Source organism: Diadema antillarum, unplaced genomic scaffold (genome assembly GCF_040938485.1).
Source record: "Diadema antillarum isolate AM-2024a unplaced genomic scaffold, OU_Dant_1.0 scf00000141, whole genome shotgun sequence".
NCBI classification, from domain to species: Eukaryota; Metazoa; Echinodermata; class Echinoidea; order Diadematoida; family Diadematidae; genus Diadema; species Diadema antillarum.
In genome coordinates, this window is record NW_027271030.1 from 1,290,470 (window position 1) to 1,434,648 (window position 144,179).

Here is a 144,179-nt window from a genome sequence, read left to right on the forward strand (position 1 = left end):
ATTGTTGTGTGAAAATCATTTGCTTCAGAACAGTCTCATATTCAAGTAATGTGCAGTTTAATGCCCCGTCACTGTACAGGCATGCTAACCTGGAAACATTAAACTGCACATTACTTGAATATGAGACCATTATGAAGTAAAAAGATTTCACCCAACAATAGATATATAATGTACTTTTAGATGAATCCCACAAGGATTGGAACAATCATCCCACTGCCTGGAAACATCGTTCGATCGGCGATCGTTAACGGGCCGTTAACGATCGCCCCGTCACTGTACAGGTATGCTAACCTGGAAACATTGAACTGCACATTACTTGAATATGAGACCATTCTGAAGCAAATAATTTTCACACAACATAGCTACATATATAATGTACTCTTAAATGAATCCCACAAGGATTTGAACAATCATCCCCCAGCATTCCCACTGATTCCCACTGATCAGCTACTAAGGAGCCAATATTACTGAACCAGTTTCTACATATTAGTATGTTCCTCATATTACACGTTGTTTATACTTGCTTACCGGTATGTATTTGTTTCATTCCATCTCAGATTGATTATTTTGTGTTGTTATTTCTGTCTTGAAATCAAAAGAAATGTAAAATTGTACAAATTGTGGAATATGAAACAATAAAAATAAGTATGTGTATACCTGCACTTAAGTTTCTTGTTAATTTTCTGGCAATGAATGAGTATGGTCAATATGGTCTTCGGTAGTGTGTGTGTGTGTTAGAATAAGTAGTATGTGTGTATGCTTGCTTTTGTGCGTACTCGTACAAATACATCTGGGAAACATTCGATATTAAAGGTGTCTGTAAGAGTACATACATCTGCAACGAAAACGTTTTCCCCTGGGAATTTCGAACCATTTTACAGGAAACTGAAAAAAGTAATAACCTACTTGATAAATATGTTCATCAAAAAAAAATATGTATGTATGCATACGTAGTATTTACATTTCACAACCCCAGCAGGGACGGGATAGATCGCTTCACTTTCACTGTCTCAGGCTGCTACAAAACCGAAAGGGGCAAAGCGATTCATATAACGATTCAATCAGCTTTCCTCGTTAATTTGAATGTAATGAAAACAGAACATCCACTCCCATCAAAGTGAAACTAATTGTAGCTTCCAAAACATGAAGCTCATAAAAAACGGTACATTGTGCATTCCACTCTGAAGCCGATTCAATGTGAGGATACTAAACATCACTTCGTTGCTTGGATAAACGAGTCAAGACTCCTAAACCCTCTTCGTTTCAATGTGAGACTTCACTTCGTGAAGGGTTTCCCACATGGTAAAGCAGGGGCAAGCACGTGACCTCGGCTTATGACGTGTCAAATTTAAGTTCACATCACCTACTAATTAAGGAGGGTAATTTTGAGGGGAAAATTTATTTCAGATAAGTGCGATTAATTAGGTACAAAAGCTGTTTGGAAGTCAAAATGAAAGTCGGTAAAAAACAATGATGGGCTCAAGTTCAGCAGACAGGATAAAGGCATACTTTGAACCTGAGATGATCAGACTATTATTCTCCAACATTAGATATAGCTTTTTATTTGAGTCTTGCTTTCTTTAACAATGGCCAACATCCCCCGGTCCGAGACCGCAGTAAAAAGAAAAATGTGAAAGCTACCCGCAGTGAAACCGCGAGACTTGAACAAAAAATCCCGAAGACGCCCACGCAAGCAAAGAATCTAGAAACCATATTCACTTTCTCAAATAAGGCAACACCAGATGACAGCAAAGTCAGAACAGCGCATGCGCAGGGTCTGTAAGTTGTTCGATATAAGAACCAACTTTCGCCAAACACATAGCAATCAAACAGTGACCGTGGTGGTGAGCTCTCAAATAAGGCAACGCCAGATGACAGCAAAGTCAGAACAGCGCATGCGCAGGGTCTGTAAGTTGTTCGATATAAGGACCAACTTTCGCCAAACACGTAGCAATCAAACAGTGACCGTGGTGGTGAGCTGACCAATGAAATATCTTTCGCGCCTGACGGAATTATGTGAGATGCATGGAACATAACTCACTCATCCCAACATGACATAACATGGCTTGGAGTGTTATCAATCCACTGGTGTTTATCTTCTTCTGCTTTCTCCCGTTCTTCTCCCGTGCCATCATATTCAGTGAGTATTTATGGAAAGGCGAAAGCCGGAAGTTTCAGTCTGTTTAGAGTTTTGAGAGAGAAAAAACAATACGCGCGTGGCAAACTGTTAAGTAAGTTGTCATTGAGAGACAGGTAGTGGCTGGCGCAAAGTCTAGATTGGGACACAGAGGTTACATAGTTTGGCCAATTTGTGCTTCGGCACCAGCCACAACTGAACTGAGCTGAACTGAACGTCATGTTCAACTTGATTTTGAGTTAACTAAAGTATAACTAAAGTTTCATTAAAATGAAAAGAATAGATAGTTGAAATCAAAGTATGGAGAATTATAGTTTAACAGGATTTCATTCGTGCCTAATCTTATATGATATAATAACAGATTGCTAATAGAGTTTTCAATCTATTCTTAGCTATAGGCGAAAACTTGTCTCGACAAACAGAGAGCATGAGCAGAAAAGTGTTGCCTGACAGAACAACAACAAAAACAAATTGTAAACCATCGTAAACGAGATTTAGCGTTCTGAAAGGTGGCAGGATCAGTGTAACTTAACGGATTCATGATGAATGTCTTCAAAGGAAAGGATATATCAAATTACCATTCATCATTAAACCGGTGCTCCGGTGCACCGCGGTGGGGTGGTGATATGGCTCTGTTGGTAGCGAGTCTGTCCCCAGATCCAAGGGTGCCAGGTCGCCCCCTCGTGGTTCGCCCCACAGGTGACTAGCAGTAGTCAGCAAACGGCATCCTCCAGGAATGTAGTACATTATGCTTGAATGAATGAATCAATAGATGATTGCTCTGTCGTGAAGGGAAAAATCCATGAATTTTACATTGATGAATAATTAAGCAATTACCGCAAGCCCATCGTGATCGTAAAACTTAAAGTCAACAGGACTGGTGCACTAGGCTCCAATCATTAATCACGAAGCGAAAACCCGGTTAACTCAATTTGTCTGCGAGCACGATACCAATCTGTTCTTTATTTTGTGTGTGTGAGTGTGTGTGCGTGTTGTGTCTGTGTCTGTGTCTGTGATTATCTTTATAGGATTGCAGTCCACAGGGGCCACGGAATGTTAGAGCTACAGACCACATGAGGTCGCCGGAGCCTACACCAGGTCGAGCTTGAACGGTTTAGACACAAGTGATAATGATCAGAAAGTTCCTAATGACCGGATATGAATTTGACTCATATTTCATGCAAATAATGTCTGTTGACTGTAGGAATGTCGAGCATTGTATTTTCCCCTTCCTTGCTTTCGATGTTTGTGTCTATGAAGGGTTATGGAAACTGTCCAGCTAGAACATGCGAGAGATACCCAAGTGAAATTTTATACCATGTCCAGCGCAACCAACGACTATCGTAAAGACCGCTATCGATGTTACCTTCCCTTTGTAATAATGGGAAGACGATATATTGGCCATCCCTGCCGCTGTCAAAGGCCACTCTGAAACCGAAAGACGCGTCGCACTTATATCAAAAGAGTGACAGCTTGAGAACATTGTCATGTGTCGATCTCGAGTGTTGGACTTAATGATCCCTTGTAAGCTTTCGAAGCCATCACCCGTCATTATACCGAAGATTAATGTTTACAAAGATGTGACAGTTAATGAGGCAGGAGCCGCATAACAGTTGTTATTGGTTTTCTTCTTGATGATGGTGGTGGTGGTGGTGGTGGTGTACGTGTGTGTGTGTGGGGGGGGGGGGGATTACGCTTAGTGTAAAGTTATGCAGTATTTAAAGTCCTGGGGTGGTATTCTGAGGTCGTAATTAAGTCTGTAATTAACTTCGTGATTAAGTCGTGAAGTTAATAGGCCCTTAATCATGGGCAAAATCGGTATTCTGAGGACGTAATTAAGGTATGATTAAAGTGAAAACTAAGTTTCGGTAAGTGCTGGAGAACCCGTCTAGCACCATTTCATTTTTGCTTGCAATATATCGAAAGAGTCCACTAAGAAACTTACCTGGCTGATGCGGTTTGCCGGAATGATGAGTCGATTTGGAGTATTTTGAGAAAAATAATAATAGTAGGAAAACCGACTTTTATTCCAGAAGGCTCCAGACTAACTCGGTCTCGGGAAAAATTCGACCCTTCTTCAGACAATTCACACGCAGTAAGTAATCGCCACATTCTAATGGCCACTGCAAAGTACCAAATGAGGCCTAACTGAATGGACAGGAAAGTGCGTGCTAACGTAATCCTGTACAAAACACTTGAAACAAAAATGACAGCGCGCGGTCCTCAGTTGCTGAGACGCGCGGTCTTTGGAGGTTTTGTTGTTGTTTATCAAGGGCCTTTGATTGTTTTAGAGGTGCTTGATAGGCGCACACTAATTTTGCTTGCGCGCAAAAGAGGTTTTTGATGCGCGCGTTGTAGCAACTCGGACCATTACTGCGAGTAGCCAGAACACGAAGCGCTAGTTTATACAGGCGGCTCCCATAGGAACACTGTACAATCAGAGGGACAACCATTACAACTCATCCCGCCGTCAAAGCGAAGCTGAGTTATCCCCGAGTCCGAGTTTAGCCTGACCACGTTCGGGTAAGTTCTGAGACTGAACCTTTTTGGTTAATATTTCGCATTTTCGTCGTTACCCATCGAATATCTTGTAATAACATCGTTATCCTGCACATTTCCTAAGCATACGTTCACATTTGGGAGCGAAATTTGACAACTTTTGCAGGCCTACCAGAACTTTGTTTGGGATTTAAGTCCCCTGTAATTATCTTAGGTCCCTCCCATCTAATTGTTATTCCATCCAATCAGACGCGTTGTTAGAAGCCAAAACGATGATTACACACGCAAATATGCCCTCAATGCGCGCTCCTGCACGCCCCCTGTAATTACAACCCAAGAGATCCGTGCGCACACTCCGGTATTTGATTACAACCCCTCACCTACGCACACGAAGACCTCAACCTCTTTGCTTACATAAAATGACAAAATTCCTCGAAGATCGACTATATTTCTTTTTTTCTCTGAATTCTACGGATACCATGATAACAAGATTCAACCGCTCCTCGGTTACCGAAGACGGTAAGCATCGTTGTGGCCGAGAAAACACGATGTAATGCGTGATATCGGAGTAGTTAATGACACTCTTTGGTATCATTAAGTTTTCCATTAACTTTCATACTTAAATACACCCTCAGAATACCGATTCGTAATTAACTCTGTGATTAAGTCCTCTCAGAGGTGCACGCGCATTGATACGCGCAAACGCGTAGGTCCTTCCCGCCAAAACGCTTGTTGCTATGGTAGTTAATATACCCCGTACTTAATCATGCTCTCAGAATACCAATTCGGTAATTAAGTGCTAATCAGACACTTAATTAGCTCTCAGAATACGGCCTGGGCAATGTCGTTCATATGTTCGCTTGTTTGTTAGTTGTTTTTGTTTTTGTGTTTTTGTATATGTATATATAAATCATAAATATACAGTATATATATGTATTTTTTTGGAGGGGGGGGGGAGGGGGTGCGGAGGACTGGGTTGTCAGCAATACTGCCAAATTCCAGATCATCTTCAAATCTATCTTCAATCCTGTGGTATAGTGGATAAGACTCTCGACTTCCAATCGGAGGACCCGAGTTCGATTCCGGCCCAGTACGTACTTCCGTAGCTTCTACCCACAATGTCCCTCTCAACCCAGGTGTATAAATGTGCATCTTGCAACGGTTATGTAATAGTAATGGCAGGGCCCTCTTGTAGAGCAGAGGCAACGTTGAAGAGGTTACACTGGGTAAAGAGGACCTTATCATTATCCTACTTAGTCATGTCAGTAGTTTTATTATCAGTCTGGAAGTTCAAAGGCCTTCGTCAAAATAATGAATAGGTTGTAAATATAGTGTCATGGTCATATATTTTGTTCTTCTATCGTTTATTTACGTATAATACACAAAACTCTTCGAACAATTGTAATTATGGAGAAATAGAAAGCGAAACACATTCTGATATCCTGAGAAACTCAAATTTTCTTTTATTTATCTGTCATATGTCTAACGAAGTTTCTGATGTTGTAGCTCGTTAAGGTTTAAACAAATTTTCAGTTTTCGTTTTATGACATATTCGAGAAATTATCATCTTCGCGTTCGTCTCCTTAAAATAAGCTGCTTGGTTGTGGATAAAATGATTGCCATAATCAATTTGTGTGTAAAATATGTTACAATGCTGTTCGTAGTAAACATTAAAACCTTGTCACACATTATGTCGCCATCATGTTTTGACACTTATGGTTAATAGCCTAAGTTTATGTATTTTCACATTAGAGTTCGCCATGAATTTACATTAGTGATTGTTTCTAACATGGTCCCTCCTCTCGCTTTCAGTCACATGGTGCTGTGTGAGGCTAAGCTCTTTCTGTCCTTTACCAGGTTGTTTACAATGTCTTTTACAATCTTTTCTAACCCAAAGAATGATCAAATGAGGAAACAACTGGATTATTGTAGCCAAATCTTTTGCTGTCTTTATGGGAATACTTTTCAAAGGTTGTTACTTAAAACATGATGTGTTTTCAGTTGTTAGAGTGCCAATTTCCCACGAGTATGCCTGGTTTGTTTGAATACGTTAGGATAGATAAAACGGGCTCCAACAATATGTTTATGAACAGGCAAGCTAGTAATATTCGATCTTGAGGGACTGCTACTTACAAATAAGGCCATAAGCAGATGGGGGAGGGGGCATAAGGAGAAATCAACTCCGAAAGTTTTAGAGTGCGACTCTGTGTTATAGGAAAATACTGCACATGCACTTCTAGAAATACATACATATTTTATCTTTAAACGAGTAAAAAAAAACACGTCCTAAAGAAAGAAGTTGGGGTAGGTGGGGGGATTTTTAGGTTAGGGGCAGGGAAATCACTTTCACAACCTAAAAGAAGAAGAATAAAAAAAAAATCCTGCGCGGCCTTGCAACCACAGTGGTATCAGTAAGGTGTACAGTATTATTCGCCATGTCCACCAACATTATATACAGCAATTGCATGCCGATTGCATAAAAAAGTGAACATGAACATACCAATTTTTGACATCAGGTCCCTTTTATATCATTCATATGATCATTGGTTGTGTGCCACCCGATTAACTCACAAGATATGACTAAGACTGACCCAATGAGTTCTACTGTACTCACTGGAACCTTTGAAGTAATCTCATGTGCAATCTTTATTGCTCTTATTTCTTTTTATTGCTCCGACTTTCTTTCCCTCCTCTCCCTTTATGTATCTCTTTTTTCCTCTCTCTTTACACCTTCTTTTCCAAGTGTTTTTTTATTTCATTTCCCCTGTCTTCTCTCTAGATATCTTCTTCTATCAAAGTATATCTCTTTCTTTCTTCTTTTTTCCCTCTGTTTCATTCTCTCTCCTCTTTACATCCCTATGGGGTTTTTTTCTCCTTAAATCTCTTAGGTGCTATTTTGAATGTATTTTTGGTGTGAGTTTTAACTGTATGTATATTTTTTTTACATGATTTTCAACTTTGCATGGCTGTTATGGATACACTCTTTGAATATATATATCTATATATACTCTATATATAACGTCACATGCAAACTCCCATTGTAAATCTTCGGAATGTGTAATGAGTAAGACTTAATAAACCGAGTTGAGTTCGAATTTGAATTATTAACATGTAATATTTTGTGATCTCTACGGTGATATGTTCTTACTCATCCTTCTTGCTTATTGTTGTAGAAAAGTTGAACAAAGTCTAGGTCTAAAGTCCGAACACAATGAGGAGCCATAAAATATAACCATTATGGATGGTCGTTTGTCTATCTCAGCTAGACTAACTCAATTAGGTGTCGATTTCTGTTTTGTCTTCATAAAAACAAGCTGTCACCTATAATCCTCCATTGTTTTTACACGCAGATCATGAGTTCCTTCCGGAATATAACAGAACGACGGTTTTTTATGACGACAGCTCGGAGACCTCCCGGCCCCATATCGTCTGCTGGACCTTCAATACATCTTGCGACACGAGAGTACGCATTTCCCTCTCAGCTCGGCCGAGTGTTCCCCCGACGGTTCGGGTGTACATCGGCGACGGCATACCTCCAGTTCCCGGCAAGGACCCGAGGGATTATTTCAAACCTTTGGTGAAGCTCCGAGCCTTTGGATCTACCGCCGCAGCAACCTCAGTCAGCAATGCTGCTTGGGTAGTCAGTATGAACGAGTTGCCCGATCAATATCCAGCAGCTTTCACCATGCTCGTTGCCTCTGTCTCTCCGCCAGGTAGACGTCAAGATAAATCATGACCCCAGTCCCATGACCAAAATTCCATCACAAAATGATAAAGATGATGATAATTCTGATAACAATGATGATGTGATGGTAATAGTCCTTACGAAAAAAAACAACAAACATACTGACAGCTCAAATGATATAGGAAAAGTATTATTATAACAACAACTAAAACCACGATGATAATGATAATGACTATTATAGCAATAACAGTGGCGATACTGCTAACATTAATGATAACTCACCATGCAATAATTTATGCTCTATTCTTCTGACAGCACAACTTTGATAAGTCTCAGTGATTTCATGACACTTACTGCCTCATTATTCGATGTATAATGAATAGCTGTGAAACAGTTCTACAAACTATTTGGCGTCTGTATACCCCATAATATTCATAATCCTCCTCGTTACCGATAAGAATGATGATGATAACGGCCGAACGCTCTCACGCGATGAGCACAGCTCTGATTAGCCCACTCACAGAAGGTCTCTTCTCGCTCGAGCTTAATATCGCAGTTACCACGTGATGGCACCATAATTCATAGTAAGAGAACATCTTAAATGAAAGCATGGGATTATTAAGCAGAGGAGTAAAGATATCAGGTATGAGATTTCTTCAATTTGTGTGCCCTCTGAACAACTTAAATTTGTAAGATCCCAACTGCTGTTCTACATTTCAATAAACATGTCAGAAGAGGGGAACCAGCGGGGATCGAACCTGTCATCTACTGCTTTCCGAGCAGCGACACTACCACCAGGATACCCTTTGTTACTGGCAGTTACACAATGAACTTGGAACAATTATACCCAAGCTCCGAAATTCCGACATCGATATGTCAAATAGTCCAAGGCCAAGGCGGACAAGGCCCCAAAGAAAACAAGAGATCATTCCTGGGGCCCGTTGCATAAAACTCCAACCGTACTTTTTTCCGGTTGAAATCACAAAATTCCGGTTGGAAGCTCCCAACCAGAGTTTTTATGCAACAGATTTTACATTCTTAGGTTAGCAACCTTAAAAAATTCAGGTTGGGCAAATCCCAACCTGAATTTTTTAAAGGGATGGTACAGTTTTGGTGGAGATGACAATTGGGCTTTTAACTTTTTGCGAGATACCAAGAAAACACTTATGAAATAGTACAGAGCATACAATTTAAAGAGGAATTCAAAGTTTATATGATGAAAATCGGGTTTGGAAATTATTGAAACATCCAAAAACAAAGTAAAACAAAGCGATCGTAATAAAGTGTGGGTCCCACACTTATTAGAATTGCTCTGTTTTGGATATGTCAGCCATTTCAAAACCAATTTTCATCAAATAAACGTTGAATTCCTCGTGGAATTACATGCTCTTTCATATTTTTCATAAGAGGTTTCTCATTATCTCACCAAAAAATGTTAGAAACCTGAAATTAGGTCTCAACCAAAACTATACGATCCCTTTAAGGTTGCTAAAAACGTTTTATGCAACGGGATCCTGGTTCCTTTTCGATATTTTTGTTGGAAAAATGAAGATCAGCAGTTGTGACCTTTTTCAATTGTACGCAGGGAGACAAACTGAAGAAAACTCATATCTCAAAAGATCATCTTGATGGAAAATTAATCGCGATAATATATATCTAATACAGTGAGATTGTTGCTCACTTACAAAGATCACGGACACAGAATCCTGAGGTCACGGGTTCGAGTCCACTGGTGGCAGCGGCGGTACCTGCGGGCAAGGCGCTTCTACACTCAGTGTTCATTTTGTTTGAGGTGACTTTTACCCGTTGGGCCACATAGTTGTGGGTTCGTTCATGTCAAATAAATCTCACCAAATACTCAAATGTCAAATCACGATTCTGACACTGCATTGCTGCGTTGTATCTTTCAGAGCCTATATTGTTACTCCCCGGTATGTCGCACAACATCAGTTCCCCGAATTACGGGGAGACGTACCCCGATAACTTCTACGGTCTGTGGACGCTCCAAGCCCCGCCAAACTCTGCCATCGCGATGAACGTCCTGGCGTTTCAGACGGAAAAGTGCTGCGATGACGTATTTATCTTGTTTAGTTCTGATTCCACCAGTAGCCACGAGAATATCCATTTGTCCGGTTCTGTGGTCACTCCTGATACCATATTCCCCAGCGTGGCGTTCAACACTTCCTTTCTCTCGGTCGTGTTCACCAGTAACAACAAGATTGCGATGGGTGGATTCTTGCTTGCATTTAAGGCTGTAATCATTCACGGTGAGTGGAAAAAATGTCATTCTCTACTTCTTGTTCTGTAGTACATGATGCAATACAACGGGGTGGATGAAGGCTTATAGTCTTATACCATTTTTCTAGGATGAAATTATATACATTGAAGACGCCAATCTCTTTTCTTGACTGCTATGGCTCATACAAATCACTTGATCCAGGTATTACTATTGCATTAAAAGTTAATTCGATTACTTTATTCCCATAAAATAGAAAGAAATACATACAAAGTGTGCAAATAAAGAAGTTGAGAAGTACTAGTTATAAAGTATAATACAAAATACATCATGCAAATGAATGTATAGTATACACCTGAAATGATACATACTTTGGAAGCATGACATTAAGAAGTAATTAAAGCGATTTGAGTTGGATCTTGTTGAAACAAATTAATAACAACACACTACTGCAAAATCCATCCCAACTTCAAAGTGGCATTGCTGCAAACATGGCAAAAGCAAACATTAAAAAGCCGAATTCATCTTCATATCACCGATATTTCTACTTCATGATAACGTATGAAACGTGCAATTTCATTCCTTTCAAGAACTTTTCCTGACATTTATCCGAGACAGCATTAGAGCAAACTTATGCCAAGCTTGCACCCCCACGAAATTTAACAAGGTTCACGTACGCTCATACGCTAAAGAGTTTGTCTGATGATGTACCGATTACTTCGTTGTCACATGCTTAAAATTTGGAACTTGTTTCAAATTGTTTGGAGCCCACCTTGCCATGGTCTGCGAAACTAAACTAACCATTATGGAATAGAACACAATATCGAACGAGTCACACACGTCAACGTACACCTTAAAATGCCAAAAACGTCACGCACAGGGCTCTAAGTAAAGTGTGATAGTGCCTTTGAGCTTGCAGAATGGGTATAGTAACTTATTTCATTTTGATATTCTACAAGAACGTGAATGTCATATCTGTTGCAGAACTCAATGCAAACAAAGATGTAATCACCACTGAATCCCCCTGGCTTTACACCAATGTGTCCTCCACAACAGTTACCTCGAGGGCGCCATCTACGTCAGGTATTCATCTCTTGCCGATACTTTTATGTTCTTCGGTTAAAGATGAACTAGAACCTTTTGGTTCTCCAGTTTGTCATTAAAAATATATATATATATATGAAGAAAATTTTTAAACAATAAGACGTGGTCACTCTTAGCATCGTTCCATTATGTCTACAATACCCAATAATAAATAATTTGCAATAATGTTTCCGAGCCACGACATCAAACTGATTTGTGCAAACAATATTGCTTATAACGTTGAGTGAGGTCAGGTTTGCGTGATTCGCATGTGTAATTATGTATGTATTATGATAATGATTCCATATTTCTTTTTAACTGTTCAAATTAGTTTTTATCAAAAAATCATTCATCAAAAGACTGAATATCATATAAAAGAAAAAAAAACACAGAAAAATATAAGTTTGTGCAAGATAACTCCCGTGCCCCTTCATTCAAAAATAATCGTCGACATGAAAACAAGTACAAGTGTACTAGATGCATGCATGACGGGAATTCTATTCTACACTCTTCTTTGACCTCGTGTATGCAACATTTTTTCTCTGATGTCACCCTTTCTTGTACGAATCTTGTAGGTGAAACGTTTGCAACAACTGTTACGCCTAGTTTGCCTGAAAACATGGCTATGGTGACGATCCTAACGGCTATTCTGTCTGTGACATACTTTACCATATTGATAATCTTGGTGTGTTTGCTGTTGCGGACTTGTCGGAGGAAAAGAGCACGACTTAAGTCAAACCCACCCCAGGTACGTTGGATTTTTTTTTGTACAAAATTATTTCTTATGAACTACGTCATATTCATGTCGGTTTATTTTCTGCAGAATGTCTATATTTTTATGTTGGAAATGAAAAAAAAAAATAAATGAATGACCGAATGAATTTTGAATACTATATATCATCAATCAAGTAACACATCAGTATTTTCATTGAAGTTTCTGATTTTAAACAACTTGCCTATTACTCATAGTTCACATTTTGAGTAAATGTTTTGCATTAATGCATTGTCTATTAAAAATTTGTTTTGAATCTTTTTCAATCTAAATTTATAATGAAGGTTAATTCGACTTAATAAATCCTCCTACATTTTCTTTACAACAATCTTTACGATATTGCAAAGATAATGTGCATTTAATAGTAATCAGCCTGTGCTTTCCGTTGTAATGCAATGTAATGCCTGAGTGACATCTTCACGGGAAGCAAACATTGTATGCTGCGATTCAATAACCATCTTTTGGTTTATACACTTCACCACTATTCTGAGACGTTTGAAATTGACGTTCTACATTCAAATTGAAAATAAAAACATTTTGTCTCATTTCCTGATATTTTGGAGCAAAATAGATTATGGGCACCTGAGGTAAGAAGAAATGTTTATAAAGAGCAACAATATTGCTGATCACCTGATAGAGTGAACGCAGTGTCTGCATGACGTGACTAAAAACCTTTTCTTCATTTGATTTGGTCCCTGGTCAAATCAGTTGATGACTTCCCGGTTCATGGACGATCCCCAAGTGTACTGCGAGTTCTCTCCTAAGACGACGTCGGACCCCGATCTGCGGTTGTTGGGTGCGTCCGGTTACGTGAATAGTTGCTCTGCGATGATGCCAGGGTGTAAAGCGGAAAAGGAAAAGACGAAGAATGACGAGGAGGCATACGCTGCGATACCGGGTGCGGAAACAGCCCTGTATCAGGAGCCCATGACTGCCGGGGGCGACACAAAAGGTGAGCCCTGGGCTGGTAGCCCGGGGCGCGACCCGTTGGTTTCTCCCACCTCGATCATTGATGCAATGACAGGTATCCCACCATCATCCCCTCCTCCATTGCCAGATTACGACTTTTCTCTGTTTGGCACCGACCTTAACGACCCGGAAGCGAATAAACCTGTTCCGGGTCCCAACACAGGCTCGCCCATCTATGCTAATGAGCAGGCCTGCGCGAGACCAAAAGTCCTGAGTATGTACGCCAAGAAGAGCCGGGAGCGACATCGGTTACCTGGGGGTTCCATTTCAGAAGAGGGGGAGGGGGAAGGTACCTTAAAGAGTGACTCTAAACCATGTCCATGATCATTTTACGAAAGGAAATACAATGAGACGCGCAGACCAAGAAATATAAAACGTTCATCAAACTCCAAGATAGAACATGGAATGTTCAAGTTTACCATAACCCCACATCACATTGAGAAAAACGATGACGTCAAAAGTTTTGATCCATTAAAGTGATATGTATACAATGGTGTTAATACGATCATTATGGAAGTCTAAGGTTTAGCAACTGTAACCGTGACAACGCACTCCAACACAGAAATATTATCGTTTACATGGTTGATAGGTTATTTCCCGGTTACAATAATTTCAATCAATTTGCGTTTGAATTCAATTTACATTTATTTCAACTTTTCACGTATAATATTGACGCGAACATCTTATTGAAGTTCAGTAACTGGCAATGGATAGCATACAGTAATGCCGTTGTAAACAAGTAGAACAAGTAAGGTACAGGTATACAAACTACAAGTTACACGACGTTTAGTATGACAATAACAATGAACGTGGAACAAAATCATAAGGGATTGGGTATTTGTATAGTATATAAAATTTGACAGAACTTACATTTTATCTTTGAGGAAGGAATCAACTGAAAAGCTCGTAAGATTGTCTAGGATAGGCTAAATCGGGAGAAAGGGAAATAAAAGACGGACCTAAAGAAACATGGAAAAGTGAAGCATTGAAACGTAATAAGCTCACGTACATACGTGTACATGCACGAACATCACGCACATGAGTCATTGACAATACGGTACATAACATTATTCAACTGAACTCTGATTCACGCAAAGGGACAACTACAACAACATCGACAAGAAACACAAATCTATGTTTTATAATATCCAGCCTTTTCTTGTTTAATGTCTCATGAGATACATAATATTCATGCTTTGCTCATATTATACTATCGGGATGCGAAGAATGACAAAGAAAAGGAATCCTAAGTAAACCAACTAATAGAGCGCGGTCAGAATGGCAAAAGATCGAGACGTTTGGAGAGGCGGTAGAGAGGGAAATTCCCCTAAATGGAGTGGAAAGTTTCGCGAGAAGTTTCATGGAAAGTTTTGCAGGAAGTTTGCTGTCACACTGGCAAAACTTCGAGATCTTAAAAATCGTGATCTCAAACTTCTCGATCTTTTGTCAGTATGACCGCGCCTAGTAAGGTGTGTCAAACGAAATACCTGGAGGTAACTGTGATGTGATCGAAATTTGCATGACTTTCGTATTTGGAAAAAAAAAAATCAGAATAGACTCGTATCCAGTCCAAAGGAATACTCGTTTCGTGTTGACGTCTATTTGAGTAATGATTGTGATTGAACAACACTGGTTGGAGAAAACACTGGGCAATATCAAATTCACTTAACTCACTTGTTTTAATCTCGTTTTTTTTAAAATAAAAAATTCAATTGTTCTGTGTCTAATTATAGGTCTAGTGATTGGAGCCAATTTGAATATAGAACGGAAACGTACTTTAATCTGTTCATGTATTGAATGTAACCTCTTACTGTCTCCTTCAAATTCACGTGACAAAACTAATTGCTTGCTTCACGGTAAACCGATACCACAATGTATACTTGAGATGCACAGTATAATCTATTTGATCGTGACAGGTTTGTCAGCGTGGGTCTTCATTGTGGAATAGTAAGTGATAGCATTGGCTGACTAGAGCTAGTCAGTTAGTGGTATGCAAAGAGTTAAACATTCCCCACTCGGTTCTTCAATGATGTGTAAAACAGACCACTGCACTGGGAACATATAAAATCTCATTACTTATATCCGTTGGACAGTGCATGCATGTGTTTTTCTTCTGTGCGTATCAAGGATACATACTCATTCACATCGTAATATTTCAGCTTATCTCACTGGGGCTCGAACCCTTGATCTATTGATGTTCTGTGTATATTTCCATAAACTCACTCCATACCACACTCATTGAAAACTTCGCACAAAAAGCAGAAACAGTAGTTGTTGTTGGACTCCAGTATATTCGAAAAGAAATAATGTATTTGATAAATGCACTAAAAGGCACACCAAAGAATGTGCTATAATTATATTGAGGGAGAGAGAAAGAGAGAAAGAGAGAGAGAGAGAGAGAGAGAGAGAGAGAAGGGAGAGAGAGACAGGGAGAGACAGAAGGGGAGGGCACCCACGAGTCATACAACCTACGAGTTTTTTTTTTTGTCTGGTGTCGTACTCATGGGCTGACTTGCATGACTTGTGGGTCGTATAACTCGTGGGCTGTATGACTCATGGACTTATTTTCAATGTTGGGCTCCTGGGCCGTATGACTCGTGGGTGTCGGTCTCGTGGGATGACCCCTATTTATCTTGAATATGCATTTCTGAGATTAAAACAAATCCCTCCATTCGTGCATTGTTGTATTCATTTACATTATTTGCGTAGACGAGTGATATGTCCTGTAACTTTTCTTATCAAAGGTCTACAATTTTGCTGTTTTATGCTGTATAAATCCCACCCTATTTTGATATATTTGTATCGTCACCTTTATAATAATATGTCACTACAACTATGAAGTTTTCATCTTCACACACACACAAATACCAATTATCCGTTTTGATGTCTATCATATGTGTACAAACAAGGTAAACCACAATTGCGTATTGATTTTACCATCAAAGAAACGCGAGTGGCCGAGAGCACACGCCTTATACAATATTCATCCTATGATTCTAGCACCAACATTTTTTTCATTTGTTTCCTAGGCAACTGATTTTTATCTTTGACTGTCAAACAGCTTCGACATTGTGATGAGATAAAATTCAATTTTTGTCACATAGCGGTAGAAGGAAACATTTATCTGCTGGTCTTCGTTTATGTATACGAGAATATTCCGTTACTGCTTTCACGTCTCGCACTTGAAAGACAGCAAACAGTTTAAAATTATATTGGTAATCTCGAGCTTTGATACGACATAATAATATAATATCAGTGTATATAAAGATATACAGTTACACGTATACCGATAAATGAAAATCATTGGGCACTTTTTACGATGCTATGCAAATAACCAACAGCATTAGATGATTTACCATTTTTCTTCCTGTCTCTATTGGAACAATGTATATCTTGTTTTATCATGTTTGATGTTATAATCAAGTATTTCCGATAGCAATTCGTTGTAAACTCAAGACACATCAAAAGGAAATTCGAACAAGATTAATCTGACAAACGAATCTGAGTGGAGTAACTCTTATAATTGTTATATCATGATGTCGTTGTAAAAATATTAGGTGATAATAGAAATTAACATGTGATGGGAAAGATAAATGCATTCAATATTCTGTTCCAAATCTGTTGCTTTAAAAGGTTATGGTGCTCTTGATGTAGTGCTTGTCGTTTAAATTAGGATCCGTGTCATTTTTCACATTCTCGAACTTGCCCTTAAATGTTAAGAAGTAATATTTATGCAAGAATTCTCGGATAAGCAAAAACTTCTGATTATTTTCGCCTCTCGTATCATGATTTAGATATTAAAATACGAAATGTAACTTAAACTTGCTTGATGTGAACAAATTCCTGCTGACAGCATAAGTGAAGTATGCAAATCAGTTCCAAGTATCTGAGTTTCTGTTTCGTCCTGGGAAGAAACATCATAAATCCATAATTGCTTCTACACATGATTCAAGATAATTATATTGATCTGCGAGTTATGTGCATCTTGGTACAAGTAAGTTTGCATGCATGTATTTTGAAATATTCCTACGATATCTTTATGATATCTTTGATTCTATTTCTCTGTATATTTGTATATTTCTAATTATAAACAATTAGATAAAAATATAAAAGTCAAATTATTTTGGGTTGTTTTTATTTGTGAATGGCAGTCACGACAGCAATATTTGCAATGTAAATATGCAACCACAAGTCGTAGTTGTCTTGAGAATGCAGAATGTTATGTGGATATCAATGGTAGTTATAACCACGTGGATAAGCCTACGACATTGCCTTTAAACACGTGACTCATGGGCGCATCGAATTTTGAAATGATGGACTTTGGAACAGATTAAGAGTGAGGATGAAGAAAGTAGGAAGGAAGACATAAATCAGAGCGAGAAATGATCGTCAGCTGAGATAACTTGTGCTGTTTTTGTTTGTTTGTTTTAGAGCGTATGTTTGGACTGAGCTGGCGTGTCTCATAATTCGTTACTTTCCTAATTAATGAAGTTGCTCTCAGTCAATATACGTTTCTGATCTAATAAAAGATACACAAACAACGGAAACTTTGTTTTTCTCCTTCATTTCTTTCTTGAAGTAGGAAAACCACATCAAAAGACCAGAAATATAAATGTCACTGTTTTTATATATATATATATATATATATATATATATATATATATATATATATATAAAATGTATATACATAGTATATATGATATAGTATACAGCACCACGTATAGGGTAAGGAATAAGTGGTACATATAGGTACCCACAAAGGGACAACCCTCTCCGATTATCATCTTTAATTTGAGTATTTGTCAATAGATGGTTTGTTTCCCCTGTTTGACTGTCATGTTGCGGTGGATGCACCTACATACCTCTCTCTCTCTCTCTTCCCCTTTCTCTCTGTGTATACACAAAATCTTTTATCGCAAACTAATAACGCCACCAATGTTGACGTCGCGTCCATGACAACCGCCTCGAGTCCAAGTCAAACTCACAATATTTTCTTATTTCCAACGTTGATTGGACACAAATCCAATCAATATTATTAATGTTGACATTACATTACATGCATATTTATCTCAGACAGAAGTATACTTCCGAGACAGTACAAAACATCTAAACTTTAAAAAGGCAAATGCATGTACACAAATTAATCTAAGGAAAAAAAAACCCAACACATTACATATCATTCACTTGTGCTTAACAGAAACCCTACTCACTGAAGAGCTTGTGTGTTTCAAGCCCCGCTGTCTGCAAGGAGAATTTTGTAACTTGTTGTCATCCAAATTGTAATAAAAACAAAAACACGCTAAGTCTAAGAATAAAATATACATATGCATGAAACAAACTAAAAGGTTTGAGTTTTCCAGAACGCATTTCTGCAGCGCTACAAGAAGAAACAGTAGCTATGGAAAAGAAAAGATCCCTTGAAGTAAATGACAAAGAAGAAGAAGACGAAGAAGACAACGACGAAGACGACGACGGCAAAGATGATGATAATGAATACGAAGAAGAAAAAGAAGAAGATGATGATGATGATGAAAACGAAGAAGAAGAATAATGTAAGAGTGCTACATGTTGTACTGCCTGGACGTTTTCTGTGCCAGCCAAAGGAAACAGTCTTGGGGTAGTTGTTACACATTGCAAAGCGAAGACAGAAGCTCGTCCTTCGAAATGTTGCTATAATTCTCTCAGGTGAGCAATTTTATGGCCCAATCAATAATCCCCATCGAGAGGTACCAAACCGCCCTTTTTCCGAATTATGAGATTTCCATTATTCTTTTTGCTTTAACAAATGAATTGTCTGAATATATACTCTCACTCAGTGCAGTTTACTTTCTTTGGCTCACAACAGCAATACCTCATGTCCTTCAACGTAGACAAAAAAAAAAGGGGGTCAGAAATTGACAATGATTTTTTTTTTTCCGGATAACGCAAGGGGAAAAAATGATCCTGAGCTCTATGAAACAATTAAATACAATATATTTTCCATTGTCTACTAACACTCATAGTAGGAATTCAATCTTCCTCAGAATTAGGAAAGTACTCTCATTACCTCAACATGATAGGAATAAGAAACGTGCATAGATTATGACGATTTTATCATCTGCAAACGAAAGTGGGATTAATTAAGTAGGGGTAATTTACCTTGATTATCTATTGACCATCAATCATCACAAAGCCTAAAAAAAGTGCTGTTTGGGTGCATTTTTTTCACATTTGCACAATGGCAACCGAATTGAAAAAAGAACAAACAAAAACAATGCAATCGCCAGTTCCAATGCTGTTCAATTGATTCTGATTACTATAACCATGAAGGTTGCCTTCTTGGAATGGGACATTTTTTTTTTTTTTTAATCACGACGTCATTCATTATTGCAGTCATTGAAATCCATATTGTTCCTCCAAAAAGAAGAACTGTCCACAACTGACATTGACGTGATGTTGATAGGGTAATTTGTTTGACTTTGCTATGGTTACAAATGAGTCCGGCGCGTACGTAGGCGTTCGGGTCTGTCCGACCGAACGAGCGGCAGCGTTTAGCGCGGCTGTCGATACTGGTAGATGCATTCACGCCTTGCCTTGTCGAATTAGTTGTGTGTGCTTCAAAGGAGTTAATCATAATCGTTTTGTGTTATTTCTTATGCCGTAAAGAAAAGCACAATGCGCCACTCCATTTCATAATAATTATACAAATGCGATTTTATGAGATTGTAAAGTTAGCTTATAGTAGCACAACGACTCCTCACTGAAAATGATTGATATAAAGATAAAAACAAATTATATACGTGCAATTATCATTAGTTTACTGACCATTCATATCAAACAATAAAAAGCTAATTACAAGAAACATAGAGGACATAACTGACAGACTGAAGAAACAGTAAACGCTTGAAATTGATATGATTATGAAAATGATTACATAATATACATAAAAACAATAGAGGGACACTGCATATACAAATGAATATGATTAGAGGGCAAAATTGTCTCCATTCAAAACTTGGCAAAAATATGAAATATGGTTGTGATAGCCAACGGCCAAACATATTGTGTAAATGATTATTAAAAAAAGAAAGAAAATCAGTAAAATAATGTAACACCACCTACATGCGTAATCAGTGATCATGTTCGAGGCCCCACTGGCGAAGCTACAATATAATCATGATAATGATTCATGAAAAAAACAAGAAGCACAGCATGAGACTAACTGCGTGGCAGTGTAACGAAGTATATGGACAGAGTGAAATGTAATAATCCCCGCCAAAGCCTCAATTAGTTCCTCCTACAGTAAAGCAAATTCTGTGGGTAATTGGCGATCGCGGACGAAAATTAAAAGCCCCCTTTAATGCGAGTGTATTAGCCAGGTATCATGCAGGGTTCAGCAATCAAAAATGCATCGTGGTGTGTGGAATTCGTGCGTCTCTTTAATCTTTGCTCGTGTTAGCACAACTAATGGATCACCAATCGGAAACCTTAGTTAACACACCCATGAATAAAAACTGAAGGGGATCAATAAAAAAAAAGCAAAGCTCCGAAAGAGACTGTGTCACCAAGAGTGACTTCCTAATATGGACGAAATACCCTTTTCTACGCAATCGTGTATTACACAGGATAAGCTTGTGATGTAGTAATGTTATGACACAAGGTACCAGGGACATCTCTGATGCATGCATAATGACTGATGTAGGGACTGATTAATTTCTCAATAATCATTATTTCTGTGTGTCGCTTGTTTCCGATTGAACGCCATGGCATGCAATGTATCACTAAAAACTAATATATAGCTTTCCTCAAAACGCCATCTGCATAAAGCAAAAAACAAAACAAAACAGACAAACATCGGAATGTATTCCAAGATTTTCTCTCTTCCTTGACACATCGTTCTTCTTTATTTGTTTCCAACTATTAAAATCAAGGACAAGAGCAGGGCCCCACGATTGGTAAAGGTGATACAAATGATGCTACATATCTCATTGCCGAACTTTGGGATACTTCGGGATACTTCGGGATCATAGTCTCCGTTCAGGACTGATGCCATTTAATTTCAATTTTCACCTTTTAATGCTGATGAGTTTGTAGAACTAATTCTTGCTATTCGTTTACACATTGATGTATTTTGTTGATAACATGATATATATAATCTGTCCTGTGCACTTAAATGGATGGTTCGATATTCTTTCAGAGTTGGATTTCTCTTAATTGACTTGTTGCTTGAAATATGATTAATAGGGCCTGTTTCACAAAGATTGAGCGTTAGTTTTATCATCGCAAATTGGGTTGCACAAACAACTTTGCGATTGATTGCAAGTGTTGCTCAATCTACTGAAAGTTACGCTTGATTATCATTTCTTAATCAAGCATAAGTGTCTTCATGAAACAGGACTTACGTTCAATATCAAACTTGCGCTCGAGTAACCGAGTTACGCTCAATAAATCGAGAGCAAGATCAATCGCAACTCTTTTTGAAACAGGCCCCTAGTCTAATATCTATCATTTCTAACGTGTCTAAAAAAAGCCGTTAGAGGGTTATAGAATGTCCTTAGTAATTGTAAATGATTAGACAATGGGAAAGAGTATCATATTTTGTTTTCCATTTCGCTTTCTTTGCCGTGATCAGATAAAGAAACTCTTCAAAGCTGTTTCTGTCTTCGCAAGATGATGATAAGCATTTCAGGTACTGAATGCTGCTGGATGATTGTGGCATATAATTGAGCCTTTTATACATTGTTTTTCTTCGTATCGTCGAGTTTCCCCCATCACATGAAACATACCTGTGTGTCGAGATGGCTATCATGCATAGAAGCAGAGTGCTCCTCATGCGTGTCATGTGAAATGAATTAGAATCGAGGTTTCGCGCTTTTACAGCAGTGTAGTTTTAGGAGCACTCTTTAAAATAATCGACGTACTTTCTAAATAATTGAGTTTCCATATGAGCTACAACATTGTTCCACTGATGGTTGTTTTCGCCGTCAAACCCCAATAAAGCAAGCTTGCTGGCGATGAAAGGATTCGTGGATTATTTCATTCAAGCTGCTTTAGAAAAGTCCATCTTATTAGGGCCTATAACATGCTTCAAAATATCATTATATCATATCATGACATCAAATAGACATCAGTGTTCAAACTCTCATTCAATATAAAAGAAAGAAAAAAATGTTTGTTGTTTTTGTTGTTTTTGTATTTGAGGCGCGTCATTCAGATATGAATATTTGCGCGATCCCGTCGTAGTCTCATATTCAGACGTTATGAACGAGAGTGTTTGTCGTTGCTTTCTTTAAGTGAAACAGTCGTTTCGTATATTAAGGTATTTGATTATAGGAAACCAACAACCAAAAATCAGTAGGGAGACCATTTGGGAACGAAATTAATTTCCGAATGAATTTGACCATCTCATTATGAGAGATTTTCAAGACCGATAGAACTCGGTGCTTGATTGGTTAGAATGTAAATAGTACTTTGGATAACGGGATTGATCGCATCGAGATCAGTGGAGATATAGGTCGTATCAGGCTTGGTGGTACACGAGGTGAAATCTGATGGCGCTTTCGCGCACGTAAAGCACGGAGAGGGTCAAATCAAATCGTCCGATGCCAGACCTGACAAGTAAATTATTAGAGGTGTGTGGAGGATGCGTCGCTTTCGGGTCTTAAGTGATGTGAAACCGCTCTTTGATTCTGTAAAGCGACTTCATTAACCTCTGAAGTGCTCGTGTCAGTATACTTTTCAACCGTCTTCAGTGAAGTAGACAATGGAGAAGTAAGTACCCACTTATCTTTCAGAACATTTTCTCACTCACATTGTGTCTCATCTTTGTCTAAGAGTGTTTTTTTTAACCCTAATCAAGTACTGTATTCATCGGTTTACTGTCTATATCATCTATCATCATGGTATTAGGTTTTGACAGTGTATTGACACAAACCTCTCAAATGTTAGTTGTCATTTGCTATAGACAAGGGAATATACTGCGCTAGGTAGTTCCTTGTTTCGAAAGTCATTTTGTCATCTAAAAAAGTCATGTTCATCGCTACAGTCTTTATCAGTACTAATCAAGAATATCATTATGATTGCATAAATCTGATTATTGATGTCATCCTAATATTACTGGCATAGATTAGCTGTTACTGTTGTCAAAGTACATTGTGCTTAGAAATTATCATTATCTAATTAATTTCTGATACTGTCATCCTGACATAGTTATTATCAATGATCTGCATAGTAAGGCCGCCATTTTTCTCGTTGCTTCACGATCTTTTTTTCGACTTCAGTTACAACCGCACCACGATTGTGCTGCCTACCGTAAAAAACCACAGTCACTACTACCAACGACTAAAGACTATTATCACTTAAATGACTACATAATGGCATAATCATGATAATGTAATGATAATGATAATGATAATATAAGAATTCTTGAAGCAACATGATGTCTTCGTAAATAATGTTGATATGATGAAATGAAATTGTGCATTAGCAATTCTTGATCAAACAACAAACTTTACCCGGAACGGTAGGAAAATATTCATAGCATCTATTCAGTGAGCAAAAACTAATAACAATTCAGCAAAACATTTGCATGGATCTCGCCAGAGGCAGGTATTCCGATTTGTGGACGTTATGATACGGATGTCACTACTGAGAGTCATGGACACATGTTGAACGTCATATCATTAAAAAAAAGAGAAAATACATCATGTGACATGATATTCAAATAATACTTAAATTACGACATGGTTAAAGCAATCAAGATTTGCAAAATATATGAAAGACCACTCAGGAAATACGACACTTTAAGGAGCTAAGGAACAGACTTCCTATACCAAGTACAAACCGAAAACAATCAGCCATTCTATTGGGTCAACTTTAGCAGGGAAACTTCAATCGTCCGTCATGATGATACGTCAGAAATGCTGCGTGTTAGAGTAATTTCCCCTTCGTGAAAAATAAATTGATATCTGCAAGCTAGATGTTGATTGTTTACCGTTCGTTTTACACGTCCAGCCGTCTCTCCAAAAACACGTTGAGAGCACTTCTATTTTTCTTCCATTTTAAGATTGATTCAATCTGATCTAGACATGTGATCAGACATTTGTCAGATTAGACAAGGATCTGTCGTATACCACCATTGTGTTCCTAATCAGTTTTTACTCTTTGTTATCTACATATACAATCTAGGCAGAAAGCACAGGAATTGTGGGCCCAGTCTTACCGGGACTCGCTGTCTCATCCAGGAAATCCCTCAATGCCCTCCTGCTGGAATTCAGTAACGTGACCACCGCCCACGGTGTTCCTCGAATCATCACGGGGAAGTCGACCCTGTCCAAACTATTGTGGAGTACGCTGACCCTTGCTGCCCTGGGGGCATTCCTTTGGCAAGGTAGCCTTCTGTTCATTGACTTTTCCCATCATCCTTACACCACCCAGATCGATCTCATCACCAAGACGGAACTCGATTTTCCCGCCGTCACCGTCTGCAACATGAATCGCATGCGGAGATCTGCTTTGGTCGGCACCCGGTTTGAAAGCCTCATCGAAGTCGATGGCGGAGTGACGGGAGGTGATGATGATTACTCGTGGTGGTTTGAATGGGAGTCGGAATGGTGGAGGAAGTACGACTCCTCCTCGGAAGCTCTAGGACGGCAGCAGGCAGGGTCTGGTGTCACCGAATCTTCTCAGACAGCTTCGGGGGAGGGTGAGGATAACGTCAACTCACATCCTACAAGTGATTACGAAGGCCCATCCCCAGCAAGCCTGCAGGAGTCACAAGACGGTGATCCATCCCTTCCTCCCGATATGGAAGTCGCCGAGGCGACAACCGACTCCGCCTCGGATGCTACCAGCCAAGACATTCCACCAGAGACTGGGACTGATTTGTACGTAACCAGCATATCTGAGATCGTAGAGTCGGATGAACCAAGTGACGCCGGTGCAGCCAGGTCAGAAGTCCCCGGTTCCTCGGAAGCCTCTGAGAGCCCACCTTCATCCCCCGAAACTGCCAAACGCAGAAGGCGTCGATCTGACCACCATGTCATTCCAGACCCTGTAACTGGACATCTCAATATGAAAGGCGGTACTCGCAAGAAGAGGCAAGTCAGTTCCAACTTCCGAGAGGAGTTCGAGTGGTGGGAATCAGACTGGGAAGACGATGAATTCGAGTACGAGTCCAACGACTGGGACGTCGATAGCGAGAATGACTGGGAAGGTTTCTACGAAAGGTCCAGAGCAGACGACTTCAGTGACCTCCTGGACGTCGTCAATCCTACAAGACAGGAGCTGGAGGACTATGGTCACCAGGCGAAGGATTTCATCCTTCAATGTACCTTCGATAGGCGGGATTGCAACTACACGTAAGTTTCTTTTATTAAAGCTACATACATGCATTTCGGTCAATAGAGTTAAACGAAAACCAGAAATCTCGCTTCTAGCAGGTTTGGGAGAGAAGAATTCGAACAATAGAAGGAATAAAATCTGTTTTCCCCAGTACCTAGTTAGGGTTAGGGTTAGAGTTAGAGTTAGCTGTGTTGTCTGGTGCATAACGGATAGCAACAACATTAACAAAATTAGTGTTGCCATAGGCAATTCTTAACTTGCTTTGAATAGTGTAAAATAATATCCAGTAAATACAAAGCAGGAAAATCATGAGTAATGACATCAACAATTTTGTAATCATTATCATCATCTTTCAAATACACCACAATTACTGAACATCAACTGAAGTCATCGATTTTACCTATAATGAACAAAATTTAACATCTTGCCTACAACTGACAAGTGCGCAACGTACCAAAATATGATGATTATGACATTCATATTCTATCTTTCTAACATTAGTATGTTGTATGGGTAATTGGCTAATCAGACAAATTTACATGACATGTAAGTACAATTGTCAGAAAATGATTATGTTGGCGTGAGAAATCCAGTAGAAGAACTGCATTTGTATTTACGTGGATTACTCAGAAATAAAATAAATGTATATTGTAAAACAATTGAAAAACCCCAATCATTTAGCTGCGTAAAATCACACAGACACAGACATAGACACACAAACAGACACACACTTACACACACACACACACACACACAAACACACGCATGCGCACACCAAGGGGAATTGATCAAAAATGTAAATGTAAAACAAAAGAGCGAAAGGAGGGGAGGTAAAGTTCATGTAAGTTCGACAGTCAGTGCGTTAAGTAAGAAATTATTGTTCAAAACTAGATAAACAAAACATGACTGAGTTGTTTTCATCTCTTTTCAGGGACTTCACTCAGTTTCAGAACCGTTACTATGGTAACTGCTTCACCTTCAACCAAGTACGTGGTAACTCCATTAGTGTGAAAACAGGGAAGACTGGTGCACAGTATGGTAAGAAAATCTCCTCAAGAAGATTCCTGTGACAATAAGTATTCATTCATGAATAGGACAAGACCAAAACTGAATGATAAGATTGGTGCAATGGTTTCGCTGGGTGCAGAGAGAATATTATTCAATGTACTTTTTCAATTATTGGGATTGTAAAGATATTCAGTAATATCCATTGCGACCGTCGTATGAATTAATTAACTACTGCCCAATTAATCGAGCTGTTATTGTTACTGTTGGTTGTGATGTCATCTGTATTGTTACTTTTGTAGCTGCTTTTGGTGTTCATTATTATCCGCAATAGGATTACAGAAGTAGTTCGCGCACAGCATGCCAACTGCAAATTTTCTCTTTACATCCCTATTGCAAACCATGAAAGTGTTTTCATATATTTTCCTATCATATCTATTGGACCTCTTTGTATGTTTCTTTTCCTCTGTTTGCTGGCCAAATTTGTTTTTAACCCGAGCATTTTTGCTTATTTGTGTTAATCCCCCTGCATTGAATGCTGCCCTAGTGGAACTAAGATCTGATGTATAAAATCTCTGCAAAATTGAACCCTTCACCAATTAAACTTTCATTAAATCAAATGTCCTCTGCCCGTGCAAGTTGATAGTGCATTGAGTTGGTTCATCTGAGATAAGCGAATGAATTAATGAGTGGATCATAAAAGAATAACTCATCAGAAAGACAAAATGGATTACGTCTCTGCAGTATGAGCTTCATTCGGCCGGCTTAGGGTGGGATTTCACGGGGCACGCGAACGATTTGCGAAGGACGCGAATGGCAAAATCCAGCATTCGTATTTTAGTCTGCAAAAGTTCGCCAAACGAACGTGAGGGTTCGGAAGCGTCGTCAATTGTTCGCGAATGTCGTTTTTACTTCGGCGAGAATTTCAAAAAAGTTTGAAATTTTTGGCGAACCTTTTCCGCACTCTTGGTCGTGATTTGCTCGTGAATTGTTCTCGAAAGTGTCTTTAAAGCCTCGTCATATGCGCAAGACCTTCGCAAGACACGCGCGATGTTCGCAAAATGTTTGTGAAACCCCAAACAGACTCCGAAACTTTGGAGAATGTCTCGCGTATGTTACGCGAAATCTGCGAAGTTTTTCCGATCATTTTACGACGTAATCGCAAACTGTTCGCGTACCTTTTGAGACATTCTCGCGAACGTTTAGCGCACGTTTGGGGGATGTATGACCTGTACGTTTTCTACAAATAAAAATCGTAGCATACATCTAAACATCAAACAATTATTAACAACTATACTAACAAAAGAAATTAAAGACTAGCAAAGAAAAAGAAATGTTTGATATACAAAAAAAAAATCGCAGAAAATACTTAAAATTAATCTAAAGTATGTAAAATTTCATTTGAACTATAGAGATTATGTGTTGGAGGAACTGCAAAAAAAAAATCAAATGCTCTACTAGTGGAGATACGTCCTAGGAAAAAAAAATGTAGGCAAGCACACGATAGAGAAATGAGAGAAAAAGAAAGGAGAAATAGAGGAAAGAAAAAAAAAAATCAACTCAAGACAGCTTCCACCTCTCCTTGGGTACATTTTCTCCTATGATTATTGAACATTTTTCGTTGTTCGCATTTCCGTCGCGTGTTCTTCGTGTACGTAACATGCTGTACTTTAGCAATGATACACACGACATTCGCACATACGTCGTGGAAACTTCGCACAAATTGCGCAAGAATAGTTTTCGGCTTCATTGTCGGAACACATTCGGAGAAAAACTTTTCCGAATGTTGGATTTTGTCATTCGCGTCCTTCGCAAATCGTTCGCGTGCTCCGTGAAATCCCACCCTAATGGTCTGCTATTCAATCCTTTCATAATCATGATCACAGAGATTCTATACTGCTACCTGCTAATTAAGGTGAAATTATGATTGCTAAAACTTCAGCCGGAAAGACGTCGATACAACCTAATGACATTCGTGATTTAATTGAATATAATTTCTTTCTCTATCGCGCTTCATAGCTAGTGAATCTTCTTTGTTAGATTTGGAATGAAATATTTCACATTAAATTTGAAATGCATTCCTTTTTTGTAGCCTCTACTGTTCCATTATGCTGTGTAATAGTAGTGACATTCAACACATTCAAAGCTAGATGTTTGACTGTCATTTCAAATCAATGACAACATTTTTACCTATTCAAATTGATGAAGCTCTTGCGTAGAGTTTTTTTTTATTACAGCCGAGTGAAAATTGCCTCACATCGACATTAATAAGCACTGACGTGATCAGTGTGTGTTCTTTTCTTTCTCTTTTTTGAATCGATGTAAGGCAATTCGTCAATCAGTTGCGATTTATTACCTTGATAGGTGTCTGTTACAATGACTGTGTGTCCAAGGTCAGGAAAGTTTCATGTTTTGGATGAGATGTGAAAACTGTAAATACAATGTGCAACCATCTTGAAGGAACCCACCCATAGACATTTCTGGAATAGTGACTTGAAATTTCTCGATTTCATAGTTTGAACAGCCCGTGCCATATAGACAGTCGTTTCCTTCACACCTGATTAAAAGATCCGTGTGGACAGAAGGCATTTACCTACAACATTTATGGTAACATTGCGTACCTGCAAATAAGCGAAACTTGGTTTACACTACGTAAAATGACAAAGGTGTCGGCATAATCCTTATGAAAGCTTCACAAAATTCTGTAGACAGCGGTTCATATAGGGCCTGCCAATGCCGGTAAAAGAGTGTCGCCACGTTATTTCGAAATTGTGTAATACACTGTCATACTAGATGACACGAAAATGTCACATGTATTGAAGAATTGAAAAGACACAATGACTTTCATTACTGAAGTTCAAATTCAAGCCAACATAGCTTTCTTGTTCAGTTGGTACGGCCAGTTTGAGTATGCTCGTCAACGCGGTGCCCAGACTTGTAATGTATATCCGTTCGCTATTAACACTAATCGGCATGGGCGGTCGTACAAACGCAAATAGACGCTCCTTATAACGTATGCATTTTATTCCTCCGAATTAAACCATGTAGAAGAAGGGCTTCAACAATAGACTGTCTCTTTTTTTTCTCTATCTCCCTTTCTCTCTCTATCCATTTATCTGTCTCTCCTCATGACACTATAGTATGCAGTCGTATTCAAATTATAAAGCAAGACTTTTACCCCTGTTAGCCCCTCTTCTGTACATTACCGCCACAACTTTTTTTTTGTATGTGCGTATGTATGTATGTGTGTGTGTGTGTGTGTGTGTGTGTGTGTGTGTGTGTGTGTGTGTGTGTGTTTATTGACCTTGCGTGCTGGCTTGAAATTAACAAAATAACTCGTGCGGCATGTACACTTTGATTTGGGCTCTATTACTTGGTGGAATGATCCTCTGCATATTTCTGACTGCGTGCATGCTCCCTTTTCCGAAGCATCATAATCATTATGTGCTATTGTGAATTTGGAAAAGAAAAAAAAAGCAACAACGACAAACACCCACTCACAAAATAAAGAGTCCCCACCCCCCCCCCCCCCCAAGAAAAAAGAAAAAAAGGGCACACATTGAAATTTAATGACAGAAAGTCTGAATCTATTTTAATAGGCTTCACACAAATGCTGTCCAAAGTTAAATCTGATACATGTCATGTTAGAAGTGGTAGCAGTAGCATTATATGCTTTGGAACAAAGTACGAGATCTTGGTGGTGTCTTTGATGCAAATCTATCATTTAAAGACCATAATATTTCATATGCTTATGGCAAGAACATGAGCAAAGGCCGAATGTTGCAGTAGAGACACGACCCATACCTCAGCCTGCAGTGAAAGAAACTAAAGAGAGCCCTGAAGAAATGAAGCATGGTACCCCTCGGGCAAGCCAACCCGTGAGTCATACCCCACATTCAGCTGAAGTGAACAACCCCCCATCAAAAGCTACACGGTCCTTTTCGTTGATTCCCAACCAAGGCAAAAACCAAGCTCAGCCCCAGCAAAACATGCAAAAGCTACCCCAAGAAAGAGAGGGACCTGCCAAAAACAGGTTAGGTGTAAACTTTGTAGCTCAGGCTACAGACAATGAGCTCATCAACTTCATTGTTATTTTGATCATGAATCTCATGAAAGACAAATCAGAGGATGAAATTCGCCTCCTGATAAATGCAGCAGCCGGTAAACTTCTTGGACAAGACAGCTGATGTTGGGGAAACTTGTTAATTTTATGTCGGTCTTCCTCGTTCTCCAATGGAATGCTCAGGGAATGAGTGGACACGGACAAGAATTGATACAATTTTTAAGTACAAATAAATCTGATATTGTACATTTGATATGTGTACAGGAGACTTGGTTTGACAGTGATAATGTTTTGCAGATTCCAAATTATACTTGTTTGTTTAAAAATAGAACAACACAAAGTAGAGGAGGGTGTTGTTTCTATGTACATGACTCTGTATATTACGATTATAAAGGCGGCGAGTCTGAAGTTGAATTGCAAGTGATTGATATTTTTTGGGGTAAGTTTTTCCTCACAGTAGTTAATTATTATAACCCTTGCAGAGAGATACGCTGTGAGGCTGTAGATTTATTTATAAGTAAAGCTAAAGATCCTGCAAAATTATTGATTGTAGGTGATTTTAATTCTCATAACCCCCTTTGGGGTAGTGATAAACTGGATAGAAATGGTAAATTGATTGAGGAATTTGTTTTACAAAATGATCTAGTCATATTAAATGACGGATCTGGCACGAGACTTGACCCCCATTCAGGAAAAATATCTTGTTTGGATCTGTCTCTGATTTCATCTCAGTTAGCAAGTAAGTGCACTTGGAATGTTAAGCCAGACAAACTAGGCAGCGATCATTTTCCTGTTTGTATTGAGTTGTGTGTGGGAGGAAAGTCTCTCCTCCGAGAAATGAGTAATGAAAGCAATGGTTGGAATCTAAAAAATATGGATTGGCAAAAATTTGCTCAATTGTGTGAGAATGTTATGAATATAGATAATATTAACGTGGATACTAAAATGTTTTATGAGATGTTTATGTCACACATTACAGAGGTACCTGAAGATACAGTTGGAGTTAAAAGAAGAAAAAATAGATACCAAAAGTCACAGCCTTGGTGGACAAAAGAATGTTCTTTGAAAATTAAAGAAAGGAATAGATTGAAAAATAGACTCTCTAGGTGTTGGTCTGAGGAAAATTTGTACAGGTACAAAAAGAAGAAAGCAGAAACGCAGCGAACGATACGGCAGGCAAGAACCAGATTTTGGCAAGCATTTTGTGCAAGTCTGAATCGATCCACGTCTGTTTCGGCGTTGTGGAAATTCATTAAGAGTATGAACGGTATTCCTCGGAATAAAACCCATAGCATGTCTGTGTTATATGTAGGTGAACGTATTATTGTTGATGATAAAGACAAAGCAAATGAATTTGTAAGATATTTGAAGCATACAGGGAAAGGGAATACAGAAAGTAAAATTTATAAAGAGATAGAGGAAGAATTTGATGTGATCCAGGTTCAGGAGAAGGAAGGCTTGCAACTGGCCTTAAACGAGCCTTTTGTGATGAGTGAATTGGAAAGAGTTCTGCAAGATAAAAAGGCTTCAGCACCGGGAGAAGATAAGATAGGATATGAAGTGTATAAACATTTACCAGAGTCAAAAAAGGAGATATTACTGAAATTGTACAACCAAATATGGGATACTGGAGATATTCCAGAAGCATGCAAACACTCGATTTTGATTCCTCTCCTCAAGCAGGGTAAGGACCCACACCATTTGTGCTCTTACCGCCCAATAGCGTTGACGTCATGTTTCATGAAAATAATGGAAACGCTGGTGAAAAACAGATTGCAATATTTTATAGAAAAACACGATCTGCTCGCAAATTTTCAACATGGCTTTAGAAAAGGCCGTTGCACTCTTGATAATATCGTACATTTGGAAAATGAAATAATGAAGAATTTAGAAACTGGTGTGAAGTCTCTAGCAGTGTTCATTGACCTGGAGAAGGCGTATGATACGCTCTGGACAAAAGGACTCATAGTAAAACTCAGTCATTTGGGTTTAGGAGGAAATATTTTACAGTTTATAAAGAACTTTCTATTATATCGCACTTGCCAGGTCAAAATAGGAAACGAGAAATCTGTTATTTTTCATATGGAAAACGGTCTCCCGCAGGGCAGTATTTTGAGCCCTATATTGTTTAATCTAATGATTTCTGATGTACCTGTAAGCAGAACGAATAATGTTTATAATTTGTTATATGCAGATGATTGCGTTATCTGGACATCAGGAAATGATATTAGAGAAATGACTGTTCAAATTCAAACATACTTAGACGTTTTGAATGAATGGTTCACTTCACGGGGACTGAAATTATCACCGTTGAAGACCACTTCTGTTCTTTTCTCTCGTGGAAACAAAGATGAGCGCGTTCATCTATTGTTGGAGAAAAATGAGCTGAAATTTGCTCCTCAGTATAGATATTTAGGAGTGATATTTGATAGGAGGATGACTTGGAGACCACACTTGCAAGACGTAGTTCTGCGATGTAAGAAAAGGTTGAATATACTGAAAGTTTTAGCTCATACAAATTTTTGTCAAAGCATACAAGAATTGTTAGGCGTATACAGATCTTTAATACGCTCCATAATAGATTATGCTTGTGAGGCTTATGATTCTGCTACTATGAGTGTCAAGAATGTTTTAAACTCCATACAATATCAGGCTTTAACTATTTGTGCAAACGCAAAAAAAGGGACAGCCCTAAGAACCCTCCAAGTGGAATTCGGAGAAATGCCCCTAGAGTTACGTCGAGAGATGCTCTCGGCTAGACTGAAAGCACGTATTGAGAGTACTCCCAATCATCCTATGAAAGAAGGGCTTAAGAATTGTTGGCAATTTGAATTTTGTAAAAACACTGCTTCAAAAGAACCTTTCGGACAAAGGACTCTAAACTCATTTGAATTTTTAGATCCATTTCATGTTGAATTGTGTGTAAAACCTCCCAACGTGCCTTTCTGGATGTGGAAGCCTCCGTGTGTATCGACACAATTAAAAGAGTGTGTGTCAAAGACTGACAACACAGCCTTCCAAAAACAGGCCTCCTTAGAAGTGATGTATAACAAATGGCAAAACTATTTACATGTATATACAGATGGCTCCAAATCACTTGAAGGCAAGGTAGCCTCTTCATTTTATGTGCCAGTGTATAAATGTGTTCAGAGTAAAAGAATGCAGAACCAAACATCTGTTTATAGAGCCGAATTGGCGGCTATCACGTTAGCTTTGTATTGGATTGATCAACTACCACCACTTCAAACAGGAGTAGTTATTTTTAGTGACTCACTCAGTGCCCTTGAAGCCATTCGATCTCAAAGAGAAGAAACTTTTGTTACAGAAATTCTAAGTTTCTGTACAAATCTATACTTTAAGGGAATATTAGTGAGTTTGGAATGGATTCCTGGACACTGTGGATTAACAGGAAATGAAGTGGCAGATAAAGCAGCAAAAAAGGCTTTACAAAATGTTTCCATACAAGTGAATAACAAGTTGAATAAATATGAATTTAATAAAAAACTGAAAAGGTGTTATATGACAAAATGGCAAATTAAATGGGAGGAGACAAACTCCCCCCTGAAATATGTTCAACGAAATGTTTCTCAGACCTATTTATGCACCTTGAATGACAGAAGAGCTGAGACAATCCTACATCGCCTTAGGATGGGGAACTTAGGTTTAAATGACAATTCGTTTCATATAAACCAACATGTGTCGGGTATGTGTGAATATTGTAACGTCCCAGAAACAGTTGATCATTTTCTTATGTTCTGCCCCAGATATATTATACCCAGAGCTATGATGTTAGTTGAAACAAAAATTCATGAGAACAGCATTCAAAGCTTACTAATTTCAACTAACCCAGTATACCAAAAAGCTCTCGTGTTATATGTTAAAAGATCACAACGATTTTTCTGATAGATAAACTTTCATACATGTTATGAATGTACATAGTTTGCACTAACTCTGCCTCGAGGTACCCTGAAGAGGCTTTTCATGCGCACCACAGCCCAGAGATTGCTTACTTTATTAAAGAATGTATATGTGATTATTATATATATTTGTAATTTATTAATATTGCTTGTTTGTTTTGTTTGGCTCTGTATCGGACCAATTGAGGTTCCTGTGCTGGTAAGCATCGGACTCTACTGCCTGCATATCGGAGGGGCCTAGGCCGTTTTAACGGCTGAGAAGTCTGCTCGAGACAATGAGCCGGATTGGCCAGAAGATATGATATTTTAAGCAGGCAAATAGACGTACCGACAGCTGACCAAGGATACTCATTACAATATTCTTTTTGGAAAAAAAAATGATAAAAGGAAAAGAAATTTATAGATAAGTGTTTGGCGTAAATATTCTAAAGAGAATGGAAAACGCCACTAAACACAAAACAACAACAACAACAACAACAACTTATCCCAATCTTTAAGATTTCTTTTGCGTAACCTGGGCTCACTTCGAAAATAGCTAAGAAGATCAGCTGCAGAAAATTGGTACACGCTTTCATTTCGTCTCGTCTGGATTTCAGCCATTTTTTTTTGTTTTGTTTTATAACTTTTTACAAAAAGAAATATGCAAATAACAAGGTTTCTAGAATTGCACTGGTAGATTACCTGTATACGTAGGGAAAGCCTGCCACTACAAAAACCAACAAGCTTATTACCTTTAGTATTCTTCTCTTTGTCTACCGTACGTTACACGGACTTGCCCTGCTTGTATCTTGAAATACCTTTCATTTTTACCAACCATCACAAACTTAACGCATATCTAGGATCTCATATATGGGAGATCGTGTTTTCGCATACATTGGCCCAAAGCTATGGAATAATCTTCCCATCATAACTCTACGACAAACACATTCTATCGCGATGTTCTCAAACTGAACCTTAAAACATACCTCATTAATCTACATTGAGAGTTATTCATACATGTGTTTTGTTTGTTTGTCTATTGTTTGTTTATTCTTATGTTCTATTTTCTTTGCTCCTCTCTCTCCTGAACTCTCCTTTGTTTTCGTCTCTTTCGTTCCAAACTACGGCGCTGCACTTGTGTAGTAATTATATGGATATCCTTGATTTATCATGTCTGTTTTTGTCTAGATGTGTACAGAAGTTTCATCACCATGTTTGTCTGTTTTCTTTGTTTTGTTTTGTTTTTATGTATGGGTTTTGTTTTCATTTTGATACATTAATGTTGTATTTTATCCGCACGGAAGAACAGTCTCCAGACGTATGCGCCGTGCTTAAAAAAGGAATGAAATGAAATGAATTTTCCTATTGTCACCCATTTTCGTTGAGATATTTGATGTAACATTATGTATATAGCATTACATGTTTTTCATTGCTTTCATGATTATTGTACAAATCTATGTAAAGGATGTCTCGCTAACACTATTGCAAATTACTAGTTTAGCTAGTCCAATCCCAATTGCTTTACATACAGCGGAGTTCTCTCTTTGTTCATCTTGCTTTGTTCTTCTGACCTTCACAAGTCTATTCTATGCTCTCACCACTTTAACCTTGCTCTTACTTCAGTACTTTCACTTTGTCCCCTCTCACTTTGACTTTGCTTTTTTTCAGAATTCTTGCCTTGCTCTCCTAAGTTCAACTTTGTCTTGACTTTCAGAGTCCTTGCCCTTACCCTTCGCCCTTGCCTCTCACTGCCCTTCAGCCTTTCAGCTTGCTCCCTACGTCCTTGACTCTCACTGTCCTTCAGCCCTCTGTGCTTGCTCCCTTTGCCCTTGACTCTCACTGTCCTTCAGCCCTTTCTGCTTGCTTCTTATCTTGACTTTCTCCTGTCCTTGTATCCTCACCTTGCCTATGACTTTGAGCTCCTCATCTATGTGCTCAAAGACGTCCTTCTCCTTAATACTCCGCAGCGCGGTTAACGTCATTCTCGTGACCTTCATGACTGGTCCTCTCTATCTCTCGAGGAGCTTGTTTGAAAGGGGTATATAAGCCAGACTTTGTGCTTATCTTAAAAAGAATTGACCTAGCGGAGATGGAGTGAAGAGTTTGTCATCTAAGAGTAAAACCCGTGTTTGAACAGCGAGAGAGTAACCAACGAAAGAGACAAAGAGTCAGCCAGTCCAGAAGCTGTCTCCAGTCACGTTAGCTTATTGCATTGGTTAGTTACAAATCCTTCACCGCATCGCACCTCTCATGCCGGGCGAGACATTCTCAAAATCCATCCCTGTATAAATGTGTTCGAGTGATTCTCCATAATAAACTTCATTAACCATGATTTCTGCTTGATTACTGTAATTTCTCTCTGACCCTCGGCATCCTTCGGCAATGAACTTTAACATAATTATAGCGGGACTTTATTTTGGGACTTACACAGTATAGGAATTATATTCTGCCCGTCTTCGACAAATACACGTATAAGTCGCCGTTGCACTATTCATTTTCTATTTCCATCTGTTTCTGCGCCATGATTATCTTTCTAGGCAGAATGAGAACTTTATAAACCTCCACTGTTATTATTATCGATATTATTATCAACTGGTTCAACAAAGGAGACACGGTGTACGCCTACATGTAGAGCGTTCATATTCTGGAAGCGCTGTTTGTTTTTCTCGGAGGGAGTACCATAAATATAGTCCATGTGATTGGAATGTATTACCTTGTATATCTATATATATGAGTTCATTAACTGTGCATGTTTAGTGTAATGCCAACGCTCTTGATTTCAAGTGGGTGATTGGCACCGGAAAATTCCTACCAGCGAGAGCCCAGTCCCATTCCGACACATCTTGATTAAGCGGCGGCGGGGGCACCGTATTCAGACATTAATACATTAATTGCATATTCATCTCGATGGCAGTTTGCGCCACCAATCAATTCTTTGGCTAGCTTATTTAAAGCATTCAGCTCACTGTGCCATTAGCTGATTAGGGTTAAGTCGTCAGCATGCTTCCTCGTGTCATACTACCTATGATGGATCACTAAATCATTAATCCACGTGGCTTTTACTTGAGGAACGTGTAAATCCGATGGCTTGGCATTCCATCAGTTCAGATCGAGATGGTGACATAACATTTGCTCCAGCAACAATGGCCCCAGTCTTATTTTCTCCAAGGACTTAGGCTTAGGGGAAGGGTTGCGATAGGATTTGAGGTTTAGTTTGATGTGAGGGTAAGGATTAGGGTTAGGGTTATAATTGTGAGTAGGTTTTATGTCTGGCTTAGCGTGCAGATATTTCATGGGAGCAATTGTCGCAGGAGCATATGTCATGGAACCGATCGAGATGCGCCCCATGAACATGATACAGGCAATCAATGGTTTTTTAATTTAACAGAGTTCAGCTTGAGAATGATTTAGTAATTGTGACCATGCACGTTGATTATCATTAGTATTTTTTTAAACAATAAATTGGGCTTTACAATGTTTGCGATCTGATTGGTCAGTTATCATGCATTGATATTTCTGATCCACACTGAGCCATGCGTCCGTTAACATCCGCATGCATGGCTCAGGCCTTGTTGTAGGTGTACCGGACACATGATGGGGAAAAAAGGTTGAATTTCATGAATTGACAGGCCCCTTTTTGATAACACAAATGATGCTCAGGCCTGTTTCGTGGATCAATGAGAATAGGATGCTCTCGTTTACCTCGCGCTCACTTCCCACCGATCCACTATGTCCTGTGCATCATTTTGTATACTAATTCATGGTTATCACCATTAATTTGATCAGAATATCAGAACTATGTAACGTAGTGGTATGTCGTATGCAGCATTATCAGTTTTGTTTCAATTACATGTACATTGTATCACCATTATTGTCACGCAACATTCCAATCATTGCTATCATTAGGCCTACTTTTGTATGATTGTTATTACTACATATTCTTCTCCTACCACCGCCACCACCACCACAACAACAACAATTACTACTACTACTACTACTACTACTACTACTACTACTACTACTACTACTATTACTACTACTACTACTACTACTACTATACAACTACTTCTATTTCTACTTTATCTTCTACTTTGGACTAGGTTTGCACCTAACGTTGTTTACCGAGCAGCCGGAGTACGTGGGACTCTTCGCCCAAGAATCTGGAGTAAGGGTGTCGATACATCCTCCGACAGTTTTCCCTTTTCCCGAGGACGACGGGGTAGTGGCCTCCACGGGACAGGCCACCAACGTCGGCTTGCATCAGGTTACGTTTTTGTTTTTAATTTATTACATTTACGGTTCGAAAGTCTCCCCTACATTCGCGCTAAACTATTCTCACATCCATGACTGACCGGAATGAATTTAAAAAGGGAAACCAGTGGATCACACCAACAAATTAAACGATGAAAATTTGAAATCGGGCATGAAGAACGAATTATAAGACTTTTCAAGGTTTCACCATGGCAACAGTAATATCCGTTCAGATTACGCGGTTTTAGAGGAAAAACACACAGAAAGTGAAGACGCATATGATTACTTTTTGAAGATAGAATGACGATCTCGGAAATACAGACATTCAAAGATTGTAAGACACATGAGATAAACACACAAACAAGCAAACTCACTTTTACTACGTTTGATAATTGATGGTATATAGGAAGGTATGTTTGCATTCACACAGCAGAAGCATATGTTATGTGCATGTATAATAGCAATCCCCATTGGGATTTTACCATTCAAAAACAGTTCATATTTTCAATTCAATTAAATTAAAGTAGTTTTTTAGTATTAAGCAACGCAATTATTAAAATAGGACAGAAATTCTAATAATCTGCAAAAAGCAAAATAACAGTACGTTCATGTCTGTAATCGACTAAAAAGCATTAAAAACATATTTGTAATTTTCATCCCCAAAAAAATAATCATCAAAGTTTAATATCCTTCTTACGAGCTTTCATCTCCTCCAATTGTCATGGAAGTAGCACATCTATTATTGAAGCTCCGCCATTTGCAATCGTGGAAATGGTATAATCTGATAATGTAACTCCGTTCAAGCAATTCTGACGCCTTCAATGGAGATGACGCTTGCGTTGACCTGGTAAACCATTATACCAGCCAAAGATCATGATGATTGCTTATTGTCATCGCAAATTAAACTAATTTCAGCAATTTTCATCCTGTTTACAAAGAATGTGAAATTGAATGAGACATTTTGCAAAGGATGAATATCGTTGACTCCAATCTCTATTATCTGTACGTTGACAGAAGGCTTCATAATACAGGTCATAGCACTAAACATTGCTTCCATGAAGTGGGAGGCACGCCACGCTATGATCTCTCGGTAATCTTTTGCAACTGAAAAGGTGACATCAGAATTATTACGGTTTCAAGTTTCTTTATTTCACCAAAGCAAGGAACATATTAAAAACAAATACATACATCAATATTCAGATATGATTACAAACATATCAGTAAGACAGTGAAAAGGGGAAAAATACAACAATAGATTGACAATTACACGTACATAGGTTAACAGTTATGCTATGGTAGGTAGCAGGCAGAAAGGAGATGTCCCATTTTTTTAGCTGACCTAAAATCATTAATTTAATTTCAATTATTTATGATGTGTTCAAATGAAAGTAAAACGTAAGAACACGACCAGACAAGACAAAACAAAACACACAATGACAACAACAAAATACAGGATGTCTCGAAACATAAGAAATAAAAGATTATATTCTTGACCTCAATGAATTCGTATGATCGTATGAATTTCGTTTCAATCATTTGTTCCTTATATTTTTGGAAGGCATCGGCAGTCTCACAGCCAATGAAATGTACACTGCCCCTATCTTCTTAATGCAACGATGCTATGCGGATGGAATGAGCTATAATACTTATCGTGTCTTAATGTCACCTAAATAAGTCATAAAATAATCATACCACCATCACCACATACTATATACATACTCCCAAAACAACTGCTATCATCGTAACTGTCGTTTTTTCAAACATCATTACTGTGTTACTTTTTTTTTTCTAACAGTCGTACATACAGAGGCTGGGTAAACCTCATGGAAACTGCACGGACGGTAGCAAAACAAACTTCACGTCAACAGAATACAGCTACTCCTCTCGCGCATGCGTGAAGTCATGTATCCAACAGCACCTCTTCCAGAGGTGTGGCTGTGTGACTGATATTATGATGAACGACACCATCTGTAGTCCGCTCAACAGAACGCAGCGTAAGAGAAATCACTTTAATAACATTAGCTACTCCAGATTCTAGACAGAATATATTGACTATAAACATACATGCACCTATGCTGTCTGTGAGAGAATGTGCGTTTGCTTGTTGTTGTTGTTGTTGTTGTTGTTTTGTCCTATTTTTGTTTTTTATTTTATTTTTTTTTAAGTGGAGGTTACGCGACAAACAAACAGCAAGAGATATGATGGCGCTATGGACGGATTAAGAGGCAGTGGACAGATTCACGGAATCGGGTTATCTCACCGCTCGATCCATGTAGTTCATGTCGCGTTATTGACACAGACAATATTTAGGGATCCTATAATTTTGGTTGAGACCTAACGGCAGGTTGCTATCATTTTAGATGAGATAATGACAAACCTCTTGGGAAATAATATGAAAGAGCATGTAATTCCAAAAGTGATTTTACGTTTATTTGATGAAAATTGTTGTTTGAAATGGCCGAGATATCCAACACAAAGCAATCTTGATAAAGGTGGGACCCACCTTTTTGCAAGGATCGCTTTGTTTTACTTTGTTTATAGATGTTTAAACCATTCCCAAACCAATTTTCATCATATAAACTTTGAATTCCGCTTAGAATGATATGCTCTGTATTATTTCGTAAGTGGCTTCTTGCCGGTATCTCGCAGAAAGTTAAAAGCCCCATCCTCATCTCCATCAATAGGATAGGGCCTTCTATCTATTACCAGCGTATAGCAAATCACAGGGAGGCAACCCATTATGGATGGGGTAAAAGAACTTTTTTATGTTTGCAATAGACTGATTTGCTTTAAAAAAAAGGCTTGCCCGACGTACAATTACTAATGAATGCAAACGGGATCTCAACTGTCACGAGGAAATACTTATATCATGTAATACACGGTCATTTGAAGACATATTAAATGGAATAAAAATGAATTTAGGTAGTACATGTACCAAATGTAAACTGTTCCTTTCTTAAAAACAGAATATAAGACGACTGAGTACTTCACATTTTGATTCAGAATTCTGCTTTCCTGTTCATTTTGTGTGAAATTCTAATAAACTTTTCTTTACTTTTGGATTCCCATGACACCCTAGATTCAATGGGGGAATGGACGTGTTTCGCTTTATCATTTCCTATTTCAAGAAAGGAAAACTATTCATTGAAGTATGTAGACTTATGAATTGGTGACGTCATCACATGAGGAAAATTGCATATGAGCATTATAAGTGGTTGCTGTTTATATCACGGGTTCGTGACTGTATATGCTCAATTTGAAAGTGTTTTATCTCAGGACCAATTTCTGTATATATGAAACTTCTACCAATTTTGTTTGTCTGAATTTTGTTAAAATCTATTAATTTACACTCACTTGGTGTGGATTTGTTCTTTCGTATCCTTGTTTGTTACTGGGAGTATAGTCTTTGATCCATGCGTTATTATCGTGTTTCTTTGATGCAGAGATTTGCCGACAGGCCATCGAAGCGTTCTTCCTCGACGGCAAACTGGAATGTATCTGTCCCATTGCCTGCGAGTAAGAAAAATCTCTCTCTTTCTCATTTCCCTCAGAATCTCGCCCTCAACTCTTTCGCCGTCTATATTCATGAGACATCCGTACATAAACGTACTGTGTAGGTCTATACTCATTAAGCGAATACTAAGTATAGATAGTATAGAACTACCTATTCAAAATCATGTGGCTTATGATCATGTATGGAAAAGTATTTTTTATCTTCAGTTAGAAATCAAACCTCATTTTGATCATGTGGGACTGACTGAGATATAAGTATTTGATTTGAAGACAGTATTGCTAAAACATCTCCTCGAGTCCTTTATCTATACTAAATTAATTTGCGTCTTTTACAATTAATACCTGAAGTTTCAAGCAGCCACTAAAACCCTACTGATATCGACATTTTGTAAACTAGTATCAACCTTAATTCCAAGTCCTCAGTGATTATTTCGATGCGTAAGAGTGTAATCGTGTTTTCTAAATTCCTATTGTTTCAACATAATGCTTTTCAATCTCTTATCTTGACATCAATAGAGAGACGAACTACATCACTGCCGTGTCGTCTTCATTATGGCCGTCAGAGAGATACGATGTAAGTGAGCTAATCATGGCGCCAAAACAACAACAGCAACAAACAAACCAAATAAAGCACGTACAACACGTATAACACTGCCCTACTTCGTAATCCCTAAAGAGATTGCCTTGATCAGTAGAGGACATTCTGATAGGACATTCATAGGGGTCATCCCACAAGACCGATACCCACGAGTCATACAGCCCACGAGTTCGACATTGAAAACATTGCAGGGCCATGTGTCATACAGCTCACAAGTCATACAACCCATGAGGTCGACACTAGGCAAACTAGAGAGGGGCCGTCAAAGGCGCCAGACCCACGCCTTGTACAAAGTCGGGGTAAACATAATGTGCATTCGGTCATCTACCAGAATTCGGTCACTTAATTGCCAGTGTGCTTTATCACCAGCCAGTGAGTTCTACCAAAGATCGTACACTGAAGTGTACGATCTTTGGGTCTACAGTCACATCACACGCAAATCACATCATTTCACATACGGTAACACTCATTCACAGCAGGAAAGTCCTTTAATCTCCTCCAAAAATCCATCGCAAATCCCAAATACCACCGTCAAACGTGCAGAATCAGAACTTTTCCAAGCGCGCGCGAATTAAGTCCAGTTTTAAGAGTATATTGTTTACGCGACGGGTCGCCGAAAAAGCGCTAAAAATCGAGAAATACGCCGTTTTCTTGCGGGATATTTTGCTCATAGCAAGCCGAGAGTGTGATGATATCAAAGGTCGTATGAGTGTACGATCTTTGATGGTATCCACAAAAGCGCAAAAGAAAAACAAAATTTACGTACTCCCTAGGCAATTACCCCTAGGGCTTTTATGATTAGTGTCTACGGAAATTATTCAATGCAAGGGTTGAATGCAAATGTCTACTGCACCAGTATTCGGTCACCAGCGAGCGCCGCAACGTCCCCGATGCAATTTTGCACCAACAGTGTACAGCGCGATGCATTTTCAGCGGCCTTGCACACGCATTGACATTGAGCGCGCATATCGTGCAGTGTAACTGCGACCGAGCAAATGCTCCTCCAACGAAAAAAACAATCAATGTTAATTTGAAAAATCATCAAAATACGGGCCAGTTTGTGACGACGGAGAACGAACTTTCATAAATCTAGAAGGACATAGTCCCTCAAATAGGCCTAAACGTAGATTTCGGAATTCTTACGAACATTTGAGCAGCGAAGTCGGATCGTTTGGGAGTTTATGTGTTCGTATCGTAGCGGAAAATCGCAAAGTGAGAAACGGGAAATTTTCGGAGTGGTCACTATATCATGGGGTCAAAACTTCAAGGTCACACAGAATTTGCAAGGGTCAACCGATTATCACCAAAATCTAACCGATTCTTTCCTGCCATTATCCAAACATCCCCTGAACATTTCGTGCAAATCCGTTTACCCGTCCTCTTGTTATCTTGTACACAAACAAACAAACAAACAAACAAACAAACAAACATACGGAACCCTTTACATAACCCCCTGCCGATTTTCATCGGCGTGGGTAATAAAGCCCATGAGTTCGACACAATAGGTAAAAACAGATTCGACAGATACAACACGGGGCTTAATGCGTCGGTCTCGTGGACCTTGTTAGCTCAGTGTCGAACTATTGGGCTGTATGACTCATGAGCTTTATAACTCATGGGCTGTATGACTTGTGAGCTGTATGACTCGTGGGCTGTATGACTCGTCAGGGGCGTCACCAGCTTTTTTTCAAGGGGGGTGCGTTTTGACACTAAATGTTTACGAGATTTTTTGGACAGACATTTGGAATATAGGAAGCTCTCAATCCCTAGACTTTTACTGTTTTTTTGAGGGAAACCAAGCGGGGAAAGGGCACCGGCGCGCCGGTAGCTATTAGGATTTCATCTTTGGGGGGGGGGGGGGGGGGTAGTATGCGAGGGAGCGAGCAAGCTAGGGTGGGGGGACGGTGTGGAAGTGCCGGAGAGGGTTGTACCCCTTATGAATGGATTATTGAATGACGGTGTGAAACGACAATTACTCGCAGCGATATCAGGGGAATGGCATCACGACTACATGCGAGCGAGCGGAGCGAGCGAGCTTGAAAATTTTGACATTTGACAGTCCAAAAACTGCCGTTTGTAGCCATATTTTTTTGCTTTGTAAATTAAGGGGGGCGCACCGGGTGCAACTGCTGGCAATTACTGGCAGCATCATCAGGTGAATGGCATAATAATCAAATGCGAGCTAGCAAAGAGAGCGAGCTTGGAAATTTTGACATTTTACAGTCCAAAAACTGCCGTTTGTAGCCATATTTTTTCGCTTTGGAAATAAAGGAGGGGTGGGGCGCAACGGGCGCAACTGCCGGTAATTACTGGCAGCAACATCAGGAGAATAAATTGCATAACAATTAAATGCGAGCGAGCGAGCAAGCGAGCGAGCGAACGAGCTTGAAAATTTTGACATTTTACAGTCCCAAAACTGCCTTTTTTAGCCGTAATTTTTTTTTTTTTTTTTTTTTTGCTTTGGAAATTAAGGGGGGGGGGGCGCACCGGGCGCATCTTACTGCTGGCAATTACTGGCAGCAACATCAGGTGAATGGCATAACAATTAAATGCGAGCGAGCGAAGAGAGCGAGCTTGAAATTTTTGACATTTTACAGTCCCAAAACTGCAATTTGGAGCCATATTTTTTCGCTTTGGAAATAAAGGAGGTGGGCGGGGGGGGGGGGGGGGGCGCACCGGGTGCAACTGCCGGCAATTACTGGCAGCAACATCAGGAGAATTGCGTATAACAATTAAATGCGAGCGAGCGAGCGAGCGAGCTTGAAAATTTTGACATTTTACAGTAAAAAACAAACAAACTGCCGTTTGTAGCTATATTTCTTCGCTTTAGAATTTAAGGGGGCGCATCGGGCACAACTGCTGGCAAATACTGGCAGCAATATCAGGAGAGCATAATGATTACATTCGAGCGAGCGGAACGAGCGAACTTGAAAATATCACATTTTACAGTCCAAAAACTGCCGTTCTTTTCTTAGCCATATGTTTTTTGCTTTGGAAATTAAGGGGGGAGGGGCACCGGGCGGAACTGCTGGCAATTACTGGCAGCAACATCAGGTGAATTGCATAACGATTAAATGCGAGCGAGCGAAGAGAGCGAGCTTGAAAATTTTTGCATTTTACAGTCCAAAAACTGCCGTTCTTAGCCATATTTTTTCGCTTTGGAAATTAAGGGGCACGCACCGGGCGCAACTGCAGGCAATTACTGGCAGCAACATCAGAAGAATGGCATAAAGATTAAATGCGAGCGAACTGAGCGAGCGAGCTTGAAAATTTTGACATTTTACAGTCCTCAAATTGCCGTTTGTAGCTTTTTTTTTTGCTTTGGAAATTAAGGGGGGGGGGACGCATCAGGCGCAACTACCGGCAATTACTGCCAGCAACTTCAGGAGAATGGCATTACGACTAAATGCGAGCGAGAGGAGCGAGCGAGCTTGAAAATTTTGACATTTTACTGTCCAAAAACTGCCGTTTGAAGCTATATTATTTTTTTTCGCTTTGGAATTTAAAGGGGGAGGGGGGGGGGACGCCCGGTGCGCCCGGTGCGCCCATCTCCCTGGATCCGCCACTGGTAGTCAAGGGTGTGGGTTTATGTTCATGACTGGGGAGGTATGACCAGCGAGGTGGCGTCGAAGTGACCAAGCGGGGAAAGGATGTCCAAAATCTGCACTTTAGAGCATCCCCTAAACTAATTGTGCGTGTTTGTTTGCGTGTGTGTCTTATATGTACATGGAAAAGTTAGGAATTAGCCCAGGTCAAGTCTTTTTATTGGCAATGCAAGACATTTTTACATAGACTAGTATGTAAAGCAACACTGCAAAATCAATGATCTAGCTTTGATATAACGAAGCGTAAGGTACAAAGGTGTTCTACATCACATTGCGCAACATTGTAGCGACTCTTCGTTCGGATGTGCTGAGTACACTGCGCAAATCCTGCTTATATGCAGAATGCCAACCAGGAATCACGCTGAATCACAATATTTTGTCGGGTCCGGGCTTTTTGAACAATGTTTCACACTATATATACCTATCTAATTATGGTTAAAAGAAATCATAGAAAAATGTCTTATTTCTTGATCACCCTTTCATTCGAAAGCAGTTTACTAACACTTGAGGAATACTATTTCGGTAAGTCTTTTTTTTTTTTTTTACCAGCGGATTGGGAGGGGGGCGCACCCCCTCCCCCCCCCCCCCGCTCCGTAGTTACGCCACTGCTTTTGGGTGAAATAATTGGACAGATTTCTTGAATTCTAAAAAAAGCAAGAAGATCTTTTCATCGCGGATATTATGATTATGTGGGATGGGGCAAACGTGTATATATACAATGGTCATGCTCCGTATCGTACGGATTTACAGTACGGTCGATAAATAGTAAACACTATACTAATAGATATGTACAAAATCAGTGCTGCCAGAAACAGGGGTGCGAATTGATTTGTGTGTGTGTGTGTGTGTGTGTGTGTGTGTGTGTGTCCCTGGTGCAAAATATAAACAAAATTAGAAAAGAGTAATTATTTAGCGTCCGCCGTTGAGGTCGCTCGCAGACTGATTTTTTTTTTTTTTTTTTTTTTTTTTTTAAGGATCTGAAGGGGGTGCGTTCGCACCCAACGCACCCCCCCTGGTGACGCCCATGCTCGTGGGTGTCGGTCTCGTGGCGTGCACCCCCTTCATCAGTGTCATTGAGTCTTATAGAATAACTACAACCCTGACATCATTTTCATCCCAATGAAATCTCTTCTTCAGGTTCGTATGGTTGGTCATAGTGTGTGCATTATTTTCGACCCCCCTCATAATTTGATCAACTTTTTACAAACACGTCCCCCATTCACCCTCTTCTCAAATCAGAGAACTCTATTGCACACAGAAACAACAGCAGAGATGTGATGTATTTATCGCTCACTTACTTCAGTTTCTGCATATTCAGCATAATAGAAATAACAAAAAAAAAGAACATGTGCAGATATTAAAGTTTCATGTCATCCACATTTGTGAAATACAAAGCGAAGATGGACAAGTGGGAAGATTTTGACAAGGCGTATTCTGATCCAGACGCCATTTTGTTTTGTCGCCTTCACCGATGGCTAATAATTTATGTTACTGAGGGAGTACCACGGTAATACAAACATACGGGCTGGAGCGTGTGAAACCAATTAGTCGTAAAATATCATTTGACAAGTGAGAGCACTCTCTCGAAAGTATTTAACAACATTAATTTTAGTCAACAAGTTTGTTTGTAAGATGTCAAACTGGTCTGAAGCTGAAAATAAATGTCCTAATTAAAACATTGTAATGACACTTGAGAACTAAGAGGAACACTGCTTGCAGTTGATACTACTTGATGTTGATATGAAATTTGTCTTCTTCTTCATCCAGCGTCGGCATCAATTTAACTCTAGCAAAACGATTCTGCTGGCAAACAACATCTTACTCTGAGGAAATTTATTTGTAACATACGCTTAACTGATATAAATATAGTTAAAGGAGAAGTCCGGACGATTTTGAAAAAAATTAACCAAAATCTACATAAATAAAGGACCATAATGACTAAGTTTCATTGAAAAAGACCCTCCCAACTCGCCACAATCGATTTTTTAGCATCACTAACTTTGAATCGTAACCGTTCGATTTCTGTACGCCGGCGAGAAAGATCACGTGACAGCGTGACGTTTCATCCTCACATTGCTTTTTGCTTGGAGCGTCAGCTGGCTCGGGGGAACCCTGCTTGAGCAACGGTGATACGGGCCAAGCAAGCGGTAGTAGCGTACCGCTCAACAGTCTCTGACCACACAGCGGATGCACGCGGCATGATCTATTGCTTCATTAAAAAAATGCCGATGTGTCAAGTGTTAGGGTGTTGTCAATACTTCAACTTTACTAGTAAGTCTTCAAATTGAAGAAATATTTCGATTTTAAATTGATATCTATCCACGATACTACCTTTACATGATCCTGAATGCTACAACACGCAGCCCGATTACGCTGTGTGTATTGGGCTGCTGGTCGTAGTTACCGGCGCGGCGCGGCGGCGGTACCAAGCTGGCGCTGGCGTTTCTTCCTCGGTTCAAGTTACATGTATACTGTCGTATTTTATCACCGTCAGACACACTTTTCAACAGTCTCGGACAACAAAAGAGGCAATAATTCTTACATTGACAGACTGATTTCAGATTGTTCACACTCAGAAGTCGAAAAAACGATCGCGGATTGTGATAGCACTTGGCAGCAGCAGACGTAAATGTATGCCTGCACAGCCCGACAACAGCTAATGCATTGTAAGTGATGGGGTGGACACTAATAAGTACGGCAGTATTATAATACATACATATTTCAATTTAAACGAAAATGTTATAGCATTGCAACTATTTTACATTAATCTTTGAAGATTTTATATAGATATATAACGAAAATTATTTGAATAAAGGAATACAGCGTTTGGCAACAGCACTCCTAAATCGGTGTACGGTCTCCTGCAGTAGCGCCGACAAGGCACACCTATGCAGGCATGCAGATACCGCCCGCAGTCAGCAGTGCAATGGGAGATCGATGCGTAGCTGGGCTTCGCTCGCGGTGCTCTCAGCTGAGGAAACTGCGCCCGATACGTCACGCGCAATGCATCCTGGGACAGATAGTACGAAGGGCAGCTCGCGACGGATTCGAACATGAAGAATTACCTTATTTAAAAAAAAAAAATCATAGTAAATGTATCTGATGGTCTTTTCTCGTCGGGAAAAGGGTAATAGGTTCATGAAATATTGTTCTTTACACACGAAACGGCTGATAATCGTCCGGACTTCCCCTTTAAGGGTTTGGGCTTGGGAGCATACTATGAAGGAGACAGAACAAGTGTGTGATTATACTTAGATTTACTTTATACCTTACACTCATGTTTATACTCATCATGTTCAATGCTTTTTTGTGATCTCGTTTGGTGGTAGTTTACCTCTGTTTGTCTTTTTTCGTCGAATATTCTTGCTTATCAGGGTATAGATAAGCACCCATTCAAAGCAAATTTGGGTATATATATGAATGTAAACTAAGCGAGAGAAATGTACAATCCAAGTTATGTTTGAAAGTCTCCCTCGTAGTCCTGTAAGTGAATGGAGGTATTATAGTGGTTGCTGTGTTTGCAAGAATGTGGCCTTTCACGCGCTGTTAATTTTTTTTTTTTTTTTGGGGGGGGGGGGGGGGGGGGCTCGTGCTCCATAGCAACTACTGAAACTCCCAGGGGTGTGAGTATTGTTGTCAGAGCAGTTTTAACTATCAAGGGTAAACATTATCGTATAGGCTCTATTCCAGTGAAAACACTCAACATGAGTGGCGTATCATAAAACTTAGAACATCGGATGCATAATGCAGGTAGGGCAGGGATGTTCGTTGAATGAGAAGAAAACGCAACACACAGCCTGTCAATGAGGCTTGCATAGAATGCCACACAAAATAATGCAGCATGCTCGTGGTCACGGTCAAGGGGGGCGGGGAGGGAAGACTTGAGTGGTGGTGACGGTGAGGGCGTTATCAGAAAGTGAAAATCGTCCATGCCCCTCCAGGTCTCACCCCACTCAATAAATTCCATGAGAAGCATAAACTTCAAAAAGATAGACAGACAGAGGGAAAGATAGATAGATAGATAGATAGATATATACATACATACATACATAGATGGATAGATATAGATAGATAGATAAATAGATAGATAGATAGATAGATAGATAGATAGAGAGAGAGATAGAGAGATAGATAGATAGATAGATAGATAGATTGATAGATAGATAGATAGATGGATAGATAGATAGATAGATAGATGGATAGATAGATTGATAGAGAGTGACAGACGTAATTGGGCGAACAGAGACAGAAAGCGAGAATGAACAAAAAAAAATCAATCACTCTGAAGTCAATGCGTTTCATAGATTCGAAAGCCTGTACTGTTAAATTTTCATACGAGCCATATCGCTTCAACAACATCACTATCGTGATATCTAATGGGTTCGTATTAATCAAGAACACATTCTGCCATCAGCAGAACATTCTGTAATCTTCTAGCATTGAAAGCTAGCACGTGTACGGTGTAAATACAACCGAAACCAAAAAGTGCAAGGATTTTATTTATTTATGTGCTTATTTATGTATTTATGTAATTATGTAATTATGTATTTATTCATTATCATTATTATTTTCTTTCTTTTTTTATCGAAGGCAATGGAATACATTTATCTATTTTATACAACCCTAAAATCTGAACGTCCGATGATTTGCAACTAGTAAGGATATTCAAAGTTTAATGTAGGGAAAAATTAATTGTGTACTCTTTAAAGCTAACTTAGTCAAGAAAAATTGAAGATGATTACTTTTGTTAACCCGATGAAATATGCCGCCTCACATCCAACTGGACCCCAAGGAAGACCAGCTGGTGCGGCTGAATATGGGTCATCTAGAAATCTTCCCAGAAAATGAAACAAGCAAACTAGCAAACAAAATAATTACTATACAGAATATTCTTGTCGCAGGATTTAAAACGCCTTTGTCAATCTTTTGGATTAAACACTCTGTATTTTCTCTCCCACAGCAGTCGACGTCTGTATCACTTGTGTTGACACCAGGTCAATAGTTTATGGTATGAGTGTAGACAGGAATGTGTGCATTTTTTTTTTTTGCATTTTATGGCATTTAAACATGCTATAGGAGTGATTTGTATACATTATGTAACGATGACAACGTCGTTGTGTTGATTTGTCATAATGATTTAGCATGTATATGTTGAGATGCAAAGCAAATTAAAACTGAAACTGAAAGTAATCTTTATCATTTTAATCGACAGCCCCACAATTATGTTTTCTTTTCCATCACTATCAGTGTTTATAGTGTGTTAGTACTAAAACGTACTGAACTTGTTTATTGTCAGACATTTTTCCTCTTTCTTTTTTTTCTTTTTTTTAAGGAGCACCTTACTGAACGTTTGAAGTCGTACAACGAAAAGGCAGACCGCATTCTGCAAAGTGTGGAACTTACGAGGTAAAGTCAAGTGCAAAGCTGTAGCAAAAAGAAATAATTTCTTATAATTCAGAGCGGCATCATTTTACGGCAGTATATATAAACTATCTCTGACTAGTTTCTATACAAGCTTATTTGTGTCTGTTTCTTCCTTAAGAGGGTCAATGGTGTGCTTTGTGTGCTCCATTCCTCACCTCATTTTTAGTTTTTCTTGTTTTTCGTTCTTTTTCTCTCCTTGTTTCATGTGCTTCATTACTTCTTTAATTTACGTAACGTACATTGTAAATTTACTAAATGCGTATCGCAAAATATTTTGTATATTGTTTGTGTTCATAGATGCTTAAGTTATATATACTGGACGTCCCATTCGAGCATTGAATAGTTTATGACGATCCACTTTAATGTATTATGACATATGTACGTATGTAATATTTCATGGCAGGATGAATAAATCATCCGGCCGAGACCTTTAGCTTTGTTCCACGGACGCCCTTGTCACGCAATAATGTCACTGCTCACAGTGACCGCTGCAGACTTTCCAAATCATACTTCACCAGCCGCTTCATCTTTCTCTTTTATGAATGGAAGCTAATTACTGGTGGATAGGAAATCAGGGCAAGAATCTTGGATCCCACTTCAAAGTCTTGTTCTTTCTCTAGATATCACCACACTACATTCCGTCGTCTGACTCGAATGCCCTTCATTCCCAATTTAAGCGGCAGATGACATTTTCCCCATTTTAACTTATCAGTGGCTGAAGCAATTAGGATGTACAGCTCTTCATGATAATGCCTTGTTCTCTGCAATTGACTCATATATGAAAATACCCCAAAAAGCATTATTTTTTTAAACATTATTGTTTTTTTAAACATGAAGCAGTCCTATTAACGTTTGTCTAGGAGGATAGGGAACGATTAAACAATGTAGTCTATGGTTTGTGTGTCGCACATTATCACCAGGCCACTCAAGTTGTTTAGTTGTCGCCATTTCGTGTGGCATGTGGTATTTTATTTATTTACTTATTTAGAGTATTACTAGTAGTACATGGATTTCCGAGTGCTCGGAGACTGACAATTAATCTATGGTATTAGAAAATTAATCTTCCGACAGAAGCAATTTCAAATACCGTTTCTCCAGCTGCACAAGTAATCGGTGTAGAAAAGACTTTCGCCCGATTTCAATATAATTCCACAATCAACAATCTATACCCCTTTCACAGGAAGAATCTGGCCCGAGTACGAGTTTACTTCGAGGAGCTGAATTATGAGCAGATGATTCAGAATCCGAAGTACACGGTAAGTTTTTGTTCATATTAGTGCCATCCAGTCAATTATCTCGAACCTTTATCTTGAAGCCTTGTAATACAAACGCGCGAACGTTAATATTGTTAGATGATGTAAATCGTTCAGATCATACACCTACATGTTCGTCAGATGAACCATTATAGTACGTGTTGTGATTACTAAGACATACACTGATCGTAAATTTCAATAAGAAATCACTGAGCGTAATGTGGATGCGCCTTTGAGAAATGAGCAATAAAAAAGATTAAAAACGATTAAGATGTAGTGCAAAAGAAATTGTGATATCTTTCTGCTTCTTTACCCTTTTTAGTTGATAGAAAGAGCCCTTTAAAATCATCGAAAAACACTTTGCTCGATCTGGAGTTTGCAAGGTAAAGATTTAGTGTTAAACAGCTGCCCAGTTTGTCTACAATACACTCCTGAAACGTAATGAAAGCGGGTGCACGTCACGTGTTCGACACCCACGAGTCACGTAGCCCCTGAGCTCGACACTAGGCAAATAAGGCCCACGAGTCCGACACTAGGAAAAAAAAAAGCCCATGAGTCCGACATTAGACAAGCAAGGCCCACGGGTTCGACACTCATTACGTCACGAGGCTTAATGTACGCCGTGTAAACATTTACTGCCTGGTGTCGAACTCTGGGGCCTTGTTTGCCTAGTGTCGTACTCATTGGCCTTTTTCCCCTATAGTGTTGGACTCATGGGCCTTATTTGCCTACTGTCAGACTCATGGGTCTTATGTGCCTGGTGTCGAGTTCACTGGCTGTATGACTCGAGGGCTGTACGACTCATAGACCTTTTTCCAATGTCGAACTCATGGGCAGTATGACTCAAGATTGTCGGTCTCATGGAATGACCGCAATGAAAGTTACTATTTGGTTCCGACCATTTGATTCCACAGGTGGAGAGCTTGTTAGGAGGTATCGGGGGTCTTCTTGGTCTCTACATCGGGCTGTCGATGTTATCCGTGTGCGAAGTCGGCATCCTCATCATCGACATCGTACGGTTCCTGGCTCGGAAGGCATACTACCGCAATAAAGTAGTCAGCCTGAAATCAGGGTTTTAGAGAGGGGGAATACTGCACAGATATCTAATGTGCGGATTGAGTGAGTGCAGCAATAGTAGAACACATCAGTGAAAGTTTTGGGGAAAATCGGCAATCCGTTCAAAAGTTCTTAAAGTTTCTGTCGGCCATCGTTTGATGAGGAGACTACCGTTCGTGACGTCACATGATTATGGAAAACGATGCAAAAAGAAATTTGCAAAATTCAATTTCTTTCTGAAGATTGCACATTCCCTCAACTTGTCACTGAACCAATTATGTTAAGGGTATTATCATTCCGCTGTGCTTTCTGCAAGAGAACGCTTTCATAATTCTAATAATGAAATATTCAACTGAATTCTCTTTATATTCGTTTTATACTGTTGTCCTGTACGACGTCAGAAATTGTTGACATTATTTCATTGTCATTGACATTGCATACACTGGACTATGCTGTTCAATGGACGTCAATTCTGTAGAACGCACAAACTTGCACATGTTGGGTGGGCAAGAAGATTTATAATATGCAAACGACAAAGCGGAACCACTATTAAAGGTCAGGCTTTGCAGAAAGTTACGGGTAGCACATGTCATATGACGTAACAATTTCCAGTTTCCTAGGACTACCGATGATCTTTCGATACCGTTGTGTAAAAATCATCACATACATTTTGGTCTGTAACTGTATTTTCATTGTGTGTAACGTCTCATATGTCAGACGATGGTGTTTTTGTCTCCTGTAAAATGATGGTAAAATGAAACCTTTTTCGATGTGTTTGGGAATATTTTTGAATAATAATAATATGAACACTTGTAATGCGCCGGTATCCATCATGAATAGATGCTCATGGCGCAAGAAAGAGAGGCAGAAAGAAAATACCAGTGAAAAAGAGGTATGAGAAAAGGAATAAAGGAAATGTTTACAAAAAAAAGTTTGTTTGAATAACCAGGTTTTAAGAGAGCTCTTAAACTCACTTAGAGAGGACAGATTACGACTGTTTTGTGGGAGTCAGCATAAAGAAATGATCGATCACCCCAAGAATTATGAGTTTGTGGTACAGCAAGTAGAGATGAGTTTGAAGACCTAAGGCACCTAGAAGGATTGTAAGGGGTAATCAAGCTACAGTTGTAGTTCGGAGCAGTTCCATGCAGTGAATGAAAAACAAATAGCCGTAACTTGAACATGATTCGATAATGAATGGGTAGCCAGTGTAGAGAGATAAGTAAGGGTGTTCCATGTTCTCTCGTAGGTGACAATAAAACTAAACGGGCAGCATTATTTTGAAGCTTTTGAAGACGGTCTGGTTGTGATTTTGATGTGTTATACAGTAGAGCATTAGAGAAATCCAAACAAGAAGTAATAAGTGCATGCACTATCTTTTCTGTACTAGACTGAGTGAGGTACTTTCTGATAAAGCCCAAGTTACGCAATTGGTATCGTACAGACTGACAGATACTAGTAACTAGAGACTTGATATGACATAGACATAGTAAATTCAAAAGTAACACCAAGATTTCTGCATTCAAGACAATTGAATTAATGAATCCCCTACTTTGATAATACGTGCTCCAGACTTTGACAGATGGGCCTTAGAACCAAACAACACAAATTCAGACTTCGCATTGTTGACTTTGAGTGAAGTGTGAGTGCATCCATGCTATAACATCCTCAATACATACTTCAAGCTTCTTTACAGCAGATGTAGTGTTTTCTTGACCAGGTGCGAAAGATCTATACAACTGCATATCATCAGCATAACAGTGGTACTTAACAGAGTTAAGTTAGTATAGTTAGAGAAGCTTAAAGGAATCGTATCGTTTTTGGTTGCGATGAGTCTTGAGGTTTCCATTTTTTTTTGTCAGCCAATGAGAAATCTCCTTTTAACTAAGAAAGAGCACACAATTCTCAAAAGAATTCAAAGTTTATTTGATGAAAATTGGTTCTGAAATGACTGAGACATCCAAAAACGAAGAGGAAGTAACGATGGGACCCACCTTTTGCTAGAACACTTTGTTACTTTGTTTTACTTTGTTGTTCTTTGATGCCTCAGAAATTTCAAAACCGATTTTTCATCAAATAAACTGTCAATTCTCTATACGCTCATACATACCTCAAATGTGATATCTTACTATCTCGCAAAACGTTAAAATCTGAATTCCTCATCTCGACCAAAAACTATACAATCCCTTGAAGTTTTATACTAGCACTATTATCAAAGTATTGTTTGCTATTGTGTTCAGAACAGCAATACCAATCTTGCGCCGTATTTGTGTTCTTGTAGACCTCCAACCTGATATTATGTGCCCAATTGTTTTTGATAATATTGAGCCGCTGTCTTTCACCTATCTTTTCGTATTTATGGTTGACGTTATTAAGAGTGTAATAAAGAATCACGCCTATCTACAGCAAATCTCTTGTCACTCGATATGTTTCCGAACCCCCCTTTTGCATATTGGTTGATTGATTACTTGTAAATAAGAGAGAGAGAGAGAGAGAGAGAGAGAGAGAGAGAGAGAGAGAGAGATGTATTGTAACAGGACCATGTGTTGGCTATATATATATATATATATTTTTTTTTTTTTGCACAAAAGCACGCACATACACAGACAAACTTTTTGTGTGTGTGTATGTTTGACAATTAGGCGAGAAGGTATAGTATTTTCAATCCGTTTTACTGTCACAAGAATGTCGCTGCAAAAATTGAGCAGGATGTTAAAAGAGACAAAAGAAGAGATTCCAAACTAGGTATTAAATACATTAATTCTTCTTTTTCTTACACTGCTTACTGGAACCGTACCGGTTTTACACTCAATACTCGATACGACATTTATTCGCGAACATCACGCTTCATTGAAGTTATACATTTTAAAAAAGAACAATAGAAAGCAAAATACAAAACACATAGATTATAACCTGAAATGTGTCTACATCCAAGGAGGCCTACATTAAGGCTAATCTGAAGAAGATGTGAAATAAGAAAGGGACTGAAAAAGCAGAGCTTCTCTCTGTTCCAGGGAAGAAATGTGAAATGTGAAATGTGAATGCATCTTTGCAATTATCGATGGGACACAAAGTAACGACTAGGCACATATCTTGGTGATAGCTAGATTAAAATGGTGTATAACACACGCATATCTATCTATGTATCTATCTATCTATTATACTCGCTCTCTCTCCCTCTCTCTCCCTCTCTCTCTCTCTATATATATATACATATACATATATATACATATACATATATTATATACATATATATATGTATAATATGTATATATATATAATATATATATACGTATGTGTGTGTTTGTGTGTGTGTGTGTGTGTGTGTGTGTGTGTGTGTGTGTGTGTGTGTGTGTGTGTATCCGCGTGTAGGGAGAGGGAGAGAGAGAGAGAGAGGGAGAGGGAGAAAGAAAATCGACATTAATTGGTGCTCGTTTGATGACGCGAGCTAGTAGGGGCCAACAGTTTTGAGGGTAAAATAAAAACCAAACAAATACACAACAACAAGATGATGGTTACGTATCCATCCGATGAGCGGATGATGATGCTATAGAGATGACGGGTACCTAGCATGCCTTGTCTATTATAGACCAATTATGGCCAACCGTGTTTGTATTAGCGTTGATTGTGACTTTTGCTCCATCAATTGTGATTTAATTTGGATTTGTCGCGTTGGAGTAATTTGCCTTGGACTGCTGCGTTAGAGGCTTCAGCACAATACTGAGGGGTATTTTTTTTCCTATCATGCAGAGGTTGGTAGTGCCAGGCAAAACGCAGTGTGTAATGGCAAGATGATCTATAATCAAGGACGACTAAAACATTCTCACTTATCATCGATAGAAACAGAAATTATGTGACTCATCGATTAAAAAAACGCACAGAACAAAAGATTTGCATGTTAACTATATCAAGCCATGCAGATCATCATTTTCGGAAGCAACATAAACACAAGTAAATAGAGTTATCTCCATCATTACTTTCATATTAGAAGATAAGCTATTATTATACGTATACGCATACTGTACAAGATACACTGCAAAAAGTCCGGTGTTGAATAGTGAACACCGAGCTGGTGTTAAATTTTCGGTGCTCATTTATGGTGTTAAATTAACACCTCCGGGTGTCATTTCCAAATTTTAAACTGTTTTTTGAAGAGTTTCTTAGTAACTGCACTTCTTGTTGATTTTTGATTTAAACAAGACGATCAAGAATTTTACATTAAAGTACTAGATTTTTGAAAAAATGTGAAAATAAATTTACACCACAGTAACACCAGCTGGTGTGGTCTCTTGTTGAAGCTGGACGGGTGTTAAACCATTGATATTAACACCAACAAATATCAAATCAACACCATGTGGTGTCATTTCTGAATTAACACCAGTACAGTGTCAAAATAACACCAGGTACAGTGTCAAATTAACACCACAAAGTGTCAGGTGAACACTTTTCAACACCATCACAGTGCATTTTTAACACCTGTGGGTGTGGTCCTTTATTGAAGTTTGATCGGTGTTAGATTTAACACCCGTGGTTTCAAATCTAACATCGATGTTTTTACAGTGTACGCTTACAAATGACAGAATTAATGGTATGATTCATGACAGAATGAATGGTATGATTGAGCTGATACTAGGTCCTTTTTTATGGGTATTCTTCGTTCTGCTCTTGCTTATTTAGTTGAATATTTAGACTCGTGTCTAATGATATGGAGAATTCATTATTACAGGTGTATTAAACAATTTGTGCCCAAGAATTCAAACTTGGAGGAGTTAGAAACAAAAGCACTGTAAAAAAGCAATTTCTCCGCGATAAAAATGTCATATGCATAATTACACAAACACAAACACAAATCTATAAATCAAGTCAAACACCATCTGGAACAGATATCTTTTTTTCCTATTTTGTCTCCTGCAACTGCGTACAAAACCTTCATGTAAAGTCATTTCTTTTGGATGCTTGAAATATTGTTAGCGTCAACAGCTCTCTTTACTGATTTTTTTTTTTTGTCTTGACAACAAGAACATCAGCGTCTCTTTGATTAATGTCCATTATGGTAATTTTATAGTATAATGATTATTTTGTATAGAAGAGATGATTTTCATTTGGCAAAAAGTATGGTACTGCCACTTACGGGAAAGAAGAGGCATGTTTCCGATGTAAGTATGAATTTTGTTCTATCGAGTTTTAAAGAGTAAATGGTGTGAAGGTGAAACAAAATCAATCTAAATCCATTCACATACCCAAAAAAAAGTCAACTCCGTGATAATGGTCAATGTGTTGTGAGGCGTAGTCATGGAAACGGCTATAAACATAGTAACAAACTGATTTAGCCCGCTAATCAAGTGGTAGTGGGTCTGACCCAGCGATGACTTCCTTTAAAACGAGAGCAAATAAATTGATTCGACAGGGATATTTACCTTGTTCGCTCAGCTGTACATAGATGATGAGTGTCAGATTAATGGACATGTCGGAGAAAAGAAGATACTATCACTGGATGGGGGTAGTGGAAGAAAAAAAGAAAATCGATTTCACTGACAACATTTTTACGTGTTTCTTTGTGGGAAACTTTATTCCTGCCTTTTCTCACAATTTACTGCTTCCCGTCTATCTCAGTTTGTCACAATGTGATATGAACATGTATTCACTGTAATGTATGACAATGTACGAGGATTACACATTTCAAAGGTATATTTTCAGGTCTAGTTTAAATCTGGTTCCCTCCAAGTTAATTGCATTTTCCGAAAATTTGGCCGTAAAGAAAAAAATGGGTTGTTTGTTTCCGTAAAAAGATCTTTAATAGGCCTAAACAATGCTGCGTTCTTCAAACAATGTTAGAAACAAACATACTCATTTTGAAAAAGACTTACATTGAATTTTTCGCTTGTATTTTTGTGGAACTGTATAATAATTATTACATTAATTATTGGTCTCACTCTAGTGAGTCATACCCCCCCCCCCCCTTTCATAAGCGGAATTCTGTACGTGTACTCCTAAAGCCTGAAAGTAAATAGAACTGGAATAACACCGAACCAAAGAAATAACTTTGTATCTCACGTCAATCACAACTCAGGAGGCTGAGAATTTTGCTGATTTGCTCTTTATCATCTGCAGTTGATTCTCTATATTTCTAACTAAAAAAAGAATATGTCAATCACTATTCAGTGAAACTAAAACAAAACAATGATATATATATATATATATATATATATATATATATATAGAGAGAGAGAGAGAGAGAGAGAGAGAGAGAGAGAGACAGACAGACAGACAGACAGACAGACGACAGACAGACAGACAGACAGGGACACAGAGAGGGAAGAAAGTGGAGTGAGAAAAAGATGAGAGGGGGTCGAAGATCGTTACTCAGTTGCTATGGAAAAGGGAAACAGATTTCGTGTGTCCGTGCGTGTGTGTGTGTGTGTGTGTGTGTGTCACGTGGTCTCTAAATGGGCTTTTTGTAAGCCATGTCACTCAGGTACCATCAAGAGAGACACGCTTGAAACTATTCTGTAATATTAACAAGCTGCTGTACCTAAATAAGAAACGAATCTATTCATTTGAAACGCGTCCATGAAATCATCTGAAACACAAGGAGAAACTGTCACTTAAACTCATGGAGTGTTCGCTGGAATCAATATTGACTGTCACTTCCAGCCAGACAGTGACAATAGCAGTGGGAATCGGGCAACGGAACCTGTTCTTCACTCTGACGGCGCCCTTGCATTTCCAAACGACCTTGCCATTAATCACTTACACGTTCACGTTGCAACGAATGCTGCCCAGCTCGATATGATGTCATAAACGTGAGCGATTGGACGTTTGATACCCGTACCATTGGAATATACGACTGGAGCTCAACAAAAAGTATACAGGAAGGAACACACCTCTAACTATTAAGGCCCAGATGTCCGATTCATGGCACCTTGCTTCTTTGAACCTGTTGCTCGAAGGACAATCACAATCCAAGAAGTTGGTCTGATATTCGAAGACTGATGTCTCAGGCCTCATATATCGTTTATTTACAGAAAACATTTAAAATGTCCTTGATATTACAAGAGGATTAATTGATTGTGCCTTGAAGTGAGAATCGGGACTAAGGGCTGACGTCTCGCGTTCTCTCTGACACGTGTAACTTTTGTTGGTATCTGGGACAGACGACATTTTGAATGGAGGGAACGGAAAGAGATTGAAGTGTCTCCGTCAGGCAAATTGCTACCTCGAAGTCGCCTCCCTAAAAGTGAAAATCGTGTTTGATGATGCGATCAGATTTGTGGTGTGGATCATAAATTCATCTTTAACTCGGTAGTCTGAAGTGCCTCTCTTTTCATCATGGAGGCTTGGGAGAAAAAGGCTGCAGAGGAGGAGGAGAGTTTCTTCAAGATCCTCCACTCTCGCTTGCAGAACTCGTCCGCTCACGGTCTCCCCAACATCCAACGCGCCTCCAGACCAGCGGTCAAGCTGGCTTGGCTTGCCCTCTTCCTCACCGGCATCGGAGTGATTATGTGGCAGGTGATAGCCCTCTTTCAGGAGTACTTCGAGTACAACTACGTGGTCAGCCTGGAGGTCAAGTTCAACCGCTCCCAGGAGTTTCCCGCCATCACCATCTGCAATATGAATCCTGTGATGAAGAAGAAACTTGAGGAGATGGACGATTCGTTTCGAGAGCTCTTTGACGTCAACTTTGAACCGCCCCGAGCCAACTCTGCCATGAACATGGGAAGCTCTGCGGCAGGTGGTATGTCCAACCAAAACCAAGGGGAGGGTGGAATGGCAGGTGGACAAGAACCACCATCAGGTAGCCAAATCACTTTCTAACATTCTCATCATCCTGTGTTAAGTCGAAACCTGATATAGATTCAGAATTGTCATTCACGCACTCTCTGTTTGCTGCTTCTATGATTGTAATAGTTCAGCGCCATGGCCCAATATATCAGACCAATTGTTAAAATTTGTCTATAAAAGCACCAAAGTCGCCACACATGAAGACTGATGTACTGTATTCTAAGTAGATTTGGATATTGAACCCTTCGAAATTCTGATTTCTTCTCCCGTTGCTATGGCAACGATTAAAAAAAAGGAAAACATATTTCTAATTATGTCATACTACAATTTTAGAAAGTGCTGTGTATAATGAGAAATATACATGTATATTTTCTTTAAGTAAATCGTTACCATGACAACGAGAGAAGTCGTCAGAGAATGACTAGACTTTGATTTGCACTTGAATAGGTAATTCTAAATCTCTCAATTTTATTACATTTTGGTGTTATTTAATTGGAAATATACGTATTCCAAAAAAATTGTTACCATGGCAACGCGAGAAGAAATCAAAGAGTAGCCAGGATTTCAATTGCAATTTGAAAAGTAACGAAAAGTGCGTTTGCAAATAATTTAACAAGTGTTTCTCTGTGCCAGTGGACAATAACTCAATTCTTCGGAAAACCATGCAGTAGCGGTTTTCCGTTAAATTTTGACAGTGTAATAACTGTTTAGGGCTGATGTACTAAAGTATTTTTTTATCTGCCAAATTTCTGTCGTCATTCAGTGAAGTTTTGAGTCAATTCGCTGACCTTGCAAATATGATGCCAGTTAGTGTAAAACTTACTCCAGTCGTATAATGGCGCAAGAAGTACCCCAGCTACCACGTGGATGTTTTCTGAACGTTCTTAAAACGTTCCAAATTCATTATTTGGACGTTTTGTCAAAACGTTTTCAGAACGTCTTTTTGTGGAAGGTTTTCAACGTATTCAAAATGGTCTAAATGGACGTTATAAAAACGTTTTTTTTTAACGTTTAAAAACCAATAATAAACCTTTCGGAATTTTTAAGGACCAGCAGAAAACCTTTTGGACGTTAGAGACGCCAGTAAAACCTTTTAAGAATATTCAAAACGTTCTTTGGACGTTCTGCGGACGTCCAGAAAACCTTTGAAAACCGTCTAGAACGTTCAAAAAACGTTTTAAGAACGTCTAAAAAGTCTTATAATCCGTTCCAGAACGCTTAGAGAACCTTTCATATCCGACTAGAACGTCCAGAAAACCTTTAAAGAACGTCTAATATTTATTTGTTAATGGGTATCTAAAAATATATATATATATATATATACACAGTCTGGGACTAATGTACCCTAATCCTAATTCTATATAATCCTATCCTAATCTGTTCCCAATGTCCTACCACCTATACCTGTACTACATCCTATTCCCTATTGATGAATCTGTATCACGTTCTTTTATACACCAGCAAAATGTTGTAATGCATGAAGACATGGTTACTAAAATTAGATCACACACGAATCTTTTATTTTCTTCTTTGAATATTCATAAGTAGGCATGAATATTCATGATAAAGAAACCAATGACGAACACGTAGCGGACCAAGTGAAAACGTTTTTTAAACGTTCATTCAAGACGAAGTCGACGTAGCAGACCTAACACAAACGTTTTGTGGACGTTTATAAAGACGAAGACGTAGCAGACATAATAACAACGTTTTGTAACGTCCGTTGACGTTTTTGAAACGTTTCCAAAAACCTGTGCTTTGCGGTAAATGCTAAGTCTCAACTTTGACGTTGTATGTACGTTTTAAAAAAAAACGTCTATTTTATACGAAGACGTACGGAACCTCAAAAAAAAAAGAAGAAGAAGAAGAAGAAGAAACGTTCAGGAAACGTTTTGAAGTGTTATGTGTTTGCTGGGTAAGTACAGTAGGTGAGGACTTTATAACTACAAACAAGAGAAAACAATCAGCCTCAACGAGCAATGTCTTTCTTTGCTAGGAGGTTTTTTTTTTCGTTTATATACGAAATGGTTTCCTTACACTTCGTGGTTATTATCCGTTGGGAGACGTACCTTTATTTGCGTCTGATATTTAATGTTGTCAATTCAACAAATTCCAGTCAGCTCTGAATGAAGCAAAACCTGAAACACAGGGAGTTTTGCGTTTAGGTGGGAATTTTTGCATATCAGTTCATGGGAAACGAGTTCTAAAGGAAGGTTTCAGATTTTCGTTCGTTATATTGCACCTTTGATGTATCATTCTTAGACTGTATGGTACATAATGCACTAAAATCAGACAGAAAATGTTGGCAGTACATTGTTATTTCCGTTGTATGCAAATCACTTACTACGTTGATATGCGTTATATAATTAGGGACATTCATAATAAGGACTGATAATTTCTGTATTGATTCATATATTCCGTATTCCTTGTAGACATTGTATCCATTGCCAACTGTACTTCGAGAAAAAGACCTAACATTACATTAGATAGTAAACCACCAAAACTTCACCACAGAAACAGTCTGTGAAGTTCCTTTCGACTATCTCTGTAGGCAAGGCTCGACATTTGCTGTGGCCCGGTAGCTCGGGGCCTCGAAAACTTTTTTGTCTAGACACCAAATTTTCAAAAAGGCTATCTTTGGGGGCCCAACTGATCACTTTAGAACAAAAATTATTCACCAGAGAAAAAAAGAGAAGTTGTTGTTGAGCCCTGCCATAGGTTACTTTGATAAAAATGTTCCGTGGGAAACAAAAAACTGAACAGCAATTCCACCCTAACTTGTGCCAGGAGGAATGCCTTCTTCACAATCTACCACACGACCACCAATGGAAGGGAAGAACGACCCGAGAGCCACTACTACCGGTCCTCCGGCTGGTCCCCAGCCACGCAGGACTCCGGGGTTCTCTGATCGTACGACTGACGCAGCTGGGATAGCACCCACCACGGCTTCATCAAAACTATCGAGAACTTCGTCGGGGGACACTGAGAGGACCACTGACCCCCTTGAGACGGGAAATATGAGCACTACCAGTGTACGTACACTTCATCAAAGCCCACCTATAGAGGTGGACTGAACAGGATGCAATCTTACTCCTTTGTAGGACTACCTAGTCCAACAAATTAGGCCAACTACTTCTTTCCCAATTGAAAAAAAAAATACAAAAATACAAACTCATTTCAGTATGACTATTAACTAAGATGGAACATGTCATGAGCAATGAATGTTACTCTTCTGTAATTATTGTTTTTGAGTTTGCAATTATTGTTCTTGTTTCTTCTTCTTGTGCTTGTTCTTGACACAAACTTAATGTACCACACTTTACTTTATGATAAACGATATTATGCAAGGACCTACATAGACCAGTTGTTTGGACGAGGTTTCCGTCCCAATCTGGTACTAAAAATGTAAATGAAGTGAATATACAAAAAATAAAGCTGAATAAAGAAGGAGACAGGTACACAATAATATTATGTAATCATAAAAAGGTAGAAAGTTGATGATAAAGAGCATGCTTGTACTAGTAATAGTGGTAGCAGTGGTGATGGAGTACAATAATTAGTAGGAAAAGTGATAGTAGTCGTAGTACTAGTAGTATAGTAATAGTGGATGTAGTAGTAGTAATAGTAGTATAGTAGTAGTAGTAGTAGTAGTAGTAGTAGTAGTTGTTGTTGTTGTTGTAGCCGTATAGTAGTAATATCGTAGCAGTTGTAGTAGTAGTAGTGGTAGTATAAAACCTAGTAGTGGTAGTAGTAGGATTAGTAAGAGTAGAAGTAGTAGTAGTAGTAAAGTAGTAGTAGTAGTAAGCCTAGTACACTGTAAAAACATCGGTGTTAGATTTAACACCACGGGTTTTAAATCTAACACCGATCAAACTTCAATAAAGGACCACACCCACAGGTGTTGAAAATGCACTGTGATGGTGTTGAAAAGTGTTCACCTGACACTTCGTGGTGTTAATTTGACACTGTACCTGGTGTTATTTTGACACTGTACTGGTGTTAATTAAAAAATGACACCACATGGTGTTGATTTGATATTTGTTGGTGTTAATATCAATGGTTTAACACCCGTCCAGCTTCAATAAGAGACCACACCAGCTGGTGTAACACCAGCTGGTGTTACTGTGGTGTAAATTTATTTTCACATTTTTTTCAAAAATCTAGTATTTTAATGTAAAATTCTTGATCGTCTTGTTTAGATTAAAAATCAACAAGAAGTGCAGTTACTAAGAAACTCTTCCAAAACAGTTTAAAATTTGAAAATGACACCCGGAGGTGTTAATTTAACACCATAAATGAGCACCGAAAATTTAACACCAGCTCGGTGTTCACTATTTAACACCGGGCTTTTTGCAGTGTAGTAGTGGTAGTAGTAGGAGTAGTAAGAGTAGTAGTGGTTATAGTAGTAGTAGTAGTAGTAGTAGTAGTAGTAGTAGTAGGAGTAGTAGTAGTAAAGTAGTAGTAGTAGCAGTAGTAGTAGTAAGCCTAGTAGTAGTGGTAGCAGTAGTAGTAAGAGTAGTAGGCCTAGTAGCAGTGGTAGTAGTAGTGGTAGAAGTAGTAGTAGTTGTAATGTCCATCGTTGATTTTGTCATTGCATGATAGGTTTTGGTAGTGTCTCAAAATTATTCCAATTTTGGTTGTAAAATTTGCAAACCTGTTCTGTAGCTGCTTGTACTTCGATGTATTGATATCATTCATTTCAGAGCGTGGAGTCCTGGAAGGATCGGGAAAAGGGTGACTTCTACCGTAAGCGGGGCTCCGAATATTTGCAGAGGCGCCGCCTGATGGTGAAACTGGCCAACCGAACCATGGAGGATCGCATCCAGCTCGGCCACACCCTGGAGGACATGCTCCTCTCCTGCTCCTGGAGGGGTTTCCAGTGCTCCCCAGAGTGAGTTGTTACGTAACCCCCTCCCCCCGGTCGTCTTTAGCATTCCCATCGTCAACATGCTCATATTAAGAAGATGAGCCTCTTGCATAATGTTCTAATCACTTGACATTAGCGTTATTCTCATTTGTTGCACCTAGAGAAATAACCGACCCATTACCCTCTGTGTAGTTTTTAATGCTGTTGTACATGTACGTGGTAATTGACATAGAGGAACAAACTCTTGGTTGAGGTTCAAAGAATAAAAGTCATAATTTTACCTTTTTTCATCTAAGGTTGTATGATTTCTTCATCAACACATCTAATTCTATTTCTTTATTTAATTGATTTCCTAAATATTCTAGATGTTTATACCATTTGGGAAAATTCCAACCTCACAGCAATTACAACTTGCTGTCTTGTGATGTTTGCCTAATAGACGTTACCTAAGATAAGTGATAGATAGCAATCCATTTGTTCTAAAGTGTTATAAAAACTGTTATAAGATATCTTGATGTTATTTTACCCGTTATTTGAACTATGAAGGAACTTTACGCACATCTTCGATCCTCAATTTGGCAACTGCTACACCTTTAACTCGGGCAATAACAGTGCAGTGCTAACCACCAACCGCCCTGGACCAAACTATGGTAAGAACAACATTCCGAAGTCCTTTACGCCGGAGCTGATTGAACGAATGTAAACAATGGATTATTATGAGACTAATATACCAAACATGAGTAACTGCCATCTTCATAACACAATAGGATAATAGGAATACACAGTACAGTAAAAAAAAATCACAACATACATCGACATTGCAACTCTTACCAATGCTCATGATCTGATGCACTTACGTGATATCATCGATCATGAAAGAAAAACGCATCTGCAAACATTTTAGCGTACCATCGCTCATCATTTATACAGTAGAACAGAGAATCGATGTTTTGTTGTTGAAAGGACGAAAGCTGAAAAGAAAAAGCTGTCAGGGTAATCAAAGTGATGAATTTGTAAAGATGTCCATTATCGCCAGGAAGTATGAAAGAAGACCATCTATATAGTCATGATAGTTGAGGATGGTATACAAAGCCTGACGTGTAAGAGCAATTGAATTGAAAGGCAAATGAAATCATACACAAATTCTCTCAAAACTCACGAAAGAGACAAGACCATTTCCTAACCTTTTGAATCCCCCTGAGTATACTTCACTCATTTGTCTTGAACGTGCTAACGTGATTTGATTTGATAGAACCTCTAAGGTTCTTGCTCCCCCTCCTCTTTTAAGCTAGCTCACTTTTCAATGTGTTTATCCATATTTCGTCAAAACGCATTACTTAAATTGAAAATATTCGTAAAATCAATTCAAAAAAAAAAAACAGGAATTGTTCGTACTCACTCCCCAAATTACCTATCAGCTGTTTTTGTGTATACTTCTACTGCCATCAAAACGGAAACGTGAAACAATAAAGTGTGTAAACAGTTTGCTGCCTGAACGATCAAAGATAGTTCTGGGTGATACTGATGGATGTTGATAATTGCTAATGGCTCTTCAACGACCTTTAGAGGTTCCTACCTACCATCGCTTCTCCCCTGATGCGACCAGTCTCCATCAACTTTGCTTTTATTTTATGAATTATTGCCTACCGTGTTCGTATTGTGGGCTATCTATTTAAACTCAAATTGGGCAGTGCTATCAACCGACTACACTCTACATTGATGTTTTGTGACTTTACTAGCTTGTATATTTTTGTTTTACTATTTAAGATCACAGAGCTTTAGCAACACCACTATTTACACACACACAAACACACACACACACGCACACACACACACCCACACACACGCAGGCACGCACGCACACACACACTATATATTACAGTAATTATTTCAAACATTCTGCTGACGTGAACTCAAATTGAGTTCTCACGTTTTTGGCTTTGATGACTTACAGCAGCACACGACTTTAAAGATCAATACAATTGCCTTAATGTGAAAACATGGTATTTCCTGTTGCCGATGCAGGCCTTTCCCTAGAGCTGTATACCCAGCAGATGGAGTATATGGACGAACTGACAGAGGTCGCAGGATTCCGCCTGGTCATCCACCATCCCGTCACCATGCCATTTCCAAGCGATGACGGCGTCTTTGTGTCTCCCGGCCTAGCTACCGCCATCGGTGTGCGAGTGGTGAGATTGCGCCATCTACGTTCACTCCTTGTTGCACGTTCTTTCTGTGCCAATTTTTTGTTCAACCGATTTGACGCAGAGTAAAAGTCGATCAGATTTGGAATCTTATCTGATTATGCATCATCTAATTGATCATTTTTGCTCGATGGAAAATACAAGATTGACTATGTGACTTACCCTGATAAAGAATAGAGAAATTAAAGGAAACAAAACAAATCGAAACAACTTAATAGCAACAATGGTAAATATTGTTTCCGTGACCCTATAAGAACTAGGACGCTCAGCTTTCTCGCACGCTATCTTGAATGCGTAATTTTTTTTCCATCATGCTGAAATATACACTTTGCTTCTGTTTATCTTTGTTTAGCTATTCTACTGGTTACTTTATGTGTGTGTGTGTGTGTGTGTGTCTATGTGTGCCAATAGCTGGAGCTGGACCGCCTACCACACCCGTACGGCGAATGCAAAGAGGACGTTCTGACCGGTATCGAACAGAACATCTACCACCAGCACTACGGTGTAAAATACAGCATGCAGGTGAGCGAAAATGGCGTTATAGATGGTCTCCAAACAATGGTATACAAATAGTGAATGGTCACGAGTGCAATCATATCCACTGCCCGAGTAAAAACCATACACTATTTGTTTTATACAACGGCCAAGTAGATCTTTGTTATTTGGTTGGAGGATTGTTGGGTATGTCTAAGTAGGCCTAGAAGTCTATATATGTATGAAAAATATAGCCATACTTACATGTGGATATCCTCGATATGCAAAGCAACACACAGTACACGCAGTACCGTACAATTTCTCGAACCGTGGAGTAGAACGAAAAAATCGAACCAAGTTGCACGCAAAAATAGAACCAAAATTGCACGGCGCGTTGAATGGAGTACTTATTTAATATCACGTCACCAACAATCCTCCAATCAAATTACAAGGATCTACTTGGACGTTGTGTAATACTCCCTAAATGATTAAGATGGGGTACAGCACTTGCCTTCTTTCTTACTTCTACTTCTACTTCTATGGTGTTTCTCATCAAAGCCTGTTCAGCAACTGGATGAGGGTTTGTGGTGTGGTGCTTCAGACAGTGGATGCCATTTGTGCTTTGTGCTCTTTGAAATGTATATACAGGTGCTCACTGTGCAAGTAAAAAATCTCTGCCATGCTTAATTGGCTTCTATGGCTCTCTTGAACTGCTCAACAGAGGGCAGTTCAATGATGTGTTGAGGAAACCTATCCCAGTCTCTGATTGTCCTTGGGAAAAAACTGTATTTATAGGCATCCAAGGTAGAGTAGGTTCTCATAAAACGTTGATGTTGGCTGCTTCGTGTTGTTCTTTGTCTCTGTTTGAGGTAATGTGGTATAGGTACTGCAATTTGGTTGTTTATTGCTTTGTAGAAGGTGGTGAGTCGAGCTTGTTTTCTTCTGTCTTCTTAGTTTGGCTTTAACTGCTTTCATGAAATACAGAAGTGTAGGGCCTACTATGCAGTCCAAACTCAGTTTTGTTGTTGTTGTTGTGTTTTTTTGTTTTTTTTTGTTTTTTTTTTTTTGGGGGGGGAGGGTGTCTTAATCTATCTTCTACGTCTATCTTCTACATTATGAGGTTGTTACGAGTGAAAGAAAATGACATCCTTGTTTGTGAGGTTTAAGCGTTCACTCTTCCACGGATAATCGGCATTACAAGATATCAGTATTTCGCCACAAATCGTGCTCTTGTAAACGGTAACACAATTTATCGGGACTGCCTCACGACAACATTTCGAAGCACAATATTTTGACTGGGAGAGACATATCGTTATCAAAAATTCCTTGAAAAAAAATTATATGAAATCTGGCTATAGAATTTGGTATGATAGATGAGGTTGATGGAAATACGCTTTCAGTTTCCCCTGTGAATATCCAAAATTCCCGCTTATCAAAACTGCTCTTTATAGGAGATGATTTCTTTGATCTATTCATACCAGTAATTAGTGAAGTTATATCCATGATGTGATGTGCAGGCGCATGTTAATGATTCAATTCAAGATGCCCTTCAGTCGGGATAGTTACTTGATCGGGGCAATAGTCCCACTATTGCCGGGCCGCCCAGGTATGAAGCTACACAGATGAGTTAGTAGCCACTATTGTTGTCATAATTCGTACGAGATGCCTTTAACATGTTCAAAATTCAAGTTAGGTCACCTGTAAGTGAAGCCTGTTCTATACCTTGTGGTTGCATCCTCCTGTGTAGACATGTGAACAGAGCTGCTACCAGCGCCGAGTCATGGCGAACTGTGGCTGTGCGGACCCGACGTTCCCTCTCCCACTCGATGGCAATACCACGTACTACCCCTGCGACATCGACAATGATGAAGGTTGAATAGTTTCTTTTTAGTCAGTTGAGAGGTTGAATGTTGAATATTGCCCGTTTTCAAATTGGTCATACAGATCCATAATGATAAAAAAAAAATCAGCTACTGCTTTTGCATAGATTCTAAATAATAAATGTATTGTTAAATAAAGCGCCGGATGAATTTGGGGCAAGCTATAGGTGAAGAAATCCAAGATCTTTTAGCTAGACATGTAATCGTCGAGAATCGTTTCATTTCAGTGCTACACCACATACACGGACCATGGTATACAAATAATGAATGTTTATGAGTGCAATGGACAGAATATTTCTTCTTCTTCTTCTTCTGATTAAGTCTGCCTCCTTCAATAGACTGAAGATTCTTGCAGACTGGTGCTATTTACATTATAGTACAATTTATTTACAGATATTTACAAGCACATAGAAAATTTGACGAAAATACTAGCCACTGTGATCAACCGTTAGACGGTTTCGAAATGATCCCACAGATGGCGCTGAAACAATTTCTGACGACAGGGAATTCCAGTTCCTTACAGTTCTTGGGAAGAACGAATGGCGATGCGATTCAGTTCTCGAATATGGTACCTGATAGGAGTGTGGTTGCGAGGCTCTCTTTCACCTCATATTTCATGAGGTGAAAGATGAAATGATCCATTCAACGAGGCGCAGCCGAGTTGAATGGATCAAAAATTTCATCTTTCACCGAATGAAATATTCTGTCCATTGCACGAATGAAAAACATTTATTATTTGTTTTATATAACGCCTGGAAGAGATCCTTGTCCTTTCAGGTTTTATTGATTTAAAAACAAGAGAGAATCTGAGATTGCGAGAGTGCTCACTGGGCGCATTACGCTATGTATGTAGCGCGCTGTCGCATACATACCCTGCAAAACGCAAGCGTATATGCGTAGTATGCCGGGCTCTCAGTGAGCGTGCAATGGAGCAAATCGTATGGATCCAAAATTGCACGGTAAATGGAACCATAATTGCACGGATGATGACGTCATAGTGAAATGGGCCGAATAATCAATGTCAAACAACCAATCAAATGACAAGGATCTCTTCAGGCGTTATATTCAATTCAATTCAATTCGTTTATTTCCATTTCGATCACAATAAAAACAACATGAAGCATTCACTGTTACAGATGAACATAAAAAACCCATGACATATAAAAGAAACCACAACGACATCAGAATTACAGTCATAAATTGTTACAGATTACAGCAGGCAACAAGTAAAATGGAAAATGGTGTACACATAAAAAGCCAATGAGGCCTGTAGGCGCGCATACACCGTTGTTACAAATCATGTAGAATTGGAATCTAAGTTATTTTCAGAAATCATAAATCAGTTTTATACAGAGGATACACAAAAGAACATCAAACAAAACAAAAACAAGAACAAGAGATAAACATAAGACGGATTGCTAGATACGTCAATGTAATTTTAATAAAAAGACAAAAGATGTCTTTTATACTGCTTCTTAAATGAATTATTATGTTGCTTATTATAACTATCTGGGTTTATTGCATTCCAAAAAACTGGTCCTGTATGACGAAGAGTTTGTTTTAATTTCGTACTAGAACATTTCCATTGATGAATTTTATTGCAGCTCCGTGTGTTATGAGTGTGTATATTTGAATTTAATATGAACATGTTCATGATGTAAGGAGAGAGTGTATCTGTGTGAAAACGTTGCATCGAAGAAGTTATTTGAAGTTTATTTATATCATGCAGCTTAAGTGTATTCAATCGTTTAAATAACTGAGAGATGTGAGCTAAATATGGAGATTTTGTAACATTACGAATTGCTTTCTTTTGTAATTTAAATAACTTATCAAGTCTGGAATTAAAAGTGTTTCCCCATACAACATTACAATATAACAAATGAGGTAATACAAAAGAATAGTAAAGAGAAAATAAAACAAAAGATGGTAATTCAAACTTCAAACGATATAAAACACCTACAAACTGCGCAACTTTTCTGCATACATTTTCTATGTGTTCACGCCAGTCAATATTTTCATCCAGAATAATACCTAAAAACTGAACTGATTTACATTGAGTTATTGACTTTCCATATATTTTTATGTCATTTATGAATTGCACATTTCTCTTCTTCTTTTGAAATAACATATAATTAGTTTTATCTACATTTAATGACAGTTTATTGCACTGAAACCTAGTCACAATCTTAAAAACATTTTTATTTACAATATCATATAAAGTATCTATATTACTATGTGAAGCATATATAAAATGGAATATGACAAATAGGAATTTTGCTAACAAAACCAGTGAGAACGCATAGGCTCGGGGAAATTTTATGGCGTTTTCAGTTGTATCAATTTCGTTTCTGCCGAGCGACATTATGATACGATAATAAACCCGACACCCTTCAACTGATTGCTGATAAGTTTGTGTCCTATAGAAGCTCCGATATGATCTTTTGAAAGAAGTATGTTCTTATTCATGTAATAGGGCCTATGTTTTTTTTATATAAAGCTTTCGTATAAATCAACACATTTTCTTTCTACAGAGACTAAGTGTCTTCAACATATGGAAAGGAAGTATGAAGAAGACGAACTGGATTGTGAATGTCAAAATGCCTGCAAGTAAGATATTCGATTGGTTTCCCTTATCCTTGCTGTCAACGCTGATAGCGAGATTTAGATCTGCGAGGCGAACGTAAGACGACGGCTGCGTTGACCGTTCTCCTCTCTCTCCCTGTGTCGTGTTGCAAAGTGCAGCCTATAGAAAGTAAAATAACGCCCCTTTTTGTCGTTCGTGACGTGTGAAATTTGTCCTGATCGAAACAGCTAGCTGACGTAATAATGACATCAAGTAGCTCTCTGCGTCTTGAATTTGAGCGGACGCTAAAATGACCCAGAACCGTCGTGAAAACTCAGACAACGAGAGATCGATTTTGATAAGCGGTCTTGCGCATGCGCAGAACAAATTTTTCCCCTCTACGTCGCCCATCTTAAACTCTCATCTGTTTGTGTGCGGCGAATTTTTGTTGTTATGAGAAACAAGCAGATCATAATAATATAGCTTTTGAGTAGATGATAGTGTGAAAAAGTTATGATTCTTTGCTCCATTTGGTGACGAAGTGTTCCTAATCTATACACAATGTAGGCCTACTTCGAGGATATTTATCAGTGTGTAATATTGCGTAATATTGTGTAATATTGTTCTAGATCACCTGAATGTCACAAAAACCTTGATGAAGGACATTAAATCAAGAAAACTCAAATATTTTGGCCATATTAAAAGACATCAGAACATCCAAAAAAGCGTACTGGAAGGGATTATAGAAGGCAGGAGAGGCAGAGGACGCCAGCGCAGTGTGTGGTGTAACAACATAAAAGAGTGGACAGGAAAGAGTGTGGCCGCATGTAGTAAGGCGGCCATGAACAGAACAGAGTGGAGGTCCATATAGGCCTAGTCGCCTACCTTCGGACTGAAGACGGCACTTAAGAAGAATATTGCCTAACCTTTGTTATGCAATTTATTATTTTCTTTTAAAAAAACACCTCACTTTTGTCGGTTCTGCCTCGATGCTTAAATTACTTTATCAATACTGTATTGGTCTAGATGAAGTGGTTACGTCATTCCAACATAGATATTAACTGAAGATTCGTCCATTCATGTTTACATTTTTTTCTCTTTTTCATGTGTCCATATTTCCCATTCAGTGAGATCTCATACCTACCGACAATCAGTTCATCCATCTGGCCTTCTGATGGTTATGAGGTAACAGTCAAACGTATCTTTCTGCTTTAAATCTTCAGTTTAAATTGTTGGGGCGTACTTAGCCTTGCTTTTTGTGGATTACAAAATATTTTTAATGCATTTTTTGTTGTTGTTGTGGGTGTTTGTGTCTGGGTTGTGTTGTCTTTTCGTCATCAGATGACGTTCCTTGGTACTCAGCCTTGCTTTTTGTGGATTACAAGACATCCACGTTTCTTTTTTTTTTTTTTTTTTTTTTTTGATGAACGTGGTTGTAGGTGTTTGTGTCTGGGTTGTCATGTCTTTGTGTTAGGTTGGCTTTTCGTTGATGGTGGCGTGCATTAGTGACTATTTGTTTGGATGTTGTTCGTGGTTGTGTATGTTGTTTGTTTTTTGTGTGACAATTGTGTTTTTGCGTTTTTTGTGTGTATTTGTGACTTTGTTTGGATGTTGTTCGTGTTTGTGTATGTAGTTTGTTGTGTTTTGCGGGGATTGCAAAGCATGGATTTTTGTTGGTTTTTTGTGTTTGTGTGGGTGCTTGTGTATGTATTCAATGTGATTATGGGTGTGGGTGTGTCTGGGTTGTGTAAAGCCCGCCGCACACTACACGATCAGACTGGTCTTAAAGTCTTAAGCCAAGCTGGGTCTTAAGACCAGTCGTACGACCGGACACCGCACACTATACGACCCGACTGTAAAAGCGCGCGCAGTGCGCACTGTGTGCGCTTGCATTTTACTGCATTGTGAATGGCTGAAAGCCTACGACCAGTCGTAGAAATTCAACATGTCAAATCTCTACGACTGGCGCTAAGACCCAGTCGTACGACCAGAAACTGGCAAGACTGTGACGTCACACTTCTAGTCTTAAGGTCTTAAGACCGGTGAATCGGGGCAAAATCGTGTAGTGTGCGGCGGGCTTTAGGTTGACGTGTCGTATACAGTGGCATGGTGTTGTGTACATATAATTCTGTTGTGTGTGTGTCCTCGTTGACGCGTATAAGTCATCGTCTTGAGTGGGCAAAGCAAGGCCTTTTGTGTTCGTGTTGATGTTTGTGTATGTATATGAATGTGTAGGGGTTGTTGGGTATTGGTGTAGTGTGTTGGTGTTTGTGTAATACTATCAACGTTTGCGGGGTGTTTGGGGTTGTTGAGTAAAGGTGTAGTGTGCGGGTGTTCGTGTAAAGCGATGAGTGTGGTGTGGGTGTTGTTGTTTGGGGTTGTTGTGTATAGGTGTGGGTGTTGTGGTGTGGTTGCTTGTGTATCTGTCGTGTTTGTTTGTTCGTTGAGGGGCCTCGCCAGCGCGTCCGCTCATTGCGACTGCCAGGAAATTTCCGCCCAACCATCCGTTGGGTGCGTTTCTTTTATAGACTCCCAGATGTTCCGCATGAATGATTGTGGTGTATCTAGTCTTTTTCGTCCAGTCACTTTTGTAATATCTAAATGAGAAACCCCACAGAGACAATCCACTACTTTGAAATCTTTGAAACGCTGTCAGCGAGAGACTAGCTCCTATACGCACAAAAATGTCAACCGGCTATACGACAAAATATCAAATCTAACGTGTCTCAAGTGTCATTTACAAATAAGAATAAAAGGGGCTGAGATGGTGAGATAAGGAAAGATGTTTAATACTAGCTCAGGACCACCAACAAAGACCACTATGTATGTAATTTGGTAAACAAAAACATGTCTACAAAATAACATTTTGTGTCGCAACAACAAATTCAGTGCATGGGACTACTGTGACATAGCAAAGCTTACTACCAGCTGAAAGTGAAACTTTCCTTGATCTAGGCCCTTACAGGCTTGTCTTGAGGGCATTGTGTGCACTAAGTTAACAAATTGTAGATTTCCTTCAAAGGTACCTGCATGAAATGACAACTTTTGGTACAGGGCCTCTTTATGAGTGAAAAGAACATAACGCAGCATAAGGACTCACCTTAGGCCTTCAGGCCTTCGTCCTTCATGTTTGGACGTGATGTTGATGACAGCGATGTCCCGTCAACATTCTGAAGAATCTGAAGATTCAGTCAGAAAAGGGTCTATCAGCGTCAATCTGGCACTTCGTGAAGCACTTGAGATGATGGAGCCAAAAGGCTCAGCCGACCGTTCGTGAAATGTTTTGTTCATATTTTGGAATATTTACCCACGACGACATGACTGGAGCGAGCCGTTAGTTCGTGATGAAAACAAATCACTATTAAAACGAGGGTGTTTAGTGGAACCATGTTGCAATCTATTACGTAATCATGTACAATCAAGCCCGGGAAATTTGTCAGGTTAAAGAGCCGAATGAATAACATGTCAGATGATAGTAAGTTGGACGTATTATAGTAGAATGAGGCATCGTATAGGCCTTGATCGACGGGATCTTGCACTATCTTGTGTCGCCTTTCATTTACTGCAAACATTGACGTATCCACTACATGTATGTAAAGAATTACACGCGTGACTTGACAACGCTGAAAGCATTCTCTTCCTCAACCGGGCAAAAGCATTATACTGATGAGACATTCTATGGGGCTTCAGTAAGCATTTTGTTTTTGACTGTCAGTGCTGGGTGCATGGGCTTTTAATATCCACGTTCGACCTTTAAATGTACTAGTTCTAGGCTAAAGTAAGGAAGGCCAAGCTGGTCGTGGATCGTCAGAATAGCTTATCGTCTGAAACACTGGCATTGGTCTTGGCATTGATTAGTGCATGGGGCTACATCACACATATCTCCATGATCAGTGCATGTATAGTGCATGAAAGAAAAGCAAGTTAACCGATCACGTGCAAATCAACCTAACTCTTCGAAAGAATATGTGACATTAGTAAACGCGATGAACTGTAGAACCCTCATTGTAATCAACTTTATGCCGTACCAAGGATATGGAAATTAATCAGAAAACAATTTCATAAAAGATAGGCACCATCTTGCTGATATTTCATTTTCGTAAATGAGGAGATTTCTTTGATATTTCATACTTTTTATGACGTTAATTCAGCTATTAACGCGATTTGCATACTGTATAGTAAATTTTGGAAGTCTAACGTGGTTCTTGGTTCTGTTCGTCTTGCAGAAAAAGCTGACCAAAAGGATGATGGACTCACACGAGGAGATGAATCAACAGATGAAAGGTCCAACTCCATCGGAATGGACCAGGTATGTGACGGAATATCCGTTAAAGGAGACCTCCGGATGATATTCAGATTTTTACATTTGAACAACTATAAATTAGTTATACTGAGGACAGAGTTTCAGAATTTGTGATAGTTGGGATAAAGAATAAGAATATTTTCAAAACTTAGAACAAATTGCAATGTACAAGGATGATGACATGGCAGAGTCACCATAAGAATGCATGAGTTGGGGTTCAAGGAAGCAGAACAAAAGAAGAAGGCATGCATAGATTATACACAGGTAAACTCGCAAGCAAGCGGTATTGTAATGGAATTACACTGCTACATTTCTGAAATATGTGAACCTCCTTTGTCATCATCCTTGTTCAGTGTAATTTGTTTAAGGTTTTTCAAAGTAGACCTACATGTATTGTCTCTCTGCTCAAGAACAACAACAACAAAAATCCACAAATCTATACATGGAGTTGTCGATTTATGTACTATATGATGCGAAATTATGAAAATCGTCTGGAATGTCCCTTTAACTTCTGCCAACGTCTGTGGGTTTTTTTTCTGCGTATCGTTGATGCTGAGTATATATGGGAACCCTTCCAAGCCCACTTAGATACAAGGAAATTATGACTTCTAATAACTACAATTGTGTGAATCTCTAAAGATGTTTAACAGGGAATCTCAGCATCATCTGGCAACCAAACTCAAATATCAAATATCAAATATCAAATATAACCCATACCGATCCTCTATTCAAACGGACTGAAAATATCAAATGTAAATGATTTTCATATTTATCAATCCGCTATTTTATGTTAAAACACATTAACAATTTACTACCGTCCTTCCATGACACTTGTTCTCAAATAGCAAAGTACACTCCTATCCCACTTGTCATTGCAATGACATTCATCTAAATAATCCGAAGCCACTTGTCGCTCATAGATCTATTCGACACCACGGACCGGATATATGGAATTGGAACATAGTGGAACATTTTAAAGCATACACATCATTCTTTTTTTAAAGTAAACATGTAAAAGCACATTATATCAAATTGTGGGAATTTTTATGGGTTGACCATTGTAACCCCCCAAAAAGATTAATTCTTAATGCTTTGATACCTCCCCCACGCCCCAGTCTCCTTACATCAAACTATTCAATAAACATCCCAATGGTAGGTAGGTACATTGTAGGTAGGTATTCATTTCCGTTAAAAACATGTACAAAATATATATAAAATTTTAGTTTAAAACATGAATTAAATGAATTCATTTGAATTGAAAAATACTAAAGGTAAGTGTATATCTGGCCAGGCGGGTCATCCAGCTGTCTGGGAAAGTGGAGTAAAACTAATATCGTCGACTAGGGACATTTTCTATGACGTCAGGAACATGCCCTTCCCACTCTCTAATTTGAGATTTCACTCATCATAGCAGAAATGTATCAAAAAATAAGCAAAATGGACCAGAATTGAAAACTTCGTTTATTCTATGAATCATCGCATAACTTGATTCGAATTGAATGTCTCATTGGTTTGAACTTAATAACCATGTGATTTTTTAAACAAAAAATAATTTTATACTTATGAAATATCAAATCAACACTCATTGTGAATTGATGTCCCATTGTTTTGCAGAGGTAATATGGCGAAGGTTGAGGTTTACTTCGAAGAATTCAACTACGAGTACATCAAACAAGATCCAGCGTACACGGTGAGTCTCCGATTTGTGTTATTTCCCTTTCTTTTAAAGGAGAATGAAATTATAGTAACGTATCGATAAGGTATTTTGGCGCTATTTCGAGAACATTGGAACTATTGCGTGCTTGCCACTGGTTTTGTCGCATTTTAAGCCAAGACCTTGCGGTATAACAAGTAAAAAGAAATCACTATAGTGTAAACTTACCTTGCTGTATGACATTAAGACGACACAAAGTGTAAAGGAAACAAGACTTAGGTTGTATTGTTACCTCAAGAAGCGAGAATAATGAGAAAAAAACAACATAAAAAATAAGGTAGAGAGGACAAAAGCGGAAAGGGAATTTCGAAGACATGCAGAGAATACTTATGAAATGCGGTCTCTTGTTTTAATGCAAACTGCCTACTTTTGTCTTGGTGTCTGTCGTTATGTGTGTCTGTTTGTCTGTTTGTCTCGTTGGTTATAACTTGGTTGTTTCGTCTGTCTGTATGTGTGTGTATTTCTCTCTTCTATGATATGATTGAGCGTCCCATGCAATAGCCCGTGCGCATTTTAATGTTAACATGTTAACTTGCTCTTTAGTCTAGAGACAAGAAACATATAAAACGACACATTCCAACCATTTCCTTTTTATCACTCGATTGATTATTCCAATCGCATTGCAGTCTAATGCGGTTTGGAAAACATGCTGTACCGCCGAGTATTATTGTCTCCTTCCCTTTATTTTGGCCGCAAGTTTTATCCGTGCTTCGCATCTTTGTCTCCACACTCGATTTCTAATGGGATCTACGTTTGGCAGTTATAGGTCTCGTCGTATTTCTCTAGCATCACTTAGATTCAGATTTCGATGAATTGATCGCCATATTCTATGTTAGTGATATCATATTGTACAGCCAACCCTGTATTCATATACCATCTTAGTCTGTCACATTTGATGCCATTATTTTTATTGAAAAATACGGAAGTAAATCGAATTGAATATCGACACCTAAAATGCTCACATGAGCATTATTATTTGTATTTAGTCTTGGGATAATTTTGTTTGAAACCTAGATTCCAGATTTGCTAAGTGCCATGGGTGGTCAGCTCGGCTTGTGGCTGGGTCTCTCGGTCGTCACCATGTTCGAGATCTTCGAGGGTCTGTGGTCAATGATGGCATTTCTTCTCCGAGGACGGAACCGAACCTCGCCAGTCACGACTCTACCCGCCGGTAAAAAGCCGGCCCCAAACGATTCGACCACTATTCACTCGACGTGCACTCCGCCTCCGCCATACGTATCGAGCCTCCCCTCGACAGTGTCAACGTAAATGGATTGCATGGCGGATGTAAATAAAACTTTGGAATTATTACAATCAAAGTTATGCAATTGTTTTGCAGTAACCATCTAGTGTGAACAAGTTCTGAGAAATTCGAATGGTTTGAAATATTGCAGATAGTCCTATTCGTAAAGATAGATTTTGTTTACACACACGCGTTTGTGTTTATGTGTGTTTTTGTATATAATACAATGTACATAACAATACTAATACGAACTCGGTTAAGTGTTGCTTGAATGTTTGCATAATGAAGTAAATGAGGGATAAAGATTTGCGGTGCCCAAATCTTTCTCTCTCATCGTTACGAACATAGTATATTCATCATATATATACCTCTAAATCATGTGATAATTTCTACACAAGCATGTTGTTAGGATGCGGACATAGAAGAGAAGTGAAGAAGAGAAATCGTTCTTCAGGATGAAAAGTGCAGCAACACAAGATATATCAAAATCTTAGAGATTATGTACATGAAAAACATTGTTTATTGCACACATTATACAAGGATCAGAGTAGACATTACACAGCAAGAAATGTTAAACACATTTTTCAATATGTTTCTGTGATTGAAAATTTTTGTCACAGCTTCAATTCAACACCAAGGATGACTATCTAAAAAACAGAGAGATTGAAAATACGCAATTTGCTACCAAAACGAGTTTCAACATAAAGCTACAGCTTTATACAATAATTCTATATCTAGTAATCAAATCGACGAACATAAGGTGAGTTAAAAATCGTAATGTGATAAAGTAAATTTGACTTGAAGAACAAAACATATCAACTTCTCATTAGATTAGAAGAATTTTCTACGTCATTATTCCGCAAAAACAAACGGATGGCAACGTGTCAAAAAGACATTTTTTTTTCCAAGAAATGTTGCAATAGACGGAAAATATGTTTTTCATCGTGTAATCTTCAGAGGTTTCAACTTATACGTGTTAATCTTCTTTTCTTTTAAGGTACAGGGTCCACTATCTTCTTTTCTTTTTAGGTATACAGGGTCCAAGCTTGTTTGATATGCCGAGTTTGCATTATGATAAATATATTTTTTTTCCAGTGAAAGTTGATCGCCAGTTTGAGTACGCGCAATCAAGAATTTCGTGTGTGTTCGCCTGCTTTCAGTGTAGCCGCGAGGAAACCTAAAGTTAGCCTAACCTAAATCTAAAGCATTTAGGCCAGTAGCAATGACCACTGCGACAGTTCATTGGATGCAAGAATTCTGTCATGCAATGCTTCCAAATTTCTTGCTTATTTCTCACATGATAACATGTTTAAAAAGCAAGTTAAAGAGGTGGCTTGTGCGATCTTGTTTAGAAAACATCTATCATACATGTTTCATGTCTTAAATTCAGAAAGAAATCGATGAATATTATTGCATTTTGTACTGCTCGTACATGTATTATCTGATTATTATTAGATGTGTGAAAAGAGAAAACGGTGCATTGCTTTGAAATTATCATTCCTCTTTATAAGAGAGAGGATGAATGCCATTTGAGCACTCAGACTGAGTGGTAAATAGCATTACAAATCTCTTATGATGATGATGATGATGATGATAATAATAATAATGATGATAATGATAATAGCAATAATAATAATAATAATAATAATAATAATTGTGATAATGATAATTGTAATATAATACTAATGACAATTAAAGTAATAATTACAATAACAATGACTATTATTATCATTATCATCATTATCATTGTTATTATTATTATTATTATTTTTAACATTATTATTATTATTATTATTATTATTATTATTATTATTATTATTATTATTATTATCATAACTTCATTATCATCATGTGCGGATAAATGAGAGTCAATATGACATAATGCGTCTTGTTCACATAATGAAATGGCAAGGTAACAGTTCAAAAGGTGGTTCCTTTCTATTTTGGCGAAAGTCTACTAATCGTGTCTCCTGTAGTGCCATCGTTCTTCATAATAATGCAACTAATTGTATTAACGGAGACCTTCGGAATATTTTTAGACTTTTACATTTGAACACCTACATGTATATATAGTCATACTGAGTACAGAATTTCAGAGTTTATAGTAACTGTTATGAAGAATACTAGTAATAATGCTTTCAAAATTTGTAACAAATTGGAATGAACACGGATGATGACGTGGCAGTCTCGCCATAAGAATGCTCGAATTTGGGCTCAAGGACGCAGAACAGAAGAAGAAGGCATGCACAGATTCTACACAGGTGAACTTGTTAAGCAAGCGGCATTGTAGTGGAATTGCACTGCTACATTTCCGACATATGTAATGCTCCTATGTCATGGACAGTGTTCAATGTAATTTGTTTAAGATTTTCAGATTATTGGCTTCTCTGCTCAAGGGCCATAATAAATTCCACAAGTCTATACATGGAGCTGTCGATTAATGTAAGTACTACATGATGTGATATAAAAATCGTCTGGAATGCCCTTTTAACTCATTTGTTTAAAGGACAAGTCCACTTTCGGAGACATTTGGATTGAGCGAATGCACATCAGTGAGACTTTGAGGAACAGCGGACAATCCAATCAAAAGTTATGATTTTTTTTATAGTTTTTTGCTCAGCCACGACTGGATGAGAAGACTACCACAGCTTGTGATGTCGCATGTGTACAACGATATAAAGAAAATGCAAAGAAAATTCAACATATTATTTCCACTTTTCTGTCATAATACAAGAACACTTGACTTGTCTCTTTCAGAAGACAGGAGGAAATGATATTACCCTTAACATAGTTATGTCAGTGACAAGTCGAGAAAATGTGCATTTTTATTTTAAAACAATACATTTTGTGAAATACTCTTCACATTTCCTTATATTGTTCTACGCATATGATATCATACACTGTATAGTCTTCTCATCCAGCAGTGGCTGAGCAAAAACTTAAAACAATCATAACTTTTGAATGGATTGTCCGATTTCCTCAAAGTCTCAGCGTGTGTTCTACTTATATTGCTGCATCTACTCAATCGATTATGAAGGCGGACTTGTCCTTTAAGGGAATTGAATCTACCATGTGCAAGACATAAGTGTGCAGAGAATCACAGACTCGGAAGCAACTGTCTCACTAAAGCAGATATTACCCAGAAGCACATCACATCGTTGTAATAAATTAGTTTATTTTGTGACCTTTTACATTTTGATTAATTGACTTCTCCCAGTTTTGTGCCCGTAATTGGATGCGTCTGTGTGTGTGTGTGTGTGTGTACGTGCGTGCTTGATAGGTTGCATGTATATCGGTCTTTAATGTAATGTTATGCGTGTGGGCGAGAATGAATATTAGTGTGTGTGTGTGTGTGTGTGTGTGTCTACCTTTTTTGTTTGTCATTGTTTCTTTTTGATAAGTCTTTATCTTTCATTCAATTTCATATCATAGAAACAGAAACGTTCACAGAAACAAAACAACACATCATACATAGACAAACTGCATTAAACACAAACATTTTACACAATAACGTCAATCTTACACTATATAAGAACAAAATGCAGTAACACTAACATTGTGCAAATTAATGTCAAACTTACATTGTAACTCTTTTAACTAAGGAAACGAAATCCGTTTTTTTTAACACATGTATTCTCGCAAAAAGCCCTCAAAACGGGAACTTCATAGATAATTTGCTTAAAACACAAAACGGGGCATATTTCACTGCTTCTCTAAAGAGAAAAAAAAAACCAAAACAAAACAAACGAGGCCTTGCGAGAAAACATACACACATGCACACACACATCCCCACACAACGCCAACATGCATCGCCCCTCCCCCGTGTCTTCAGCCCTCAGGTTTCGGGTTTTATTCACACTTGAATAACTCTGACATATCAGTGACAGGAAGAGGAAACGAGTTCGGTGAAAGTGGAATCATTATAGTGGTATTGATAGGGATGTTCCTTACTGATTTATGTATGGCCATATTATGACTGGTCACGAGCGCTAGATTTTGCACTCATCAGCTTAGTGATATCTCCATGACATAAATTACATGACCATGGCAACGCTTGGTCGCCAAAGCACCATTACAAACTTAGGGGAAAACTGTTAACGGAATGAACGCGGGATTATTTCTAACATATTCCATATTGCATATGTTTAGTTTAATCACGATTAAATTATGCACAATCATTTGCTATTATAAAACGACGATACACGTGTTTCAGTAAAGTGTTTTATAAAGATACAAACACGACAAACATCCTTTGGGAAAAAAACTGTTCATTCATTTCCAGTGCATATTCATTTAACGGTGACTGATTGCAAAAATGATATAATGGAAACAAGAACTTTTTGAGATTAATATTTTCTTTATTACGATGTTGGTAAAGTAAAGGAAAGTGTGAAAAAGTGACTACCGTACATCTTCATCAAGGACCCCTTTGAAAATCAGCCCTAACTTTGGCTGAAAGGGCAATCCGTCCCATGAGTGCAGAATGAATGAAAAAAAAAACCCAAATATATATATATATATATATATATATATATATATATATATATATATAATACAGAGAGAGAGAGAGAGAGAGAGAGAGAGAGAGAGAGAGAGAGAGAGAGAACAATAGCTAGTTAAGATTCATAGATCTCATCCCCAAAACATCGCCGTACGTAGGCCTGCATGTTTTCCCATTATACTTTCCGCGAAGACAGACATTCACGTTGCACATAATGTATATTTCTATGAAACCTTATCTGACAAAAAAGAAAAATACCATATTTCGGTCGAGATACTCTTTATTTTTCTCACATGCTTTTGTTCTTACAGCTTCACCCGCAGCTGATTTCAGGCCAATGTAATAGAACTCGATGATGAGGGCTTGCGATAAAACAATCAACAAGCAAACAAACAAACAAACAAAAACCTGCAAGCAGAAATTCACAGTGTACTCCAATTGCTGGTGCAATTGTGATTTGGAGATTCAGGATACTGGGGCTCAATGCAGCGTATTAAACTGTGGCTAGACGAGTATGAAATTGATTTCAGTCTCATTTCATTAACTGCGTTCGACATTTCGAGCCGTCATTAACGCCTCATTCTTCCACATGATTATTGCGTCTGTCCTTCTAAAGTTTCGGTCGCGTTCATTTAATTGGACATGGCTTGCCAACGTCTTTTTCGTGCATTTACTTCACTTTCTGCCAGTCACTATTTTGTCATAAACCTCGGGTTTTTTTTTCATTTCTACCCCTGTATTCAACCTAACCTTGATATGGCTTGTACCCATGAAATTAAATGCATAGGTTTTTTAGCATTTCATATTCACATCAGTGCCCCTTATCTAGTCTTACTTCATTCGCAATAACCTTGCTATTTGTTAAACTCATCATATCCTCTAACTTGTTGGAAACAAAACTTTTAAACTCTCATCTCTCAATTTTCTCCATGTACCATGTGTATAATGGCATGCATTCCTATTTTATTTTTTTTTCAATTAATTTTACAATTGTCTGCAGAAAGGATCTAGTTATCTATATATAACAAGGTGAACAGCTGGAAGTTCACATTATACGAAACTCTTCATATACAAAATGGACATACAGCAGGTAATGTCAATCACAGAGGAAGATGAACATTCGGAAACGTGCAACACATGCACGTGTTTCGTGTTATATTTAGGAATAAAAATTAACCACGAAAAGAAATTAGGCCTTTATATAGCACAACCATATTCACCATTAGAGGTATTCGACTTTACAGAGATACGGAAACAAAACTAAAATCACTCTTGAAACCCTCATCCCAAAGAAGTAAAAGCAACACCACCACCACCACCACCATCACTACCACAACCAACAACAACAACAGCAACACACACACAACACACACACACACACACAAATACACACACACACACACACACAAAATACACTGCATTTAAATCAATGTCATATTTGCAATTGATAGTTATATAGATATTGATATAAAGGAAATTAAGCAAATGGGAAAAGGATAGAGACAATAAGGGTGTTCATAGTTTGTTTTACCTTTGGATTTTATATATATTATATGGTTCCTAAACAGGAAAGAGCCGTAAGGTTCATCGATGGTTGTCGCACCAGTTTCACAAGGTTCTTTCGTCCTATCAGTGCCGGCAGCTTAAAGGAGCGATGCAGGCATCAGCCATGACATTGTCACATGCACCTTTTATTGAGTTTATGCAGGAATATTGTAATCTAGCTGGATCTATTCGAGATTCACTGATTTTCCGTTGTTATGCTGAAATTAATCGTTATTTATACGTGATTTAGTCTGGATTGTTTGATTATGTCAGTCATGTGGACATTGAATAATGTCATAATGTTTATGTTTGAGTTATGAATAAAAAGAAAGAACTGTATAACGAAAAAAAAATAAAGGAGCGTAAACCAGGTCAAGGAACTCCAGGGAAGCGACATGAGATAATGGTGATGATAATGATGATATCGAAAATTTTTATGAACAAAATGTTTCTATCCGCTTTACAATATACAAAAGACAAAATAATTAATAAATCAACTTCGAGTACGATCTACAATCACATAATCATTGGCTCTGTTTAGTGAGAATTAATATCCCGTCCAGTCGATTTAAATCCCTGTAGATAATAGAAGTATAGCTGTAAGTAACAGTTTTATGCGGTAAGATTTTGAAATTCATGCTGAATACAGGCTTATTCTCGCTATGTTTGTCAACAACAACAACAACAACAAAAACAACAACAACAGGCGAGATGTTCCTTAAAAGTTAATCACCACACGGCGCAACATTATATAGATGATGACTGGCTGGGGAGGGAACATACCGAATGTTCCACCCGAACGTTTGGTACATGTTCCCGACAACAAAAGTCATCATCTGTTATGTTATATGGGTTAGTCAAATACGTCAAATACGTCAACGTCAACCATCAGAACAACGCACTCGATCGCTCGCTCGCGCAGAGCCAAATTCACTGTGCACGGGTCCTTCTATCATTTGTTACGTGAAAATATTATCCCATGGGCGAACATAACCAATGTTCCTCCATCACATGACTGTGTTTAGCCAATCACTAACCGGTATTTGACTAACCCATTTGATATTTATGAATGTTACATATCAGTATTTTGTGCAACCTAACGGTCTCCCGTAATTAAGAGGTATAATGGTAATTCCAAGGTTCAAGAGTTGAAATGGCCAATGTTTGCCCCTAAAAGGCAATAAACATCCGAGAGTGGTTTATTCACATTAATATAGCTTTTCAGCCCGGTAATCAATTTCAAAAATATATCGCGTTGCAAGTAGGCAAATGCGGCTGTTCAGGCGTAGACTACTTGAGTGGTTTTCTCCAGATCCACTTGCAAAGTCACAAACGTAAATATGACATGGATCAATAGCTGGCTAATCTATGCCATTAAAAAAACAAGAATATATGTATATAGCTCAGACTAAGGTCGATATGACCTCGAGATTGACAGCCGGTATTTGAGCAGATTGCTGAGGATATACCTCAATCCTTTTGCGTCTCTTTCCAAGGGACGAACTGAATGACTGGACTCTAGGGAAGGAGATACTGTAAACATTTTTTGTTTTTTCTTTTGGGGAGAAATTGGGGAACAGGGAAAAACACTTGAACCTCTCTTACAGTTAAAAAGAAGAAGCAAAATGGAATTGGTTTATCTATTAGCATACTAGTAGATTGGGTTATCACAGGATTGTGATGTAATGACAGCCGAACTTTTGATCGTCCATACATAAGGGTAATTACTATGTAAAATCTATTTCTATGAATTTGAAGGCACCTATGCACTCGTGAAACCCTTTTCCTATATCTATAGACTATTTTGATGTTTTATACATTGTACATGTACATTGTATTTGTTCAATGAACGACTGATATATCATCAATGGTTAGGTGGAATGTTTTCAATGAAATGGAATTTTACACAGGAACAGCATCGGAGTTTTTACTTCCCAATGCTCTAATATGTTAGTAAGACAACGAAGAGCTGAAAAAGAGCATAATTATATACATGCACGTGTTATACTTTTAGGCAGATCAATGGACACAACCTCGCTATAGGATGATATTCATATAATATACGCACATAGGATATTATATATGTATCTATATATATACATTAATACAGAAAAAGCTGTAAAAGAGTATGATCATAATTTATACATAACAAGTCGTTGTGTAACTTTTGAATGCATATGCAATGAAAAAGACATGCGTGAATCTTATATCAAAAATTTGGTCTGCCGGCCACACTGAAGTGAGACCACGTGACTTGGACTGATCAATTGATGACGTGGATTATGCAACCTGGCATGCGAGTTCATATCTCAAATTTCACTCATGAAACTTGCTGAAATATAACAACCTTTAAGGTACAGCTTCGCATCTTTCTGGTATGAAGGGTACAAAATTGCACCCTTACAGATGCAAAGTTGGACCCTTTTTTCTTAAGGTGCATGACCATAAAAACAACAGCAATAAAAGTCAACCTCAGCCAACTGGAGCACTATGATTCATGTCCCTTGTCGACATGGGTCTGAGTCCAAGAGAGACCCAGACGGCTGCTACTCAAGGCTTTAGGCACGCGGAGAGTTATTCTAAGAGATCACGGTTTTCACCATGCTGCCTGCGCAGTCTGTGTTGTGACATTGAATATTTTCTGCTTTATTTTGTGTTTTTCGTTCATACCACTATACTTGTTACCTTTCGGCCCCAACGCTCCCAAGCGGTCTTCCTCCCATGGCGGCGTTCAGGAAATGAACGTGAATGGGACGTCCATTTTGGATTGTGCCGTCATCATTTTCGCTGTCCTTCGGCACATTGCGGCAAAGCTCCGATGCAGCCAAGGAGCCTCTGCGGATGTCTCCCACAGTGGTGCAGGTAGCGCGCTGCACGGAGAACACCAATCCCCCGTTCAGCCTGATAAGCCGGCGAAGCGCGTCCAGTGATCTCTCATAGCTCTCCTTCGTGGACTTGTCGATGGTGAGGATGAGGCGGTTCTCGGCGTCGCGGAGCTCGCCCGTCCTCTTGTTGTAGACGCCGTGGAGCCCGTGCTCGACGATGTCGGCCCCCATGAGCTCCTCGTGGAGAGAGACGCGAAGACCGACGGTGATCTTGAGGACGTAGAGGAAGATGAATGATGTGAGGGCCGTCCATACACAGAGACATACCACAGACAGAAGCTGGACTCCCAACAGCCAGAAACCTCCGCCCTTGATTAATCCTACGAGAAGGAAAGGAAGACAAATCATGCATAAATAATTCCACATTTGTAACTGTCTTGTAACAAAGCTAATGATAACCTTATGCTTAAAGTGACTGTAAAGTTTTGGTTGGGATAACGGAATCAGATTTTAACTTTTTGAGAGGTAATAAGAGACCGACAACTGACAAGTTAGAGACCTGAAGCCCCATCTCAACCAAAGCTATACCATTCCATTCAGTATCGCAATGGCCAAAGCAATTGACGGTTTCTTGAAAAAAAAAATAATGGGTAGTATTTAAAACCGTTATAATGAAACAGTCAACCACAAAAGCATACAAAAACGCAAATTAACAGTATTTACTTCCCTCTTTGGGCTTCACTCATGTATTTCTACGGAAAAAAAAAGGAAATCCGGAGTACTGAAAAAAGGACTAAAAAAAGTTTGTAGGAATGAGATTTCAATTTCAGTCAAGGTTGAGACTAACCGTCGTGGCGATTGAACGTGCCAAGGGTGTCTATCTCTCCAAAAATGCCTACAGCCAGTAAGCCCCAGATGGCTGGAAAGAGATGCACGGGCACGACGCTGACGGGGTCGTCGAGCTTCAGCTTGGACATCAGTGGAGTAGCGGCGCAGCCGATGACGGCGCCCACGGCACCGATGACGATGGATTGCCATGGGTGGGCCAGCGCACAGTAGGCTGTGAGAGATATTGCATTCGTTCACTCTCTTCCATGCCTTTAATGTCAATAATGAGCTTCGGACCCCTTGACGGGCCTTTGTCAGGGATTTGGGAATCAACATAACAAAACAAAAGCAACCAAATTGCAACAAAACTTGAACAAAAATAAGTAAAAACAGCGACTTGAATTGATCAGAAAAGCAATTTGATAAAAAAGAACATGCACGGAGTTGTAATAAAACAACAGTATATCATATACAACTTGTACATTCATATATATTCATAAATGTATATATATATATGCAATATATATACAAATAGATAAATAGATATGAATATATATATATATATATATATATAAATAGATAAATAGATATAAATATATATATATATAGATTGATAAATAGATATGTATATATAAATGAATAGATAAATATATATGTATACATATGTATGGGGAGAGAGAGAGAGACAGAGAAAGAGATTGAGAGAGGAAGAGAAACAGACATAGATCAGTGTTATTGTAACGCAATAGAAAGTGAGTCTGTCTTGGTGTAGATGTAGATGATGCTTGTCATAAATGAGATACTTTGAAATTGATGTTACCGTTTCAACCAAAACATTCTGCTCATCATCGGAACCCCACTCCGAAGAAAACTTCAAGTGAAAGTGAGAAAAATTGCGTCGTTGTTGCGATGGACTTGAAGCACCGAATATAGAATAACTCAAGATGGCAATGATCTCATTTTGGGCAATTTTAACAAAACCTCTTGTTAGTATGAATTTGATTTTTGAGCCGTTTGCAGGACAGTGTTAAAGGGATAGTAAAATATCGGTTTTAGGCGAGAATGCAGCTTTTAACTTTTTTTGCAAGATATCTAAAAATCACTTCATGACATTTTAAAGAGCATCCAAATTTAGGAGGAATTCAAAGTTTTCTGCACGATGATCTTTTTTTAAATGACTGAGATATCAACAAAGAAAAGTAGAACAAAGCGATCTTATTAAAAGGTGGGTCCCGCCTTTTATTAGCATCACTTTGCTTGGGATTTTTCAGCCATTTCAAAAGCCAACAAAGTTTGAATTCATCTAGAATTATACATTCTCTCATTATTACATAAAAGATTTCTTATCATTTAAAAAATCAGCATTAAAAAAGGTTAGGAAACCAGAATCCCCATCTCAACCGAAACTGCACCATCCCTTTAAAACATTCACCAACATAATATGCCAAAGTTTTACATTAGCATTCAGGTAATTCCTCCGAACTTGACCTAGTTGTAAAGGTAGCAAGCCTAGTCACGTGCGGATACCATGGTTATATACCTCGATCCTACCCATGGTACCGGAAGGCCGTGACAACATATTGGGAATTAGTGGGATTAGGTAATCTGTATAAAAGGACAATACATTAGGTTTCTCGACATGCGCCAAATGCCGAAAAAAGGGCCATTATGCATATCAAGGGTTTAGGGCGCTTCAAAAATTGACGACACGAATTCACCAATGGAGAATTTCAGTGCAATTAAGTTTAATTACAATTTCATTGTTAATTTTCAACAAAACAAAATGACACTTCGCTCCTTGTAGACTATATGCACTGTATGATAAACGGAGTCTAGGTCTTATACATTAGCAAAAAAAAAAATATGACAATGAAACATTGTAAGAATTCATCAAAGTTAGTCAAAATAAATTGAGACAATCTCTGAAGAGATAATTCTTGTTATGCGTTGGCCCCTCCGAAGAAGAAAATCAGTAAAGAAATAAGCTTGGATGCCCACTTAGGAGACACGTAGTACGACAGTATAGAGACAAGCTAAAGAACAACAAGATGAAACAAGACTGATACCACAACAAGACTTCTTGAAACAAAACTGACATGACAATGATGACAACGAGACAATAATCATGAGACAAGACTAACGTGGCAACAAGACCAGAGAACTGCAGAAAAGACGAATAAATTATTCGAAGACAGCGACCTGCAGAAATATATCGAGAAGTGATTGTACAGCATGAAAAGGAAAGGAAGTGGATGAATTGCGGATATGACTTGAAGAGAGACTATAAAGCTAGACAGAAACCGTAATATCTGCACTCGTGTACAATCGACGCAATGAAATATGCGGCAATTCATGAGGATTTTGCAAATAAGTAACAAAGTAAGCCTACAGGCCAATTTGATTCTGCATGTCATGTGGAATGACGAGATTAAAAAACAAACAAACTTCTTATTCTTTTGGCAAAAAGATATAAGATAGTGGACAGGGACATACACGGATATCATGTACGATAAGGAAGAAAGGGCTTCAGAACGCGTGCCATTTCCAGTCAGCCCGACTTTTAATACCCATGCTACATGACTTTATGGCATTCAAAACAACAAAGCGGAGCAGGTAGTTAATAAAAAATCACCCTCCATCAAGAAATATGCAATACATTATCGACAAACTGAAAAACTGGACAGGAATAATAGAGGTCGTGTTTAATGTATGGTGCTTGTCAAGGCTCAATTTTGTCCAGAAAGGCCAACATATTACGTTGACGGCCTAGTTTTGTTAATCCTGGCGTCAATGGCACATGTCGTAAATAATGTGTTTTTTCACTCTCAAGAAATGGCATTTGGGCGTTCTTATTTTCAGAACCTCTTAGATGTAGAAGCGGTAGCTCTTCTTTCTTTTAGATTCGTGTTCCTCTATCCAGCAACTAAAAAAAAAAAAAAAAAAAAAAAAAAAGGAAGCTCGAATAAAGATAGCGCTCCCTCCACAATAGAGGAAAAATTGCAAGGTCGACAGCAGCATTGCGTCTCTTCCTGAGTATCCTACATTGTTATATCATTCTTTTTTTAATGCTAAAAGGTTTGGATAGTCTATGTCATCTAACATTGAACTGTAGTGACTAGTTTTAGACAATGAAAGAAAGAAAGAAAGAAAGAGAGAGAGAGAGAGAGAGAGAGAGAGAGAATTGCTTTTCAATAGGTGAAAACAAACAAACAATTATACCGATGAGGTCACAATGGAGAAAATTTTCCAGCCTGTACATTCGTTATTGCTTATTCTGATAATAAAGTATATTTACTGTGGTAGGAACGTCCTTGCTTTGTATTGTAGAGAATTTAATCAGTTAATGCAACCTCCGAAATTTGAATTCATGCCATCAGCAAAGAATCGTATTGGAAAAAAAAAATATGCGGCATGCCATGTTGGTTGCTAATCTGGTGTGCAGACTCAAAATAATGTTTTCCGCAGTCTCCATGCAATAATTACCCGTTATAGAAACCAGCGATGCAAGGACAGAGTTGATCAACCAGCCAATGTTGAATTTCCGACCAAGGGTAAGATAACTGCACGGGTAAAGATAGAAAACAATACTCTACGCTACCAATGTGCATTATAGCCCCGGTCACACAGCACTTTACGGCTTAATCACGGCCAAAACCCGTCTAAAAGTGGTCTCCCGTGAAGCAGACGATGTTGTTCGCATCGATGTCGAGTTTAAGATGAGCTACGGTCGATTTATAGACGTGGCAAGACGCGAGGAAAAATCTGAACGGCGTCGGACGGGATAAAAAGTTTTGAAATGCTCAAAATTTTACTCCGCGGACAACCACGGGTGGCACACGTGGTAAAGACGTGTGGCACACGTGGTAAAGACGTGCAACACACGTGAAACACACATGATAATCCGTGTTCCGGCAGTACTTAAAACTTGGGGAGACGCGGTAAGACGTGAAAATTTAGCGGGCAGTGCACCGTCATCTGACGCGTGTTACGCGTTGGTATCACTGGAAATAGCGTGTGTTTAGCGGCTTATCACTGACAAGTTGATTTTTCCGGTACATACACGTGGCTGGACGTGGTTAGCCGTGCTTAGGCAGTGCTTCAGCAGTGGAACAGCCGCCAACGCCCATACCCCGTACAAAGCACGGCCAAACCAAAATTGACCAAAAAATTACCACTTACGACCACGTCCACCAGATTTTCATAACTTTTTGTACGTGATTCAGACGTGGAGTGCTGTGTGACCGGGGTATAAGATTACCTTCTTGCGTTGAAATGACAAAACAAGATGCATGGTAGCGATGCTTACAGAAGAAAACAAGCAAGCAAACAAACAAACTCGTTGCAATTCTTTATCGAAAGAAAATGATTGTACTTGTTTTTCTTTCCAGCATTTTTATTCTGACATGTTGTATCTAACAGTCAATACATTGAATTTACAGTTGTTATGTCTATAAATGTACTTCCATTAAATGTGATGTTCAACGAAAAATGCGTAGGCCTACACACAAATCATCCCGGAGAATATATCTTTTAATGTATTTTTTCCCCTGAAGATTGCAATTACAGTTTGCTGTTAACAGTTAAAACGATAGGTAAGGGCGAAAAAAAAATAGAAGAAACACAGTTACCTGAGAGCAATTCCTGTTATCCCTCCAGAAATGGATGCAAGGATAGTAGAAACCGCCGATCTGGGAATTTAAGATACGATTTAGATATGATTAAACAGTATTATACACGAGTGGTTATCACGTAACAGTGCACCATGCCCTGATTTTTGTCATTACATTTTGATCGTGGTAAAGGTAGCGAGAAAGCTCGGGTGTCTGGAATGAATTCCTCTGTCTTATGAATGCTTCGTCAGTATAAGTTTGCCCTTTGGTATTAAAGCACGCAGTCCAGTTTTGCTGTCTTATCACGCTCAAATTTGGGAAAGTAATGAAATTTCTGAAGGTATAGCATTGGAATTAATCAAATAATAATGCATTAAACTTTATAACGGAAAACTATATATATATATATATATATATATATATATATATATATATACATACTTGTATAATTATAAACATGTATAATATGCGTGAAGTGTGAATACATTATGTTATTTCTATAACTATTTGTTCGAAAGCAAGTGTAAAACTAAAGGACATAAGCTTACTGAAGTTAAATCCGTCTCCCGAAATTAAATAAAACTGAGCACTTTAGGGCAGGACAAAATGAATAATTTTGAATGCACGAATGAACAACAAACACCTACAAATGGTTGCATGTGGAATCGTCTACGGAAAGAGAAACCTCTCCCCTTGTGCTGCGCACTATCTATCAATCTACATAATGAACAACTAAAGTAATGAGCTTCATGAACGTGTCTTTGTTCCATTTGCGGCGCAAGCAAAAAATAAGCACTAAAGCATACTTACTTTATTGTTAGGATCCATTTCTGACCGGCTACGCCGTACGTGCTGCCGCAGTTGAAACCAAGCCATCCCCACCTTAGCATAAAAGTGAAATGAATTGCTAATGAAATGACGGTTTGCAGAGAGGTATCAGCTCAGTCACTGATTTGCATATCTTTCTTGTTGTTTTTGTGATTATTTGTTCAAATAATTCTTGCTGAACAGCTCCTTTGTAGTTTATCAATTTAAATCGGTCTTTAGTATCAACGAACAATACAAGTCAAAGCTGCATTTACCGAAATACTTGTATATTTAATTTACTAAAATCGCCATTCCCCAAGACCCGCTTTTAAGTTGTTTATCTATTTTTTTGGTCATCTATATCAACAAATAACAGAAATGGAGGCTGAAGTTACCAAAGCTAAGCGCAATTATTTACAAACTAAGCCTATAAATAAATCTTAGGAAATACAATTAGTGTAAGGATTTTCATGTAATCACAGAACATAGGACAGCATACCTGAAGAGCGAAAAAAAGTATGTAAATGGATTTCATTAGTCTCTTTATTACTATACAGGTATGGAAAGTAATTTTTCCTCAGAATTTGTTTTCATGGACTGACATAGATATACATATATACGATCAATCAGAAGCAAAACAGTGCCTCAAGTGATCTCATATTGCTCTGAATTCTGATAACATCAGTATTCAGCATATTCCAAATATCTTGAAATCCAGCCATTTCCCGAAACCCCAGGAACTGAGAAGAATTTATGTCGGAAATAATAACAAGGTCAGGCAAATTTCGAAATGAAAATTTTCGATTTTATGGATTTTTTTAAACAATATCAAACCATCATTTACCTTGAGGAGAGAATATATGTTGTGGCATGAAAGTAATTAAACGTCATGGGTTTGACCTACTGCATTGCATTGCTAACAAAATTCCCCTATAACGTCTTACGGGAAAAAAAAAATCAAAATTCTTAGTGATGACATAAAGCGCGTTGAAGAAAGAACCTCTCTATCTGGTTGGTATTGTGCATTATCATAAGTTTCAAGTTTTCTTTAATATTCATATCCCCTCCCGGGAAGTAACAATTGTCATCATCGTCATTATCATCATCGGCATCATTATTGTTAGTATCGTTATTATTATCATCATTACTCCTACTATAATTGATGCTGTTGTCGTTATTGCTATCATCATTGACACCAACATCATGAGTAGCAGCAACATCATTCCAACGTCACTTCGGTTACCACAATTATAATAAAAATTGCTACCGCCATTGAATGTCACACTTATCATGTGGTACTCGCATCAACTTTAAAGAACGTATTGATTCTAAGAAGGGTTAAGATATGATAAGCGGGAATTAGAAGTTAGATACTAGTCTGTAAACATTATGTAATGAAAGGCCTAAATGAATAAATTGTTTCAAAATCGTATGTTCTAAACTCACCACAACATGAAGAGACCAAGGAGTGTGTTGATAGGACTGCCTTGAACTGGCTTATCCTCCTGGGGTCCAAACCGACCGTGTCGAGGCCCCAACATGATGATAGCCACCAGACCAGTTACCCCTCCTAACAGGTGTACCGGCCCCGCCCCTGAAATATCGACCACACCCATGGTGTGTAGCCACCCATTGGGAGCCCAGATCCAATGGGCTGGGACGGCGTACACGAAGGTGTTGAGAAAGGAGAAGATGATGTAGGCTTCGAGCTTTGTCCGCTCCGCCATCGCGCCACTCACAATTGTCGTGGCCGTGGTTGCGAAGGAAGCGTGGAAGAAAAAATGAGCGAAGAGGTGACCGAGCTCGGCGTCGACTCGCATACTGTCTACAAAAAAGTCACCGATGCCAATGTATGGGTTCGAGCCTTCATTGACACCGAAGCTGAGGCCGTAGCCGAACATCCAAAACGATATGCCACCGAAGAGGACGTCGACGGCGTTCTTGACCATGATGTTGACCTCGTTTTTCAGCGTCACGCTCCCGGACTCGAGAAGGCCGAAACCGGACTGCATGGTGAAGATGAGAAAGGCGCTGGTCAAGATCCACGTAGCATCGTCCCACGTCGCCGCGCGATATGCAGTTGGACTTCTCTCCGTCGAATTCGTCACCAGTCCGGCACTAGTCGAAGGCGCTGCCATCGTAGTCATGATCGCTTATACACGAACTGTCCACTGCTCGACGTCGTTTTGACACGTTTTCCTTAAATAAAAATCTCAGCCGTCTCACTGGATATACAGTTCGAGCAAAAAATGTAGGTCGGCGAGTTACACATCCGTGATTTTCAGGGAGAAATTATTTCGCGGGTCCATATAGCGCCACAGATGCTGTGTTATTGCCATGCATCACGTATATCATAATTTAGACAGCTACACAATTGGTGTGTGAAAAGACACACCGTACCAGTGGGGAGCGGTGAGAGTATGAATTATGTTCCTTGCGTCAAACATCCTGAAAAGCAAACTACTTGATTTTTGTCTTTGATAGTCATTATCTATTACCTTAAGTCAAGGTTTTTGCGAGAACACAGTGTGTCAAACTAGCACTGTTTACGTTTTCACTTAATCACAAGAAACTGAATATACTTTCGTCCACGTGCCTTCACAGGTTTTACGTTGATTTTTTTTTTCTGTCAAGTAATGAAATGTTCACGGGTATGACGTCAACAAGATACGCGATTCCGTTCTGATATTTTTACAAGCATCCAGTTACAATTTATCGAGCCTGGGTTGATTCATACCTTTTGGTTATTGATCGTGACTGTTAAAATATACCCAATGAATGATGACCTTTTCAATATGTTCCCCAAGAATGTAAGGTTAAGTGTGATGCTATTCCTCGTTTCATCTTTTTGTGTTTGTCGGTTTTGGATGGTCATATCACGATCTGGACACCCACGAGCAAGAAAGAAAAAAAAACAACTCTTTGACTGATACAACCCCGATTCACCTTTTTTTGCCGCGTGTCTAGGTCTTGGACCGTATAGCTCGTCACTGCTCGTGAGCCTATGTCGAGCTCGTGAGCCTTGACTGTTCACTAGTGTCTATCTCCTTGGCTGTATGACTCGTGAGCGTCGAGCTCGTGATGTGTCGAGTTCGTGACGTGCTTTGGTGCTTTTTACTTTCATACTAGTCACCACTTCTCCATCCGGAGGTACGTGGTTTAGATGGCTTTGCTGAAAGCAACTGTGCTGGCCTATGGCGGCTCTCTCGACAATATGTACTCCATAAACTCATTGATTCTATCATGCTGTTCGAGCGCAGTTGGGCCAACAAAGTACCCAAAGGCTTTACACAGTCCAGTTGTTGTTGGGTTTTTTTGTGTGTGTTCGTTCGTTTGTTTGTTTGTTTGTTTGTTTGTTTGTTTGTTTGTTTGTTTGTTTTTTTTTGGGGGGGGGGTAATTTGAAAGAATTACAGGACTACTTACTAACTGCTTGTAATATTATGCATTTTGCCAGATTGTAAGAATTTTCAAGTGATGGTCCATCGACTATGTAAACGTAGATTAATGTAGCATGGTAATGATGGAATCCTATTCTACATTCAAATTTATCTCTGAAACTATTTTAAACATAATACATGGTAAAACCATTACCAGAGACCCAACTTTCAAACATCATAAAGATTAATGTTCATCATATATTGCACAAGTGTTCGATTTTAGAATTCTCATCGAACGGAAACGTACAATTTCCAGGACTGTTTTCTTTTAATCTAGTTTCGGTCAATATAATTTTGTGTCTTTGTCCGACAAAGTAGGCCTAGTGGCCTGATTCAAGCCGCCTGTGAACGCATTTCCGTAATTGCGTAGATTGCATGCAAAAAGAATATAACTGCGGTTCTGGGATCGATGGGAGGAAGATTGCCACTGCAGGGAAATGAGCTTGAAATGAAATGGACAATTTCATTTTGAATTTTGTCTCGTCGTTGGGCAGGAATGCCGTTTCATACCATCATTCTTTGTTCTGTATATTCGCCTCGTTCAACGATAAGTAGACTTCAGACAATAAGAAGGCACCGAATGAATGGAATTACATATGTATTTCGGTCTCTCCTGTTGGGGAATGATGTGTGTTAGTGGCTACATGAGGGGAGGGGATGGCAATTGACACTAATGCATTCACTTTCTCGTGAAATTCTGAATTAGTGTAGGTTTTTCTTGATCGCGTTTTCCGAAACCAAAAATACTAGCGCTATACATTTCTAAGAAATTTGAGCTGGAAATGTCAATGAAAAGAATGGCGTAACTCTAATCTCTCATCTTCTTATACGAAGGGAGTGTGTCTTTTTTCATTGACAAAGATGCGAATGAATACCCTCCACATTAACTAAATGACTCTAGCGAACCGTTTTGTGATGACGAAGTGAAATGAGTCAAAGACAATGTGAATTTTCTTGCAGTAATCTGATGTTTGTTGCGCTAACTTAATGCAGCACTTACCATTTTTGGCAAATCAAGTTTGGAAACCATTAGCGTGGTTAAAAAATTAAGAAAACAGAACCCAAACTAATCTGCAAAGTACTGCTTTAGTTTAAGTAGTGACGCATTAGGAAAATTTCACCAGAAAGGAAAAACCTACAGGGAAAAAGTTTAGATAATTGTCTCTATGAAGCATCTAACAGTGAAACCCAGAACAAATTTCGGTTGTGCCCACTTTTCATGTTCCTGGGCTTAAATGCATAATATTTTGTCTCGTCTAATCAACTTGTAGCTTGGTGTTTCCTTTGATTTTTTTCCGTCATCGAAGGATGTTTAGAATACCTACGCCATGTCATCTCAAGAAATGGAACATTAATGATGCTACAATGACTAAAACTGGAAATATAACGTCTCCGAAAACTTCTGATACTGAAACATCTGATAGTGACATTTATGTGTATACAGATTTTCCGACCCTGGATCTTTTTTTTTATAGTTACAAACGTGATTATAATATTATATCTCATGTTCATAATGTTTATGATAAAATATATCATGAATCATTAAATTTGTAAGGATTATACGAATGAAAATCGAAATGAAAAGATAAGACATTAATGAAAGCAAGGAAATAGAGTGAGACAAATAAAAAAAAAAATCAAACCTCAAGATAAGGTATTGTTCATAAAATGGAGTATGAGAGGCGTGAAGGAGATTCAAAGAAAAGGAGAAAATAAAGGATGCATGCTGCGTACACTATCAACATACTCAGACCAAACCGTCGTAAGATGGCAGGAAAAAAAAGAATACTGTAATTTTGTTTGGTTGTTGGTCCTAGTGTTTGAGTTTCTTTGTATTAGTTCGTGTATGTGTGTGTGTGTGTGTTGTGTGTGTGTGTGTGTGTGTGTGTGTGTGTGCGTGTGGGCGTGTGTGTGTGTGTGTGTGTGCGCGCGCGTGTGTGTGTATGTATGTGTGTGTGTGTGTGTGTGTGTGTGTGTGTGTGCGTGTGCGTGTGTGTTCGTGAGCGCGTGGGTTCGTGTCGATGTGTTAGATACTACATTATGCAGAATTCGCAGGCAAATTACATCTTGCACCGCATGATGTAAGGATAAACAGGAGTGTCTGCATGCTGCCGCTTTCTTATCAAAACCTTTACGCAAGGGACGTATCAGGTTAGCTGCTCTTTCATTAAGTATACTGCACGTGCGGTGTGAATATGTACATTGAACTTATTACAAACCACTGATTACTCCAAGAAATTGTACGTGATCGCAACAATGAAAACTTGATTTTGTGTGTGTATGTGTGTGTGTGTTTCTGTAACTGGAGAAAAAAGGGAGGGAAAGAAAGAATAATAAAGCGAAGGTGAAACCGATGGACGTGGTTGGGGCAAGTCTTTCATTAGAGCTTACATTTTAATCCGTGATCTAAAGACTCACCTTAAGACGAAATGTTTGCCGTGTTTCCTAACAGTTCGCACGAGCAGAGGGTAAATTGATTAATACTGAAGCTATTTTGTCCTACAAAAGACGTTCCGGACTTTGGCGTGTTTTGTCGCCACTATACACCCATGAAACGCAAAGGCTACCTGCTCTGTCAAACTGCGGTACAAATTACACCCCGTAGTCTAACCGCCCTTAACAAATATATAAATTCACCACGAGCCCTTTCAGATTTTAATCAAATAATCGTCCTTAGAACAAGAATAAAGGCGTGTTTCCCCTTTTTCCTCCTGTTGTTATCAAACACATGTAAGGAAAATACTTTTGTATATCGACATTTATGTAAATCATTCTTTCTATTATGGATAGTTGGCATAAAATAAACGTGTATAACACTCAGCCATCAGCTGAGGTTGTTCCTAATAAGAGGCGGGGTCACCTGTTCTCACCATGAGAAAAAGCACTTTGAGAAGTTAAAGTGTTTTAGAGGGTTTTTTTTTTTCAATCTATTGTTGTGTGCTTCTTCCTAACTCTACAACAGGGCGACACAGCAAACTCTCAATTCATCACCAATCCACTTTATTTTCATGACGTGAAGAAAGCTGCGGGTGTTGCCTACAGCTTGGAGATTAAACACTCTGTTCGTTCTCTTATTTCTCCACTGAAAATACTAGCATCTGGGTAACATGAGGCTAATGAGTGATAAAGTGTATATCATCATGATCATGTGTCTTGCACTTTATTTATTAGTCACCGTGAAGTTGTTTTTGTCTCTCTTTCAAGATATAATAAAAGAGTAACAAAAGCTTAAACTTTGCTTTTCTTCTTTTTTAGAAACTGAATAAAGTAAAAAAAAAAAATCAATTTGTACTAGAATTGAAAATGTCAGTCACAAAACAAACCTTGGTACTAATCAAAACAGTAAACCAATCAATTCAATTCAATTCAAACTGGGAGTGTGTACCAAACGCGAGCTACAACGATAATCGCGATGTAACACGATTATTACTGAGGATTATGCGAACGGAAACAACAGCTGGCGCCCTAACTATCAATCCATTGCTTATAATAGCTCTCGCGAGAAATGATCGCATTCAGAACTTATCGAAAAACACTCGGAGAGCTTAGTCGAGTCATCGGCCAAGCAGCTAATTTCCACCCATATTGCCATTTCTTGCAATTAGATTATAGTTCAAGATTCATGTCATCAACATTATCATATTCCTTGACAATCAAAACATTTCGGTAACATTTGGAACATGTTGATATCAATTTTAGTCAAATAGCTACTAAAAAATGATCCTATTTCCCAATAGATACAGATTCCGTCAAAAGAAAGAAAGAAAAAAAAAAACAAGAGGAAAAAAAATCCTGGACCCAGACGGATCACTCAACCAAAATGCAATTATTTCTTGTTGATGTCATTACCAACATTCTCTCAAAATTTCATGCAAATCCGTTAATAATTATTGAGTTATTTTGCAATTAAACAAACAAAAAGCAAATAACAGACAAACAAACAGACAAACAAACAAAATAAATAAATGCCGTCAAAAAATAACATCTTTGTTGGACGTAACTGTGGAGAGGCTGACAAGTTATTTGCAAGGTACAAAATTACACCTAAACGAACCAGCACACAACACACACACACACACACACACACGAACACACACACACAAACACACAGATAAACATGCATAATGTATGTACACGCCTGGGAAAATGTGTGTATTCGTACTCTTACTCTCGATTGGTTCAGCAAGTTCAGCGACGAATTACAATATCCCTCAACTACCGAATTTCCCTCATATCTTAGCGCATGCGCTTCTAACTACCGGGCCAGGCGGGCAATCAGTTGCCATCTAACGAAGATAGCCGTACGTATTGTAAAGCTTCAGTGGCACATTCTAGCTCGCAGCGCCAATGGAGTTAAGCAGGTTGAAAATTTAAAAAAGCTTAAACAAACATTTACAGTAACGTTGATTTCCTTCTATCCCTCGTGAATGTTCAGCTGTTTTTGTAACCATGACTATAAATACTGAGGTGCTGGTCATTTCAAGGTCAGCAGAATCTGTGGAAAGAGTGGGAAAACTTGGCTCTGACTAGCATCGAGTCAGCCAACTTCATTTATTCATACTCATGTCGGACTATCACGTGTTTTCTGACCGTTGCCAGGTTGTGCTGGATCTTCTGGTGAACAAAGAGACAGTTTATTCATCCTTCGTTACCTCAAGAACTTTATAGCAAGATTACTCATTGATAACAATCGCCTGAAAAGAGTGATAATGGGAACGCCTACCCCAGTTCCGAATGCCACGAACATTTCGTGCCATGGCTATGAGAACGAAACTGACTGCTACTGGAACACCACGCTGAACAGTACGGCAGAACCCGACCGGACACCGGGCACTAGCTGGGACGACGCCACGTGGATTTTGACCAGTGCCTTTGTCATTTTTACCATGCAGTCAGGTAGGCCATTCACATTCCTTACCCCCGAAAACTCGTCTAAAAGCACTGAATTGATGCCTTTGTTTATTAACAAGCATGAAGAGAATCAAGAAGAAAGAAATAAAACTAAGAAAAGCACAGTCACAGGCACGCACGTAAAGAGACAGAATGCAAGTTTTGCTGTGTTTCACGATATGTACGGAAAGACAAAAATCTAACAATATGTTTGGCAGAGATATAAGAGAAAAGCAATTCATATAAACACGAGCATCTCCCTGCATGTTTCTTTTTCTATGTCTGTCTGTCTGTCAGTCTGTTTGTCTGCCTGTTTGTATGTGTGTCTGTCTATCCGTCTGTCCGTCCGTCTGTCTGCCTGTCTGTCTGTCTGTCTGTGTCTCATCTCCCCTTTCTCTCTTCATCTCTGCACGTCTACCACTCATGTATAGCTCCTAAAAGTCGTTCTACTCAAACACCCTGACACTGTCTTATTAATCAGATTCCTGTAAACGCGTAAAAATAATTATGTTAATTTGTCGAGTTGTAGTCGAGTGGTAGATACACTGTTATTTCAAAATCCAAGGAAACGCACTGCGTGGTCGGATGAAGGTCGTACCATTGGCAATTCAAGCTAGAATGTAAATGACAGTGAAGCATGGGTTTTGTTTTTAGTGCATCCAAGCAGACTAAACTAAAAAAAAAAGGGATGTGAGGGATACAAAGTTGAACGTAAGGCTGACGCATTCTGATTTTACTTACAATGTTTGATGCGTTTTCCTGTTTTCTTTGTTTTTCCTTTGTTAATTTCTTCCAAAGGAAAGAAAAACGGATAAAGAGATATACTTTCAGTAATTAGCTGGTAAAGGGAACTCTTTTGAATAATAATATTATTATCCCACCTGCTGACAGAATTGCTCTTTCAAGGCCGCTTGTGTTATTAATTTTTTTTTCTGTCATTTATCTTTCGAAACGTTTCGCACGCAATTCAAATTGTTTCCTTGTTTTTTACTTTTCTACTCATTTCTCCTCTTTCTGCTCCTCTCTCTTTTTGCTTTTGTCTTGTTTTCACACAGGGTTACCCATCACGCACACACTAAAATACACATAAAGCCTTTCGTCAATATGTATCTGATTATCTAATATTTCTATTGTTCGTATTGTATCTATCCCTTTTGATGTATACTTTACAACTTATACTGTATCAGGAGCACATACAACGTTGGTTGCCGGAGTTATGATGTAGGCGGCCCTTTTAGCGCATAAAGCATTACTCTTTAAACCGTGTTTTATACAGGCGTTGCAGCTTGTGCATCTTGCAAAATAATACGGTATGTCCTTGAGTTTGAGTAATGGGACATTGTGTCCGTCCCAGGTTTTCATTTGATGGATCTAGTAATGGAAAACAGAAGATGCTTCTAGGCCGATAATCAATCCCAACGAATGAATTAATCACCATGGGTCTTGCGACAATATATATATTTTTTTAATATGGTTATATGTATTCTATAGAAGGTTTTGTCGGGGAACCTCTATACAAAATAACAACAAAAAGAATAAGAATAATCACCATTATTACTTCATTTAGACTGCTACTACTTGTACTACTACTGCTACTACTGCTGCTACTGGTGCTGCTACTACTACTATACTACTGCTACTACTTTTACTGCTGATGCTACTACTACTACTTCTACTATACTACTACTACTGTATACTACTACTGCCAATACTTCACTTCCAACGTTTAAAAGATAGTTATAACCAAGTGTAATTATTGCCCGTTGTAGACACAAATTACTTCGACCATGAAGGACCAACACATTTATTTTCATTTCGGCTGCGTGAGTAACAATTTTCTGTAAGTAATGCATCTAATCAATGGCTGCCTTTTGAAGAATAATGTACACGTCTTAATGGATTCTAATCAGTCTATAGGAAGACAACTACGTCGACTTAATATAGATAATTTTGGTATTCACTTTCATTTTCATTTATTTCATTTCCACCAATGCAAAACACATCATACACAAAATAACAAAATATCAATACAATTGAAAAGAATTCAAATATGTATACATATTTCAAGTCTGCTTTTAGCAATCAATAGGTGACTCTTACAACTAACCCATTTTAATTCAAACTATCTCTGAAGATATAGAAGCCTTTTCAAAGTAAGAAAAGATTAGAAGCCCATGTTCTGTCTCTCTCTTTTCACACACACACACACACACACACACACACGCACACATACACATGCGAGCATACATGCACTGCATAAACACATGTATATACTCACACACACAAACACACACACACATTTATCAATGTACATATATGATTTAAGAGTCGTATTGCAAAATGAGCTATAAGCGCCATTTAAAACATTAATTCCATCATAAGATAGAGCAAAATGAAACTTTTCCAGTAATCCCTCACCTAAGACATAACAAGGAATATTCTAGAAGTTATGATTAACAATATTCTGTATTTTCTTATCATTTTCTTTGTTCTTTAGGAACTTCAGTCGGAATATCTCAACTTCAAAGGAATGGATTTAGCTCGTTTTGTGATAAAACTCTTCATATATGTATAGGGCTATCCTTCTGTCTCTATTTGCTTGCATCCACGCTGCTTTTAACCTGCGCTTAGTCGGCCGATCTTTTAAGATTCAAGCTTGACTTAACTGACTTAACTGTTGGAGGTGACATGGACACGTTTGAATGGGTCGGCGATTTTACGCACAACATGTCAACCGAGTCTGTGGGGTGACAAATCGAAGAGACGAGTGTCGCATTCAGCTTGTCTCTCCCTAGCCTAAAACCTGAATTGAAATAAAAACATAATTGAACCTTAGGGCAAGAACGAAAGGGGAAAAAATCTAAACCAAGGGAGCTCTTTCAATTTGATGACGCATTTTGAATAGTGACATTGTCAGTGCGTCATCAAACAGTTTTCCGGATGCTATAGAAGGTAAAACCAGGGAGATGAGACACCTCCCTGGTAAAAGTCACAGGGGAAAATATGCCAAGTGTATCTTCTTGTTCTTGCGCAACAATGCAAGCCCTTTAAAGGTTCTCTTTCTGAAGTATTTTCTGCATCCATTTCGTTCTTTTAAACAACATTTCTTCCATTCATTCCTCTGTCATCCTGTTATTCCCCGACGTCTAATTGCCTCTAATTCTCTCTCCATTCCACATTCTCCCCCTTTCTGTCCGATATGACTCTCGATATTTCTTACTCTTTCTCATCCCAGCCTTAGCCCTTTCCGTCCGCAGTTTCCTTTCTCAAAAATTGAATGGATGATGGAGTAGAGTGAGACTGTTGCCTGTCTGTAATCGCTGACATGACAAATGTGAACAAAACGTCTCTTCTTTCTTTAAAAAAAATGCAAGTTCTGTTTTTGTATCATCTGTATCATGTGTAATGACGCACATAGAGGGCCCTACAGGGTCCCCGGTGATTTATTTCTTTTGTTTTATTTTTTATTTTGTAACTTTCTCATTTGTAAAGTATTTCGGAAAGAATGTGATAAGATGTCACAATCATAATCGCATTCATAATCATAATCATAACAAGATACGATCCAAGGTGCAGAGGAATATTTTGCATGGAGAAGTTTGATTTTGATATAAAGCTCTACGAGAAAGCGAAAAGATAAAATAGTGAAACTTTTCAAATTGAGGTGCCAAATCAAATTAGATTGTTTAAAGGGGTGGTATAGTTCTGGTTGAGATGGGGATTCAGATTTTATTATTTTGCGAGATGATAAGAAACCACTTTATATAAAATATGAAAGAACATACAATTCAAAAAGGAATTCAAATTTTATGTGGTCAGCTTTGGTTTTGAAATGGCTGAGATATCCGAAAACAAACAGGTTCTGATAAAAGATGGGTCCCGCTTTTTATTCGGAACATTTTGTTTTATTATGTTTTTAGATATCTAGGCCATTTTCAAAACTGATTTTCTTTTTTTTTTGGTAATAAACCTTGAATTCTTCTTTGAATTGCATGCCCTGCCATATTTCATATAAGTGGTTTTTTATCATCTCGCAAAATGTTAAAACCTGTGTCCCCATCTCAACCAAAACTACACCATCCTTAAATGTCCTACACTGCCTCCTCATGTATCTTGGTTTCTTAAGTTCTGAGAAGGAATAAAGCAAAAAGAAAAAAAAAACACGGCGAGATGCACTTCGATCATTTTGTATTTCTCTGAATATATGCTTTTCCCGATAAACGTTGAAATTTGCTTCGGCCATTGGACAAAACACATAACGAGCCCACGTATGAATTCCACACTCTATGAAATTAAACAAAACGTGTTTATAGTCCATCAACCCTAGAATATAATTACCACAACTATGACATGTTAGATCTTCCTTTTTATTCAGTTCAATTAAAACTAATCTTTCATAGAAAATGTTTAGATGTGTGATTATAACGATTTTGAAATGATCTGTTCCTGCTGGTTATACTATAAATGAAATAATTACAAATGATAGAATGAACGTTTTGTGTTAATTGAAGCGTTGAACATTACCTGATATTAAATGGGTTAGTCAAATACCGGTTAGTGATTGGCTGAACACAGTCACGTGATGGAGGTACATTCGTTATGTTCGCCCATGGGCGAACACTCTTGTGAATGTTCTCCCATGGGAAAACATTTTCACGTAACAAATGACAGAAGGCTTAGGACCGCGCGCGCACAGTGAATTTGGCTCTGCGCGATCGAGCGCAGCGATGCGAGCGATCGAGTGCGTTGTGCTGGTGGTTGACGTTGACGTATTTGACGTATTTGACTAACCCATATAATATAACAGATGATGACTTTTGTTGTCGGGAACATGTACCAAACGTTCCACCCTCAGGGTTTGAAATGCTATTTCAGGAGGCTATAAGACCCTCGACTTCGCCTCGGGACTCATAACCTCCCTCAATAGCATTTCAAACCCTCCGGGTGGAACATTCGGTATGTTCCCTCCCCCGCCAGTCATCATCTATATATCAAAACCACAAATGTAAAAGCTACATAACCTCACAATCGAAAGCATAAGATACAGGGGCAGATGGAATAGTTGGCAAAAGATTTTCGTTGCCATGGTTATATGCCATTTCAGACACTTAAAAAACTATTATCGTAAACACACCCCCCTCCCTCAAGAGGAAAAAAACCAACAACAAACAAACCTCAAGTCCAGGTGAATCTTCCCTACATGTAGGTGTCAAACAATTTCCCCCGTTTGGACTGAATGCAACTGACTATACAGCAGATGGTCGAACAACAAAACCAGGTGAAACAAACAAACAAACAAACAAACAAACAAACAAACAAACAAACAAACAAACAAACTGTCTGTTATTGCTAAGTGCTGCTAATGCCTGAAGTTTGACCTTGACGTTGGAAAGGGCATATAGCGCTTTGCCAATAGAAGACTGGAAAATGTGGCAAGATGTGTTGAGTGAGTGATCAGGTCTGTGAGAAACCAGGTAAACCAAGTAAAACAATCCACCTGCGATCATCCCATGTTCATTGATTGGAGTTGATGGCAGACGAGAGAATCAAATTTAAACAACCATGCCCCATGAATCAACTTTACATGAACACTGGAAACTCACCCATTAGGATTATTTTCATTTGGTTATGCCCTGTGGATCGTATTTTCGAGATCAGGCGCGCTTGTGAAGGCGATACGGCGCTATTTAGTTCGCATCATCGTGATCATGCTAGACAAACGGTTAAAACAATTAGGAATAAAAGTTTGGAGCTTAACGATTTGTCTTGCTTAAAGCTGAACTGGTTATGAGGTCGTGAACAAAGGGTATAGAAATACTATTTACCGTAACAACATTTAAATGTAGCTATAATTTCTCCTCCAGGAGAAATCGAAGTAGGAATAATATTACAGTATATGCGTGGCATTTCTTTTCTTTCTTTTTTTACCTACTGTTAAAGTTGAATTGGAATGAAAATATTAGTACCGTATAATTACGTTACAAAATACATGAGCGGTCAAAAAAAAAAAAGAAAGAAGGTAACGAAACGAAGATGCATTTCAGAGAAGACAAATATGTCTTCACCGAGACATCTGTACGCCTTCCTCTTTGTTCTTTTATGTTTTTATTTTCTTATGCACGGATGTTAAAACCTATGCGACAGAAGGTTTCTGGATACTTTTTCAAAAATATACTAACAGTGTTGGATATCATTATAATTATCATCTACCGAAAATGCCACTGTTTGTTTCCTTCCTAATGCAGAATTTTTGCTTGCACAAAAGCATGACCACTTATTTGAAATCATTTATTTCCGATTAAAAAAAAATAAAATTGTGTGCCTTGCTACCAATTTGACAGCTACGATTTAATTGTCAACAAAATTAAATGGTTGTGTAAAACCATGCAGTCGGAATTTTACTAGCTCGGCTTAGAAATCATCATCTACACAGCTGACTACGTATAGTAACTGCACAGTTTTGATACATCATCACGCACACTCGCGCGCACACACACAACTTACGTGCACAGACCTATTTTTGTCTGCATCTTTGTGAATGATGTGTAACCGGGCGCCTTTTATAATGACGCTTTACGAATGCTGTTCATCATCATCATCATCATCATCATCGTCATTATCATCATCATCATCATCATCACCATCATCATCATCATCACCATCATCACCATCATCATCATCATCATCTTCATCATCACCACACACGCTCACACACCCACACACACCATCACACATTTACACACACAGATACCCACATACGTCCACGATGTGATCATACAGATGAACGTGCTGCTTCAACTCAGCTTCACACGAGTACACCATATGAATACACAGTCTACATAGAAAAGGAATGCAACTGTATACTTAATCAGGACGTAATAACTATTAATCCAGGACACGGGTAGTGAATAATTTGATTTTGGTGCATCTATTCATTTTTTTTTGATCCATCACCCTCTCCTCCCCCCCCCCCCCCACAAAAACACACACACACACACACACACACACACACACACACACACACACACACACAAGACACACACGCGCGCACACACACCACAAACTAGCAATAGGTATCTATAGGCCTACTTGACAATGCTTGACGGGAGTACCGCGCACACGCACACATGCACACTAAAAAGGTAGTCGACGTACTGTGTCTTTGATGTTGTTGTTTCTTGTTTCTGTCCACGCTGCTGTCCTTGCAAGTCGAATGCCGCGAGGCGACTCATGCTCGCTAATTAGTGTAAGAGTTTAATGCATGATTTGACTTTATGACGCCTTGGAAACTATAGCATGTAACAGAAGCTTTATTATACGCACACGCATACGACCAAGCAAGGAGTCCTACTTCAAGTTCATCTTATACAAGGCCGTTTTAGCGTGAAGGTTCGTTTTAAGCCAAAATACCATTGAATACTACTTTCCTTAATATGAAACCTACGCGTGCGAGCACACATGCACACAAACTCACAAGGACACACATACGCACAAAACAAATGACATCATACAACTATAGAAATGTCGCTATGGCGACAGGGATGCCTCCGCCATTATGCATGATTCTCCCAATAGGTCCATAGTACATCTTGACGATGTGTGACGACAGTTTGACATAACTAGCAAAATATCAAAATGACATGTCAGTAACGTGTTTAATGTCCACTTTTCTTGAACTAGGTTTACTTGGCTATGTATAGTGCTCAAGAGAGCAGGTATTTGGGGATTCGAGGATTTTTACTCGATTTTTGACTCTTTTATAAGTTTATGCATTGAGTAATTTCCAAAGTATGGAGAAAAGGTGTCATTTAAGCATCAGATAATAAAATTTTAGCATTTTAACCTGGGCTTTGACCCTTGACCTTTAATCTTTTACTCCATGACTCTGAAATTCTTAAGAGAATCACTGTCAGGCAGTATATGTATAAATATGTACCAAGTTTCATGATGATAGCTTGAACCACTTCAAAGATCTGGTGGAAGAAGTGAAATTCTGCATTTTCACTCGACCTTTGACCTTTGACCTCATGGCCCCAAAGTTTCTCTAATGAATCTTTATGAGTCAATACATGTATACACAAAGTTAGAAGAAAACGACTCTGGCATTGCATAAATATTAGGGAAATAGTGAAATTTTGAGCATTTGACCTAGACCTTTGACCTTTGACCTTGAGCATGTGCAACCCAAAGTTGATGCGCACAATTTCGTCCCCTCGTGCATGTATATGCCAAGTTTTATTAGGATACCTCAAACGGTTTTTTAGTTACTTTCGACAAATTCATTACGGACGGACAACCCGAAAACATATGCCTCCGGCAACACTTCGTGGCAGAGGCATAAACATATGGATGATCCATGGTTATAAAATGACACTCGCCGTAAGTGTGTGGGTGATTGTTTTTTTTTTTTTCAAACCACATTTTTGATGATGATGACTTTTCTTTTATTTCTTTCAATATTTACAACATATACAGTTAAAAAGATGAAATACAACATAATTCACACGTATAACACAGAGGGATGGCATAGGTTATCATAGCAAAGTGGTAACAAGTCAGACTTACAAAAAAGTCATACTTAAAAAAAGAACAAGAAAAGAGAAGTGTAGTAAAGTGAAAGAAAAAGGTATTCCGTAAAAGCCTCAAGGTTTGCAGTGATGGGATCACCTGACTATAAAGAGTTGGAAACGTTACAAGAATAAAAGAAAGTGCGACGCTTGTTGGATAAATTATGCAAGTGGTGGATCAAGTGTCAAGCAACGTGAAACTAATATTTGGTGAGGAGAACTATTTTAAGTTGTGTTTTGAACGTCCTGTTAAATTGTGAATTTCGAATACTGGGCGGTAGTAAATTCCAAATGACCTTACTCCTGGGAATAAATCTATCAGGATATCAATATTCGAGTTTACCTGACTCTTATACCAAGAGAGCCAGTCTTTGTGTAGGGTTGTATTGTGTATAAGCTCCGTTATATAAAATAAAGTTTTCTTTTGTTTGTTTGTTTTCATCGTTTAGGCTTTATCATTGTGTCTCATGCACTTGCCAAAATATTTAATGTAGATTTGAGAGTTACAAAAAAAGAAAGAAAGAAAAGAAAGTGAACCAAACCAAAACCAGCAAGTCCCTAGATTTAGAAGTATCACCATGGCTATCTTCAGCATAAGTATATATATTAAGAGTTTGCTAGTTTAAGAAAAAAAAAACTGGCTTGTCGAAGTTCAATGGTTCTTGTATCTTAATAATTTCAATCTCATTCAGTCCACTTTGTTTATCCATGAAATACACGTTATCTGTTGCAATATGGAAAACATGTTCGTTATGTGCAAGAAAAGTTCGGACACGTATCGGAAAGGTCCACCAACGAGGAAAGATTTATCACGTGATAATGCGTTTGTTCTAAGTTAGGCGTACACTGTAGCTGGCTTATTGAACAGACAAGCTCAATTAGTTAATTGACCCTTATTCTGTCCTATTATAATTTATGGTGATACTGCAAATGACGTTGATGGTCAAAAAGTACAAATTCAAAACGTATGACCTTCAAAAGACAGCAAGCATGTAGGCCTATATGACTATGCGTATTCGAAAGTATCGCTACGAAAAAAAACATGTGAAAATAAAATTCATCATGGGGTACCAATTAATTCTCCACACTCCACACCGAGATGGAATCGATTTCTTCAGTATGATACTCAATAAGTAATGTAAGAGGTCTTTACTTGAGTGCACATGCAAACTAATTAATCATTCATTTACTGTGCGAAATACTCGTCGTTGACAAGTCAAATTAGTTCGTCACACTCGCCATACTCGCGGCACACGTAACAGCAAAAGCATTTTCGTCTTTCAGCGATCATTTCCGTCAAATTTTCCTTGAAATTCATCTCATATCTTTGTCTGTTGTGATTTCTTGGTTATTTCATTTTTTCTGCAACCGTTCCCTTTTTCCATATTTAGGGTTAACATACGCACACGTATGCCCACACCATACAAACAAAAAACACAGACACAGACACACACAGACACAGACACAGACACAGACACACACAGACATACACACATACAAACACACCCTAATCAGAGTGCACATGGAGACAAACATATACGTCTGTCACATAAACGAAAACAATGATCCACGATTTCCAAGCACATTATGATTAAAGACAATTTTACATTTGTATGGCTACAGAGTTAAAGCCCGTTTTAACGTAAAAAAAAAAGACATTATAATTTGTGCCGTTTACCATGTTGAATAAAGTTTGTTCCACACACAAGATGCAATAACATAAAATCAGGAAATAATTAAATTCCAAATGTTGTCATTACATATTTAAAGATTATCTTTAATGTTTTTAATGTTCTCTGACTGCCGAATACGTGGAGTAAGTGAGATAATGCCGACTTAGAATTGGTTCGCCCTCACGATAAAAGACCAATACAATTTGACTAATTCATTTTTAAAAATTCATGAAATTGTGCGAACAAAGACGAACTAGATCCTTACACTTTCGAGTCGATGGGCGGCGGGGATAAATATCAATGACAATTGACGGTTTTGTATGCTATGTCTTTGAAAATGGTTGACGAAAAACAAATTACAATGACAATTGACTACATTGAAGTTAGGATTTGCATTCTGTGTGCTTCTCGGCACAAATTCGAATAACAGATTACTGAAATTGATTTTTAAAATGGCGAAAGAGGACGGAAAACCCCATACTTCAGGTAAGAAAAAAAGAGGGAAAGACGAGTATAAAAGAAAAGAGGGCGTGTGTATAAAAGCCTTAGATATGAAACTATTGTACACTACATTGCGCTGCTTTCATTTTGAAGAACAAGGAATGACGTCATCCTATTGGTAACGTCAACAGGTGTTAAAGGGACTGTACAGTACTCGTTGAGATGGGGATTCAGGTTTATAACATTCCTATAGGTGAGATAATGAGAAACCTCTTATGAAATATGAAAGAGCATGTAATTTTAAGGATTCAATATTTATTTGATGAAAATTGGTTTTCAAATGGCTGAGATATCCAAAAAAGTGATAATAATAAAAAGCGACAGGCCACGCCTTTTATTAGGATCTCTTTGTTTCACCTTGTTTTTGGATATCTCAACAATTTCAAAACCGATTTTCAACAAATAAACTTTTGATACCCCTTAGAATTGCATGCTGTTTGACATCTCATAGAGTGATTTCTGAATATCTCGCAAAACGTTAAAAGCTAAATCCTCACCTCAACCAGAACTGTACAGTCCCTTTAAACAACAACAACAACAAACAAACACATGCGTCTTTCCTGAAGCGTTAGCAACGGAATGGCCCAGGTGTGAAAACATTCCATTTTTACTCGAACAATATCGAACGTGATCAAAACGGGGTGATAGTCACACAGGAACAAATACTGAATGGGGAACAACACCCCATTTCGTATTTAGCTCATTCGCACACTAGTACAATATTAATCATCTTGGGTTTTTTTTTTTCTCATTTGGTTAGGCGCTTCATGCGTTTTAAAAGCGACATAAGACATATCAAAAATCTACAGATGTAGCAACTTGGGCAATTCATATTCAACAGTGTTCAAAGAAAGAATGAACTTGCATAGACCAGATGAGAGAAAGGCCAGTCAATTAAATGGCAGCGATTCTATTGTTTTGCATGGAATGCATTAGCAAACTGTTTCCTTTTTTTATTGATGTTAGTTGCAAAGTACCAAGCATGGAGCTGCTGTGGCAGGTGAATGATTACACAGACAATCCTTACGTCACAGGTGCTAATATGAATGAGTAAACCCACTTGCCTGTTAACACAAAAATGACCACCACCACCAACAACAACATCATCATCATCAACATCAATAACAATGGCGACGACGACAACAAAAAACAAAAAACAAGAGTATTTACAATAGGCGTTTTCACATCAGCTCGATAAAAATCCAAGCTCGAGATATTTTTCGCAGAAAATAGTCAGCAAAATAGCGCGCTATTTCGAAACATCGGGCTGATGTGAAAACGCCTAATGATATAGAGCACAACAGATGATGGAACGTACTCCGATACAACTGACAACTTAAAACACGTGCATTACTAAATCAAAAATTGTCTGGCTGTCGTAAGTGTCATCAAAGTAATCTGATAAGTTGCAATGAATAATTGATCTTCAAATATTTTCAATATGATATCTCGCTTAAAGATGTCGCTTTAAGGGACGACATCTTCAGCTAAAAAGTCATCTAACTTCCAAGAAAGGCATCAAGAGTCATTTTCGCTAGTCTGTCGCCAATTCTCAGAGAGTGGTTTGCGATAATTTAGAAGAAATAAAGAAGTTTACCAAGAAGCTGTGGCCACAAGAATAGTCACGTGAACGTTTTCTTTTATCACATGATCCCGACCGTAAACTGCGAGATCTCGTCACCATGGTAACACAGCATACCAATGAAGTTGTGGTCATGCGGTATTTCCACTTTGTTGCATGTCCAATGCATTTAGAATTCTCGAATGACACTAATTACTTTAGAATAAGATAGAGAGAGAAAGAGATAACAATTGCAAAAAAAGGAAGTCAAATTAGGGTGTCACTGCATAGTTCTTAGGTTTCGTTGTTTTGTATGAGTGTCTCGCCAATAATACTATAAACGACGGATAACTATTGTTTAACTACAGTTTTCAGCAACCGTCTTATCTGGTGGAAAGAGATACATTGGATAATTTACGAATAGCGTACTGGTCATGTGCGATGCAACTTACGGTTTAGGCGATATCTAACGGATATGGAAATTTTAAAAGATTTTTTTGTATACCTATGCTGCTGTACTTCGTAATCCCATTTTTGCTGGGAGCACAAATCCTTTCCCTTGTCTTGTCCGATTTAAGCTGAAAGTACTCAGGACTGTGAATCATTAACTAATGTTAATAGCACGTTACGTACGTGACAATATCATAACCAGGGGCGGATCCAGGAATTCTGTAAAGGGGGGGGGGGGGGGGGGAGTGGGGGGTGGGGGCGTGACTAATATTTCTGGTGCCACTTCCGCGGGTTTCATTTCATTTTTTTCCTTTTTTTATTTCTTCTGTTTTTAACGAAAAATAAAGGGGGGGGGGGCGTGCGCCGGTTGCGCCCCCCTCTGGATCCGCCACTGATAACGAAACAAAAGAAAAAAAATAGATTCGACTCAACATAGGACAAAATGTATACTCTTTATGATGAGATTAAAATACATATCATTTTAGTTCTTAAAATCAAGTTGAAAACAATGCGACATAGGGCCTTTCCTTTCACACAGTTGCAATGTACATACAAGAGATTTCCCCCGGAGAAGAGCGAAAACAGCAAATGAAAGGCTAGATGAAATTAATTTCCTCTTTCATAAATGACATCATGGACTAGCTATACGTTGATCTACTTGACTAGACATCTTTGACGTCGATATCACTATAATGGCCTTCATAAGCTAATGGCACCTCCTTTCATCCGCCACCAACTGCTAGTAGAATAGGTCAAACCCTGTTAGGAGTGTGCACATGCACATCAAATGATTGCTTTCATGCAATTATTTTTGTTCCTATAAGTTGGATCGCGAGGTAGGTATTTTCTTGGCCATGGCCTGCTTTGTAGCTATCCTTCATGTGCGAGGGCAGACCATGTTCAATTAGAAGAAAAATATCTGATGATTTTATGACAAACAATCAACATCAAAACGCCATCAGTGAAAGTGATTGCCATCCCTGAGTTCCCGGTATACAACATGACAAACAAATTTCCAGGTACATACACACAAACCATATCCTAATCACTAACATCCTTATAAAAACAACAACAACAACATGCAGTAGAAACCAGAGATAAATCAATTACATCAACAGCAGTCACAGCAACAAGAATAACACTCACTACCACTGGTACTGCTACCCCAGCTAATGCCACCACAAGTACGACAATTAATACAAACAGAAATAACTTTTGCCAATGTATCTACCGACGATATTCTCGATTTACATTATTTTGTCTATGATGACAACCACTACCTCCATGAAAACACTACCACTACCACAACCACTTATACCACTATCACCAGATCACTACTACTACAACTACCACTACCAATGCTACTACGACTACCATTACTACTGCTACTATCATTGTGGCAATTTCTTCCCTTTCACTTGTAATACCAGTACCACAAACTCCTACTCCTGTTCCTCCTCCTACGAGGTCCTACTTCCACTACTTTATTATTATTATTATTATTATTATTATTATCATCATTATTATTATTATCATTATTATTATTATCATTACTACTACTACTACTGCTGCTGCTGCTACTACTACTACTACTACTACTACCACTACTACTACTATTACTATAACTACTACTACTACTACTACTACTACTACTACTACTACTACTACTACTACTACTACTATCAATACTACTACTACTACCAAACCTACCGGCAAAACTACCGCTATCACCGACACTACTGCTACTTCCACTCTTTCTCGAACTATCAAATCTACGTCTGCTGCTGCAGCTGCTGCGAGAACTGTATTTTCTACTTATATTACAGTTGTTTTCTTGCATGTTTACTTCTTATTTTCAATGTGATGCGCTGTGGATTGTTATTGTTATCCATGTAAAAACTTACTCTATAGTTTGATGAAAGTCAGCTATGATAGTGAGCACCTTGTAAGCCTTTCGTGACTGAGTCTTTATTTCTTTTCTGTGCACCTATGTGAACAGGGTTTGGGCTTCTCGAGTCCGGAATGGTGTCTCGGAAGAACGAGGTCAACATCATGGTCAAGAACGCTGTCGATGTCATTTTCGGAGGCCTGACCTACTGGATGTTCGGCTACGGCTTCAGCTTCGGCGTCGACGAGGGCACGAATAAATTTTGTGGTAAGACGCCCTGATGGGGTGAAAGGAAAGCTTGATATTACGTCCCTATCCTAATAAGCATATGAATTTAATAGTGATAATGAGTTTAGTTAATTTTTGGTACTATTTCTAAATTTATCAATATGAGGTGTTTTATGTTTAACTACAGTCCATTCGTGTAGTATTCCTTCGTGCTCAAGGATCAGTACCTCGCTAGAGGATATATTCAGTGGAATAAGGTATACAGGATTTGCGTTAGGTTTGCTCATAAATCTTATTCGAATGTATCCTTTTTCGCTTGTTTTCTGCCAGTCAAATGTTCCGAATGTTGTTTCAACTAGGCAATATGGTATACAGGTAATGTAATCGGCCTAGTCGATGAATAATAAACACCTCTTTTGCTATATCTGTCTACTGTCTCGTAAATCTCAAGTTGATATAGAATCACACATCTTTATCAAAGCAATCTGGATAGTCTGTACAGATATCATAGTTTGTTTGTATGACTTGTGGATTGCTGTACAGGTGTTGGACACTTCTTCACCGATTCCGTCAACGAGGACGAACTTGGGTGGATCTTCGCTCAGTTTGTATTCCAGGCCTCTTTTGCTACAACGGCTACCACCATTGTTTCCGGTAAGAGGACCACTTTGATACGGAATTCATTTAATCTTCTAAGTGCCGCCGTCTTCTGGGTGGTCATTATTAGCTTCCGAACTTTGATGCTCCTGCTAACACTACTTAGGTAGCGTAGAAGAGTTATGTGTGGAGAATGCTATCGCTATCTTTCACCCATTCCCCTATGCAATTCATTTTTCACATAATATCTCTAATCAATTGTATATGATACGGTTGAAGTGAGACCCTGATTTAACAGGTCCTATCAAACCATGGTTACCGCGACCACGTCCGACATTTTTTGCTTGTTTGTTGGTTTGTTTGTATTTACCCGGTAAAATGTTGCTCGGACGTTGTCACTGTAGCTCTTGCATTCGATTCTCGTCAGCTGCGGTAATTACCCCGACGTTACCCTGACATTACCCCGACAACCCTTCTGTTAAAACGCATGCGCCACAGTCCAAACTAGAGAGGGGCCGTCAAAGGCGGCAGACCCACGCCTAAGTACAAAGTCGGGGTAAACATAATGTGCATTCGGTCATCTACCAGAATTCGGCCACTTAATTGCCAGTGTGCTTTATCACCAGCCAGTGAGTTCTACCAAAGATCGTACACTGAAGTGTACGATCTTTGGTTCTACAGTCACATCACACGCAAATCACATAATTACACATACGGTATTAACACTCATTCACGTACAGGAAAGTCCTTAAGTCTCCTCCAAAAATCCATCGAAAATCCCAAATTCCACCGTCAAAAGTGCAGAATCGGAACTTTTCCAAGCGCGCGCGAATTAAGTCCAGTTTTAAGAGTATTGTCTACGCGACGGGTCGCGGAAAAAGCGCTAAAAATCGAGAAATACGCCGTTTTCTTGCGGGATATTTTGATTATAGCAAGCCGAGAGTGTGATGATATCAAAGGTCGTATGAGTGTACGATCTTTGATGGTATCCACAAAAGCAAAAAAGAAAAACAAAATTTACGTACCCCCTAGGCAATTACCCCTATGATTAGTGTCTACGGGAATTATTCAATGCAAGGGTTGAATGCAAATGTCTACTGCACCAGTATTCGGCCACCAACGAGCGCCGCAACGTCCCCGGTGCAATTTTGCACCAACAGTGTAGAGCGCGATGCATTTTCAGCGGCCTTGCACACGCATTGACATTGAGCACGCATATCGTGCAGTGTGACTGCGACCGAGCAAAATGCTCCTCCAACGAAAAAAACAATCAATGTTAATTTGAAAAATCATCAAATATCAAAGGTCGTATGAGTGTACGATCTTTGATGGTATCCACAAAAGCAAAAAAGAAAAACAAAATTTACGTACCCCCTAGGCAATTACCCCTATGATTAGTGTCTACGGGAATTATTCAATGCAAGGGTTGAATGCAAATGTCTACTGCACCAGTATTAGCCCACCAACGAGCGCCGCAACGTCCCCGGTGCAATTTTGCACCAACAGTGTAGAGCGCGATGCATTTTCAGCGGCCTTGCACACGCATTGACATTGAGCGCGCATATCGTGCAGTGTGACTGCGACCGAGCAAAATGCTCCTCCAACGAAAAAAACAATCAATGTTGATTTGAAAAATCATCAAAATACGGGCCAGTTTGTGATGACGGAGAACGAACTTTCATAAATCTAGAAGGACATAGTCCCTCAAATAGGCCTAAACGTAAATTTCGGAATTCTTACGAACATTTGAGCAGCGAAGTCGGATCGTTGGGGAGTTTATGTCTTCGTATGGTAGCGGAAAATCGCAAAGTGAGAAACGGGAAATTTTCGGAATGGTCACTATACCATGGGGTCAAAACTTCAAGGTCACACAGAATTTGCAAGGGTCAACCGATTATCACCAAAATCTAATCGATTCTTTCCTGTCATTATCCAAACATTCCCTGAACATTTCGTGCAAATCCGTTTTCCCGTTCTCTTGTTATCTTGTACACAAACAAACAAACAAACAAACAAACAAACAAACAAACATACAAACAAACAAACAAACAAACAAACAAACAAACAAACAAAAAAAAAACAAAAAAACAAACAAACAAACAAACAAACAAACAAACATACGGAACCCTTTACATAACCCCCTGCCGATTTTCATCGGCGTGGGTAACAAAATGGTTCGCCGCTCGTCGATCACATGCATGAATTGTAACCATACCCTCTTTGCGCATGAACGGGTAAGTTGTTACAGAAACCTACCCGGCTATCCGGAGAAGGCTTATCGATCGGTGTGTTGGTTTAAAACTGTACTTTTATTGTGCAACGCGAGGAATTTTGTTCTCCGGACGTTGTCCCGACGTTGTAGGGGGTAAGGGCTGTTTTAGTAATGGATGGATGAGCAAGGGTGTCTTCAATTGACGCCCAATCTCATTGCTGACACCACGCCCTCATGCGTTCGTACTTGCCACGCCTTTCTACATCATTACATGCTGGCTTCGAAGGGGTCCTTTGCATGGTGCGGATTATAAAATCCTGAGAAATGAATCCTTAATGAACGGCTAATTTTCAGTGTGGCATTTAGAGAGAATAACGGTTGAGTGAGCAAACTGCGGGCAGTATCAAGTACATGTGATCGCCAATCGTTTTTACTCACCCATTCGAACTTGCCTTGGATTACACGCAGTCAATCCTTACATCAGTCACAAAAATCCATTTGGGATACACACTTATTTCCTCATTTCAAGTCACCCCTTTTCACTTGTCTGACATTGAAATACATAAGATACACATTTGATTTGGTAGGCTTACATGTTTTCTCTTTAATTTGATTAGAATACGAAAATACTGGAAAGAGAAGGCAACAACTGAGGGAGAGATAGATAGACAGATAGACAGACTGATAGACAGAGAGGGAGGAATTAGAGGCAAATCGAGTTACAGAAAGTAATATGTTTCATTTTCACAAAGGACACACACATGTATAGTGTCAGCATCCTATGCCCATACGCTATATGAATTTGAATTACTGAAACTGCACTGATCTTACACTCAAGACACAGGGAACAGTTCAGCACGTTTATTTTCATATTTCACTTGACGTCTATCTGTCTATACATATTCTAAGGACAAAAATAGGAAAAAAAAAAAGGATAGCTAACATTATGATATAAAGCGGAACCACAAAAGCAGAGCTTGTAACCACGGGTTCCAGGAAAAAAAAATAATAATGTAAATTTGTTTTGCAATAGAGATAGGACGCAAAGTACTATTGACAAAAATATATAACTATGAAAGGTAAAATAGCAAGGGACAAAGGTCACAGAAGGTGAAAGAAAAGAGAATATCAGTAAAAACGTGTATTTCTTAAGACTGATCGCTCCCCCCCCCCATACACACACACACACACACACACACACACACAGAGGGTACAGCAGTTGTTCAATTTACCTTTTTAGTATTTTGTTACCTTTTTATGTCTGCTTGCGCAATTGTCCTTCATTTTTAATCCTCATAAAAAGCAATTTCTCATCAAACAATAAATACTCCTATCATGATGCGACCTTTATAGCGACAGGTAAATTAAACGGTAAAAACACAGAATAACAGCAATATAGTATTACGCAGTACATGCGATATTTTTGATGCATTGAGGTTGTGTTTTTTTTTTTTTCGCCACAGCCTTCCTTGAGCTTGTATTGAACGCTTGGATAGTCGCGACCTCGTTCAGACGTTAAGTCCACTTGACTTTAATGAATAAAACAACCCAACAACAACAAGAAAACAAAATGGTTATTTGAGAAAGAAAAAAAAAAGACTAAGGTCTATAGGCATTAGTGCGTTGAGAAACATATACGGCTATGCTTTTTATTCGCCGGAAACTGAGCTGATTGTATTGCAAATACTTCATCTTAAAAGAAATACGAGTCACGTTACCCATGTTACCAGGGCGAAGTCGATATTCGCATCAGTAACACCATTTTCACTGTATACCTATTCAATACGGTCTGACGGTCGCTTTTGAACGTTAAGACTGGGCAAGCAATTCAAGTTGCTATACTACTCTTTAATGAATAGAAACATTGCATGTAGCTTACGTTGTTATTCAGGGTATATACAAAAAGCAACATTTGCTATCCTATTTTTTTTTACACAGTTTATACGATATATTTCTGTATACCCTTGAAATTAAGTGCACATGTCTGACTCTTTCGGGTAGTAGTAGGGCAGTTGACACAGTTTATCCGTATGTGTGATAGAAACTTTGCTATAATGTTAACTTTTAGGCAATGCCTAAAACCCTGGTGCACGAGAAAACCTTTGTTCGTTGAAGGTTTCATATAATGGTACATTTGGCATTGTTTAATTTGATACACATCAATTTCCCCATTAGTGTCATGTACAGCCTATGAATCTTATTCTCACCATGTAATCAAATACAATGACAAACCTCTGGCGTCATTGCCGCTAGATACGGAGGAAATTTGATTTGAAAGGTTAATGCGTTCCTCCAACTAGCAAACAGATTAATTTATTTGTGTCTCTGACACAGCGCTCTGGCTAAGGTTGCGTTTATCGAACGCTTTGCTTGTTAACTTTCGAATGACAGTCGCAGCTACGTTATATTCCTTTGTTTCCAATGAATAGCAATCTGTACAAGTTGGAGCTTCTATTGTTTTGGGTTGTCTATAGAAGAACCTTGGTCTTTTGACAATTTTGCGGCAGGAAAGTTACGGCCTAATTAAACAATTTTGGCCCTTTCTAGATACGATCTGTAGCGTCATGGGACCTTATGATTATGAATAGTTGAACATTCTGAGGCAGTTTGTGTTGGTTGTAGAAGAGCAAATCGCCAAATCGCTGCCCTGATAACATGGATAATAAGGACGTCGTCGTTGTGTGTGTGGGTGTGTGTGTGTGTGTGTGTGTGTTTATATACTGCCTTAAATATTCAAGTATTCGCTCAGTTATTCTATCTTTATTATTTTTGTTACTGCTTTATTGTACACGTACACGCCTACTCCCCTCGGCTCTCTCATAACATATCCAAAAAATGTACCCCTTATTATTAGTAGTAATTACATCTTACAAATAGAACTTAGGGAATATGTTTGCAAACATTCATACCTATGTTACATACACTACGCATATCTCTCACTCAAAAAAGTCCCAAACAAAACAAAAACAAAAAGAACGTAGTATAAAATGCTTAAAAGATTCCATGGTCGTGTTATACAATCCCCTTCACCACCAGCACTTAAATTATAAAGTTTTAATTCATTTTTCCTTTTTGCCCATATGCGTTTTTAATGAGCATCTGAGTTAATTTCAAATTGACGTGTGAAGACAACAGCTATTTATCGTTTACATCGTCCTTGGCATTTAGTAAATTTGATGAAATCACACTTTGATAATATCACCGAGGTCATAGCTCGGATTGATTCGGAAGACAGACCCAATCACGGCTTTGAGTCAGCGGTGTTACCTTCGTAGGTGGCGCCTTACCCTCCTTCCTTTGATATTGTGCTCTCGGAAAGGAGCTAAATGACCTACATAGCCCCTTTTATCATTCCAACAAGTGCATCGTCTAGCTCTGAAGCGATTCCTGCCCATCAGCAATATTGAACTGCTGGAATGAAGATATGTGAATTACAATAATGAATAGACTTATTTTCTTTCTTACATCAGGTTTGTTTGATAAAAAGCGTTTCACATGTTTGAGTTCAATAGCAATAAGTTATTATCAAGTAACTTTGATTAAAGTGTTATCTGTGATCGAAAGATTTTATGAAACGATTTACAATTCCATACACACACACACACACACACACAAACACACACACACACTCACACACATGCCTATGTATATATATGTATATACGTATATACTTTTTCATCATTACAGCCTATAAATCTTATTCTTGTATAATATTATAAGGCTATGCCATATATATATATATATATATATATATCATACATATATGTATATAAGTGTTACCAAGGAGATGGTGGAAATATCTTATTATTGTTTTTGCAAAACTTCATGCACGTTGTATCCCACACTGCAAAATACGGTTCGTCTTTGCTGAATTTCGATTTGACAGTTAGATTTAAGCAAGATTTGAAATAATCAAAAAGGCTTCTCTTATTTTACGTTTTCATTTTGTATTTTTGTGGTCAATTCTTTTCTCTCTGATAACATGCACCAGTCTATAGTGAAAAGGACCTCGAGCTATAGAGAATTTGTGGATTACGCTTTATATGTCAATGAGTACTGCTTGCCTGCAAACAAATCTAATGCCATGATAGATTAGGAAACAACCGTCAGCATGTTCAGATGAATTATGTCTGATGATTGATGACTGTTAAAGCCGCCCAGGATAAGCTATCAGACTGGGGCATGTGTTTGACATCGCACGAATAGCTGCAGGTTTACATAATTATATATAAATGAATGCTATCATTGTCGACATTTTATTTTATAAATTAAGACTTCCAACCATTTATTTCGCAAAGTGGAAAAAAGTGTTTGAAGTCTGTTTGGACAATAATATCAAGGCCAAAAACCACGCTCACGCACACATACACGACATAGATGCACGCACACTCATCACCTGTTCACATACTCGCGTTGAAAAGGTTATGACTTGTGAGTGAAAGGTGCTGTCATTGCCTATTTGACAATTTGTCTGATGCAGAATGTTGTCATCAATGATGGGCTATACGGTGTAGCTGTTTTTTAACCAAATCGTCGCCGCTGTCACTACACTCTTGATAGAATCACGGAGCGATCGAGTAGCTACATGATAATCATAATCTTCTCATGCTTCCCACAACAGGAATAGAGCCAAAGAATGATGCTCATCCTACAAATCTTGTTTATTTTTTACATCTTCTTCACACAAAGAAAGACATGCATTCTGTGATCATGTCCTAATACCCATTCATCGCCTCCACAAAATATTAATTTCCCGTTTATCCACATTGCTTGGCAACCCTCATCACTCTGATTATGATTATAGAATTTTGTTAGATGCATCACAGCTGCCTTGGAGGTCAATTTTATTTCGTTCAGCCTTTTCGGAATGCCATATCTATTTGATAGGCTACCCATTTCATACACTTGTTATTTGTCAAGCTAATAGATAGTGGGTGGGGGACGTAATTGCTTAAATAAATTATTGTCATTGACCTATATTTTTAGCCAGGCTGTCGAAACAAGGAAATTTCCGCTATTTCATTTCTTTTTCCCCCATTACTATCAAAATCGGTGTCTTTGATTTTACCTCACCGCTCACGCTTTCATTTAGCACCAAGTTGTGTTGATGAATAGCATGAACAAAATATGAATAGCATTATATATAACAATTTATTCAAATAAAAACGGGATATCTTTAGAGGCTACTGAATAAAAGGGAAAAAGAAGAGCAGAGATATATTGTGCGAGAAGTTATTAACTACAAGTAGTTAGAAAGAATTTTGTCTGCGCTTGCATTGGTGAGGTTTCATAAAAAAGAAACAAAATCTTGCCTGAAAGAGATCGTCATCATCATCATCATCATCATCGTCATCATCATCGTCATCATGTCATCATCGTCATCATCGTCATCATCACCATCATTACCATCACCATCTTTACCATCTCCATCATTACCATCACCGTCATCATCATCCTCATCATTATCATCATCTTTATCATCTTCATCGTCACCATCAAGGTATCATCATCGATGACGTCATCATGAATATAGCCGTTGTTATGAGAGCACTGGAAGTAGGTGTAGATGTTTTATAATCATTGTGAGTACGTTATTCTTGATCAAGGGTGATCGGTCCTTTCTTTTCGAAAGGGGATCACGTGACTTACTTAGTGATGTAGTGTTTGGTCTCCATGGTCTCCATGGTATTAGAATATTTCGAGGTAGACACTTTCACCGTACACTATGTATTTTTTTTTTTCGTGAATTTAAGTGTGGTCCTGATGTCTGAAACCTAACAGTGAGTATACCCTAAAACCTTATCTTTAAGCTAGTGCTGTGATGGATATTCTCTTTCATAAATGTATGACATTCTAAGCATGTTGCTAACAATATATCACACTGTAAGTGTTGTGGCAGACACATGCACTAATATGTGTCAGGTAAAAAAAGTAAAAGAAAAAAGAAAAAAAAAAGACAAACCTGAAATCAATGCGAATCGTATTCTATTAATTCAGATTTGCACCACTGCAAGTGTTGATTGCTGGTGATTTGACCTACTATCTGACTATACAGCAGGATGATGTCTTCTGTAGGCCAGCTCATTCTATCAACGTCAAACTCAGAGAGATTGCTATGACGTCATCTTAAATACAGCAGTGCCATCGAACCTTTCCTCTTCAAGGCGACAAAACATTTCACACTCTCTTTCCTTCTCCCGCCATCTCCCCCTTGATTATTTTCAATCTACAGCCATCTTTTTGATAATCTCAATATTCTTTCTACACCTCTCCCTCTTTCTCTTTCTCCCCGCCTCGCTTCCTCCATTTCTGTTCCACGACACATTTGCTCCTGCGACAATTGCTGCCATTAAATATCTGCACACTAAGCCAGACATAGTATCTGCACCAAAACATAACACTTACCCTAATCCTAATCCTGACAACAAGCTAAACCTGAAACACTTTCACACCCCTAATCCTAAGTCCTTAAAGGAAAAAAAGAATGAAACAATTGTCGCAGGAGCAAATATCGTGCCATCCTCCATTTCATAATAGTACATCTCCCTCTCTAATCACGTCTCTTTAACCATCTCTCTTACCGCTTCTCTTTCAGCATCTCTCCCCCACCCAACCCATCTCAATCTCATTTTCCAGCCTTTTGATTTATTCGATGGTATGGGTTTACTTATTTTCTATGTTGTATCAGTCTACAATGAAGACAGAGTCAAAAGTGTCTGAAGCATACAACACAGGGTGCTGCAGTACCAAATCTATGTTACCTGATACCTCAGTGGAGTCAATCCTTTGTCATTTAATTTTCATTTCAAATAATGTGACATTCAAGACTGAATCAACTTTCTATACATACAACAGCATCGTCCCTATCATTAACCCTTCTCCTGCCATAGCTAGGCTTCACCCTGACAATGACGATTCCATCCTACCCAGGTTGTGATAGCATAGGCAAATCATTCTACCCTGTACATACAAACTATCGCTGACACTTCTATAGAAACGAGAGTGACACAGAAAACGACATTGGAAAACTTATTGAATGAAGAGTAGATAAACGTTGAATTTAAACACCTTCAAATGACGCAAAAACGGTGGAAGTCTACCGAGACAGGCTGCACCTAAAGATATTAATTCCACTATATAAATCCTATGGCTCCTAAAATGACATCATGTACCGTTTAAAGGAAATGAGCAATTCTTTGGAACATCTCACTGCTTTCCCTCTGAGGTTCCCCGTGGTTGTCATGACAACGTAGACATCCAAGATTTCTCACACTTGAAATGGTAGAGAAACAAATGCCATGTTCTACGCTTCAGCACCGCATTTCTTTATACTCTTTGCTAAATTTGCATCTGCACCGTCGCCCAAAGATTGTGCTTCCCAGCATGTCTACCACAATGCTATATGGACCATTGGGCGCTTCGAAAGCATTCAGAGATTTTACTTCGTCAATGTGTGAATATAAGTCTTGAAATGTCTAATATTCTGGCGGCATGTTTGAAACAGGGTTTCCCAATACCTCGTTCATTTCTGAAGACAGTTATATTTCCTCCGACCCAAAATACATTTCCATCCATATTATGATGAAATATGATGAGTATCAAATGGCACTGTACATATACTCTGGTCAAACTTAAAAATTTCCTTGACTATAACCAGGTAGGATCGGTATTGATCGAGCGAGTTATTACCCTAGAACATATTTGTTTAACTGGACTTGTGTTGGAATCATGGAGCGAATACCCCACTCATGTTATTATGGAGATTAGAGGTGAACTTAATGGAGCTTAAATGATACTGCTGCAATGGCCTTCATGAATAATACCTTGAAAGTCAAGGACGTCAATCCAACTTGTCGATTCCAAATCACCACTCAGCGGATGTTCCCTGTCAGATTCTGCCTGCTTCGGGGATTGATCATCAGGAAAACACTGCATCAAGTTGATATATGACACTTCACTCATCCCCGAATGTGGGTTTAATATTCATTTCTGTATGGAGAAAAGAGAATGATCCATCTCCTCCCTCGGTGATTTACTACCCCTTCGACAATGTTCCATCTGTCAGTATCCAGTGATACTAGTTTGCAAGATTAGGGTGGAGTTATAGGAAGGATATGTTTGATAGTTGTTGTTTCTTTGTTACATCTGGGAAAAAGACTGCCATCATGCTTGATATTCATTCACTTGGCGGGTAGAACTGACAAAATGAGAAAGTATGATAAACGTCCTATACATTGATGTCGATAGAAAACTTTCATCAGTTGGGGAGTTCATACAATACACCAAGGGGTCTGCCTGCTTATCATCCCTTAAAATATATCTTGCATGATTAAAGCGCGAAGTGCAATCTGCCTATTTCCTGTTGTTCTTACACAATCCCAGATAATTACAAAAATACATCGTATAAAAAAGTAAAATAGAAATGTCAAAAGCTGTCAACGTAATCCTTAAAGAAATTGACTGTGACATGCACATTTTCCGTCAGATATTGTTAACATCCCAAATACACATCCAGTTAGTATAACAAAAGTATGGCGATGCTCTGGAAATCACATTTCTGTCACAATTTTCACCACTCTTGGGGAAATCAAATTTGCGCTGCGGAGGTTCTTCATACAAATGTATGAACATTTTCTTTTTTCATTCGTATGGCTGGGCATCACACGTTATAGGTAGGTGACCATGAGGCTACCAGGTATCTACGCAGTCCTTCAAGGCTTCTGGCTGAAGGATAAATCTGACACACACTTCTGTGTATTATTATACATACCAGACTTAAAACCATTTGTCTGTGCAGCTGCTTATTTGTTTTTCTTATCCTGTGGTGACAGTTATTTGAAGGCTGCGATATTGTTGACACAAGCTATGGCATTTTCGTATTTTTTTTGGATAATCACATCAAGAGAACAACAACAATGACTGGTGTTTCACCTCTTCTTTAAGTTGTTTGTTGGATTCAAGAACAATTTCAGTGCTTATTTCTTTTATCATCATGTTTATCATTTTTATTGTTATGCGACTACAATTACGGATGTTTTATCGATATCATTCTATTATTGTTTTATCATTACATTACATGTATTACAATTCCTATTGATATTATCAAGTTTAACATCATCTTCATTATTACGATGTCTTTCTTTCAAGGATTAGTCCTAAATATAGTTGGTTAAAAGATTGGTTTGTCCGACGAATTCGGCAGAGGGCATCAAATTCTTTATGATGTCTTTTGCACCTATTCCAGCTTTGTTCTTTTGTTTTCAAAATCAGACTAAAAGATACAAATAATGAAAAACATTCCAAGCCAAATCGATGTTCCATCAACTATAATACCCGAGCAAACATCTTGTTAGAGTGACAAGAACAAGGCGGAGCTCCTGAAGATCTGATGTGGTGATTTGATATACTTTCAATTCCTTTTCTCCATTATTGTAAGAAAATCAAATTCGACACCAGAATTTTGTCTCACAAGTACGTAAGCATGTACGTAAACAGTTTAGTTTGCACCAATAACCCATGCTGTTGTACTGGAAATGGCAGTTGACGCATCATTGAACCCGTTCGAATGTTGTCATGAACGTCACCCAGTAGTGGGAAAAATAGACTGCTAAAAGGTTGGGAGGTGTTATCATGCATCAAAATTGATTATAACTCGAGCAGCAAAGTTTAAATGAGAGTGCTGAAAAGAGCTTTGGAACTTTAAACAATAGGTTTTACATTCAAATCCTGCTTACTGATAATGAACCATTATTTTGGCATGGGAAATATTGGTACCTTAAAGTGAGAGATAATAGTATATTAAGCACCTCCAAGAGAATCGTGCTAGTAGTATCATTGATAACGTTGTACACTCCCGCTCTATATCGAGAAGATTTAGATGATTTTGATTCTCTTTACCAACTTTTAATCCATTTTTCGCAGTGGTAGGGAAATACGTTGATCATCTTTACAGTGCCTGGCGAGCTAGGCGCAGCATATAGGTATGCTTCCAAGTACATGTACATAGTTCGTAGTCAGTAAGCACTTATTAAGACAACTGAAAAGGGAATGTGTTAGTCCAAGTCCTGTAAGGCAGTGTTCATCAAATGATGTATGAGTATGAGGGCTAGCGATGGCTTGACCGCCTCTTTTTGAAGCTACGCAGAGACTCCAACCCCCAGCACCTTCTGATCTGGAGATTCTCCCGCCTGAAACCCCTAGCAAACGGGAGACTCCAAGTTGATGAGCGCGAAGGAAGCGCGAAATTCCTTGCGGCCGGGGTCCAGTCTAGGGTTCTAGATGCTCTCTCGTGCTATCTAAGGACTATTTTTCAACATACGATATGGCAATAAGTAAGATATCCTTTCCAACGGGAGACACAGAGCCAGGGCCGGAGAAATCAAATCCTAAGCTGGAGAACGGGAGATTTTGCAAAAATGGGCTTTCGGCGGGAGATCTCCCGTCGAAAGCGGGAAAGTTGGAGTCTCTGGCTACGTGTATAATTTCTGGCCTTCTCACAAATTCATTTCGAAGTATCTCGTTCTTCGAGCACAAGCTTTATAGGTTTATACATCATGGGTTCCTGAGGCAAAATACGAAAACAGCAACAACAAAACAGTCGGGAGCATGCTGTATATGCTTGCTGGCATTGAAATACTGTTTACAGTCGAAAACTATGGATTGCACATCCATATACAGCACGTATGTTTACACACAGATTCCAAGTATACCATGTTTATCAGGGCAAACTTTTGATAAGCCAAATGATTTTATCATTCCATGTTTCCTCAATTTGATTTACTTACTTGCTCTGTGTGAGAGCGCATCTTTTTAAAAACATCTTGTTGTTGTTGTTGTTGTTGATGATGATGTTGTTGTCTCTTTCGAACACAACGATTGCTCTGTCTGTTTATATCATGCAGACCTATGTCGCAAATTGTAGTAACACTATACTATGAGCTATGCGCTGTTCGAGATGAAATTGATAGCGTTGGAAGTCGAGGCATTCGATTATTGTATAGTGATAGTCAGTCATATGTCCTTCGTCTTGTCATTGTGTTTGATGATGCAGAAACTACGTTCCTTTTTTGACCCTCCATTTCAATCCATTTTCTTTTCTTTTCCACTATTATACATTACCTCTAAGTGACAATATCCTTGTCTGTCTAATCACGAAGAAAGCTAGTACTGGCAGTATCCTCTCAACGCAAAGGCACATACACAAAATATCGAAACAACAATACCCGAATTCCTGAAGAGAAAACATGTACGCACATACATACACTTGCGCACAGAACTCTAGGCATATTCATATATATATATATTTGTATATACAATCAACGATACTGACATCCTTTTCCCCTCTCGCTGTGTCACGTATCTTTATCATTTTAATATTGACTGCTGTTACCAATAGTGGTTAGATACAAAAATTGCATTCAAGGTTACAATGTTTTCGATATGCCAGTACCGAAATGTTTTGACAACAATGAAGGAATACAAGCAAATAACGCATGATTGTTGTAACCTCGTGGGCATGCATTACATTCAAATGCTAACATTTATTCACTTTCAGCCTTGACAAAATTAATGAAACAATTTTATCAATTGTATACCGTCGTCATATTAATGAAAATCTATTTAAAATGAATAATAAAGGAAATATTCCCGATAATTGGTCTTTTGACAGGGATGCAAGCAATTATCTTTCCGATATCCCAGTGAGAGTGAGAAGAACGACATCATTATTATATGAAGAGTGTTTTGTTCTTGCTTCCATGTAGAGTTACCTCTGCTTAGCTATAGGCTGCACAAAATGGCTGCAGCATTTTTCTCTTTCGAGCTTCATGCAGAATACCGAGAGAGTGCTGGAATGTCTCTCCGGAATACATGACCTGCTTGATGCTCTGGCTCGTCAACAAATTGAATATTATTTTAATCTACATGCAAAAATGCTCACCCGCTCAGTCACAGCGCGAGTATGAACGAGTATGAACAAGTAGGCTTTTAATAGTGACTGGCAAAATATGGTAAAAGATCTTTCACCGAATTGGAAATCTTGTTCCATGGCACGAACGAACGAACGCCCTCAACTATTTGTTTGAATATTCAACACCACCGATATTTACAGTCGTGGTCAAGACAATGACCTTAGTAAGCAAATAACTGTTTCCTCGAGGCAGGGCGAATGATAAACTACGAAACTGATAAACAGCCTATCGAGTAATATACATGGTTGGTGATGTCATCGTGCAATATTAAACTTGCAGCTGTTCTTCTTAGGAAATGTCATGTGATGAGCAGTCGAACAATCGGATGGAGTAGCATCATCAGTTAGTTGTAAAAACTGAAATCTTGAATTGCATTGGTATATAGTAGGAAAAATTAGGATGATTCGTTTTACTCCGCTGTCGAAGGGTAACTCTATTTACCTGTAAGCTCTTACTTCTTACGTATCGTTACCGGATAAAATTACGATGAAATTCAAAATGGAACCTACATCGACAACGGCAACCCATCAGCTTTTTTATGTTTATGAATTCAAGTTGCTATCATTAAAGAGTTAAAAAAACTAGCCGATCATGCTTGTGTCTGGGTTTCATTGTTTTATGTCTTTGTCATTATTATTTTACCCGTGTCAACGGTGTTCACTTGTAAATCGGGAAGTGGCAATTGTTGAAGAATCAATGCCGATCGATATTTTTCATCGACGCGCCATGATTATAATTGGGCAGTTTAGCAGTAATGCGGTAATGAAAAGATCATCAATAGAGTAGCCATGGTTACCTATAGTGCAGTAACTAACAGGCAGGACAGGTGGAAAATATCCCCTTGTCACTTTCTTCCAGCGGTCAAGGGTAGTCAATGCCTATGAATTTATTTTTTCCTCATTTTCTTTCCATGTGGCGTCATTTTTGGCAGGTGCCATGGCGGAAAGGACAAAGCTCGAGGCTTACTGCGTGTTCTCCATGGTGAATACCCTAGTCTACTGCTTCCCAGCGCACTGGGTGTGGGCAGAAACGGGACTGTTCCGTGAGATGGGTGCCGTTGACATAGCAGGAGCAGGTGAGTGCAATGATGATGAAGTAATGGTATGATTATGTTGGTGATATGATTAATAAAACGGATGGCAGTGATGCTAAGAATGAAAAATAAGAAATGGCACTGACTGCAATGGTTGCGGCTATGATGAAGATTATCCAAAATCGCTCTTCATGATCGTGACTTTTAATGTTGATAGTAAAAGGAAAAGATACGTCAGTAACAATGGTAATAAGAAATGGCGAAGTGCAAGAGGAGGACACAAGATGATGTTGAAGGAGGGGAAAAAAGAGGAGGAAATGAAGACTGGAATGATGAAGGTTGATGTGTGCTTGTGTGGTATAGAATTACGAATCATTGTATCTGTTTTAATCATTGTTTATAATAATATACATTGCTGTTAGCTCTTATTATTGGTAGTAACGCCTTCTATGCCCGAATTAGTTTTTTTTTGTCTGCAATTTCTTTACTGGTTTATTTTGTAAAGTGGCAAAGGTTGTAACAATGATCTTAGTGTAATGTTTGCATACTGCTTGTGTGCATTTCACGTATACCAAGAGAAAAACTAATACAGAAGTTAAACCATATAAGAATTCAAATACAGTAAATGATAATTACATTCATTCCTTCAAAAACAATTAAGTTTCGTTGACATGTTAATGACATCTGTGTCATTATAACATTAAGCCTATTTAGCATATCATATCCTCTCTCACAGCTGTATCCATACTGGGACTTTCCCTTTATTTTTTTAAATCTTTCCTCCACGATGTTCTTCACATATTGAATTCTGCCAGTCACTGCTGACATCAGTGGCGAGAATACGAGACCAGTTAATGTCAGAGCCGTTTATATCGACGTCCGAACACCTGTACACCAAAGTATCGGCCTCGAATTATGATTAGAAACAAATTGATTGGAATGACTATTATTGCTACGATAAAAATTTAATGATATTAGTTCGTGGAAATTAGCCAGAATGGCTGGCAATTTGTAGACAGATAGCTTGACCACCTCGTTAGTCACAACTGATGAAATGAAATGAACTCTTCTGATGGAAATAAATAACAATATCAACAACTGAAAAGATATCAAAACGAGACAAGTAGGCTAATGGTGATGGGATGTATTTCAACTAATGCATTGACTGAGTATTTGACTCAAACCATTTATGGAACTGCGCTGCGGACAGATATGCAGAAATTCATGAACACGTGAATGTCAGTCATGCAGCAAAAAGACGAAGCCGTACTGACTGGGTCACGTGACTGGGTCTTCACTCTAATAATCCCCTACCCATATTTTGTCTTGACTTTTCCCGAGATCTGGGGACCGTTTCATGAAACTTTTTGTCAGTGATTTACACTGACAACTGTTAAAAGCTACTGAAATCCTTGCGTCTGATTGGCTGATAGCAAATTTGTCGGTGAAAATCACTGACAAGTTGCTTCATGAAACACCCCCAGGGTACCGTTTCATGAAAGTTGTCAGCGCTGACAAGTTGTCAGTCTCTGACAATCACCATGATAACAGTCAGTGACCAGAGCATCTCAGCCAATCAAAACCAAGGATTTCACTGGAATTGTCGGAAACTGACAACTTGTCAGCGCTGACTAAATTGATGAAACACTCCCCAGATCAACGGGGTGGTGTGGAATTTTAACGCGTCGCTGATAAGAGCAAATCCGATTTCGATCTCCCCTTGGACAAAGCCAAAGAGGAACTTCGAAACAAGTGACGTCAACATCACGTGATTTATGTGGCCATTTAAAAGTACCCTGTGGAAACCATGCCAGTTGCCTATATAAGACATTCAGTTTTGTTGGAATTGTCGTGAAATTTATAATGAAGCGCTTAGATGACTGATACGAGGTTTTGAATCATTAAATTTAATTCCAAAACGACCACAGCATGATGTGTATTTACGAATTAGATGCGTATTAGATTTCGTGGAAAGCAACTATTTCCATGGCATGGTAGTGACAGTTTGTCATATTGAATTTACTAAATGCATTGCTGTATCAGAAATGGCCTTTTTATCGTTTCTAATCAAATTGGTAAACTAATTGGCACAATCATATTGGATCGCCCTCGTACGGCTTCCAAGAAACATCTTGCGAGTATGGCCTTTGGTATCTCTTGTTTTATTTCATCCTGTATGGTATTTGGAGATTACTAATGCGAACGAACGGACCTCCATTGCATATCAAAATACGGCGTCAAAGAGTTTATTTCTTTTCTCCCCATCAGCTCACAAACAAAGGCGAGTTACAAAGTGTATGTGTGTGTGTGTGTGTGTGTGTGTGTGTGTGTGTGTGTGTGTGTGTGAGTTTTATACACGTTTCCATTCTATTCTGCTTATTTTTTTTTCGTCACTAATGGGACAAATTGCAATCAAGTTTATATTGTCAGGTTCTAATAGAAAACAATGTGTACGTAGGAAAGATACTCTCTCATTATTCGTGCCCAAATTACGTTTGCTTTGATACAGCACTTCCAGTTTACAATGTTGTCCTTGTTTTAAACTCCTCAAAAGAGTCCTGCAATTCCAATTTGATGTATCGTATTCTCTTCAAACTACATCATATTCAAATGTGACATCATAAGAAAGCCTGATTATTGGTTTTTCTTTTACAATGACAACTCACTTGTTTACATTATGCATTCCTGGAATGCACAGTATGACTGAGTATGAGGAAAGGTCAAATGTGAAATGTTGCAAAATAAGAGCAAACGTGTTATGTCAAGCAATATAATTCCCATTTGCTTTGCCGTTTCAGGGAAGGAATGTGCTTGAAAAGAATGCATTGTGAGATTATCATTAGATTCCAGACTTCATCCATGAATCAAAAACTGCAGGAGTATCTGCAGATTAAAACTAAACATAAAGGTTGACTAAACAGTCATCTAATGTCTAGGAAATAGGAGTTTTTGAAAGTGCTCTCATTTCAGCATTGCTCATTCCGGCGGCCTTTTTTCATCAAAAGTGTAAATTATCAATAGCAGAATTGTTGCGACTTTTCACTTTTGATCTGTACCCATACTCGGCTGTTTTGCACATTCCAAGAACACCCAATCGTATCAAGTGAGGTGTCATTTTAAAGATAATTAATCAGGCTTTCTAATGATGCCATATCTAATGAAGATATTGTGGGTATAAGAGAAATATGATCTATCAAACTTCAATTGCAGAACTTATGTTGAGGAGTTTATTTGAGTTGAAAGGAATGTGTATGTGTGTGTGTGTGTGTGTGTGTGTGTGTCTGTGGTGTCATAGGCTTATGCAGAATTTATATCACTTTTGTATACTGATATGGTTTGCACAACATTATGTTTAAAAATTTGATTCAGCAGCACAAGTGAAAAGAATACTGCTGCTTATTTTGTTCATACCCGTTTCATTGTTAAACTGATGGCAACATTGAATGAAATTCAAATAAAGAATACCATTTAAAAAATCACTGCGGAATACATTCACGTTTTGCTGGCACGTGCATTGTAATCTAATCGCATAGATTTTATCATGCATTTTGCAACCTGTGTTCTAGCCAATGGTGTCAGACTTTGACTATGTTTACATTTGTATTACTTTGCATCTATATAAGCCATGTGCCCATTTGCGTAAACGACCTTTATTTTCTTGTCCTCAATTGGTTAGGGGCAATTCCGCAGTTAGGTGGACATGACATGGATAAAAGAAATGTGCCTCTTTATCTTACTCTTTAATTTAGGTATCAACTAATGCCATGGATGTTCACCAATCACTAAGGTCTTTCAAATTCAGTAAATTTTATTTTTCGTATTTATTGATTTTGCGAGATCTAAAACCATCATTTAAAATGTACATGTGGGACTGGGGATGCTGAAATTCACTTAAATGCCAATTACAGTAGGTTGCTTTGAAATTTTTTCTTCAAATTTTTGCTAAAAGGTAAAAGATGAATACATTTAAATACTCCAGAAGTCATGTGACATTTTGTCAATTACAAAAGGGTGAAATGACCTGCTTAATTACTCCGGACAAATGTAACGTTACTAACCGTAACGTTACTAACCATGCATTTGGGGTTCTAGCTAATGAATTATCGGTCGAACTGCTAAAAATATTTGCGTGAACATTTGTCATGATGCAATAATTGAAATTAATGCAACACTTTGTTTGAAGTAACTTGAAATTTTGCACACTTTTTGTTACAAGACACTGATTTTTTTGTCATGTCCTTTTTTCGTAACGTTACTAACCAGCCCTTTTAGTTGCCATAGCAATTCTAATATTTATTGGATTGCACTCATTCTTTTCTATATCATAGACCTGGGAAGGATGAACATGTTTTAACATGATTTTGTCTAGAAATGAATAAATGGTGATTTAGTAGTAAAAATAAATATCTAAATTTCTTTAAATGTAACGTTACTAACCGCGGAATTGCCCTTAGGCACTTTACTCGTTTTCAAATCGATATATCGATTGGCCCGACGTAACAGTGCATGGAATTTGTTGTTGTCAAACAAAGAATGAACAGGTGATCAGAATGCTCCATTGTTGTCAGACAAAGAATGAACAGGTGATCAGAATGGCTCGTCAATTAACATTTCGGGAAGAGTCCATTCCATTGTATTGCATTGAATGCATAAACACGTATTATCTATTATCATTATTGACAAATATAAGCTTTAATTAACTATTTCAGGTGGATATGTTATTATTTTTGTTATCATTATTATTATTATTATTATTATTATTATTATTATTATTATTATTATTATTATCATTATTATTATTATTATCTATTCGGCTTTTGGCAAGCAATACTATTTCATAAGGATTAGGCTAAATCATTACATCACAGATGCTCAATATCTAAGTTGGATATCATAAAAAACTCCCCTTTTCTGCTCATATGCGCAAAGTGGAACTACGAACTGGCTTCCTGCATGATTTCTCTGTGCATATTCTGTGGAAGGGTATCAAGTGAGTGACATTGTGTCTCTGACTGCCCCATCCCAGGCGCCGTCCATCTCGTCGGGGGTCTAACGGGACTCACCGCTACCTTGATGCTGAAGCCGCGCCGTGGTCGCTTCGAGAACGGACGTCCTTGCGAGATGAGCAACCCGACCAACGCTCTGCTGGGCATGTTCATGCTCTGGTGGGGGTGGCTTGGATTCAACTGCGGCAGCACGTTCGGCATTTCAGGCGGGAAGTGGAAACTGGCAACACGGTTGGTTGCATGTGGTGAATGTAAACGGGGGGGGGGGTAGAGCAGAGAAGAGGGGGGGGGGGCAAGAGAGGGAGAGTGTAATGGGGAAAGGGATTTAGCTGCGAAATAGTGAGATGTTCATGATGACGGTGGTATAGCTCATTATTAAAATTGCTATCAGCAGGTACTCGAACATCAGGGAAACAAAACTGTTGTTCAAAGGTGATGTAATTAGATAGAGTTCTGAGTGCATTTTAGTGCAAAGTAATCTGCAGGTTGTTGTTGTTGTTTTTTTATCGTTCTTGTGTACAAATCAAATTGCTCTGAGACCAACAACCTGCACTAAACGTGACGAATCGATAAAGGATCTTGGAGAAATATCGGGCGTCCTGGAAAGTGTTAAATGTAATGGCATTATTACTATACAAAATAAAAGCATTAGGGAGAAAAAAACAATGACTCGTTACGTTAATTTTGTTGAGGGTTTACGATCAAAACTTCGAGAATTGGGGCGCTGATGTTACGCATTGATGTTTTTTCTGTCTCCTAGTACTATGATAATACGTGTTTAATGTCTAGCGAGTTCTTAGTTATAATGATCATAGATTTGAATAATGATCATAGATTTCTGAGATAACGTCTAGATCGTGTAAAACAGGTCTAATATTGCCTATCCACCAGCCCTGGTTACAATTCTAGGGAAGTAAGTAACTGACGCAAAGCTGTTTTTGTATGTAACGTTCATTCTTATCTGAACAGGTCAGCCATCATTACGCTGTTGTCATCCGTAGGGGGCGGTATAGTCGGTATGACCATCAGCTTCTTCTTGAGACCGAATGGATGCAAATTCGAACTGGGCTATCTCATGAATGGCGTGCTAGGGGGTCTCGTGGGCGCCACAGGTACATGGATAACCCGTTCATTGCACGCAATTTACATGTTTCCATAGTGACGCATCCTCGTACCGTTTCTCCACGTTTTTCTATTGTTGATTTCACATCAGGTCTGCGGGGAATACCATCATGTCCTCTGTGGGGGGTGGATCTGTCGGGCTGTTCGGAAGCTGGCTGACAAAAAAACGTCAGTTTGATATTTCAGATCTTATCAACGGTGTTCTTGGCGGGCTTGTCGCTGGGACAGGTGATTTATCAGCCTTGCCCTTGTAATAGAACTCGTCTAGCATTGCATGCTCCTTCTTTGCCGAGAAAATGTTTCCTATAAGGCCAAAAGAGTATTTCATGTTTTGAAATATTTGGCACTAATCCCGACGTGTATGTATCTATCCACTTTTGATTTGTACATTTTATTCCTTCTTTTTGCCGTTGTCTTCCGTATTATTCTGTGTTTCATGTTTTGCATTTTTAGTACACATTAAGTAATCACGTATGATATCCATCAATAAACAGCCTCGAATATGCATCCAATTTCGTGCCCTTTGATGCTATTCATAAATTATGTTGTCATATGGCTCGCTAACACATATTGAGTGACGCATGGATGTTCTTCAGTACTGCGATCAATGCAGAACTTTTACATTACTGCATGGAAGACTAACAGAATAGAAAAATAGTTCCGTTATTCTTATGAATTTGTTTCTTCACTACCTAGAAATAGAACTCAGCATGCCGATAAACTCTATTTTTGCACAAACATTCATTCCTGTCCTTTGTTTGGACGTATAATTTGTCTTAAAAGAGTATATATCTGTTGCTCTTTTTTTTTTGAAAACATAGTAACGAATTTAAGTGCTTATCGTGTATCACCATAATCCCCATACAAACAATGCCCAAACCTTACGAAAATCAAGGAGACAGTCGATATCATCGCAGATAATTCCCCTCAAGATTCAGATCACGAAAGAAATCCTCGAAGAAAAATCTGATGTATTCCGTTTTTACATAATCTATGTTAATTGAGTAAAAAAAAAATGATCTTTTGACTGTACCTTCCCGTGCTACTTTGTAACCCTCCAGGCTTTGAATCAGTTAAGAACGCCCAAGGCCAAGCTTCATTTTTTCCTTCTTGATTATCATGCTTTTAACCCTTCGTATATGAATGGAAAATTTAAATTCAAGGCCTATTATCATTTTGTTCTATCGCTGCGAGTCTCTGACATTATCATCCTCTTCTTTTTTGCGAAACAGAAACATAATTATACATATAAATATTGGTTTTCCTCCAACCATTGTTTGCTCGTGGATTATATCGAGGCGGATAGAGATGTCATTCATACAACGGATAAAGTGCGTTGTATTCCTCCCAATTTGTCATTGGTAGATAATGAACATTTGGTTAGAGAGATGATAGGGAGAATGTCATTATCATTGAACTGATAATGAATGCAAAGTCATTGTGCACGAGTGGATGTTTTTCTGTTATGAATCATAAGGGCATTGTTGTTTCGACATTGTGTATGCGCTTTGAGCTGAGAGAGTAATAGCCTTCCTCGTTATTAGACATATTTGCAGACAAGGATATCTATTCTCATCTTAACTCATAAAAACAGAAGAAAAAAGTAAATGGATTGGAATGGAGGGTCAAAAAGGAACGGAGTTTACGCATCATCAAACACAGTCAGACAGTAGCGAGCTTTAGTTAGACCTGCATGCGACGCGAACGCTAAGACGATGCAGCCTCCCGGGATCTCAGGGATGGACAATGGAAACAGCTGCGTGGTGCATGTGCAGAACGCCATTTTTTGCCTAATTAGCGTCGTCTTAGCGTTCGAGTCGCAGATCTACAGCTCGCTAATGACAACATGAAGGACGTAGAACAAACTATCACTACGGTAATCCAATGATCCGACTTCTGTCTACTTTTCAAATTATTTTAGATCGTTAGCTTAAAGTCATAAAAGGATTTACTAGTGTATCCCCCTCCCCGATCTGCTTTAGGTATATAGTTTTCGCATCTATAGTTTCGCATCACTATGTATACAGTTTTTGCATCATCATATTATATTGTATATAAGTATACAAAAAGCTGCATCACTCAGATAACCCTTCGCATTTGTCCGCAAGTTGATTTCTATCCTTCGGATCCATGCCAGGCTTGTAACAGCTTCTGTTGACTCGAGCAATGAAAATGAGGCGTTTCAGAGACAAAAACAAAAAAAAAACAAAAACCCAACAACAACAAACAAACCTGAACGATAAGGTTTCCCACAGCCCAGTCGGTTAAAGCACCAGCCTAACTAACAATCGGGCCAGTCTCCGGTTCGAATCACAGTAGAATCCCATTTCCTTTTCTGATTTTCATTCATATAATTTCTGTCCAGTTTCCCTACATGTATGTTAAGATTCATTTCAAATTTCTAGAGACGAGGCGATTTAAATCATCCCATACATAAAGAACTTCCTTTTTCGTCGCAGCACTTTGCGCCCTTGCCCGTCCCTGGGAAGGGTTACTCATAGGAGCCATTGGTGGAGTTATAGCGGTGTTCAC

At 38.5% G+C, this 144,179-nt stretch overlaps 5 protein-coding genes across 5 annotated transcripts in view; 4 read left to right on the forward strand and 1 right to left on the reverse strand.

Annotated features, from left to right (window-relative positions):
• The first annotated feature begins 1,970 nt into the window (after positions 1 to 1,970).
• LOC139721326 (uncharacterized) lies at positions 1,971 to 14,099 on the forward strand. Its single transcript, XM_071632646.1, has 6 exons — positions 1,971 to 2,140; positions 7,987 to 8,349; positions 10,232 to 10,588; positions 11,542 to 11,640; positions 12,216 to 12,388; positions 13,121 to 14,099. The coding sequence occupies exons 1-6, from the start codon at positions 2,062 to 2,064 to the stop codon at positions 13,703 to 13,705; spliced, it is 1,656 nt and encodes a 551-aa protein (XP_071488747.1). The 5' UTR covers positions 1,971 to 2,061; the 3' UTR covers positions 13,706 to 14,099.
• Positions 14,100 to 14,832: 733 nt separating this feature from the next.
• Positions 14,833 to 54,389, forward strand: LOC139721266 (epithelial sodium channel subunit alpha-like). The gene is made up of 11 exons (XM_071632588.1): positions 14,833 to 14,874; positions 24,548 to 25,028; positions 25,119 to 25,719; positions 26,634 to 26,740; positions 38,767 to 38,930; positions 40,713 to 40,911; positions 42,361 to 42,433; positions 42,947 to 43,004; positions 51,966 to 52,039; positions 53,238 to 53,313; positions 54,225 to 54,389. Exons 1-11 carry the CDS (start codon positions 14,833 to 14,835, stop codon positions 54,387 to 54,389), a joined length of 2,040 nt encoding a protein of 679 aa, XP_071488689.1.
• A 7,306-nt stretch (positions 54,390 to 61,695) lies between these two features.
• Positions 61,696 to 81,422, forward strand: LOC139721267 (epithelial sodium channel subunit gamma-like). Its single transcript, XM_071632589.1, has 12 exons — positions 61,696 to 62,161; positions 64,936 to 65,180; positions 66,846 to 67,039; positions 67,562 to 67,665; positions 69,041 to 69,204; positions 69,631 to 69,741; positions 71,441 to 71,564; positions 74,105 to 74,180; positions 75,264 to 75,321; positions 78,363 to 78,445; positions 80,054 to 80,129; positions 81,168 to 81,422. The coding sequence occupies exons 1-12, from the start codon at positions 61,696 to 61,698 to the stop codon at positions 81,420 to 81,422; spliced, it is 1,956 nt and encodes a 651-aa protein (XP_071488690.1).
• Positions 81,423 to 90,123: 8,701 nt separating this feature from the next.
• On the reverse strand, positions 90,124 to 98,659 carry LOC139721269 (putative ammonium transporter 3). Its single transcript, XM_071632590.1, has 6 exons — positions 97,959 to 98,659; positions 96,516 to 96,587; positions 95,724 to 95,783; positions 94,579 to 94,655; positions 91,115 to 91,327; positions 90,124 to 90,647 (listed from the first exon to the last, which is right to left on the reverse strand). The coding sequence occupies exons 1-6, from the start codon at positions 98,657 to 98,659 to the stop codon at positions 90,124 to 90,126; spliced, it is 1,647 nt and encodes a 548-aa protein (XP_071488691.1).
• A 6,000-nt stretch (positions 98,660 to 104,659) lies between these two features.
• The window catches only part of LOC139721270 (putative ammonium transporter 2), a 46,364-nt gene continuing 6,844 nt past the window's right edge, over positions 104,660 to 144,179 (forward strand). The window contains exons 1-7 of the mRNA XM_071632591.1: positions 104,660 to 104,846; positions 119,592 to 119,747; positions 120,252 to 120,362; positions 135,418 to 135,561; positions 140,546 to 140,756; positions 141,495 to 141,637; positions 144,107 to 144,179. The exon at positions 144,107 to 144,179 is cut by the window's right edge and continues 140 nt beyond it. Coding sequence (XP_071488692.1) covers positions 104,660 to 104,846; positions 119,592 to 119,747; positions 120,252 to 120,362; positions 135,418 to 135,561; positions 140,546 to 140,756; positions 141,495 to 141,637; positions 144,107 to 144,179 — 1,025 coding nt within the window. The remainder of the gene's footprint in view (positions 104,847 to 119,591; positions 119,748 to 120,251; positions 120,363 to 135,417; positions 135,562 to 140,545; positions 140,757 to 141,494; positions 141,638 to 144,106) is intronic.

Excerpts from the sequence above, each read along its gene's own strand:
- LOC139721326 (XM_071632646.1), top strand. The coding sequence starts at position 2,062 with ATGGCTTGGAGTGTTATCAATCCACTGGTGTTTATCTTCTTCTGCTTT. Across the intron at positions 8,350-10,231 it reads TGCCTCTGTCTCTCCGCCAG|AGCCTATATTGTTACTCCCC; the intron begins GTAGACGTCAAG and ends TGTATCTTTCAG. Across the intron at positions 11,641-12,215 it reads GAGGGCGCCATCTACGTCAG|GTGAAACGTTTGCAACAACT; the intron begins GTATTCATCTCT and ends CGAATCTTGTAG.
- LOC139721266 (XM_071632588.1), top strand. The coding sequence starts at position 14,833 with ATGACCGCGCCTAGTAAGGTGTGTCAAACGAAATACCTGGAG. Across the intron at positions 25,720-26,633 it reads AGGCGGGATTGCAACTACAC|GGACTTCACTCAGTTTCAGA; the intron begins GTAAGTTTCTTT and ends ATCTCTTTTCAG. Across the intron at positions 53,314-54,224 it reads TTCAGAATCCGAAGTACACG|GTGGAGAGCTTGTTAGGAGG; the intron begins GTAAGTTTTTGT and ends TTGATTCCACAG.
- LOC139721267 (XM_071632589.1), top strand. The coding sequence starts at position 61,696 with ATGGAGGCTTGGGAGAAAAAGGCTGCAGAGGAGGAGGAGAGTTTCTTC. Across the intron at positions 67,040-67,561 it reads GGTTTCCAGTGCTCCCCAGA|GAACTTTACGCACATCTTCG; the intron begins GTGAGTTGTTAC and ends TGAACTATGAAG. Across the intron at positions 69,205-69,630 it reads CCGCCATCGGTGTGCGAGTG|CTGGAGCTGGACCGCCTACC; the intron begins GTGAGATTGCGC and ends GTGTGCCAATAG.
- LOC139721269 (XM_071632590.1), bottom strand. The coding sequence starts at position 98,659 with ATGACTACGATGGCAGCGCCTTCGACTAGTGCCGGACTGGTGACGAAT. Across the intron at positions 96,588-97,958 it reads CTTGGTCTCTTCATGTTGTG|GTGGGGATGGCTTGGTTTCA; the intron begins GTGAGTTTAGAA and ends TTTTATGCTAAG. Across the intron at positions 90,648-91,114 it reads CACGTTCAATCGCCACGACG|GATTAATCAAGGGCGGAGGT; the intron begins GTTAGTCTCAAC and ends TCCTTCTCGTAG.